The sequence below is a fragment of the Lygodium microphyllum genome, chromosome 9, assembly GCF_053477565.2.
Source record: "Lygodium microphyllum isolate KBCC chromosome 9, Lygodium_microphyllum_v1.1.10, whole genome shotgun sequence".
NCBI classification, from domain to species: domain Eukaryota; kingdom Viridiplantae; phylum Streptophyta; class Polypodiopsida; order Schizaeales; family Lygodiaceae; genus Lygodium; species Lygodium microphyllum.
Window position 1 is genome coordinate 161,900,791 of NC_141143.1, and position 144,179 is coordinate 162,044,969.

Below are 144,179 nucleotides of genomic sequence, written 5' to 3' on the forward strand. Positions count from 1 at the left end.
TTTATGTAGAGATATCCAAGCTGAAGCAGACCCATGCCGCACTTGGTTCAAAGAGAATGGGAAATGAGAGGGATGCGCCGCTCAACCTCTCTTCCCGTAAAGGGCATAGTCCCATTCCGATCCCCTAAAATGACATGAATCGGGTTCTAACCTAACAATACCTAAAGGTTGAATGACGGTAAAATCTTGTGAGAAGCCTCCCAATTCTCTGTGACCACCCTGTCGTAGGACAGACCCGTCGGGGGTTCCGCCCACCCACTTCCCTTAATAGCTTTAGTTTTCTAATTAGGTCCTACAACATTTATGTGTGACACTTAAATTCAGCTTCATTAATTAAGCCTTTAAGGAAACAGGGTTCGTTCACATAACTTATAGCACAGATATGAAAACAGAGCAAAAAGCAATCTATTGACAAAAAAGTTCAAACAAGTTCCTTAACTTATCTTCAAGTTAATCTTTGTCTCCCACCCATACAAGAGAAATTATGTATCCCTTCTGTCCAATAGAAGTATCTCTTCTGCACTGTAGAAGTAACTAGTCCAATTCACCTGGCACCACAAACTCAATCCTTTATATAGAATAGGATCTCCCAACATGCCCGGATGTTGGGGGCCACGGAGGTCTTCAACTCCATTCTAGACCTAGCAAGGGATATCTAGAGCTCCACCTGACCTGCAAGCTGTCTAGGAGCAAAACATCATTCCCGTGGTTGGCCTTTTCACCATTTGACCTTTGGCCCATGAATCGAGCAGTGCCCTCTTTGGGTTAATCTGCGGTGCGATCATGGAGGTGATCTACCCATGCAAAATATCCTTCCTTAATTAAACCCTTTAAGAATCAAACACAAACAAGGCATTCAACCCTAATATCATTTTCTAGGAAAACATTCCTTTATCCCCATGGCAACTTGTCATCACAAACCCTTGCTATGCATTTACCATAACTTGGAATAATTATCCAAACAACAACTAACAACCAGTTGAATGTAAAAGCATTTAGGATGTTAATCGATCAACCAACAAAACCAATTGCATTCTTTCCAAACAATGCAAGAATAGACGATATAACATTTCCATTGTATATTTGCTCTCCCCCTTGGGATCTGAGAGCAATACTATGCAAAAAATGTTTCTTAACACTTCCTTCCTTCAGCTAGGGAATATGTTAAGGGTTCAAACACTATTCATGATGTAAGTTCTATAGGTCACTTACCTTGATTGATAACCCAACCCTGAATTTGGATTGGCAAAAGTCATCGTTATCCGATGGATCTCAAGACATCTTAGTTTTAACCCTTATGATTAATTTCTTGTACTAGCTCTTAGTCAAGTCATGAGGCAAATAGGAAATTATCCTCATATATCAAAATATGTTATAGGCACAACATGTAAATACTTGATAAGATAACTGCGAGATTATCTCAAGTAATTAGACTCCAATAGGCTTTGCCTTGAGCTAGAATCTAGTTCTTCTTACTATTTAGGCTCTTAGGATAAGTACTTTTGAAGTATCTAAACTAGTAATTTCTATTCATGATTCTTAATGTCATATTCTTTTAGCAATTATGCTATTTATAACCCTTGACTATGCTTTAACCTAGCACTTGTATGCACAATCTTTTAATGTCATTCTTTCAATGACTATATCCTTCATAACCCTTGACTAATTCTTCCTTGTAATTGCTCTATCAACGAATAAGCCATATGCAACTAGGTGCAATTAGCTTTCCTTGATATATGCACTTTGCAAGCTCCATCTTACGAATATGTGAGATGAAATGATCTATACTTGTGCATCATAGTATGGGCCTAATATATCTCATACGAGAATCAAAACAAGCATCTATCAATTTGGAAATACATTAATTACGACCCGTACCGCAACTGGATTGACAATGATGGCATCGCCCAAAGCTTCATTGCTAGTTGTGGGATTGCCATCCGTACGCAACATTCTTCGCTTGGAGGCCATCATCCAAAAGTAGACTCAAGGTATTAAGAAGGCGGAATAGATTCGAGATGGGAGAGTGTAGGAGAAGATGGCTAAGTTGAGGATCGAGACAGAGGGAATTGTGCAGCCTCTCGAGGTAGCTCTTCTCTCTCTCTCTCTCTCTCTCTCTCTCAAGCTCTCTCTCACAATCTCTTGGAGGGATATCCTTCTCTCTACTTCTCTCACAGCCTCTTGGGGTCTCCTAATGCTCTCCTTATGCCTTCCCATACCTCATATTTATATGGTTGAGAAGTGGAGCTCTTTATGGAAGGGGATCTTAGAAAGACTCCTGATCTGATGCTCAGAACATAAATCTGATGGTTCCATTGGCTCCAAAATGTTATAAATGCGGGATCTAGAGCATGACATAACCGGAAGCTATGGAGGATGGAAGGAGAAGTGTAGACTCATGATGGAATGGACACTGTTTGTTACACAAGTGAATTAGGTTCCAAGATTGAGACTTGGACTCATAAACACAATCTTGTGTATGTGGACAATGACATTGACACTTTACTGAAATGAAAAGAGTACTATCATTGCATTAAGAAAGGAAGCAAGTACAATGCTTTATAGGAAAGTAGGAAACTGCAGTAGGCACCATTGTGCATATGGGATAAGTCACCCTGCATGTCCTTGACCCTAAGAATCCATACAAAGAGGCTGTTTGAGTGTGATTGTTGATTCTCAACACAAAAGGGGGGTAAAACTATAAGAGACTTGCTTAGAAAGCTCTTAGTTCACTCCTTCTTCTTTTCTCAGTTCGAAATGCTATCTACTGCCTATAGACTGCAATTGTGGCGCGCACGATTTCACAAATCCTCTCTTTATTTTTTTTCTTTTTTATAAAATCTCAAAACTAACTAAAACATCACTTGTCTTTTCTTTTAAATGACATCCAATTCTAGAAATCTCCATATCTTTTTTAGGATAATATCTAAAATATACTAGTTATGCCCAAAATCTAATATTTTTTAACCTTCTAAACTATACACATTAATACTAGTGATTAATATAGCTGATAAGTCTCGTTCACATTGTAACTTCTGTGAAGGGTGTCTACGGTCCTTGTCAATCTAAGAAAAATATCGAATTTATGACTCCTGAATTTTATAAATAAAATATTTTTAATTAAATAAAAATTATTAGTTATTAATGCTAGTTAGTTTTTACCTTAGTTAGTCTTTAGTTAGTAACCTTACTAACTTATTAATTGACTAACTAACTTTCAAACTAACCAACTAACTTTTAATTGCATGTAAATATTACATTAACCTCTTCATGTTCTTCCTCTTTCCCATCATAGAACCCCATTATCCACTTCAACATAATCATTACCTTGAAGAGACAAAGAGTTCAGCATTGCAGTTGGTTGATTTTCATTGATTTGCTATCCAAGATCTATGGAATAATCCTTTTCATTCTGGCTTTGTACAAAGTATACTTGCTATCCATGATTTACTTCTACAGATTGAGTCATAAAAGCAACATCAAAGTATTCAAAAGAAAGAATCGCATGTTGTAGAGTAGGCGGAGCACGATCCTTGAAGTCAATGCACCAAGTAGCAATTGTTGTAAGCATTTTCTTTTTCCATGAAGCATTTTTCAGTAAAAGATTAATAGCCATCTTTACACAATCACAAATTCCTTCATGGTAAATAGAGATACGAATCATGATGAAAGCAGCATATTCCTTTAACTTGGTAGAACATTTCCCAAGAAGTTTGATTAATGAATTCATACCAACATCCAAGATTTCCCATGCTAGCTGTCCTTCTAATGAATTCCATGATCTCTTACTAACCAATGGAGGTGTATGAACTGTCATAGCCCACTCATTGTCATCAATCTCAGCAAAGAGAGTAGAAAGCAATACCGATGCATATTCTAATTGTTGATGAGATGATTGATTAAGCAATGATATCAACCAATGTAATACATCCTTGCCTTGAAAAGACTGCAAAAGAGTAGTACCACTGCTACAAAAATAATTCATTGATGCCCACAAATCAGCTTGAGGCTCCACTTTCTCCATGGTTAGTAATCCCAACAACATGCATTTATGTTCAACATTGCATATGGATTCTTGTAAGATACTGTTATCATAGAGATTGATAAGAGCCTGCATTACACCTTGCTAAACCAACTGAGAGGTAACTGATGGATAAGTACTTGCTCAACCAGACTCACATCTATCTCTTCCAATACCATTTGAGAGTCATCAAAATCCATAAAAGCACGTGCCAAAGTACTCATAATGCCTACCAAAGGAATATCCAACCTCTTAGAAACAAAATCTCTAATTACACCCATAATACTTTGTTTCCTTGTCTGTGGAAAATGCAGTCCTGCAGTACCTATAGGTACTAAATCGGCCATAACTTTTGATTGAAAGCTCTGATTGACAAAATTTCTAATTCAAATTGAAGCTAACACTTTCCTCTTTGAAAAGCACTTAACAGTAAATTTTAGAGAAGTTAAGAAAAAGATATGATAGCCCAAAGTTGGCTGACTGAAACTGTCTACAACCTGTCCTGTTTTGAATGAATATGTAAGAGATCTATAGATCCAACTTTGACCTTGTTGAACCTTGAATACTCACAAATAGAACTGAAGGCACTTTGTAGGGTACCAAGACATCAATTCATTATCAATAAGATGCAAACAAAGTCCCATACCATCCATTTTAGTGACTGCAATGAAGGAGTAATGTCTTGAAATCACTGTATGAATTGAATCACTACCAAGATGAATCAACTAATGCCGACATGACCATTTGCAATGACTATGTGAACATCATCTTATCACTACTGCCAACAATAGCAAAACATTGTTGTAGAGATATTAGCATAAGAATTTAAGCGGCTAATTGAAGATGGTCTACAACCCTCCACTAGTCACTGTCTTTACCAAATACTTGTCTGAAATTGATTTTTGATGGAGAAAATAGGACTGAAAATAGAAGGGAAGAAAAAGAGGATCAAAGACCAATGCTCTGATACCACTTGTCAAGAAGAGAACTGGAGAGAGAGAGAGAGTGTAGAGAAGAGAGAGAAAGACTAAGGAAGAGAGTGATGAGGAGAGAGAAATACTAGAATTGGAGAGAGAAAGACATGAAAGAGAAATAAGCCATAGAAGCTGTGAGCAAAGAGAGAGGAGAAGGACATTAATTGTATTAATGTGTCAAAAATATGATAGGAAAAATTACATGTCCTCTTCTTTTATACCAATGTCAGTGTGACATAGCAATACACACTAAATCCTTATTCTTCCCAGCTTCTTACACAAAAGCAAAAGAGATGGGCATGGAAACATCAAAAATCAAAAGTAAAGATTCAACATGTGAAAAATCAACACGTATAGGTTATGGATATTAAAGTTGAGAGTAAAAGTGCATCTCAAAATACAAAAAGCAAATGAAGGGACCACTCACCCTAGGACAAATCAAGGAATTAGATTTAATACCTAGTAGCCTCAAACAATTATTGTTCATACCCTTGATCCACTTGCCTTAAGTCACCCTCCATGAGCTTCTTCACATCATCTCCTACCTTGAGTTTGCCTATAATGATCTCATTGTGACCTTTACCTATAGTCAAAGTCCATTGAGTGCTATCCCCTCACATTGACACCCCTACTTTGGTGCACCACCACATTGGCACTCATCTCCAAAGGGAAGCATAGAAGTTCAATTCTTCAAGTTGTGCATTATTTCAATTTGTGTTTCACATTCTCTTATTGACCTTGAATGGTGCATAAAATCAAGATTGGTGATCTCACATTGCTCTCCATCTAGGCTTCACTACATGAGCAACAATTAATTTTAGTGAAAGTAAGTTCATTCACTTATGCCATACATGATTGGACAAGCACCTCAAGTTGGCATGGAGCCCTAAGATAGACACCAAGGAAAAGGGGTTTGTACTGCAATAAAATATATCTTGTAACATCAACAAGCTTTTGTTTCTTTGTTAGAGAACCACAACAAGGAAAATAACACCACTAGCAAGAAATCTTCATGTAGCATCATAGAAACCATTCTCCCACGGCTTTAACTTCAACAAAATTCATCATTCTCTTTATATTCTTCATAGAATTCATCAAAAAATCAAAGAGAACACAAAAGAAACACCACTTTGAATGGAAAAATATCACATAGTGTTCTTCTTCATTGTCTTCATAGTTTTCTCTCACAGTCTCTCATAGATAGATACATTGTTTGGCATAGAATTGGCTATCTCTGACTCTCTCTTTCTCTCTCAATCAATAGTACATCATATCCTTACTACAATACTCAATAATCAATCATAATAATCCTTCTTTGGTTATGGATGCCCCTTCCAAAAGGCGTGTCTGATATGAAAGGTCACTAGAGCCACTACAGTGACTCTTCATAGCTCATCACTATCACTTCACTTTGAGTCTTCAGGAGCTACTTATTCCACTTTCTCGAGCTCTTTTGAACTTACATTCACCTCTTTCCAAGGCTAGAAAGCTTTCCCAAAATCTCACATACATTCCATAGAACACTTACAAAGGCATACAGAACAAAACAAAACAGGAACAGAGTAGGAACAAAGGCTCTACAGAAGCTCAACAGAGGGCTACAGAAGGTCAACAGAAAGCATCAGAACCACATAACTCATACTAAAACCATTCCAAACTATCAAAAACCATTCAATGATCTTTCAAAAATTCTCAACTTCCATCAATCATTAATCCATGCTTCATATAGAAGAAAATTAGAACAAAACAAAAGCTATCAAAACCTCAACAAAACCTATTAGAACATCATAGAGCCTCATATCTCTGCTGAAAATCATCATGAGCTTCCAAAACATAATCAATATCATCCAAAACACTCTCAAACGCGTTCAAAACAACCAATCATCATTCAAAATCCATCAAAAGTCAACCATTTAGGCCTCAAATCAACCAAAAAACCTAGTCAATTTAGGATTCAACATGGCATCCATCCTTATCTTCAATTGAGCACTTAGGACAATTACTACAAGCTACTTCTACCCTCCCACCTCAATTCCACATAAAACCATTGCAATTTGTACTGTTGGACCACAAGCTTCAAATAGGTCACATTGATGGGGCACAAGCTACAATAATGTTTCCATCTCAAGTTGGCCCTTCTAGCTCCTACCTTGAGTTGTATGGGGCCCTTAACTTGAGTTTCTATGCTCATATGACCTTGATTTTCACATCAAAGTCTACCTTAAGCTGCACAAGCATTGGGCATTGCTAAAGCTAGCCATCCTAATTTTCTCAAGACCTAAAGTGTCGATATCACCTCCAGCTTGACCAAAAGGGCTTAGAAAGGACAACATTCACTCATTAAGTGGGATAGCCACACAACCAATGGGCATTTCTAGAGATAGCCATCCTAATTGTCTCAAGATTGAGAGTGTCATAGCACCTTCAACTTGACCAAAAGGGCTTACAAAGAACAACATTCACTCATTGTGATAGCCACACAACCATTCGACATTACTAGAGATAGCCATCCTAATTATCTCAAGGCCTAGAGTGCCCCTCCCACCTCCAACTTGACCAAAAAAGGGCTCACAAAGGTCAACATTCACCCACCATGTGCGATAGCCACACAAGCATTGGGCATTACTAGAGATAGCCATCCTAATTGCTGCAAGGTCCACAATGCCCCTACCACCTCTAGCTTGACCAAAGTGGTTTACAAAGAACAATATTTACTCACTAAGTGTGAGTTTGGCACTTACCTTAGGTGGAAATTTCCTCTTACCTAAAGTTGCACTCCAAAGGACCTAGCTGGTCACACACTTAAGCTTTAAAGCCACCTTGAGACTTGAGAATTACATGAGCAATTAGAGCCACATACCACTGCTTTCTCAGCAAAGAACCTAACCCAACTCAAGTTTTCCATTCTCCATTACCTTGAATTGTACATTCTTTCTTACCTTAAGCTACACTTGAGACCACCCTTGGGTTGTACACTTGGCCTATAAGGTCACTCACTTGTGATTAAGAAGCCATTAGATTCAAAACCACCTACTCAACCAAGTAGCTCACCTACTATAAAGAGTAATCACTTGACCTTGAGTTGCAAAACACCTTGATCACCTTGCATGATGCACACTCACATGCCTTTAGCTGCATCCTTGAGCACCCTTTGGCTTGTGTATTTGGCTTTAAGGGTCACCAAGTAGCCTAACTACTAGGGGATGCCCACATAGTCAACATCATGGACCCCACCACGAGTTGCTCTTTCCACATCACATGTTGATCAATCCCATGGCCTAAATGTCACATCACCTTGGTTGAGTATGAAAAAGAACCTTGTCATTGCTCCAAACAACCATGGCCACTCTTTGGGAGCTTGAACATTTCAGTCCTACCTTGAAAACACCTCAATGATATCAAGATACATAACCTTGAGTTACACACTCTCCCACCTTGAGTTGCAACACATGCCTTGAGTTGAACAAGTTCACTTACCTTGAGGACACAAATTTGGGCTTACCTTGAGATACAATATCCTTTTACCTTGAGATAAATCCTCAAATCTAGCATCCAAACCCACCCTAAGGGCACTAGATCTTGGTAGTGTCTATGATGACCATTGTTAAATGGAGACACCTCAAGCTAACTATGAATTAACCCTCAAGTTGCCTTCCCTTACCTTGAGTGAGAGAAAAAACATCATCTCAAGTTGGGCATCTAAGATGCCTTGAGTTGTGCTTGAACCTCCTTTAGTTTTGCTATCTTCTCCAACCTAGTGAACATTCAATAGTTTGCACAAATATCCATTTTCTACAACTGTGGGAGTTCTGCTCATAATATAGATAGCAATATGAACAACTTCAGACCTCAAGAAGCTACTAAACTCATTAGAGAGATACTCTTCCTCTCCATTTGATCTGAAATACTTAACTTTCAAGCTAGTTTTTGTTTCAACAATTGCCTTGAAAGATTTGAAGTGCTCAAATACATCACTTCTTTCCTTCATAAAGTATACCCATAGCTTCCTTGAATAATCACCAATAAGCATGACAAAGTATTTCCTACCACCAAGAGATAGATTCTATGTAGGGCCCCAAACATCTATACACGCACAACATCAAGTATATTTTTGCTCACATCTTTGTCATGCGAAAAGGGTTGTCTTGCTTTCTTAACAAACTGGCATGCTTCACACACTTTATGAAATTTTGCAACTCTAAATGTAGGCAACCTTGTAACCAATCCTTTGGACTGCATTAATTTCAGCCTTTACACATTTGCATATTCAATGCGTTTATGCTATATTTCAATGTCTCTAGCCATGTCTTTTCCTTTAGCATACATAACAATAATCATTGCAGGAAGTCCACCATCTAAAGTGAACATGTGGCCAACTCTATTTCCTTTTGTGACCAACCTACACTTATAGTTAAAGTCTTCTACAAAATAATCTTTTACATTAAATTGAACATGCAACCCTTGCTCTACCATTTGGCCAATAGACACTCAATTCTTTGTGATTGATGGCACATGTAATACATCTGTCAAACTCTTTGTTTGGCCATTATGCAAGGACAAGGGAACCTTTCCAATTTGTGAAATTGGGTGGCATGAATCATCACCCATCTGCACATAACCTGGATTTTGTAAGTTGTGCATCTCTCCAAACCATTCAACATGATTGGTCATATGATTAGATGCACTTGAATTGACATACCATACATCATCATGTGTTCCCTTTCCTATAATAGCATTTATCATATGCTACATAACAAATAGATACTCATTTTTTTCTTCATTCTGTTGTGAAGATGATGCATAGTTTCCTTGCTACAATTTACCACAGCGAATATCATCCTTCTTTAGCATAACAAGGGGTTACAATATGATCTGTTTTGCCATACCCCCTGTCTCTAAAGTTTCCAAGGCCTCCTAAAACATGCATTTCACCAAATTGTTGATTCAACCTATTTTGCTGGTTATCACCAACATATCCCATACCATGGCCTCTTGAAGAGGATCTACCACGTTCCCTTCTTAAACTTGAGCAGAATGCTTAGACCTGTTCACCATTTCTTTCAAATGAGTCACTTTGCATATTGATGAGTCACCTTGTATATTGTTCTCTTCAGTAATCATGAGAGAGACCAACTCATCAAAATATGGAAATGGCTTTTGTACATATACAGAAGGTGACGAATGATTTTCAAGTCTTCTCATTATTAAGGCCACCCAAACTAGATGAAAGCATATCATCATATCAGGCATTGCATCAATCACGTTGCTAAAGCATCTGCAATGCTCCTCACCTTCAAAACATACTCATCGATAGACATTTTTCCTTTCTTCAAGGTATTCAACTCTTGCTAGAGTTGAATCTTTTGTGCATTTGTATTTACTAAAAATATGTTCTAAAAAATTATCCAAGCTACATGAGAAGTTTTTGCATTTTTGATATATTCCAATATAGTGTTGTCAAATGACGCAGATAGCTAATAGATCACCTTTTTGTCTTTTGCATTTCAACCTTCCATGCTTTTAATTCATCTTGTAGTTGTAGGATACTTAGCTATGGTTCCTTTTCTTAACTTAAAATGAACTCATAAAGGCCCTTTCCAATGAGGAAGTTCATCACACAGAACTTCCATGAAGGGTAGTTATTCTTGTCCAGCTTCTCAATGATAGGATTTTCACTATTCTTTGCCATTATCACAAAAAATGATACAAAATAGCAAGCAAGTCTTCTACAACCTTTCACAATAAGTGCACAGCGATATACCAAGCAACCTATTCCACCGATTGCTCAACAATATATGTAATCTGCAACCTATTTGCAAATAGAACTTATGTTTGCTTCTTGGCAAACACCTCAAAAAGTATAGACTTGTAATTTGCAACATGTGCACCCACTTTCAGTCAATATAGCTGAAATTGTAAGATACTTTGAAACTGATGTTCGTAACCTTGGAGCTCTAAAACGGGGCCCGAAATGGCCTTAGATGCCCAAAAAATCAATAGAATATACAGTGGTTGGCTCACACACCAAATCTCATAGCAATATGAGATTTTCACTTTGTTGTCCCACTTCCGATGCCTCCACAAGCACTATCCAAGAGAAAGAGTGGAAGAATGGGAGAGCTTTTTATTGTGAGGTGCCCGCCCATCGGCGTTCCAAGCACTCTTTTAGCGGTCTATCAAGAAACAAATCTAAGTGTCGCTGCCCGGCACTCCCAAGGAATGTTCCGAGTTTTGTCGCCTAGGGTTTTCCGAATCCGCCTCACAACGGAACGTTCACGACCGAACCCACTAGGATCGACCTGAAATTCGGGTTTCTAGTTGTCAAGGTCTCCTATTAGCATTCTAGCATCGGGTTTTGGACATCCTACTTTATGCAGAGATACCCAACCCGAAGCAGATCTATGCCGCACTTGGTTCAAAGAGAATGGGAAACGAGAGGGATGTGTTGCTCAACCTCTCTGCCCATAAGGCATAGTCCCATTCCGGTCCCCTAAAACAGCATGAATCGGGTTCTAACCTATCAATATCTAAAGGTCGAATGACGATAAAAACTTGTGAGAAGCCTCCCAGTTCTCTGGGACCACCCTGCCATAGGACGGACCCGTCGGGGGTTCCGCCCACCTGCTTCCCTTAATAGCTTTAGTTTTCTAATTAGGTCCTACCACATTTATGTGTGACACTTAAAATCAGCTTCATTAATTAAGCCTTTTAGGGAACAAGATTCGTTCGCGTAAATTATAGCACAGACACGAAAACAGAGCAAAGCAATCTATTGACAAACAAGATCAAACAAGTTCCTTAACTTTTCTTCAAGTTAATCTTTGTCTCCCGCCCATACAGGAGAAATTATGTTTCGCTTCTGTCCAACAGAAGTATCCCTTCTGCCCTGCAGAAGTAACTGGTCCAATTCACATGGCACCAAAACTCAATCCTTTATCTAGAATAGGATCTCCCAACATGCCCAGATGTTGGGGGCCACAGAGGTCTTCAACTCCATTCTTGACCTAGCAAGGGGTGTCCAGAGCTCCAACTGACCCACAAGCTGTCTAGGAGTGAAACATCATTCCCGTGGTTGGCCTTTTCACCACTCGACCTTCAGCCCATGAATCGAGTAGTGCCCTCTCGGGTTACTACGCGGTGCGACCATGGAGGTGATCCACCCGTACAATATATCCTTCCTTAATTAAATCCTTTAAGAATCAAGCACAAACAAGGCATTCAGCCTAATATTATTTTCCAAGAAAACATTCCTTTATTTCCATGGCGTCTTGTCATCACAGACCCTTGCCATGCATTTACCATAAATCACAAGCACTTGGAATAATCATCCAAACAATAACTAACAACCAGTTGAATGTAAAAGCATTTAGGATATTGTTTGATCAATCAACAAAACCAATTGCATTCTTTCCAAACAATGCAAGAATAGACGATATAACATTTTCATCATATATTTGCTCTCTCCCTTGGGATCTAAGAGCAATATCATGCAAACATGTTCTTAATACTTCCTTCCTTCGGCTAGGGAATATATTAAGGGTTCAAACACTATTCATGATGTAAGTTCTATAGGTCACTTACCTTAATTGATAACCCAGCCCTGAATTTGGATTGGCAAAAGTCATCCTTATCCAACGGATCTCAAGACATCCTAGTTTTAACCCTTATGATCAATTTCTTGTACTAGCTCTTAGTCAAGTCATGAGGCAAATAGAAATTTATCCTCATATATCAAACATGTTATAGGCATAACATATAAATACTTGATAAGATAAGTGGAGATGATCTCAAGTAATTAGACTCCAATAGGCCTCGCATTGACCTAGAATCTAGTTTTTCTTAATATTTGGCCTGTTAGTCTAAGTACTTTTGAAGTATCTAAACTTTAAACTAGTACTTCTCTATTCATGATTCTTAATGTCATATTCTCTTAGCAATCATGCTAGTTATAACCCTTGACTATACTTTAATCTAGCGCTTGTATGCCCAATCTTTTAATGTCGTTCTTTTGACGACTATGCCATTCATAACGCTTGACTGATTCTTCCTTGTAATTGCTCTACTAGCAAATACGTCATATGTAACTGGATGCAATTATCTATCCTTGTTATATGCACTTCGCAAACTCCATCTTCCGAATAGGTGAGATGAAATTTATCCTTTCACATTACCTATACTCGTGCAATAGTATGGGGCCTAACGTATCTCATATGAGAATCAAAGCAAGCATCAATCAATTTGAAAATACATTACTTACGACTGGAACCGCAGTTGGATTGATAGTGATGCCTTTGCCTGAAGCCTTGTTGTTGGTTGCGGGATTGTCATCCACACGCGACATTCCTTGCTTGGAGGACATCGTCCGCAGGTAGACTCAAGAGATTAAGAAGGTGGAGTAGATTCAAGATGGGAGAGCGTAAGAGAAGATGGTTAAGTCAAGACTCGAGATAGAAGGAATTGAGCTAATTCTCTTCCTTACAGCCTCTCGGGGTGACTCTTCTCTCTCTCTGTCTCTCTGTCTCTTTCTCTCTCTCAAGCTCTCTTTCAAGCTCTTCCTCACAATCTCTTGGAGGAGTATCCTCCTCTCTTTCTCTCTCTTGCAGCCTCTCAAGGTCTCCTTATGCTTTTTATGCCTCTCCCATGCCTCATATTTATAGTGAATTAGAGAAGAGGGCTTGTGGTTGAGAAGTGGAGCTCTTTGTGGAGGGGGATCTTGGAAAGATCAGTGATCTGATGCTCAGATCATAAATCTGATGGTTCCATTGGCTCCGAAAGGGGGGTAAAACACTAAGACACTTGGTTAGAAAGCTCTTAGTTTACTCCTTCTTCTTTTCTCTGTTCGAAGTGCTGTCTCTACTGCCTGTAAACTGCGATCACGGCGCGCGCGATTTCGCCAGTCACTTTTCTTTATTTTTCTTTTTATAAAATCTTCAAACTAACTAAAATATCACTTGTCTTTTCTTTTAAATGACATCCAGTTCCATATCGTTTTTTTAGGATAATATCTAAAATATACTAGCTTTGCCCAAAATCTAATATTTTTAGACTATCCAAACTATGCATATTATCCTAGTGATTAATATAACTCATAAGTTTTGTTCACGTTGTAATTTACGTGAAGGGTGACTACGGTCCTTGCCAATTTGAGAAAAATATCCAATTTACGACTCTTGTTTTTTTAAATAAAATATTTAAATTAAATAAAAATTATCAATAATTAATGTTAGTTAGTTTTTACCTTAGTTAGTCTTTAGTTAGTAATCTTACTAACTTATTAATTGACTAACTAACTTACGAACCAACCAACTAACTTTTATTGTGCAGAGATATTACACTTATCGATTGCTTGCTTACTGGAATCCTTGCTTTTTCTCCTTCGCTTCAGCCTTCAAAACCTGCCTCTCTCAGTGACATCACTCTGATACCATATCAAGAATTGCATGGTGGGGGGACTTGCTTGAGCTGCTGCACCAAACACACATTGTACACACAAGAGGAAACTCACTCAAGAACACAAGAAGAGAGATAGAGGCCAAAACGTTTTGTTACTAGTTTTCTTTTTATTCTTCTATACACAATACAATGTACACAAAGTATAGATAAGATACAATATAAAGGAAAGTGGCCTACTAAGTCAAACAATGCATAATTGACTATACTAATCAAATCGCGCTACAACTATGCCAGTTGTAGGTAGGTGTAACAAACTAAATATAATAAGTGATAAGTTAGTGGCTATGTGAGGATCATAATGACCACCAACATGCTAAGTGTAGACGTGCAAACCCATCTAGCTAGGTGGTCCATCATCAACATCTACACGTGTTGAGCTTACCATCTCAACAAACAAGTACCAATAGAGGTTGGAAATGGAAGTAATGGCACTGTTGAAAAGGAAGAAAAGTAATGAAAGATTGTAGAATTCTTGCTACTATTGAAGAATTGAAGATCTTCATTACCAAAACCGCTTCCTACAAGAAGTGTATTTCTCAATGGTGGAAACATATCACTATCTTGATGCAATACGTGATAGACTGATCCCACTGTCTTCTGAAGCTATAGAAATTTGTATCACTATAGCCAATTGTTTCTCACATAACTGAAGAGTAAAATATATAATATCTTCCCCTCTGTAGTGGGATGAAAGCCGAATTCAGAGATGTTGAACAGAAGGAAGTAGAAGAAATGTTAAGTAAGAGAGTTCTCTAGAGATTGAAGCCCTTCTAATTCCCTCCTATTAAGTACACATAAACTGGGTGGAGCCAACTTCCTGATGATGAAATATGTGATCAAAAGGAAACTCGTACTAGAATGAATCTAGAGGAACATGAGAAGAGAGAATGCAAAAATCAAAGCCGAGAACAAGCTAGCAGTAGAAGCCTTCTTTGATGCCCCTGCGACACTCTTTATAGAAGTCCCAATGGCAAACCGAGGTCCCTTCCAAGTCAGATCCATCTAAAAATGTTGATGACATGCCAACAAATATAGTCCCATTGCCAATCTTTAAGGGAGAATATAATGAAGACCCCGATCATCATGTAGCTGAGTTCATGGTAGCATGTGTAGCCATTGGTTGTTGGTGATATTCCTTGTCACTTTTAAACATGAGACATTTTAGTGGTATGAGAGACAAGTAGCATGAACTTTTGGCACATGGGACGACCTGAATGTGGCCTTTCTCAACAAATTCAGGTGTGAAGGTTTTGAAGAGCGGATGAAGAGGAGTTCATGAATTTAAGGTAGTCATCTGGAGAACGGGGTCGGGTGAAAGCATATGTCTTTAGAATGGCCTTCTTGCACTGTATGTTGGCATAGGGTGGGATGCACTACTACACCTTCAATTGTGCACAAGGCATACAAACCTTTGCACAAGTGGCAATCAAGATTACATCAACAGGTGCGAGGAATTAGGTTGCCCTCTTGTATTTATCAATAGAGCGTGTGATACTGGGGGAGCCGAGTGTGATTGATTTTTTCTTCAATTAATTGAGAGGTGAGGATTGAGGGATGCTATGATATTGATGATCATGTATGTTCCCATTTCCCTTTGCACAGATGGGATGGGCCTCTGTCACAACATCATGACACATCATTATGTTTTGTGCACCACACTATAAGGCTCCCTAGCCCTCTTTCTCGCACATATGCCAAATGGGTTGGGACACATTGATGCACCATCAATTGTCCACGCTGGCATACTCTCTTTGAGCCTCTCAAATTTGCCAATTTCTTAATCGGATATAAGATATGGGTTCTTTTGATTCTTCTCTAAGTGACATAAGCTCTCGAGCGAGCCCCTGATTTTTAATTTCTCTTGCATGAGTGATTGTTGAGCTAAGTGCTGTATTCTTCGTCCTCAAAATTGGTGGACTTCATCACCATTGCTACCTCCTTGGGTACTGCTACATGGTCCTTGCTATGATCAAAGCATGCTGTGCCAAGCCGTGTACCTTCAGCGGACTCCGCTATTCAGCATGTTAATGTTGGTTTACATTGACCATTTGTTAAATGGACCAAGTGTTTCAAATCCTACCTATTGTATTAATATATGTATGTCATGTCTTAAGTCTGAGGATGTAAGGATTTGGTTTATTATCATCAGCTAGGTCCCTATCGATTAAAAATGAAACCAGTTCAAAGAGTTTTAAGTATGGGGATGCACCCTAGCGCATCTCTTCTACATACACTCATGAAAATGTTACCATTTGATCATTCATTGATATAATGCATTTTCTATATCCTGTTGGGATCCTTTCCCCACACACCTCCTGTTCCACTCGTACTTGGGGTCTTCTCTTCCCCATGTAGCCATTGCTATGTTCTTCTCATCTTTCCATGGGAACTCCCCTTGCTTCATAAAAAATGCACTTTGATTTATAGTCTTCCCCTTTAAACTAGACATTTTTTCATTTTACAATTTCTTGTTCTAACTCATGGTTCATTTGATATTAAATTTTGAATTCTTTTACACTCTACGGATCTATTTTCATGTGAATATGCCCTCCATTTACCAAACCTCAAATTTTACCTTATACTCTTGTTCACCCCTTTGAATCGGACACTTTTCCCTATTACCATTCTCTATTCTGAGTGATGGTTCATAAGTTATTAATTTTTGAAGGATTTTATATGAATTGGATGTGTTTCGATACGAACATACATTTTTAATGCCAAAATTGTAGTTTGATCTTATAAGCCCAATCCTCCCCTTCTCCAGGACATTTTTCCTCTTTACAGCTTATCATTTTGACCCACGGCTTGACTGTTATTAATTTTTGCATGATTTTATATATTTTTATTAGTATTTTATCATTGTTCCATGTGAATACTCCCTTTTGTCATCAAAACCATATTTTGATTTGATAGCCATGTTCATCTTGTCAACCTGGACATTTTTCCTTTTTAGTGCCCTCGGTTCTGGCAAACAGATTTTATGTTATTAAATTTTGATCGCATTTTTAAATAAATTTTCCATGTGAATGCATTTTTTTAAATGCCGGATGTATTGTTCATGTTGTCCATATTGTTCCCTTTGTCGTCTTGCCCATTTTTCTTTTACTGCATGCCAATTTGATGTCGAGATATTTTTGAATTAAATTTTTTGTGAATTTTTGGTCCCATCACTCCTGTGTGTCCTCTTCCTTTTGTCCACTCTTGGCACTCCTGCATGTCCTCTCTCTTTCATCCGCTCCTGACATTGCAAATTTTTTTACCTCTACTTGCGCTCGTTGTGCATGAGACAGGGGGGTTTCCTTTTTCCTAAAGAAAAAAAAACACTTAAAAAAACTCTCTTTGCTCCCTCCCTCCCTCTCTCTCTCTCTCTCTCTCTCTCTCTCTCTCTCTCTCTCTCTCTCTCTCTCTCTCTCTCTCTCTCTCTCTCTCTCTCCTTGCCTTGCTCGTCATCCCATGGTCCCTACCCTCCTTGTCCTGCCCGCCATCCCACCCTCCTTGCTCCACCCCACTCATGATACCATCCCTCCCCACCTCGCCCTCCCCCCAATCTTGCTTGCCATCCCTCTTGCCTCCCTCCCCCCAACCTTGGCCGCTATCCCTCTCATCCCGCAGCCCTCCCCCAGCCTGCCATCCTTCCCATCCTCTCCTCCAACTCCTCCAACTCCACCCTCCTTATCTCCCTTACCCTCCTCCTTCCCATCCCCATTCACACCCCTCTTTCCACCATGCAACCAAACATCAACTTGCAACACCCATCCCTATACTCCCATTATAGCCCGCTGTCTTGCGTAGTAGTATTTTATGTAGCGGGTCCTCCATTCATGATTGCATGGTGTGTGCATGTGATTGCCCCTGTTCACATGTCGTGCAACGTGGCTTTTTTTGTATTCATTTGCTTGCGAGTCTTTGTGATCCACACAAACGTGGATTTCTAGCTCCCGTTCGCATGGAGGATGTGCATGGGGTCTTGATCATGTCGCACTGCTGCCTGTGGTTGCCTGTGGTTCACACATAGCATAATCAGGTTACTCGTCTATTTTCCACATATTTTTCATTAAAAAACAAAAACAAGAAATAAAAAATGAGAAATTTTTTTTTCTCACCAAACCAAAAAAACTAAAACAAAACAATAAAAATCCATTTAAATAAAATCAAATAAATGGAAAAATGACAAAAAATAGCGAAAAAAATAAAAAACTTATTGAAAATTTTAAGACCATCAATTCAAACTACAAATTCACATAAAATTTTGAGACCATTAATTCAAACTACAAATTCACATAAAATTTTGAAAAATTGAATAAAAATTTGAAAATTTTATGGAAACCCCTAAATAAAAAAAAAAACAAACATTTTCTTCAAATTTCTCTAAAAACTTTGACTTTTTAAAACAGATTCTAATTATTTTTATTCTTGTTTAGTCACTCTAAACTACACATTTATTTATTAAGAAAAACCAAAGAAAGATATTAAAAACACTAAAAACAAAACAAAAATCAAAATACTAGAACAAAAACCTACAAAAACAAAATAAAATTAAAAAATAAGTAAAAATAAATAAAAATAAAACCCTCAAAGTTGCAATCGAACAAAATGAAAATAAAGTCAAACATATAAGCCTTAAAACCCATACATTTCCTTGTCTTTTTATTTTTCTTTGCATTGGTGTTAGTTGTTTTTTATTTTTATTGTTTAGGAGGCTGACTCACTACTAGTTGACTTGTTGTCCTCTTGTTCATGGATTTTTTGTTGATGTTGATTTTTGGACATGGGATTAGTGCTTCTTGCCACTATGTCATTGGACTTTGTGGGTGTCCACACATCACTAGGTTCCATTTCTTTTCTCTCCTTCACGTGCACCATAACACATAATAATTCGTAAATAAAATTAATTTGAGTGTTGCACCCACCAAACTAACAAAATGGACTTAATTTTTTAAAAAATTAAAATCCACCCGACTGCTAAATTGTAAAATGAACCCCCACAATTGCATGTGCACATGGCACAATAATTCACATAATTTTGTAAATAAAATCAATCCCCTATTCATAGTGCATGTGTACATGCACTACATACACATTAAATTGTAATTAACAATTAACCCCTACCATCACGCATGCATGAGGTTTGTACCAAACATAATATTAATTGTAATAATGAAGTACGTTTGTAGAGATCCATAGTCAAGTCGAGTAAAGTCTACGTGGGTTTTGGGTTGTGAAATATGACTCATTATGATGCATTAAGGGAATAATTTAACAATGAATTATTGCTAATATCATCTGATAAAAGGATTTCATGTGGTTTTCACTCATTTACATCACCGCACCATAGGTTGATGAAAAGCATTTACGAGGTTATCAAATGTTGGTCTTATCAGTCCCTATTTATTCTAATTGTCAGTCAGTCGTTGTGTCATGAGTCTGTTTTGATCTTATTTGGTCTACTCCAAGTCAAGTATGTATGATATTATATTTGATTTGAGTGGTTGGCTATGGGGTTTCAGGGTGCATGCATGTTTGTATATCATGAAGCTTTCGGTCACATGTGTGTGTGGGTTGTTATGTTGAAATTTTTTCGTAGTGATGGGACCAAAAATGGGTCGACATTGGCTATGGCACTAGCCAGACCTCATGCATACAACAGACACCTCCACCACCACACGGCCTCGCGGGCCAGAGCTTTTGTTATAACTAAATGCACACTAGATACTTCTAATATTGCGTTTGTAGCTAGATAAGAGTCCAACGTCACCTTTCCCAAAACCCCTCGAAGGGGATATCCCATACATATTGGCAATAAGTGCCACGTATCACAGACATAGAAGGCACCCCATCGGCAGATTGCCGTGGTCCCACTGCAGCTCTCCTACATCTTGGGGATTGGCCCCTAGATGCGTTGCTTTTACATATAAACACATTCGCACAAGACTCCTCTCTTTGTCAGCGAGATCCAAGAGATACCATGTTTTCTCACTAATGATCTTCCCCAAGTAACGAACGGCTAACCTACATCAAGGGGAATATCACCCTCTCAAGTGTGGGTCAACTATAATTCAAACAATTGCTATGCATGTCCAGGAGTTGATACCACATGTATGATCAATGCAATAGTGGATGCCTCATCATGCACAAACAGTTATGTTTCAAAATTAGCCTATGTGCTAGTACACAAACAGTCTTTCCATGAATTCCAACTAATACGTATATGCTTCGTTGCAAGAATCTAGTACCAAGGCAAACTTTATGCTACTAGATCCCTAATTTCCAAATAGGTCGTTTCCTAAATGCTATGCATAGAAAAAAAAATCAGAATTTTTATTATTTTAGCCCTCAAATTGTTGCACAAAATCCTACTCCCCCTCACTGTTTAAGTTTTGCTTCGTTGCATAGGTGTATATAGGTTGTTTTGTCACGGTTTAGTGTATAACAAGCAATAAATCACACACTCTGACAAAAAAATAGGGCAAATTGAGGCCAAACCTCATGCTTTGCCCTACCATACATCCACAATCACTTATTATATTTTTTCATATTTTTCTAAGGCATATTCTTATTTTTCTCCATTTTCTCTATTTTTCTCTATTTTTCCAATAAAAACTTGATATATTTTCAGAGCTATGGCTCTCGATTCTTAGATCAATAGAAATGTTGATTTTATTAGCATTTTATCCCATGTGTATTGGTTTATTCCACCCAAAAACATCAAAAATCCAAATTTCCTTGTAAAAACCGTGTTTTACGGGTTTCTAAAAATTATTCCCAAAATTTTGACTTTATGTTTTCTGATTTTTTCATCGTGCAAGCATAGAACAAATAGTAAACAACATGTCTACCAATTTTTCACTCCATAAGAACAACATTGGCTCAATCAAATATAAAAAACAAGCAATTTTCCTTTGTAAAATAGAATTACCGGTTTTTTTCCTTCTTTGCGGGTTTTAAAATCTGATACGGGACTATAGATCAGCCTTCATTCAAGGCTCAGCCCACCTCCGAATAGCCAACTCTAGCCCTCCATCGATCTGAGAGTGATCCGATACCATGCCAGACAAGCATCCTTAAATCAGTCTTCAATCCTCTTCATGCGCATGAACTGCCTCTTAAGGGGAGAGAGAGGGAGGAGAGAGAAAGACTAAAAAATGAGATTTTTAAATCTTCCATTAAAACAGGCAAGCTTGCAACCATCTTGTTCCTCTCCCTGCCCTGATCGAGAATCTCCCTCTCTCTCTCCAAACGGGTTTGAATCATAGAGGCATCGAGCAAAAATGAGGAGGTGCATTGATGCTTCCCTCTGTTCGACAGTTTTTGCATTAGTTTCAAGGCTTTTATTAAGCCTAAGGTTTAAAACATTAAAATAACCGGTTCATCTTTTTGTGTTCACACTGTCTCGCAAGTGGATTTTTCAATTTTGAAGGCCCAAACGAACTCCAATTTGCAATCTGACTAGACAAGTGACTTTGTGGCGTTGAACTCCATCAACCTGGTCTCTCCCACACACATTACGGCTTCCCGATCTAGTAGCTGCTTTATAATGCCAAACCTTGCGGGGATTAAATGGAGGGTCAAATGACATCCGATTGACGAATCGAGACTTGTGTTGGATTCCTGATGTCGAAATGCATCTAGGAAAACTCTAGCTCGGCCAATCTCCACTGTTTGATTTTTCATGAAAATTGGCTCTTTAATGCCTCTCGGGCACTTTCCAGCTCCAAAACGAGCTTCAACACTTTAAGAACAGGCCCAAATCGGGTCCTAAAATCTAGCTCTCACGTAGGATGTGGACTGCTTGAGAAGGTCTAGTTGAGTCATGTCTATCTTCTAGTTTTCTTGTGATATTCATCTTCATGGTGGAATGGGTAGATTTTGTAGGAACTTCCTCCTTTTCCTAGTTTTTGTGTGTGTGGGTGTTATCTTGTGTAGTTTGAATGGCATCTTCCTCCACCCCACCGATATAGTAGTTCAACATGTCCCACTACTAGTCCATGACTTTTGGAAGTTGATTGTATTTGTCAGGTTGGTCTTTTTCAATTTGTTGCCCTCAAGTTTCTGCCCATGAATGTGAAACTTTGCTATTCCTTCCTGGCAACTTATAAGAAATATTATGGCTTGGTGTATGGCCATAATTTTTCCTTATCTTTTGCTACTATCATGGCACAAAGGCATTATTCTTAGCCCTTTTCACTTCCTTTGTGCATAGTGGTAACCACTTGCTAACAATAGAGGAGATTCTTGCCCTTTCAAAGACGGAGACTTCAACCCCATTGGTACTTAACAAAGTTATTAATAGTTCAAGGGTGTTAGTGGTCCATACTCTTGTATGGAAGTAGTTGTGTCAATTCCTATAGGGTTGGGCAAGCCTGCATCAAAGTGTTTGTCCAAGGAATTACTCATTACATTTGTTAAGATACTTGAAGGTGTCAAGGTAGCGTTTCTTTTGGCTAAAATGTATCATCACTTTAGCATGTCAGGAAAGGTCATCTTAGCAATGTGTCATATTATGGAGCTCTTCTCCAGAAGGTTATTACTCTTGCACCTCCTCCAGGTGGAGTGCTAGTACCTAATCCTGTCTATCCTTTGAAGCAACCTCCACCTTTTGTTTTCTCTCCTCCTCTAATGCAACCAAAATCCAATTCTGAAGATATGCCTCCTACTAAGTTCCCTAAAAAAAGATGTTTATGCGCACAAGGGGTCCTTCTAGTCCTCCTTTGGTTCCAAATCCTCATGTACAAGAATCTATTCTTGATTTTTCTAGCAGCTCTCTTCTCTTGTTTCTTTTCTGTACCAATTTGTTTGCAGCTCAAAGGGAAGGTCAATTAGATTCACATATCCCTTCCTTCTTGCAGACAATGCTATCTTGACCCATGCTTTCATAGTTGGTTTCTAGTGTCCTATCTACTCTGGAAACCTCAATCACTTTCTCTCTTCAATCTATATATATAGGTGTTTATACCTCTATGCAAGACAAGGTGGACTCGCAAACCAACCAACTTAGCAAGGCTTTGGAGGATCTAGCCTTTGAGAAAGATACCTTGAGTGATATCTGTAGCTAGATGACTGTAGGTATAACTTTAATGGATTCAAAGAATGCCACCAGTAGAGAGGTGGAAACCAAGTTTAATACTTTAGAGGAGGAGAACATGTCAATAATTAAAGAGAAAAATTATGCTCTTGAGGAGAAGATAGCATTAGTAATCTTAGTACATTTGAGGGTCAGTATAGCACTCAGGAAATTGTAGAGTCATAGAAGAAGCTTAATGAAGAACTCCATAGTAAAGTAGCTATCCTTTTTGTTCTTCCTCGAGCTCCTATAGTATCTTTTGTGCTGTCTCCTAAAGAGGAGCTTGACTAGTTTGTTTATTGTAGAGCAGAGAAAGTGGAAAAAGAGGCATCAAGAGGAAAAGTGCAAGGTAGAAAAAAGGAAAAGGTGCCTCACAAGGGAACGAACCTGGAAAAAAATCCAAAAGCATGGGAACAACTAGCAGGAGTCCAAGCCACAACCATGGAAGCTGCAAAAGAGCCAAAAACAAGAAGACACACCTCTAAATATAAAGGTGCAACCAAAATCTTTGTAAAAGAGCGCTAGGCTCCTTTCTGTACAAATTGTAACCATGGACGGGTGGTAGGACTAAGCTAGGAAGTTAGGGCAAAGGGAAAAAGGGCCAGCCATGTAAAAAGGGGATGACCGCCGAAGGGAAAGAGGGTATTTATATAAGTCAAAAAATGGAAACTCTCATTCTTGGTGTGTCGCAAAAAGCTTCTTCTTCTTCCTCTCTTCTTCTTTCCTTCTTGTGTGTGCTTGAGTGAGGGAGTGAGTGTATGAGAGTGAGGGATCAAGGAGAAGAAACTCCCCATCTCCTCTCTTCATCTTCTTCTCTTCTCTTCTCTTCTCTTGTCTCATGCAGCTATGGAGGGTGGAGCTTGACAGAGAGGGATTGAGGCTGCTCAAGCTTGCATCGAGGATCATGGGGCTACCAATGTGCACATGAGAGGAGGGTACTCGATCGGGCATCAAGGTAAGATCACTACACCCCATAGGTAGGGAGAGTGCGTCGCCTATGTGAGAAGTAGCCATAGCCGCTCGACTTGAAACACTTCACCAATAAGTGGTTAGTAGGTCTCAGGGGTTGAGCGAGAGAGCTTCATTCATTTTGGTTTTGTTGCTGGGACCAATGGATTCGAGCCTTGAGTGCCGCGCGCTTCGAATCGAGTATGGAAGTAGGGTTTCATCCCCAAACCGGTGCTTGAGTTAGATAGGAGATTTAGGAGTGTTAACTATTGAAAACAAGTAAGTATTTTTGGGTTTGGATATGTAGATGAGTAGGCTAAAGAAGCATAAACATTATCTTGTGATTTTTGCTTGCATTAGGTAGGATAGGATCAAAATAGTGTGAGCACAAAGTAAGGTTTTAGTTGCTATATAACAGGCTTAAATATGGAAAAAAAGGAAAAAAAAAGAAATCTTGGGTTAAATGCTTGTAAGAGGAGCAATGGGCAGGGCAATAAGAGGCTAGGAATGGGAGGGGAGACCTCATTTTGCATTTGAAAGATTAAGGAGAGAGAGAGAGAGAGAGAGAGAGAGAGAGAGAGAGAGAGAGAGAGAGAGAGAGAGAGAGAGAGAGAGAGAGAGAGAGAGAGAGAGAGAGAGAGAGAGAGAGAGAGAGAGAGAGAGAGAGAGAGAGAGAGAGAGCTGTTGAGTAGAAGAGATTGGGGCACTCGATTTTGGAGCTATTCCTGTTATCCAGGTATGAAAAAACCTCCCTTGTATGTCATTGTTGCTATTTGGAAAGTCTTGCTGGAGGCTGTGTGACGTGCTTGAAGAAATCGATCAAAATCGTCGTGTTGCGCCCCGTCACTTCATTGTGTCCATGTTTGACTCCTAAAGTCGGGCAGTCAGACCATCTGACTTTGAAAATTGGACCACGCTCCTTTGGTCTGATTGGACACCCAACTGTCCATTCGGACAACCTTTTCCAATCAGGCCGCTCGTCTAATCAGACACCCCATTTGTCCAATCGTACGCGGGTTCAATCAGACCCTATCATTCTAGTCAGATACGCAAGGATCAGACTTGACATAGCAATTGGACCTAGTATGGATCGGACCAGCTTGTCCGATCAGACCACTTTTAGGAGTTGGACCACCACAATGTCAAGGACCGTCTGACTCTAAAAGTCGGACCATCCAGAATCGAATAGTCCAATTTTGGGAATTAGACCAATAGACCATAGCAAAAAAACATTGAGCTAGGACCACATCCACAACTCATAGCCAGTTAGCTTAGATCCCAAAACACCCCTAGAAGCCCACCGTGGCATGCCAAAGCTAGAAACTAGCAAAAACCGCAAGTGAACGGCCTAGAGGCAACCTCTAACAGCTCCTCGGGGTCACATAACCGACTAGAATTTAGCCCAAAGTTGGCCTCTAGACCGTAACCCAATCTTGATAGTGCGTAGAGGGAGCATCATAGATCCTGGACAATCCTTAGAGCGACCAGAGACCACTTAGAGCCATACTAGGTCGTAGACAAGCTTAGGGGCTAGCCATACTTGTATGATTGTTTTGTTTTGTTTGCACATCCCACAATGATTTCTTTTACGCAAGTGCACCAAAAAAATGGAAAGCCTGATTTTACAATTTGCACAACAGAGATGTTAACCCTCAGACGAACAAAGTGGAAAATCCAAAAAATATAAAGTAGAAGACAAGGCCAAGGAAAAAATGGAATGAAAGATGAAGGTGTGTCAAGAAAAAATCAGGAAACATAAGAAGTGTGAAAAATTCCTAAATCAAGGAGGGAGGCACACAAGAAAAAGTGCGAGTCAATACTTTTGTAAAAGAGTGCAAGCCGCACCATGATTTATTTTAAGAGCGCCTATGCAAATTGTAAAGGTAGATGGGCAGTAGGAAAGAATTTAGGAAGATAGGAGAACAATGGAAAAAAGGGCCTAGGCTATGGCCGACCATGTAAAAGGAGGATGACTATCCAAGGGAAAGAGGGTTTTGTATATAAAGTTCAAAAAGTGAATGAGAGCTCATTCTTTGATGTGTGGCAAAGTGGAGTCTTCTTCTTCTTCTCTTCTTCTCTTCTCTTTCTTGCTTGTGAGTGCTTGAGGGAGGGAGTGAGTATGTGAGAGTGAGGGATCTTGGAGGTGAAGCTCTCTACCATCTCCTCTCTTCTTCTTCTCTTCTCTTCTCTCGTCTCAGGCATGGCTATGAAGGATGGAGCTTGGAGGAAGAGGCTTGAGGATGCTTGAGCTTGCATCACGAATCGTGGAGCTATCGGAGTGCTTGAGGGAGAAGCAACTCAATCGGGCATCAAGGTATGCTCACTACACTTGTAGAGAGGGATAGCGTGTCGGCTATGTGAGAGGTAACCATTAGTGCTCGCTTAAAACACTTGAATAATAAGCGGTCCCTGGGTCTTGGTGGTTGAGATTGATCTCACCTCTACATTTTGGTTCTATTTTGCCGGGACCAATGGATTCAAGCTTGAGCGCTTGCATGCTTCAAATCAAGCATCGAAGTAAGGGTTTCATTCTCGAATCGGAGCTTGAGATAGATAGGAGGTTTTGGGTCTTTAATCTGTGCTAAAATTAAGTATTTTTGGTTTTAGATGGTTAGTTGAGTAGGAGAAATTAGTTTAGTACTTTGCTTTCGATTCTTGTTGCATTTAGAGTAGGTTAAGGTTAGGAAATTGGTTGGAAAAGTGTAGGGCTTGCTGCTATAAAACAGGACAAACATGGCACAGATCTGGGAAAAAATGGAAGAAGGAGAATTGAAGGGGGTTGAGGTTGACAAGCGAGGGGTAGGAGTGGCAATAACCTTGTGAAGGAGGGGTTTAATAGCTAGGAGACCAAGGGGGAGCTCATTTGAAGCCTTGGTTGTTTGAGAGAGAGAGAGAGAGAGAGAGAGAGAGAGAGAGAGAGAGAGAGAGAGAGAGAGAGAGAGAGAGAGAGAGAGAGAGAGAGAGAGAGAGAGAGAGAGAGAGAGAGAGAGAGAGAGAGAGAGAGAGAGAGAGAGAGAGAGATTCATTGTGTGGACCCACCTCAATCGCATCGTTGACAAGTTTGTTGCCCACTACAGGTATATCTACACTTTCTCTTTCATGCACAAGTAGGATCTGGAGGTGCTTGGCTAGTGTGAAGACCACAATCACTTGGCGCAATGAATTTTTCATCGATTTGAAAAAAACATGTCGCACTCGGCCCGTCCAAATCATGTTGATACTAGGTTGAGTCTTAGAATCAGCCCTTGATCCTTGGTCCACGGCCCTTGGCCCACTCGACTTGAACAGTTGGAAACTCAGTCCTTGGCCCATCTAAATTAGTCTTTCGGCCCCTGCAATTCAGACCTATTGGGCTGAGTTTGATTTTTCTAGAATTTTTTGAAAATTGGACCAAACCACCTAGACACCAGCTGTATGAACATCCAAAGACTATACAGATGCTTGAGAAGCCTTTCTGGCACAAGGAACAAAGGGATCAGTGAGACTCGGCCATAGAGGTGACAGTAGTCGACCATCTAGCAATCTAGCCTGTTGGCAACAACATTGATTGGAGTCTTAGAGCACTAATGAATCATGACTGAGTGGAGGAAATAGCAGAGAGCCCTATAAATTAGTAGGGGATGGCCAAAAACTGAGCGTAGAAGCCTATCAGGCTAAACCCACGACTAGAGTGCTAGAGTCGTCTAGGCACTTGTTTTCTCACTCACTCTGAATTCCAACCCTCAAAGCACAATTGAGAAAAGCTAAAAGCCTGATTTCACACAGTGCTTAGAAAAGAGCATACACATACACACACGCACAGAATGAAGGTAAGTTGAGGACTAGTTGTAATTAACAAGGAACACACCCAGACTTAAGAACTTGAAGGAACCCACTAGTAAGAGAAGACCCAAAGACATAGAAGGGTGATCGAATTCCCGAAAGTAGGACCGAGCAAAGAACACAAAAAAAATTCAAATGCAACAAGGATAGACAATATCGTGGAAGTGGATCTACCTGGCCTTATCAACTTGATCGACAACTTGGTAGAACAAGAAGTCTTAGACATGGAAAAGGGTAGCTCAGGCTGTAGAAGCAATGAGGAGCTTAACTTAGGAGACTTTCTTGAGGCTGTCCAGCAGTTAATGAGCAAATACGATGCTCAAATCCAGCTAGAGTATCGTGGTAGATCTGTATAGGACATCATAGAAGATCTTGAGGAGGAGAGGAAGCTAGCACGTAGGGCTCTACAAGGCCTAGATGCATACAACTAGGACATCAAACTAGGAGTTTGTGCCAGAGCTTAGAAATGTGAGAGATTTAGAGAGTGCTAGCCCTAGCAGGTAGAAACTAGTCGGAAAGCAAGAGGGCTCTAGAAGGAGATCTTACACTAAGTGAAAGTGACTACTAGATAACATGGAAGTAGAGTAAATCACTACAGCATTTGCAACATCACTGCTAGCAAGGTTAGGGGTTAACCAAGGCTCTAAGAGCCAATCAAAATTCATGTGGAGGTGAAGCAACTGGACAAATACCAAGCTAATGACGACCCATACAGCTTTGTGGAACAGTTCAAGTAGGTCTGCAAGGCCAATGGCCTCATCGATCCTACTCAACACTCCCAAGCCTTTGGATTATGCTTAGGCAACAAGGGCTAGCGGACATGGTACACGAGTTTAGATGTTGCAGAGTGTGCTAGTTTCAATGGCCTGAAAAATCTATTTATTAAGAGATTTTCCAAATCTGGATACTCCAAGTTTATGTGACCCATGTGAGGAGCCTCTTCAAAAGAATCCCAATGGGCAAGAGACCAACCGAAAGAGTGGTATCCATGCCATTTATCAACGGAATATGAAGTGAAGAGCTCTACAAAGCCTTGGTTGGCAACTCGACCTTACAGTGAGACACATTGGCAAGGGTCTTTGAAGAAGCTATTAGAGTGAACAACCAAGTCAAGGAAAGAGGTTCCAGAGGCTCAAATCGAGAAGAGTCTAGTTCTAGGAGTTTCGAGAGGGTCTCAATGCCGAGGGAGAGAGCCATCCCAAGCATGTAGGACAAAGGGAAGGGCACTGATTCGAGACAAGAGCTAGCAGAGATTCGGATGGACATAGCCAAATTGTAAGAGATGATAAGATGGCCAATGTGCCCACATGTCCAATGTGTGCATTGTAGTGGAAACCACTTGCCAGCTGAGTGTCAGGACCCTAGGTCACAACCTTTTTCTAATTGTTGTAGGTTCAGCCATGACACCATGCATTGTTGATTACCTCGGAGGCTCCCATACCCGCAGCCTTACGGTCAACCCTACCTTGTGAACAAGCCACCAAACTTCTTTGAAAGGGGAGCCCCATTGGCTCTCCCGACACCTAATGATGCTAAACCGACCACCCCTAAGATGGAAATAAATCCTACATGTATCCCTAGACTGCCTGGACCCTACGTGACCCATCCACCGAGTGATACTCCAGTCCACTATGTGGACGAGCCTAGTGGCGATGAGCCTTATGTAAACCCATACATGTCGTACAATGAGGAAGGAAACGCAGTCCTTATGGACTATCAACCAGTGCTTGTGATGGCATTAGGTAGAGGGAGAGGAAGAGGCATAGGAGCGCAAACCCAAGAGGCCATCGTGTGTTGGACTTGCGGTCACTCAGGACACATTTTTTTGTGCTGCCCTAAGAGGGAGCAAGCAAATAGAGATAAGGTTGACTTGAGATGCATTGAGTGTGGAATCACTCATCTCTTTGTTGATTTCCCTAGACAGAGGCCATCCTCTAGTTTGGTAAATGAACCATCAGCTCCATTAGGGTTGTTTGGTGTCGAGATACTCGATGGGGAGGCCACACCTATCCCATTGCATGTCATGACCTGCGCGTAGATGAAGCAGGCCGACATATCATTGCCAGGGCCTAGCAGCCTTGACACAACCTTAGTTGGAAAGAAGAGTCAAAGAGGAAGGAAGAAAAGACCAGATGCTAAGGTCGCCCTCAAAACCAAAAGTGCCACAATACTACTAGTTGGAAGGAAAGTCATTGACACAGAGGAAGAAACGTCAGCTCCTCGGATGGATGAAAAGGGAAGTGCTAAGGTCGGGGAGTACCCCAACCCAAAGCACCAACTCGAAGCCATCAAGAAGGTGAAAGAATGGGTGAAGGAGGCCTAGGAGCACCTAAAAGACAATGACCCCATACTAGCTAATGAGATTGATGATCTCTCAAGCATGAGTGCACCAATCTCTCTACCATGATCAAAATCAAGGGAGGTGATAATACCACAAGTAGAGCCACCTAGACAAAGGTTAAATGCTTCGAGCCAACAAAATAGTCAAGGCCATTGGCCAAGAACCACAGACTTAGGAGAGAGGCAAGTAACTAGCAACCTCCTCAATACACCCATGACCACCCTTGTAACTCTAAGCTTGGGCGACCTGCTTAGGCAACATCCAATGCTATGGCTAAAGAGCAAATTACCATAGACTTGCCTGAGCACAACACAGAACTCAAATACCAAGTTTGACACTGTATTCCATGCCTAAATCCTTGCATGTGAATACTTTTTGGGAAGGCACGGAAATGCATGCAGTACTACCAGTCCTAGCTCTGGAGGATATCACAAGAATGGGAATTGTAGACACAGGGGCAGGAGTGAGTGTGCTAAGCCATGTAGTATTCCAAACTTGGGGTAACCCACTGGTCGAGATTGCTAGGTTCAATCTGGCTAACGGAATGAAGGCGAAACCATGTGGAGTGTTGAAAAATTGGCCAGTGAAGATTGTAGGAATCCATTTCTCGATTGACTTTATAGTCTTGAAGGGAGTGGACTATGACATCCTGCTAGGCCGACCCTGGATGCACAATGCAAGAGTCGTAGAAGACTAGGGAAACAGTCTTATCTTCTTAGGCAACCGAATAGCGGTTGTAAGGGTAGAGATGGACACTTGGAAGACTATGCCAGTTGACCTAGATGCCATCTCCACCATGCTGAAGGGCAACAAACAGACTAGGGGATCCTATGGGGTCCTTACCAAGTATATCTCGTGGCGTGAGGACGAGCGAGACTGGATGCATGTTCTTGCTACCATCAATCTACCATTCTTAGACACTGGGGAGTACAAACAAGCCATCAAGGCAACCGATAAGCTCAAGGACACACATTCAGTGCTAGTTTGCATGATGATTGGGAGCCTACGTGGAAGATCCAATCCTGTTGCATATGCCGAGTCCCCAACAATAGACAAGAGCTCCTAGACATTCTAGGGTACTTGATCGACAAGTTGGTTGGCAATCCAGCAACAAATCTTAAGATACTCCAAGACCTCTTGGACGAGCCTGAATGGCAATGGTCCAAGATATGCGATTTAAACTCGAAGTACAATTGGGCCTGAATCCTCGATCAACAAGAAGAGAATTGTCAGAACCAGGAGAATGATGAGCAACTAGACAAAGACAATTCTGACGACGAATATGAGGACTACTGTTCCTTCAGTGACGAGAGCGGAAGGGAAATCGATACTCTAGAGTATGACACTTAGGGCTGTATAATCGAACAAATATGAGTAGACCCTTGACCACGCAAGCAAAGTGCACTAAGAGTAGAGAAAGGAGTTAGACACAAGGACTGCAATCAAACTTGGTTGGAGCACACGGGTGCAATCGACTATGAGCATGCAGGCCTAGCCCAAACTAGTGAGGCACCACTACTACAAACGGACTCACCTTCCGAGCTACAACCACCAGGAGAGAGCCCCTCTTCTAAGGAAGATGAAGAGTTCGATTCTAAATCGGAAGTCATCTTAGATAGTGACCCTGAAATACTTTGGCCCAACAAGACTAGATGCACTAAAGGGAACCTACTTGTCCACCTACGACACCGATGGTTAAGGGAGGAATGATAGACACTGAGCAAAGAAATGCATACAGAAGTACAACAAAAATCACAAGACCTGCCAAAATGATTCACGAAGTTCAAGAAGGGAGATAGGGTGGTGATCTTGCTGGGAGCCAAATGACAAGGGCAAGCAAGTGAACCAATCGAGGGACCCGCCAACGTCAAGGAGGTCAATTTAGCTAGGGAGGGGGAGACCCCACGACCTGTCTTTATAGTTGATGCATTGGCTGAAAAAGATGAAGCAAGTCTCATTACTCTCTTGTGAGAGTATGTAGACATCTTTGTTTGGTCCCTAGAAGAGCTCAAAGAGGTAGACCCGAGTGTGGTGACTCACAACATACTCACGACACCTAACACGACACCAGTCAAACATCGACCATATCCCATGAATCCAAAGAATGCCCATGTTGTCAAGGAAGAAATCAACAAGCTAATGAGAGAAGGATTCATCTACAAAATTGAACACACGAACTGCGTTTCCCCCATAGTCATCGTATTAAAGAAGAATGGAAAGATTAGAGTGTGTGTCAATTACAAGAAGGTAAACACAACTACGAAGAGAGATAACTACCCATTTCCATACACTGAGCACATGCTCAAGTGAGTGGTTGGCAAAGAGGCCTATAGTTTTTTGGATGGTTTCTCTGGATACAATCAGGTGCAATTGCATCCTAACGATAGGCATAAGACCACATTTTCCACTGAATGGGAAGTCTTTGCCTACATAGTCATGCCTTTTGGATTAATTAATGCACCAGCCACTCTCCAATGACTAATGTGTACAATATTCAAAGACATGCTGAGGAAGGAGTTAGAGGTCTTATTGGACAACTTGTGTGTTCACTCTACTTGGAGAGAACACCTAGACAAGTCTTTGAATGATGTCAACTATACCATCTCTCATTGAACCCCTTGAAGTACCAGTTTTGGGTGAAGCATGGATGTATCCTGGGACACATGGTGTCAAAGAATGGCATTGCCATAGATTTCTCAAAGATCAAGGTTATTGTCAATCTTCCACCCCCAATTGATTACAAGGGTGTTCAGTGCTTCTTAGAATATACAGGGTATTATTGACGGTTTGTGTTGAACTATGCATTAATTGATAGACCTCTATACAAGTTGTTGATCATATTCGAATGGACCGAGGAATGCCAATGTACGTATGATGAGCTAAAAAAGGCTCTAACCACAACACTGATTTTACGAGCCCCAAATTGGACACTCACATTCCATGTGCACATCGATGCTTCAAAATTCACCGTAGGAGCTATATTGTGCCAACTTGGTGAACACAACCTAGATTACCTAGTGAGCTTTGCTAGTAGACAACTCACTGAGACTAAAATGAATTACTCAAACATAGAGAGAGAGGGTTTGGCCATGGTGTTTGTTGTAAAGAAATTTCGACATTATCTTTTGGCTATGCCTTTTACTTTCTTTGTTGACCATCAAGCCTTGTTGTATCTTGTTAACAAACCATGCTCTACAGGACACATCGCTAGATGGCTACTTTTGCTTTTGGAGTTTGACTTCTCTGTGATGGTGCGTAAAGGGAAGCAACATTACATGGCTGACCATCTGTCTCGCATCCCCATGGGAGAAGTGGCTGGATAAGGCATTGTGGATGAACTGCCAAATGCGCATCTATTCTTCTTATCCAGTGAAGAAGATTTGTTTAAAGCTGATATGATGCCATATTGGGTAGACGACATAGTTCAAGTGCTTCAGCACAGACTGTTGGAACGACCGATAGAAAAAGCCTGACTTAGGCGGCTCATCCTAAAAATGTAACCATATCAATTGATAGCAAGCCAACATTATAGGTTGGGGCAAGATGGGTTACTACGCAAATGCGTGTGTGAGCATGAAATGCATGACATGCTGAGAGAGGCACACGAAAGAATCGTAAGAGGACATTTTAGTGGAGACGCGATAGCTCGCAAGATGTTACAGTCCTAGTTGTGGTGGCCTACCCTCTTTGAAGATGCGACACGATTTGTGAAGCATTGTGATGAGTGCCAATGGAACAAAGTTTTGATTCATAATGATCACATAGAGCTAAACCCAATTATTGCACAAAAACCCCTTGAGAAATGGGGGATTGACTTCATCGGTCTCATTTCTCTTGTGGCACAATATTCACAAGCCCAATATATCATTGTAGCCACCACCGACTATCTCACAAAATGGGCAAAAGCACAAGCTATGAGAAAGAATGACCCTAAGACCACTGCCAAGTTCCTATGAGAGTAGGTGATCTCACGTTTTTGGTTGCCCCATCGAACTACAAAGCGACCAAGGCACTCACGTCATCAACGAAGTGATAGCTCACCTCCTGTGTTCTTTTCTAATCATCCATCAAAAATCATCGACTTATTATCCCTTGGCAAATGGTCAAGTTGAATCCACCAATAAAATCTTAGTAAATGTCCTAATCAAAGTCATCTTTGCTTCACACAGTGATTGGGATAACAAGCTAATGGCGGCCTTGTGGGCCTACTGCACGACTTATAAGACGGCTATAGGACAAACCCCCTTTAGATTGACATATGGTATAGAGCCAATCCTTCCTTGGAATTCTTCATGCCAAGCCTCAGAATAGCCCTTCAAGAAAGATGGGATGGGAAGGAGGCATGGACAGGGCACTTGATTGAACTCAAACGCTTATTGGAAACCCGATTTCTGGCCACCCATACACTAATATGTGAGAAGGCAAGACACAAATGCTGGTTTGACAAGCATGTCAAGCAATGCAACTTTGAAGAGGGTGACTTAGTACTGCTATACTCAGCCAAGGGACACAAGCAAAAGTTAAAGTTTTGGGGGCTAGGACATTTTAAGGTTCAAATTATCAAACGAACTAGCAATGTAGAACTCGAAACCCTAGGTGGGGGCATAGGCTTCTTCAACGGTAGTCACATAAAGAAGTACTTCCCTCCCACGCATCCATTGCATGAGCCACCAATGCTAGCAACCCCTGTCCACATGCGAGTAGCCACTATCATTGAGGCAGACAGTGATGATGAGAAAGCAGTACCACCAGCTTACCTACGCATGACAATCACTACTAAACACGCATGCACCATCAAGGCATTGATCGATAAGGGAGCTGATTTTAATATCTTGACTCATGATCATTGGACCCAAATTGGCAAACTGTAGTTGCAGCCCACTAATACTCATGACACACTTTTGGGAAAGTGCAAGGTTGCAGTTTCTATCGAGTTTGAAAGCGTGCCGATAATGTTCTATGCGTTACCCAACACTAAAAACGTAAGCACAGAATTGCTATTAGGAAGAACTTTCAAGAAGTAATCTCATTGCAATGTCGACTATTAGTCCATCATATCCACCTAGCCATGGGCAATGTTCGCATTGTTACAACTTTCAGCAAGGGCGGCACAACTCTTTCCAAGGCCGCGAAGGCACCGGTAGAGAAACCCACCGTCGGGACTAAGGAGGGGGGTTGTGACTCGTCACAACCTACCAATCCTCGATGCCAGTAACCCACTGGAACCAACATTGAAGCCTATGAACCCTAGTTAAAATGGGTACCTAAACAGAGAGAACCACACCTAGGAATAGAAACCCACGGCCTTGTAAGGCTAATGATCTGCACCAAAACCTAGGAAGCCAAGACAAAACTATAAACATCAACATAAGGTAAAGCTGCGATGGGTCCCCAAGGCCTTATTGCAAGCGCAAGGCTACTATGCGGGGATTTGGATTCCTAAAGCCAAAAAAACCAAAGACCCTACACAAATACCACCCTCGAGCTTGACCACACAAAAAATCATGCCAAAGACACTCAAACCACAAAAGAATCAGGCCGCTAAGTCCATAGAATCTTCAAAGCCTAGCTCAACAAGGCCTGAACTAATCTATTGCTCAAAACCACAGCCTGCTATTGAGACAAACCGCCCAACTCTAGCTGGTGGTGCCCCTTAGACCTTAGACACATCTAGTAGCACCACAACTGCAAGTACAACCCAACCCATCAAACATGAAGCCAAGCTACAACCTAAGGAACAAACCATGCTACGACCATTAGCTGTTGACCTCTCTAGTTCTGTCAAGTCTCAACCACCCCCCACCGGGCTTAAACCCTCTTCTGAGAGATGATCAATTCTAACCTTGGCTGCAGATTTGGCTGAAAATACTGGCAATGACTTGGTTGCTTGCCTCTGAAACTTGGATCCTACTTTCATGACATTGGATAAAAGCTATGATTGACTAGACTTAGGCCTCTTGGAAGAACCTATAGCGACAAAAGTACGAACACTCCCTTGCTCTTGGGAGGAGTCAAAATTCGTATTTGTTAAGGCTTTCGAAGCAGCTGAGGAGTTGATTGCAACTAAATATCCAAGGAACATGCAATTAAACATCGTCTCATTACGTCGTATAGCAAGCACACAATCATGGCAACAAACAGAAAATCAAGAAGTTGCAACAGCTTGTTGACAACAACTCCTCCTTCTTGCAAAAATGGTATGCTTTACGATTGCAATGGGAACTAGAGGGATGCCAAATAATGACCAACACTGAACAATGATGCGCAATCAAGGCATTTGAATACAACCCAACCTATGTTGCTCCCACTTCTTATAGGGTGTTGACTACCATTGGTAACCGACTATAGTGAAAGTGATGGTGAGAGAAAGAGAGAGAGAAAATGAGACACTGAGATGGAGAATGAACCACACACTTGTATTGCACACTTGCTTACACACTTGCTTACACACTCCTACTAGAATAGGTGAGAGTACACATATATATACAACGAAGGTGTGGATATGGTAGGTTCTCTTAATGAAGTATCATCCACATGTTCTAGATCCATCTTATCTAGTTTTCCTAAATATCTAGATATTGTCTTCCTAGATATTCTCGAAGTACATGTTCATATGAGTACGTTCTAATATTCTAACATTCCCCTTCTCTAGAAAATGTTAAAAATATCTTCTAACATTCTTTCTCCCTTCTCAAAATAAAATAGGATTTTCTTTTGCAGTACAAAGACTTTTTGCCAATAATTTTGGCTACAAGAGAAGTAAGATTACAATGATGACTATAGCATGAGACCTTGTCCTTGTTGTTGCAGAAGATATACATCAACCTTTGCTTGCAATGATTTAAGGGATGTAAGTTGATGATGAAGATCTTTGGGTTTTGGTTGATGGATACCTTGATGAAGAGATGATCACCATAGTTTGCTTCATGATAGACTTGATAAGAGATGGGCTCATCATATAAATAGATGTTATATTCCAATTGGAGCTTGATAGTTTTGATGTAAAATAACAATGAGAGCATGTTTGTCGATGGAAATATGATCCCAATGTCACTAGATACCATAGTAAGATAGAGATTGATAAGGTGCTTGTGACATGATCTTTGGGAAGGTTGTTGATGAATACAGAAGTGTAAAATAGCAAGGGATTGATGAGCAATTTCAAGCATATTGTCTGTGAGAGGACTCCAAGAGTTGAGTATCACATCTTCAATAATAGCATACTTAGTGTCAGTGTGCTCTTTTATCCATAGAAAGTAGTTTGTGCAAATGTGCACAAGTATTTCTTTGTACTTTATCCATTCTTTTCCCCCCCTTTGGAAGGCCAAAATAGTTGGCCAATTTGAGAAAGATACAATTTGTAAATGATTATTTGGGTAAGGTAAGAGATAGACTATTTCATGATGATGCTGAGAGAAAATTGGAAGAGAGAGTACTTGTGATTCTTGATGAGGTTTTTGCCATGTAATGTAGAACAATGATTGAGATTTGGGTATATAATTAGAGCAAGATGATTGCAAGAGGAAGGTAGGATAGGATAGGATAGAAATAAATTATGATTTGATAGATTGGGATTGATGGGACATAAATAAAAATAGTGTGGATGGAATGTGATGGTAGGATAACATCATGCATAGGGATTCAAGATTGCACATTGAGAAATAGTGATGTGAAAATGAGAAGCTCAAGAGACAAGATTTTTATGTGAATGTGGAAACATTGTGAGAATTTTGAATATGTAGGAGGAAGCCAAGAGTATGTGTGATTGCATTTGGCCAAAATATTGTAGCACATAGTTGAAGTGGAGTGTGTGTGTGACCATAAGTATATGAGGATATTGAGCCCACAGAGAGAGTGTGAGATAAGGACTAGGATGTGATCTTGAGATTGAAGCAAAGTTTAGATAAAGACTAGATGCTGAGTGAAAAATGTAAGGAAATAGGATAGAACACATATATGTAAGAGATGCGGAAGCAATGTACCTGATGAGGGAGTGATCTTGAAGGTTGGTAGAAATATCCAATAAGAGTTTATGAGGAATAGTAGGCATATCAACATTGTTAGCCAAGAGAGTGACAAGGTTTTGGCATCTTCTTGCCACTAAAGTATCATCCAAATGTGTTGAAGAATACAAGTCAATAGAGAGGCCATAGACAATGCCTTCTTGGGCCTCAAGATGTAAGGTGAAAAGGGTGTCCCCTTCTTCAATTGTTGTTCCAATTGAGGTAGAGTCCTCTATTTCAGGATGTAAGAGGAGAGCCTGATAGGGATGACAAACATTGTAGTATTGAGAGTGTCTAGGAGACCTAGAACATGCTAGGATGGATGAGTTGAGAGCATGCAAGCACAAAATGGAAGAGCCATGAGAGAGATATGGATATGAGGGGCCTTTATTTGGTAGAGGATTGAGGTTGCCCATCAAAGAATTTTCTATGTATTCCACTAGTTGACAAGAGAGAGTGAACAATGGAATTAATGAGGATACAAGCATGGAACATATGTGTTGCATGATGTGATAGAAATATATTATATGTGGCATGGATAGCTCAATGTCTCAAGGAGAAGAGGGTGAGGTTGGTTAGAGAAAGGAAAGAATATATGTGTGGCTAGAAAAAATGTTCTTTGAGGATAAATCACCGTGAGGGGTCATGTGGTTCGATGCCCTTGAATCAATATACCAAACTACATCATCAGTGGATTTTTCAACAGCCCTATCTTTTACATACTGCATGGCAAACAATCTATCACCTGAAGCATCATCTACCTGACTAGACATAGCAAAATATCCATGTTGTTTGCCTTTTGATTGTCCTACTTCTTCCAGCAGTCCTTAGCAATATGCCCATATTTCCCACAGTAATGAAAATCCTTATCCTTATTCGGATTGTCAGATGGGCTTTGTTGTTGCTAGGAGCCTCTACCTCTAGGGCTAGATCTCCCCCTACCTCTAAAGTTTCCACCACCTCTTGTATTTGATACCTGCTGGTTGTTACCTCCATAGGATGCATTTTGCTGGCCTCCTCTGCCAGACCCATAGCTTCTACCACGACTGTGTTGATCGGAATAAAAAATTGCATCATTGTTTTTAGAACTACTTGATCCTATAGCCAAGCCAAGTTTAACCTCCTCATGGATAAGCAATGCAATTAGCTCATTGAAATCAGGCATTTCAGCCTGCACATACACAGAAGTGTCAAAAGACTTATACTCAGGCCCCAAGCCATTCAAAGTCACATCAACCATGTCTTCATCTTCAACCTGTGAACCAATATATGCCAACTGATCTGCAATGTTCTTGATCTCTGTGACATAATCATGTATGGATCTGCTCTTTCTTTCCATGTTGTTGAACTTTTGCTTCAACTATATCTTTATGGCACTTGTGGTTGTGCCATAGTACTTGACCAGGATTTCCCAAGCATCCTTAGGAGAGTTGTAGTTCATTATCTACATTACCATGGCATCTGATATACATAGAGACAACGCGAGCTCTTTCTGTCCAAGCTTGATGTAGTCATCTTTGATCAGCTATAGGTTGATCTAGGAGCTCAAGTTCAGCTTTGACTCCAGTGTCACCAAATCCTAGTATTCTTTACCTATCAGGAAGTTTTCCATTTTGAACTTCCAGATGGCATAGTTATGGCTGTCCAACTTCTCCCCCACAATCTGGGTAATATTGTCTGTTCTTTTTGCATTTGCCATGTTGTAGACCTTGTCTGGCTACCTGCAAACCAATTCTTCTTAACAGTTTAGTTTTAGCCTGCAATTGTTTATGATAGTTTTTGGCACTTTATGTGCTCAGACATTCAGTTATTCCAACCTGAAAACAGTGGTACATATACCTCTTGACATTTGGCAATCACCTAGGTATTGGAGCTTGCATGTATGGACTGCATTCAATGCAAAACCATCATGTATTTGGGCAATCTGTTCGTGTACAGACAAGCAATCTATAGGCTAAAAATGACAGTAACCAGTAGCTCTTTTTGAGCTCAACAAGAGGGTACGTGCCCCAAGATCACTTACAATAGTTCAGAGTTATATCTTTGCATATGGGGTTCCAGACATATCAGTCTGACACTAAATGCAACATGAATTGCAAGTACAAAAGCAAGGTACACTTGCTATAAATTTCAGTCAAGCATAAACAGTCAATGACAGTGTATTTCAGTCCACCAAACTCTTCAAAACATCATAGACATGTACCACCATACATGTGATCCAATACATGAGCCTAACTGCTTCCAAGTTGTCTCGTCTTCAAGAGCAATATCAGACAATGCATTCACACTTCATGACCATCCGATAAAGTGTCAAAGCATTAGTTTTCTAATCCAAATTTCAATTTCTAAGAGCATCCAATGCTCATGTCAATCCTCAAACAATTTTGTAGACATCCAATGTCATACAAGTCATCAAGACCAACAAAAAAAATGTAATCTTCCAGTGTAGATGAATGCTTGTTATAGACTGTGAATGACAGTTTTCAGCCTGTCAAGAACTCATAATTTTGAATTCTTTTGATACGAAACTTCAGTTTATAAGCATGGCATTCAATACATATGTCTTCTTTGAATGTACAGAAGCTTAGGTGATTGTTTTGGACATGTTTGAAGGCTCCAACCTCATATTTGACATGCATACATGCTGTATGTACCCTATATACAACAAACAGTGAATATTTCCAGACTTGCAAATAGTCCTTTCAGCTCATTGATGATTCCCTAACCAAGTACTGACATGTCCAAGCTTTCAATAACCTCTCAAAGAGCATAGGAAAGCTCTATATCAGTCTGCGAATGGTGTAAGTGACAATTTGCAGACATTTATGACATCAGTAGAACTAAGCGCAATCACACAGGTAGTAGATCTAATGGCAACAACATATATTGTTGATGATGATAAAGATGAGCACTTGGATGTGCTCAAGGGTGCTCCCCAAAGCTCCCACAGAAGCCTCAACCACTAATATGAAGCATAGAATCCATCTGACCAAAATGCATACCTTGTTGCACAGACAATAACAGTCAATGGCAGTCAGCCCTCTTCACCTCAAGAACCTGTGTCTTCACTCCCGAATGCTTCACTCCACAAAGCCTAGTCATGGGTGCTTTGATACCATGTTCATAGTCAGAGACATAGATAGAGAATTGGAGTAATAGTGCAGAGCAGTTGCTCTCTCTACCTTCCATTATCCATTCTCACACATAACTAAAGTGAATAGTACAACCTAAGGTCTCAAGGACCATTCACACCAAAGAGTGCTAAGTCCTAAAACACCGACTTATTCAATGTCTGCATGGTGTGGTACAGCTGGACATCCTAAGTGTCGAGTACAATCATAACTGAAGACAGATAGATGAGCTTGAAGTCTAACAGATAAGAGTAGACTCCAAGCCTAAAAAAGGGAGTGCTTACAAGATCAATAGAGGAGTCATGTGGATGGAGTGTGATCACTCCTAGTTGGAGCACCTGAGAGCAATAGATTATGAACACGTATGGATAGCCCAACCACCAGCAACACCCACGCACCCACCAAGATAAGACCATTAGGGGAGACTCCCTCCTCTAGTGAGGATTGTGAGTTTAATTCCAAATCAGAGGTTAGTATGGAGAGTGACCCAGAGATACCTCGACCTCCTAGGACCAAACGCACCAAGGGGGACCTGCTAGTCCACATGAGGCACAGACAATTGAAGGAAGAAAGGAGAGGACAGACAAAGGAATTGGAGGCAGAATAGTAGAAGAAACCATAGGACCTACCAAAACATTTCACCAAGTTTAAGAAAGGTGACAGGGTAGTGATCTTGCTGGGGGAAAAAAGAAAAGGATAGACAAGTGAGCCAATCGAGGGGGACCCGCCAAGGTCAAGGAAGTCAACTTGGTAGGGGAAGGTGAGAAGCCTCGACTTGTGTTTATAGTTGAGAACCTAACCGAGGGGGAAGAGGTTAATCTCATTGCACTCTTGCAAGAGTACGTGAACATGTTCACTTAGTCCTTAGATGAGCTCAAAGGAGTGGATCCTAGAGTGGTGATGCATAACATACCAATGCCCCTTGATGCGGTGCTTGTAAAACAATGATCATACCCTATGAATCCGAAACATGCCCAAGCCGTGAAGGAGGAAATCAATAAGCTAATGAGGGTAGGATTCATCTACAAAATAGAGCACATGGACTGGGTATCATTGATCCCGATAGTCATGAAGAAGAATGGGAAGATCCGAGTGTGCATGAACTATAAGAAGGTTAATGCTGCGACAAAAAGGGATAATTACCCATTACCATACATGGAGCACATGGTCAAAAGGATAGTAGGTAAAGATGCTAATAACTTTTTGGACAGCTTCTCAGGATACAACTAGGTGCAAGTACATCCCGATGATAGGGACAAGACTCCGTTTGCCCCTGAGTGGGGTTTCTTTGCTTATATCGTAATGCCCTTTGGGTTAATGAATGCACCCACAGCCTTTCAACGTCTAATGTACACCATCTTCAAAGATATACCTAGATGAGAGCTAGAGGTGTTTGTAGACAACCTAGGCATGCACTCTAGCTAGGCAGAACACTTGGAGAAGATACAAGCAATCTTTAAATGATGCAGCTTTACAACCTGTCATTGAATCCCTTGAAGTGCCAATTCTGGGTCAAGCATGGATGCATCCTAGGGCATGTGGTATCCAAGAATGGCATAGCCATTGACTTTTCAAAAGTTAGGGTCATTATCGACTTGCCGCCACCCAAGGATTATAAGGGAGTTCAGTGTTTCTTAGGTCACATCGGATATTATCAGTGCTTCATATTGAATTACACATTGATTGCAAGACCATTTTATAAGATGTTGATCGTGTTCTAGTGGACTAATGAGTGCCAACGAGCATATGAGGAGTTGAAGAAGGCTCTTACAACTGCACCAATCTTATGAGCCCCAAATTGGAACATCACCTTCCATCTGCATATAGACACGTCTAAATTTGCTATTGGAGCTATTTTGTGCTAGCCTGGTGAACATAACTTGGATTACCGTGTGACTTTTGCTAGTAGGCAGCTCACTGACACGGAGATGAATTACTCCACCACAGAAAGGGAGGGGTTGGCCATGGTATTTGATATAAAGAAGTTTCGACACTACCTCTTGGCCATGCCTTTCACCTTTTCTGTAGAACATCAAGCCTTGCTATATCTTGTAAATAAACCTTGGGCTACTGGATGCATCGCTAGATGGTTGCTTCTTCTTTTAGAATTTGACTTCTCTGTGGTTGTACACAAGGGTAAGAATCACTACATGGTTGATCACATGTCCTGAATACCCACAAGAGAAGCCACTGGACAAGGCATCACTAACAATTTGCTAAATGTTTGTAATAAACTAGTTCTCACAGCAAATCAAATAATTGGAAATTCATGAAATACACCATTATTGCAAAGAAATACAAGAAATACACCATGTTTGCAAGGTAGCCATAGCCAAGGTAGCTAAGCTTGAAATAATATTGCAATGGAAGGCTGAGAATCATATATGTAAGCTACTCCATGAATACTCACCTCATGTCAAGGTGGGACATGGTATGCACCCCATATCTTGGTGGCTAAGAGCATGCACCCTCTTAGTTGGTGGGAGGAAGGAACCTCAAAGCATGTATTGCTTGAAATGGCAAAAAGATCCTTCACATGTTACATCTTCACCTTTTATACTTAACCCTAGCCTAACCTAGCTAACCCTAATCCTCTAATTATAGGGTATATTTACATATGTCAGCCCATTTCATGGCTATAATGGTATCCTAGATACATGGGAAATTTTCCTACATTACAAACCATCCCCTCCTAGAAAAGCTTTGTCCTCAAAGCTGAAATTACAATGAATACAAGGATGGATACATGTAATAGGAGAGAATATAGGACACAAAACTTATGACAAAATACAAAAGTTGATCTTCAATGAATGGTCTTCATAGGATAGGAGATTTGCCATGAAACAATGAATCTGGCTGAATAGGGTAGATGTAGAAAAATGTTCATAACTTTTAGCAAGAGTATCCAAACGGGGCATATGAATGCTAGAAACAAAGTTCATAACATAAGCTACTAGCCTATAACAAAATTTTCATTGTTTGATGGGATTATATTGATTAATTTTCTCACATAAAATTAATACAACAAAATGTTCCCTATTTCCAACCACATGACATTCTCCCAAAATCAACCCGGATCGTATGGGATTCCACAGTAATAGTAATCTTCAGCCCAATGAACCCAATCCTCACCCCGATCAAGGGGTATTCCATCATAATAGCTGTCTAAGATAGGAAAATGAGCATCAAAACTATCAACACAATATTGACCACCATCTAGGTCAAAAGGATAAGAAGAGTCTTGCTCATGATCTGCATAATCAGTTCCATATACCTCAAAGTCATCAATCACCATCATTTTCAACAAACATGTGTTGACCGTGATAGTAGAGATCATCATCATCAATATGCTGATAAGCATCATGAGCAACTTCAAAGGAATTGTGAGACTCTCCATCTTGGTCTTTACAAACCACTTTCTCTTTGGTCTCTTCAGCTTCCTCTCCATTATCCGAAAAATCTATAACTAGCAACGCTTTAGCATTCCTTTTCTTGCATATATCTTTATGATTAGAAGATATTGGTTTAGTACATCTAAAACATAAGCCTTGTGCATGTAGTCGTCTAATATCATCACTGGTTAAGATCTTTCCTCGAACAACATCATGCTTGCCACTATGACTATCATATTTCTCATGATAAAATGGTTTTCCATAGTCATGACCACATTCATTTCTACTAACATCATGCTGATGTCCAGGAAACAGTTGATCATTATCATAATATTGACTATGGGATGGCTGATCATCATAGAGGTACTGATCAACATGCTGCCCATGTTCACTAACATAATGTTGCTCATATCCAAGATCATGATCATATACATGTTGCTGCCCATTCATGTATGACTATCCATTTGAATGCATATCAAAAAAGTTCAAACCTTTCTCAATTCCTTGTGGCCTTCCTGGATGATTCCCATTCATGGAAATGTGTCCAAAATGATTGCAAGGGTGTTCTCACTTTTGGAGCTGATCATAAACATAATGATCGACATGTTGTTGCTGTCCAAAAGTATTATGACTATCACTTGCATGCTGCAACTCAATGAAGTTCTCATCACTATCATATGCATGTTGTTGGTCATACCAATGCTCATTTTACTCATGATGTTGGTCAATTGAATCTTCTTCAGCCCTTTCATTTTCAGTATTAGATTCATTGTCATATGCATCATCTTGGTTGACTGCATAGTCCTCTTGATCCTCATTGACATATATATGCTCTTGTTCTTCATTTATAGCTGCATCTCTTGGTTCTTCATCATGGTCACTAAAAACGTTTTCTTCTTGTTGTTCTTCTATACATGATTGCTCATCAACTACATGTGTTACATGTATGGCATTTAGAGAAATTTTCCCTTGCTGCCTAGTCAAATTTTCAGCCTGATTTTGAGCATAGGCATCATCTTCTTGCTACCCATGATTATCATGTCCTTGCCTCACATATACAACAATGTAATAAACCAGTTCTCATAGCAAATCAAATAATTGGATTTTATGAAATACACCATTCTTGCAAAGAAATACAAGAAATACACCATGTTTGCAAGGTAGCCATAGCCAAGGTAGCTAAGCTTGAAATAATATTGCCATAGAAGGCTGAGAATCATAGATGTAAGCTACAACATGAATACTCACCTCATGTCAAGGTGGGACATGGTATGCACCCCATATCTTGGTGGCTAAGAGCATGCACCCTCTTAGTTGGTGGGAGGAAGGAACCTCAAAGCATGTATTGCTTGAAATGGCAAAAATATCCTTCACATGTTACATCTCCACCTTTTATACTTAACCCTAGCCTGACCTAGCTAACCATAATCCTCTAATTATAGGGTATATTTACATATGCCAGCCCATTTCATGGTTGTAATGGTGTCCTAGATACATGGGAAATTTTCCTACATTACAATGTTCACCGCTTTGGCCTGTCTAGTGAGAAAGATTTTTTTAAAGTCGATCTAATGCCGTATTGGGGCGGATGATATAGTCCAGGTACTAGAGTACGGTCTACCCGAGAGACTTATTGAAAAGACCATGCTTAGGCACCTCATCTTGAAAATCCAACCTTATCAATTGATAACCGATCAAATTTATAGGTTAGGGCAAGATGGGTTGCTACAAGGATGCATGTGCGAGCATGAAATGCATGACGTGTTGAGCAAAGCGCATGGTGGGATTGTTGGAGGGCACTTCAATGGGGATATGATGGCCTGTAAGGTGCTGCAATCTCAACTGTGGTAGCCCACCCTATTTCGTGATGCTACTAAGTTTGTAAAGCATTGAGATGAGTGCCAAATGACTAATGTTCCTGCACAAAAGGATAAGATGGAGTTGACCCCTGTCATTGCACGACAAATCTTTGAGAAATGGGGAATGACTTCATTGGACCCATCAGTCCCGTAGCACAATACTCACATGCTAGATACATCATCATAGCAAGTGACTATCTTACGAAATGGGCCAAGGCACAAGCCACCACGAAGAATGACACTAGGACCATAGCGAAGTTCTTGTGGGAGAAGGTTATCTCATGATTTGGTTGCCCTATCGAATTAGTAAGTGACCAAGGCACTCACTTCATCAATGAGGTGATTGCCCACCTGCTCTCAACCTTCTTAATCATCCACAGGAAATACTCACCCTACTACCCTCAAGCTAATGGCCAAGCAGAATCCACAAACAAGATCTTAGTCAATATCCTTACAAATGTAGTTTCCACCTTACGAAGTGACTGGGACAACAAACTTATGGCAGCACTGTGGGCCTATTGGATAGCCTATAAAATTGTTGTGGGACAGATGCCCTTTGATCTATGGAAATGAGGCCATATTGCCATTAGAATTCTTTTTCCCTAGCTTGCGGATAGTAGTATAGGAGAGATGGGAAGGGAAGGAAGTTTGGATGACTGCCTCATGGAATTGGAACGACTCTTTGAGACTCGGATCATAGCTATCCATGCCCTAATTTGTGAGAAAGCACAATTGGAGATGTGGTTTGACAAGCACATCAACCAATGCAACTTTGAGAAGGGAGACCTTGTTTTGCTCTACTCGGTAAAGGATTATAAGCAAAACATGAAATTCTGAGGATTAGGACCTTTCTGAGTGCACACCATTAGTAGGATGGGCAATGTAGAACTTGACACCCTTGAAGGTGAGGGCATAGGCTTCTTTAATGTGGTAGTCACATGAAGAAGTACTATCCTCCCACACATCCACTACATGAGCCCCCTATGCTAGAAGCCCCTGTTAATGTCTGCATAGCCACTATCACCAAACTAGAGAACGAGGATGAGGAGGTAGTAGCACCAGCATACCTGCGCATCACGGCCACCACCCGATGCACGCACACATTTGATGCCTTGTTCAATGAGGGAGTTGACTTCAATGTCTTGACTTATGCTCATTGGACCCTCATTGATTAGCCACAGTTATAGCCCACCAACTCTAAAATCAACCCATTCGAGGGCAAGTCATATGCACTCCCAGGGAAGTGCAAGATCGTAGTCTCTATTGAGTCTGAGAACCTACTAGTCATCTTCTATGTATTGCCAAATACGAAGGATGCAGGTCAAGAATCTCTGTTAGGATGCACTTTCAAGAAGCAAGCACACTACAATGTGGACTATGATCTGCAGCATATTCATCTTTCCATTGGCAATGTTCGAATCGTGACAGCTTTCAGCAAGGGCATCAAGGCTCCACCAAAGCCTGCTATGCCACCGATAGAGCTACCTAGGACCAAGCCTAAGGAGGGGGGTCGTGAGTCATCACAACCCACCCAGACTACAAAACTACCACCAACTACGGCCATCCCCAAAGTCATAGAGCCCATGCTTAAATGGGTGCCAAGGCACCAAAAGTGACCTACTCGTAGCAAGGAAACACAACCTTGCAAGGCTAACAACTATCATTCGAAACCTAAGAGACTGAATCAACGCTATCAACATAGGTGCACAATCAAGCCACGATGGATCCCCAAAGATATGTTGCAAGCCCAAGGATACTATGAAGGAAATACATGGATATGGGTACCCAAGAAGGGAAATCCTAGGAGCATAGTCCAACTATGACCATCGTTTGCCACCCCATCTCCAAGAAGCCCCACTCCCACTAAGGCAATGAACACCCATGAAACTTGAGCTGCAAAGCCTACAGAACCCACGACAGTTGTGGTCAAAAAACCCCAACCAATCTATCAACCAACACAACAGACTGATGCCTCAAAATCATCTAACTCCAAAGATCTTGGAACCCTAGTGGCTACGCAAGAGGATGGCAATGCACCATCTATGCCACTGGAGCCACCCTCAATACCCCAAAGCAGCACTAGACGCACGGATCAGAGTATGGAGTTACCCTTAGATACACCATTGTCTAGTCTGCTACCCCTCGAACCATCACTGTCTAGCTCAATTCCACCCCAACCACTAGCAGGTCTTAGGCCTTCCTAGAGTGACGTTCATTTCTATTGGTCGCCAAGGACCTTCATGAGAATATTGTAGATGACTTGGTGACTTGCATCAAGCTCTTGGACAACACATTTACCACATTCGCTAGGAGCTACAAAAGACTTGACCTTGGCTTGCTTGACGAATCCCTTGCCTCTGATGTTCATTCCTTATCCTGCACTTGGGAAGAATACAAGTTCATGACTGTAAAATTTCCCAAGGTTGCAAATGAGTTGATCGATAATGGTGAATTTTGAAAAAGCACGTGCTCATCAGATGGCTAATAACATCATACCGCAAGCCCCAAAGGCCTATGTCACTCGTTGAGCTTGAGGAACTCACTCACCTCGCTGACTCTGACTCATCGTTCTTACAAAATGGTGTAGCCTACACCTCCAATGGGAGAAACGGGGTTGCCAAGTAATGACTAATGCTGAGCAGCGATGTGCAATTAAAACAACTGAGTATGACCCAACTTACATAGCACCAACCTCTTTTAGGGTCTTGACCATCACTCGAAACAAACACCTAGACGACCAGGTCTTGGCCCACCCTTACATTGATCTCATCCTTACGAAAGAGGAGCTACATGTGGCTAGCCACATTAACTCGAGTGATTTTCTAACTGATGCCCTAACTTACATTACCCAAGTATGTGTTAGCCCTCGTAATCTTGATCGTCATGCCCACTTGGAATAAAACCCTAATTTCTACAATTGGCTTATGCCAAAGTAGATAGCACTATATTGTGGTCAAATGCCCTTGCCTCTCCCATGTCCAATCCTAGGAAGGATTCTCATCATTTCCCAAGGAGGGAGGATGTAAGGTGATTAATAAAAAATAGGAAAAAAGGAAAAAAAAGCTTTAATCAAAGTTAAAAGTAGGAAAGAATAAAAAAAGGGTTGGAAAGAAAATGTCAAAAATATTTTGGAATGAATAGGTTGCTGTTAGAAAATTTCATGTCTCTAATTCAGCTTGTTTATTCTCTTCATGCAAGAAAAATCAATTTCCTGCTTATCAAAAAGCCATATGAGGAATACTAATGTTGGACTATGGTAAATGATAGGTATCCATAATGGCATGCCAAGATAAAGGTACAAGCTCCCTTTCATGGAAGAAGAGCAAACTAGGTATGGCCTGAGTGTTGAAACAAGAGGCTTTAGCCATTTCACCTTCAAACACACACTAAACCTAGACGAGGCCATCCTAGAGGAGCTGGCTAGAGGAGCCGGTTGTGAAGCATCTAGTGGAGTAATGTGACCTCCAAAAGCATGTGGAGAAAGTGGGGCAAGCGGTAGAATACAGCATGTGCACAAAATTCTTGAGGAGCTTTGATGATGCAAGGAATTGCGGCACACTCACAATCATGACAGGAGAAAAAGAACGTCAAGTGGAGGTATCCCTAAGTGCTGCAATGGTGGAGAAGTCCCTAGGTTTGGCCCCCAAGAAAGAAAAATGACATCGAAGAGACATGTATGCAATGATGGGTGTGAATAAGAATGATGTGCACATGGTGGAAGGGATAATAAGTCTTGCAGACATCCCAAATCCAGAAGTAAGGATGTAAGCCAAGATGGCCCATGCTCTCTTCTCGAGACTGAGGTACAACATGTTGATGAATAGGATTGGCATGCAAATGCTCGAGAGCATAGCCGCAAGGTCCCTTGAGGAAGTAGATTGGAATGGGTTGTCTTGAAAACCATCAAGAACTCGGCCAGCGTCCTAGCCAAAAGTGCAACACTAGCAGGAGGGGAGTCCCCAGCCTCAATGGCCAGGTTAGCGAGTAAGAAGCCTGCCTCCAAGGCCTCCACAATTAGATTTGGTGGGGTCTTGACAACAATCATTCAGGAAGTAGTGAGGGAGGCAGAAGGAGTTGAGGAAGAAGTGGGAGAGACACCCCATCAGTCACCTCACCCTAACATAGAACAATCAAGCAAGAAAACCATTAGTGACCAGGGAGAGCAGGAGGTGCAGATGACCCAGAAGGAGGCTAGGGCACAATAGAAGAAGAAGGCCACAAAACCCCATCAACAAAGGAGGGAGGAGATGACGAAAGAAGAACGGGTGGAACTAAATAGAGCCTAAAAAGAATCTAAAAGGGAGAAAGAAGAACAAAGGAGGAAAGAGGAGGAAGAAATGAAGAAGGCAAGAGAGGAATCACCGAAAGTTGAGGAGGAAAGAAAATGGAGAGCAGAAGAAGAGGCTAAGAGCTAAGGAGAAAGGAGGATGAAGACATGGCAAAGGCCATGCACATGTCTCTATCAAGGAGACCCATGGTGTTGGAGAGATGAACCCCCTAAGCCCATGATAGGAAGGTGAGCCTAGTGGCAATGCGGGGGCGGCCCCTATTGTTGCAGGAAGGGGCAAGGCCCCACTACATCCCCTCCCTTCGACTTTCACACCTCAAACCACCACCACCACCACCACCACCGTCACAACACAAGAGCCAGTGCTTGCCATGGACACCACTCAGCTCATGTCCATAATGCAGTTCCTGGTCATGAAAGTACAAGAGATATTGCTAGAGACAGGAGCCAAAAGACCTCGGCTGCAGCAGACGCCGAGTCAAGGCAAGACCCAAAGCAGAAAAGGTTGGAAGCGTCCACCACCACATCACCACATTTAGTGTTCCAAGATATGGATTATGACACATATCTAGCTGAACATCTAGCCCAGCTAGAGAAGGCTAAGGAAGAGAAGAAGACAGCAGTGGTAGAACTAGAGGCCCAAAGAGAAGTTTCCGCAGTGCTAAGGCTAGAGGTGACAGAACAAGCTGCAGAACATCAGAAAGAAATCCGAAATTTGAAGGAGCAACTTAGTCCCAAAGAAAAGGAGGCACAAGAGAATGAAGACTGCCTAAGGCAGAGGCCGGAAGATGAGGCACAAGACCTGATGACCGAGTAGCAAAGCCACAAGCTGCTCATCCTGGAATATGATGAGCTTCAGGCAAGGGTGCAAAAAGTGGAAGAGATGAATGAAAAATTGCAAGAAAACTAGTGCGACATAGACTAGGCATCCAAAGAACAATGCCAAGAGTAGGATGATGCCATGGAATTCAAGTTGATGATGGAGCTAGAGGAGTAGGTAAGGTGGCTCGAGAGAGAGATGGAAGTCATGGTGCAGGAAAAGGAAGAGACAATCATTAGGGGAGTTTTGAGGTCTTGAAAATGCCCTGTAAGCGATCCTAGAGAGAGAAAATATTTTAGGAAATAAAAGTATTTTTTTATTTTTTAAAATTTTATATTTTGGTAAGTAAATATATAAAAATTTATTAATAAGTCATTGTCATGATATTCTCGTGGTCACATCAAACCTAGATTACTTCCCTCCATTCTCACTCTCTTCTTTCTTTCCCATCCATTCTCACTCTCTTTTCAACGTTTGATTACTTCCCTCCATTCTCACTCTCTTCTTTCTTTCCCATCCTTACTAGTTTCTTCTTGGTTTTCCTTCTTGTTTCTAATTCGCATACTTTTTCAATCCAATCTTCTAATCACATCCTTAGCTATGGATCAGTCATCCAATGATCTCTGTAGCTCTAGTAAAAGGCATCTCTATCATCTTCATATTGATTTGGATAGTGAGTATGAACCAATAATGAAGAGAACAAAACCCATTACTATTACAGAGTCTATGAAACATATACTCAAGTTTGAAGGAAAGAAGAATCTTGATCTTTGGTTAGATGGCAAGCTATATCACAAAGATCCTAGCAAAAATAGCACTTTGCCTTTCTATAATAGCTCTTCATTGTTGAGATTCATTGGTGATGGTTATAATAGGTTTCTAGGCTATACACTTAACTTGCTTGCAAAAAAGGATGTCCTCAAATTGGAGAACCATCTTTTATTAAAACATAACAACGAGTTACTGCAGAAGCTAGAAGGCTATCAGCAGAGGATTCATTTGTTGGAGAAATGCATCTAATCTTATCAAGGAAAGTAAACTATTTTAGGACTTCAAAATCGACAAAAGGCTCTTAGAAATATTGAGAGTCTCAGACGAGGAGGAGGTGGTTGTAGTAAAAGAATCCAAGCAGCAAGGTACATTCTTTTCCACTTTAAAATATGAAGTATGACTTTGTTTATAATTAATTATACTGATTTGTGATGTTGATTTGTTTAGGTCTCTTCTTCAACTGAATACAAGTGAAAGAGATTCTTTGAAAGCATCTCACTTTTATTATCATCTTCTTCCTTCGGTAGTTTCAAAAGATATTTTGGAGAAGAAATTAAAAAAGTCAAAGAAACAATGCTTGGAGTCATTTATAAAGGATCTCTCTTTGGATATTGAGTTAGTGCATAACACACTAGATAATATTGGTATCAATCAAGATGCTTATATACAACTTTTCCAACTTTTACAGTTAAATATGAAGCAAGGACAAGTACGTAATTGCATACTTCCAAGGCCATTTGTGGAATATTTTCACACGAAATATTAATGATCCTAGACCCCGCACATCTCGCGCAAAAGCAGTGCAAAGTAATCTTCTGCAACGGAAAAATCTTGGTGGATAAGTGCTCCCTCCACATGCATCATCAAATTCTAGCCCGAATTGCACACAAGAGTCCGTGGCTAAAAACCTGCAAGCCCACGCGGGAACACCCTTCACGGGAAAGGCAAAAGGATAATGGATCGTTTAGTGCAAATTTTTTTATTAATAACCCCCTCCCCTTCAGCTGTTGCATGGCGGGGGAGAGGGAGTGGAGAAGAGTGGGTGTGGAGTAGGAGAGCATGGGGGGAGGAGTGGGTGTGGAGTAGGAGAGCACGGGGGAGAGGAAGTGGAGAAGAGTGGGTGTGGATTAGGAGAGCACGGGGGGAGGAGGAGGCATGCAAAATAGCCACATGTGTGGCTATTCCCCCCCTTAAAGCCTATAAGAACCCCCCCTTAAGCTTGAGGGGAGGGGAGGAATCGTGGGAACTGCGCCGTGCTGCCCGTCAGAGCAGCTGCCACCGCCATATTGCCGCCACGGGCCGCTGCCGCCAGGTCGCTGCTGCCACGCCACCTCCATTATCATCATCTTCATCATCATAATCATTATCCTCATCATCATCTCCTCCATCATTTCTTTCTCTCTCCACACCATTTTGTGGAACAGAAGCTTGGAAGCTTCTTTAGAAGCTTGGAAGCTTCTTTAGAAGCTTCTAAACAAGGCTTCCATAAGCCTTATTCATCCACACCATCTCGGGTTTCCTAAAACCGTATCTGCAAGGGCCGTGTCCCGCACAGAAGAGAAGATCTTGGGCAGAGAGGATTCGTTACGAGAAAGTAACCCAAGGAGAGTTGCTGAAACAAAATATCTACATCGTCAATGGCTCCCAAGAAAATGGCGAGAGGCGCACACGCAGGAGCTTCTACCTCGAGCACACGTATGGACAACACCCCAAACCTCAATGCCCAGGTTCTTAGAAAATTAATTTCGCATGAAAGGGATGCATTAGGCACGTTTAATTTTCATGGGGAAGTTATGAATGCATTTATTCATTCGCCTTACAAGATTTAGCTACATGTCGTGCATTTGAAATTGTTTGCACTTCCATGGTCAGGTTGCAATCTTCTTGAACGTATGCATAACTTAGAAGATGATATCGTGCTAAGAAGGATAAAGCTTATGTCGCATGATGCACTTATGAAGTAAATTCATGGTCATGGTTCATATAGAGGATAATCTTAGACGCCCAATTGAATTATGTCCAAATGGTCGCAATGCATGGAAAATTGCATGCGAAGGTGGTTGCATTTCAAGTCGGGTTAAGTGCTAAAGGACGCTCATGCATGGAGATCTCTTGTCAAATTATGAATGCATCTTCATCGAAAATATTAAAGCTTTGATTTCATTGCGTCAACATAGGGTTTATACAAGTTAGCACTGAATTGTCAATCATTATAGTTTAGGCAAGGAAAGTAACGATCATTGTAGAACTTATAGCTGCATAGAAGGAAAAAGTCTATGAATCGCATATTTGCATGGAATGTTATATCTTGCAATTATTTACATCTTTTAGGAAAAGTATTGTCGCAAGACAATTAGATCAATTAGGTAAATCGCTTGTAATGGTGTAACTCAAATGATGATCACCTCAATGCGCTAGGTAAAGCTAAGCCGTGATAAAATTCTGCCTAGTATCGCACTCGAGAAACCGACTTAATATTTATGACCTCAAAGATCCTACCCACATTCACGGAATGTTAGGGTTAGTTAAACGCCCATGCAAGAACGATCTAGGGTTCTTACCCTAAGGATCAATTGGCCAAATACTAGACTTCCGTTTGAATTTAGAAACCCTAGGGACAAACGTTGTCGGCCTAGTAGGGTTAGGGTTGGGTTGGGTCGAGAGGACTCCCAAACCCTACATCTTGACCAAAAGTATTCTTGACCAAGGAATACCATATGATGGGAGAAATAATCCCTCAAGATAGGTGCAACACTTACCTCGTGCAACAAGTTGCAACATTGCATGGTTTTGTGTCTAAACCACAAAATAGTATTGCCACTCCTTAGAACAAGGGTTGGCAGGTTCTAAGTACAAGTCTAATTTGCAAGAGGATGAGTAGTCATCCTGCTACATCACCCTTTCTTGGGGCTGATTTGCCAAGTTGGGGAAATTATGAATTGCCTAGCAAGCAATTGACTAATCAAGTTAGGGCAACGAGGTTGTCCAGGATTTTTTTTGACCTTAATGTAAGGAAACCTAATGTATTTGTTAATTTGGGTTAACAAGGTATAAACCCTACCCCAAGGAAAGAGGGTAAACAAGCAACTCAGCTTACGAAACCCTTGGGATCTTGCCAAGTCGTAATTGATCCCGGATCGAATGCTGGATTCATTCGGAGAGAAGGATTCACACCTTAGCAGTTGGCCGTATAAACGACCACTGGAATGATTGTGATTGTATACTTAGGAGCACTGTTTGTACTTCTTTGCTCAAAGAAACTAATGCTGGAAAATAACTAATGCTTCAAGTTAAAAGTCTGGAGGGAGAGGCATCATCAGTTACCCTCGACTGTCTGCCTCACCCTATCCAAGGGGGTTGTTAGCCGCGCCGGGTACGTGGACCGAACCCGCCGCGAGAGGTCTCTCCGTGGGTGCTACTTGGAGCAGGAGGACGCTTGGGTGCCAGGGGGGCTCTAGCTGTAAATCCCTTGCCTCTGGGTCTTGCACAAGAGGCTGACGTGACTCGAGATTGGATCTCGAGGCCCGCATACTAGTCTATGGGTGAAAACTTGGAATAGCGATCCCTGAGGATTGCTGGAATAGCCTTCGGGTGGATTATGGATTAGCCTTCAAGCTGGATTATATGATGTATTCCAAAGACTGATAAATAAGATCAATTGTTGAAAAGGAACTTACTTGACATTGTTTTTCTATGTCAGTGCCTAAGTTATGCAAAGGAACCGGTGAATAATTGGCTAATTAAAGAAGCTGTTTTTGCTTGTCAAACTAAATGTGGTAGATAATTAGATAACTAAAGAAACCTGAGGAAAGTGCGATGGATGTGACCATGGGTCTGTCCTACGAAAGGGTGGTCTCGGTTGGCTGGGAACTTTTCTAAAAAAAAATTGACAGCAAGGTAACGATGACCTAGATTCTAGGAAGCTAGAGTCCCGATTTATACTATTTTAGGGGAACGAAATGGGACTATGCCTTACGAGTAGAGAGGTCAAGCTTCGCATCCCTCTCGTTTCCCATTCTCCTTGAACCAAGTCCAGTATAAATCCGCTTCGACCCTGATGTTTCTACGTAAAGTAGTTCGTCGCTAGCTACCTTCTAGGAACTTGACCATTAGGGAAACCCTGATTCAGGTCGGTCCTAAGTGGGAATGACCAGAATGTTTCCGCTTCATAGCAGACTCGGGAAGACCTAGATCACAAACCGCGTGACATTCCATGGAAGTGTCGAGCGGCGCTTTCTAGACTCTCTTCCCGATGGGCTGCTAATATGTGTCCTACAAGTGGACAGGGGGACATGTTACAATCTATGATTAGAACTATTAAACAAATAATGAATAACAAGGTAATGGATGTTCTGGGTGAGCCTTTCCATATCAAGGATAGCTTCAAGGGCAAGAAAAAAGAAGTTGTATTCAATGAATTTAACAATATTTTCCTTGGCTTGCCCACCCTACAATGCTTAATGATTAGATTCTATCACTTGTTACTAGAAGAGGCACAAGGAGTGGCTAGATTTGTGGTTAAACTTGATGAAAGTGAGATTCTAAAATGCACAAAACTAGAGAGGGTCTCTATTACCTTGATGAATAGAGCAATTTCATAAGATTATTACAATCACTTAATGTCACTAAGTGTTCAATCGGAACACAAAATCTGGTGGCTAAGAGCATTCAAAGTAGATATAGAGGATTTTCATATATTGTATTGGGTTTTTCATCGAACTCCAATACCTGATGTTATTAGGAGACAACAAGCAGGAGAAGAGCTATTTGTTGAAGGATTTGAAAATTATAAGATTGAGTGGCACATAGATTGTGACTTAAAGACACTTAAATATATGTACAATGTATCAAAGGGAGCCAACTCTAGATCTCCTTGCCTATATTGCATGTCCCTAGCCATAGAGTTGAACTCAAGCAACTGGAATAGAGCTCCCTCTTGGCACAACAAAGATCCATAGTTTAAGCCATTCCTAGATATTCCTTTAGTGAATACCCATATCTATACAGTTTATGTGCTTTGTAGGATAATTGAAAAGCTTGTTCATCTTTATATAGGATTTGCATGGAAGGTGAAGCCGTTATCAGCTAGAACAGATGTTATAACAAAGATTGAAAAAGTCTTATATGCAATTGGTTTGCATGGTGGTAATGTTATTATTGAACCACATCTTCAAAAGTCTAAGGATGGCAATTGTGTCCCCAAAAAGTCATCTATTGGTGGAGTGAAGGCTAGAAGGTTCCTAGACTTTCATGGGAGACTTGGTAAGATAAACTCTAGGAATGGTGGCTCAACTATTAGATACAATCAATGGAAGTGCCTACATAATGCAATTAAGGATCATGCTGATAATGGACAAGCTTGGAATAAAAAAGTCAATGTTTGGGAAACACTAGACAAAGTATTCTTTTATTGTGATAAAACAGAGTGGAATGATGATGATCTCAAAGACTTCAAAAACCAATTGAACCTTTTTAAAAAGACAAGGAGAGAAGCTTGGGGTAATCAACACTTCAATCACTATATGGTAAGAAGTCTGCATATGTACGTCTTTTTATTGTCTGTGACTTATATAGGGTTTTCTAATTGAATTTCTTTATTTGTCAACTATGTAGCATATTTTATACAACCATGCTCCATATTTTATCAAGAAATATGGATGTTTATCTATTTGGTCAACCCAAGGTATGGAAAAATCACATTATCAAGCAAGAACAAAATACTTTAGACACACAAGACATGGAGGTGGAAGATACAAAGCAAACAATTTATTAGAGGTGGCTCAAATTCAAGCTCAAAGAGACAATCACATAATGTAAGACATCATCTTTTGCAAGGACTATATTCACTATTACCCAAAGAAGAAACTAGACAAAGATATGGAAAAAGATGGGTTTCAAGAAACCTTTAATAACTTTTAGTCTAACTCTGTTTGCAGAAGAGTCTTTAGTTTCAGGGAATTCACTAGGTCCTCTAAGGGAATCTTTTGTTTCATCCCACTCGATGAGACCTCTGCATTTCAAGAACTCTTGTTTTCTATAGCCTAGAAGGAGCTTCAAATTCTTGGCATCTCCTACATGGGAGAGTAAATAAGAGGTAATAACTCAAAAGTATCATAGCCTAGATCCACTGTATCTAGGCATGAAGCCAAAAACTCTTACAGCTTCTTCCTTCTCTCCCAAAATTATATTCTCTTAACCTCTATTGAAAGCTTGGGATCCAATCACCTTGGAGATAGGTTTCAAAGACATTATTGGTAAGCTTGGAGAGCTTGACAACCTGCTATGATAAATTTCAATTGTTTGATTATTTAAGCTTCCAATATAATGACCAAGGCCTTGACTTTTGCCAAGCTTCAATAGCCTATTTATCCAAAAATATTTGTCTATAATGCATAACATACTCTAATATAAATCACAATGGATATCTTAGAATTATTTTTCATACCTTAGGGTTTTCATCTTCTTCAAGAAAACTATCATCATATAGATTTATTGAACTTTTTGATTTCTTCTCTAATGGAGACTTTAGTTTCTCTTCATAACCCATGTTATCAATACCAAGTCTCTATAAAATTTGTAAGTACTCTTCCTCTACCTCCTTTTCATATTCTACGATTTGATTAATACAAGAATGCAAGGCTACAAAACTGTCTTGAAAATTCTCTCCCTCAACATCAAGAGTTGCTAGCAATTCCTCTTTATAACCTATAAAATTCTTATCATTTTGACCCCATGCAGCAAGGATTGCCAAGCAGTAATCTTCTCTAAGATTAAAAAGGTATTGAATATCATTTAGCAATACATATCTCTTTTTGTTGATGAGATAACTGGGAAATGTTGATACAAATTCAAGAGGACATGTTTCAATCTCTGTACTCAACTCTATTTCCCTTTCTTCCACTTTTGTAATGTTCTCACTTTTAAACAAAGCAACATCAAATCCATGCACTAACTGGTTCTCAATATCCTCCTAAAAAATTTCACCCTTCTCTTCAACTTCTTTGTCTTTGCATGCAATATCATCCATATTCTTCTCTTGTATTGTATCTAAAGAACAGCTGTCCATATATTAAAGATATACAAGAAATCCAACATCCTTTTGTACAAGAAGACATTGTTATTATTGATTGTGATGAAAAGGACAATCTGCTTTCCACTTCTTGAATTCTTTATCAATAAGGCTAAACCTTATTTGCAAAGTTGTTCTAGCAGCATTGGAAGCTTTCATCACATCACTATAATGGAAAAATCCCTCAATCTCTAGGGCTTCCACATGTCTATCATAAAACTGCATGAAATCCTTCAGTTTATCTTCAAGATCCTTCAAAAGCTCTTGTAAATCAAAGGGAACATTGAGCATATCTTTGATGTAAATAAATCTAGATGAATTTCTAGTAGCATGAAGAAAATCAAATAGCTTTTCATTACAGGTATCCTCCAGATCCTCCTCCTCCATTCCCTCTAAAGACAAATTCCTTTTAGTCATCATGATTACTCACAAAAGAAAGACCACAAAAAAAAATAAAAAATAAGAGGCATAATATAAATCCACATTTGCACATATCCAGTAGACTAAAGAAAGATTGCTAATTTTTTTTAGGAAATACAAGATGAAAGAAATGAATTAAAACTTTATGCCGCAAAGAAAGCATGAAATTCCAAGTCTCATCGATCAATTTTTTTAAAACATTTACGACTCATAAAACGTTAAAAAAATGATTCAAACCGTCTCACAGTTCACAAAATCACGTTTCACACGTCACTTATTAAAAAACTTGACAAATTCACTTTTTATACACGCGAAAAAATTGGACAAAACAATCCATCAAGAACATCAAAACAACATCGTTTAACATGTGTACCAGACGAATGTTGATAGAAAAACAAAGTAAAACCATTACATAATTTCTAAGTTCCTGATGTATCTTTCTCCTCTTAAACCAACTAATATCTTCAATGCCTCGAAATTCAAGATTGCACATAAAAATATTAAGAAAAGTGTGATACCTGATATTTGCAGGCCTTGCTCCTGAGAATAAATGGTTTCTTGTAACAGTATACTTGGTTTGGCTTATGACGCTTACAAGATAAATAGATGGTCAAAGACAAGACAAGATATATGAAAGAAATAGTAATCAAAACCCAAACATGAGTGCTCATATATATATGCCAACGGTCACCGCACGTGTGATCAAAAAGTCACTACAATAATTCGGAGGAGGTGCGCTTAAAATGAAAAAGAAAATGAAAAATAACTTAAAAATAGGAGCCATAAAAGTGCTATCATGCCGAAAAAGTAAGTGACACATGGCACAACTTTCCAGGCAAAAACGATCTGTAGTCGCACGTGTGAAATTAATTATGCATTACAGCAGCCACACGTATAAACTAACATCCTTATAAAATTGATTTTTGAACCGCAAAAGAGTTTTTTCAATGACAAAAGCTCTCTCTATGCTCAACCAGACCAACACAACGCTAATTTGATCGCAGTGCAAAATTATTATTCAATGCAAGGCTACTAAAGAAGGCTTCATCACCCAGCATACGCACCGAACCCTCAAGAATGTAAGTTTTTTTCTCAAATATGAGTAAGCTCTGAATCCCTTGATAATTTCTACCAAATCATCCCCAAAAATGCCAAACGTATGAAATGCGATGGGTGCTAGGTTTCTCTTGTCCATGTGAAGCCCCAATAGGAACACCAAGGAAAAGGGGATTCTACTACAAGAAAATCTATCTTGTAACATCAACAAGCTTTTATTTCATTCTTTTGATGACCAAAACAAAGAAAACAGCAAATCTTCATGCATCATCATAGTAAATATCTCCCACAGATTTGATAGAATCAACCATAATCTTCAACATCTTCATAGAATCCATCAATAGAACAAGGAACATAAAAGAATACACCATTTTTGAATGGAAATCAATCACATAGTATTCATCTTCAATGTCTTCATAGTTTTCTCTCTTGATCTCTCATATACAGTTACACTGTTTTGATAGAATTGACTATCTCTGGCTCTATCTCTCTCTCTCTCTCTCTCTCTCAATAGTACATCATCTCCTCACTACAATACTCAATAATGACTCTCAATAATCCTTCTTAGGTCGTGGGTACACTTCCTAAGAGGTATGTCTGATGTGAAAAGGCACCAGAGCCACTACAGTGTCTCTTCATAGCTCACTACTGTCACTGTCACTCCAGTCTTCTCTTCAGTCTTCAACAACTGCTTCTTCCATTTGTTTTAGATCTTTTGAACTTAGATTAATCCTTTCCAAAATCTAGAAAACTTTCCCAAAGTCACATATACATTCTATAGAACACTTACAGAAGATCTATAGAACAGTACAGAACAAGAACATAGCAGATACATAACAAATATAAAGGCTCTACAGAATATTTACAGAGGGTTATAGAAGGTCATCAGAGAACATCAAATCCTCATAATTCATACTAAAACCATTCCAAACTATCAAAAACTATTCAATAAGCTTTCAAAATATTTCAACCTTCATCAATCATCAATCCATGCTTCATACAGAAGAAAATCATAACAAAACAGAAGCTATACAAAAGGTATACATAACTAATCAGAACCTCAACAGCATCTATTAGAACAACACAGAGCCTCATATTTCCACTAAAAATAATTATGAGCTTCCAAAACATAATCAATATCATCCAAAACACTCTCAAACACTTCCATTAACAACCATATATCACTCTAAATCCATAAAAAATCAATCATTTAGACCTCAAAAATAACAAAAATCAGTCAAAATTTCAGTCTTTTTCCACTCTCAACATATCCCCACACTTAGAAAGGAAGCGTCCTCACGACCTAAGGAAAAGAAGAATATAAGTTCATTAAAGAGCTCAATTTTATCTTCTTCAATATGTTCAATAATCTCGCCAAACCACGACCCCAACTTATCACTTGTATCTCTAGAAAAAATACTACTAAAGGAAAACTTCGTTATTCATTAACTCATCTGATCATCAATAAAAAGTCATAACAAATTTGTAAAGGATATAAGAATTTCTTCAACTCTCCATCATAGGCTTGCCATCCACCATCAATATTTGAAAAGAAAGCTCTTGAACACATTATTCAACCAGCACGAACTCATCACATAAGATTAACCCACAATACACACACAAACACAACCATCCAAATGGCACCTCCAAAAAATGTCTCATTAAGAATCACATAATATACATCCAGGGGTATCAATGAAGATGATCCCTCTTGAAAGCTTGATGATTTCGAAAATGATCCATGGAGAAGGACTCATCCACAAATGTCTTGGGAGGATTTTGAAAGAACTGAAGGCAGCACATCCTTTCTAGCAAAACAAGGTATCTGCTAGATAGACATAGGGCATGGACATCCAACTATTGGGAATCAATGTTCACATTGACATTCATACAAAGCTTTGGAATGGACTTTTGATAGTTATGGGAATGCCCATGCATATATGCTAAATACCAAGCAAAATGAGCTGTCAATCTCACTGAAGGATCTAGATATTGTGAATATTGGTGAGAAAAATGGAGGTAATTCTAGTATGCTTGACTAGCAGTTGTCTAGTCCCCTGGATTTAATGGCCAGTTAATCTGTGGTCTCGTGAGAGAATCAGTTGAGCTCCATCCTCTTCTTCTCGGAATCTGCTCATCAAATCCTTCGTACCCACTGACCAACTGAGGGGGTTGAGAAAAAGAAGTGGCAGGAGATGGAAGTGGAATAAGTAAAAGAGGATGGAGATATGGGTAGGCAAAATCATAAAAGGAGGAATAAGATAAAGAAGAAGTGGTTGAAAATTTAAGTGAATCAGTTAGGAAATGTGTTAATTGATAAGCAGTAAAAGTAGAAGGTATATGGATAGATGGAGAAGGGCATGGCGGAGAAGGGAAAAGACTCGATCTTCGATGAAAGAACAATAGGTAAATATAGGAATTTGAGGAAAACCTTGAGGTTAAAAAAGGAGAGGTAAGATAGCTGCTAAGTTGGATTGATAAAGGGAAAGATAAGTATCATAGCGATGAGTCATTTGTTGATAGTACAATAGGCTAGGAATAGAGGGACCTAAAACAGATTGTCTATGGTAGGCATCAAAGAAAGATGAATCAAATGGATGGTTCTTGGAAAGATAAGCTAGGAAATCCACCCTCACTTGGTTAGTGCTCTACACATAAGTAGAAGCTATATTCTAACATTGGTTCAGGACTACAGAATCAATCATTGAATGCCATGAAGTGTCAGGGCAAGTAGTCACTTTAGAAGAATAGCACTGGAACATGTCATCTATTTGCAACTCCAAATGATTGACATATAAGATAGCTTACAAAACCACATCTCCCACATACCAAGCCAAATCGACATCATCTAAAATTAAAAAATCACCTCGTAGATACATGTAAGACAACAACATGGTATCCATCATCACAGAAGCTTCAAAGACCATACAGAAAACTTCTGTTAGCAAATCAAAAGATCAAGCCCCACTCTAACCATCCTCTGAAAGAGGAAGATCCATCGTTGAAAGCTTCATATAGAAGGCCAACTTGTAATATGCCGTGCTTCCCCCCCCCCCCCCGGTGCCTCCCCCCCCTATAGGAACTCCCCCCCCTTTAATTGAAAAAAATTATTAAGTTAGTTCAAATTTTTTAAACGCCCCTCTCTCTCCCCGCCGACAGCACGTCGAGGAGAGAGAGAGAGAGAGGAGTGATGTGGTAGTTATAGGGGGCATGCAGCCCCCACGTGGGAGGGGTGGCGGCCATGCCACCCACCTCCTCCCCCTCCTATAAAAGGGGAGACTCCTCCCCCTCCCTAGTACACAGAGACTGCACGTCCCCCTCCCTGCATCATCACCTTCCGTTGCGACAGCTGCACGGCCCCCTGGGCCTTCCGATTGAACCTCCCCCCTCCTCGTTTCGCCAGCCCCCCCTGTGATTAGCAAAGTAGGAGAAGGAGAGGGGGAGTGAAGAGAAGAAGAGGAGGAAGAGGGAGATAAGGAGAAGGAGAGAAGAAGAAGGAGAGAGAGAGAGAAGAGAGAAGAGAGAAGAGAGAAGAGAGAAGAGAGAAGAGAGAAGAGAGAAGAGAGAAGTAAAAGAAGAAGAAGAAGAGGTAGAAGGAGAGAAGAGAGAAGGAGAAGAGGGAAAGAAGAAGGAGAGGGAGACGAGAGGGAGAGAAGAGGAGAGGGAGAGGGAGAGGGAGGGAAGGGGAAGAAGAGAGAGAGAGAGGGAAGAAGAGAAGGAGAGAAAGAGGGAGAGAGAGAGAAGGAGAAGGAGAAGGAGAAGTGAAGAAGAAGTAGAAGAGGTAGAAGGAGAGAAGAAAGAAGTAAAAGAAGAATAAGAAGAAGAGGTAGAAGGAGAGAAGAGAGAATGAGAAGAGGGAAAGAAGGAGAGGGAGAAGAGAGGGAGAGAATAGGAGAAGGAGAGGGAGAGAGAAGGAGAAGGAGAGAAGGGGAAGGAGAGAGAGAGAGAGAGGGAAGAAGAGAAGGAGATAAAGAGGGAGAGAGAGAGAAGGAGAAGGAGAAGTGAAGCAGAAGTAGAAGAGGTAGAAGGAGAGAAGAGAGAAGTAAAAGAGGGAAAGAAGAAGGAGAGGAAGAAGAGAGGGAGAGAAGAAGAGAAGGAGAGGGAGAGAGAGAAGGAGAAGAAGAGAAGAAGAAGAAGGAGAGGGAGAGAGGAGAGAGGAGAGAGGAGAGAGAGAGAGAGAGAAAGAGAGAGAGAGTTGGTGAGAGGTGAAGGTTCGAGGAGCCACACTCAAGCCACCCATCGGCGAAGGACCCCTTCCCACGACTTTTCCTTCCCGAGCCGGTCTTCTTGAAGGCCGTTAAGGTTGTTAGATATGATCAATGCCCCACCCTCATTAGGTGCTACCAATGATCCATGGTGCTCAAAGTTGTAAGGCCCCCATTATGAGGAGAAGCCAAGTGTGAGCCCGGACATTGGTGGAGTCCTGACTTGTATATCAGATGAGGTCTATGTGACCGGATGGCAAAAATGTGACCATTGTGGGTCTAATCTTTGGGTTAGATGGAGTGGTTAAGCTGGTAGCAACTCGAGGCGCATTGCATCAAGTTGCGGTGTAAGGGAGTTAAAAGGGGCCCCTATTGTGGGGTCCGGAGGCCGCGGAAGCGGCCCCTGGCTGGGGGGTCCCAGGGGGGCCAGCGGCCCCCCTGGCGGGGGTCCGGGGGCAACGCCCCCGGCCCAATGGTAAAGGGAGTATTCCCTGGCTGACTAGTGGAGGCTCATATGGTAGGTCCGACCTAACAACCTTCACGGGCTATAAAAGCTAGACCCCTTCGCAGCCATCTTTCACTCATCTTTCACCTAGTCAGAGTTGTTGTTCCAGCTAGCCTTAAGCTCTTCACCTATCTTCTGTCTAGATCGCCATCTAAGCTTCACACAGTGGAAGCGCACGGGTGGACAGAGCCATCTTTGTATCAGTTGTTTGGAGTTAAAGAATTTACTGATTCTCCTCTTATCTGTTGTGTACTCTCTATCTCTTTCTCAGATTCTGTTTGCTGCGCCGTGTAATATTTTACATGGTATCAGAGCCCAGGGGGCTCTAGAGATCGAAGAGCGTGCAAGAGGCAAAGGCTTCAACAGCAAAGAGAAACTATGTCGACTCCGGGAAGCGGTTCTAGCGCATCAGGAAGCAATGCAGGAGGTGGTGCTGTTGTACCAGCTATTCAAACACTGAGGATTCGTCCACCAACTTTCAGCGAAGGCAAGTTAGATGGTACAAACTACACCTTGTGGAAGTTCAAAATTACAACTATCCTTGATTCTTATGAGCTTCTGGAGACTGTGCTGGGGATTGACGCAGAACCACAGCCTACCCTCGACCCATCAAATCCTAGTGTGATGATTCCTCCAAATGCAGATCTTCTACGAGCTTGGAAAGGAAGGAATGCAGATGCATTGTGTGCCTTAGTTACAAGCTGTTCTGACAGTGTTTTGACTTTGATTCAGCATACAACCGAAGCGTCAGAAGCTTGGAATGTACTAAGGAGTCAGTATGAAACACGAAACCAAACAAGGATTCAAAACTTGGAGAATCAACTAGCAGCGGAGAAGTTTGCTGAAGGAGAGACGGTTGAAGCATTCATCACTCGGATTAAGAATCTGCGCGACCAGATGGCTGGTGCTGGGATACAAAAGACTAGCGAAGAGCTAGCTCGGAGGTGTCTTCGGATTTGTCCACAAAAGTATGATGGACTAGTAACTGCCCTTAATACTCAGGTGAGACCTCAAGCCTGAGAAGGAAGCAACAATGGAGATGCTGCATTCTCTGCCAATGCAAAAGGCAAAGGTGTTTCCTCCACCAAAAATGATGGTGACAAAAAGAAGAAGGGCGGCAAGAAGAAGTTTCAAGGAGAGTGATTCTACTGTAAGAAGAAAGGACATGCAATTGCAGATTGTCGTGTCAAGAAGGCAGATGAAAAGAATGGTACCCTTAAAAGTAAAGGGAAAGAGACAGCCAATACGGCTGAAGCAGAGTTGGAATTATTCATGGTGACCATTGAGGAAGTGTGCTCCTCGGCGTAAGAAGAATCCACCACTGACTCTTGGGTGTTGGATAGTGGGGCCTCCCGTCACATGACCAACAAGAAAGGTCTATACAATTCTATGCAGCCTCTACAAGAATCCATCACTGTGATGGTTGGAAATGATGCTAAATGCCCTGCTGCGGGCACAGGTACTATTTCTTTTGTTGCTGCAAATGGTGAAGTCAAAAAGCTTTCAAATGTGTTGTATGTTCCCGAAATCAGTAGAAATCTCTTATCAGTTTGCTGCCATAACTGATCTTGGCCATGAAGTGAGGTTCAAGAAGACAGGTGCATAAATTATTGATAGTGCTGGCACAATTGTTGGCAAAGGAGAAAGAAGGAACAACCTGTATGAGCTAAGTGCTCTTACAGCCACCGCTGGAGTGGGCACAAGTAAGCTTTGGCATGAAAGGTTTGGACACATCAGATTTGCAGTATTGAAGGAGATACGAAAGCAAGGTATGGTTGCTCACCTACCTACAATAACTGAATTGAAGGAACCATGTGAAGCTTGTATGATGGGCAAGCAACAGAGAAAGGCATTTCCACAAGAAAGCAAGAATAGAGCACATGCTCCTCTAGAGTTGGTGCATGCTGACTTGTGTGGTAAGATGCCTACACAGGCCTTAGGGGGATCTTCTTATTTTATGTTGATTGTCGACAACTACAGTAGGAAGATGTGGGTGTACTTCCTTCATGATAAGGCTCAAGCTTTTGGTAAGTTTAAAGAATGGCTAATACTTGTTGAGAATGAAACAGGGAAAAGTGTGAAGAAATTTAGAACAGATGGTGGTGGTGACTTCAACTCAAAGGAGTTTGAAGGCTTTTGCAAGAGCAAAGGGATCAAGCATCAATTGACGACGCCTCACACACCTCAGCAGAACGGTGTTGTGGAACGCAGGAATCGCACCATTGTGGAGATGGCAAGATGCATGCTAAAGGGCAAGGGATTGCCTAACCATTTTTGGGCTGAAGCTGTTAATACTGCAGTCTACATTCTAAATCGGAGCTATACAAAGGCTCTCAAGGGAAAAACACCTCATGAGGCTTACACTGGTAAGAAACCATCTGTCTCACATTTCAGAATTTTTGGATGTGAATGTTATGCACATGTTCCAGATGAGAAGATAAACAAGTTACAACCAAAAAGCAGAAAATGTATCTTCTTGGGTTATAGTGATGAGCAGAAGGCTTACAAATTATATGACCAAGAGGCAAAGAAGATCATCGCGAGCCGTGATGTGGTGTTCAAGGAGGAGCCGCATACAGTGGAGGAGGAGAAGGCAAGTTCTTCCACTTTATCATCAAGCGAAGAAGTAGTCCACTATGAACCTGTCCCAAGAGCTATCCCTATGCTTAAGGAGGAGGAAGCATCATCTTCAGATGATGAGAAAAAAGTTCACCAACCTGACATCACCCCACCGGAAAAGCCATTGCCGCGCTGGGTGAAGTAGCTCTATGACCACAATAATCCTATGCTTGCATCTATTGAGGAGAAGGCAGATGGACCAAGGAGGTCTCAGAGAATAGAGGAGCAAAGGAGGGCTTCTGCTCACATAGTCAATATGGCCTTGATGGTTGAGATTATGAGAGAAGTAAAGGAGCCAACTGACTTAGAAGAAGCACTTGCAGATCCATCATGGAAGGCTGCTATGCAGGTGGAGTATGACAGCATAATGAAGAATGACACTTGGGAGCTAGTGGATTGACCATCAAAGCGGAAGGTTATTGGCACCAAGTGGATCTGGAAGGTAAAGTACAAAGCTAGACTGGTTGCCCAAGGATTTTCACAAGTTGAAGGGTTTGATTTTCAAGAGTCATTTGCCCCAACTGCCAGAATGACCACTATTCGCACGGTACTTGCAGTGGCTGCCCATGAGAAGTGGCCAGTATACCAAATGGATGTCAAGTCAGCGTTCTTAAATGGTGACCTCAAGGAGGAGGTGTACGTGGCTCAGCCACCAGGGTTTGAGGCCCCCCATTCTGAGAACAAAGTGTGTAAATTGAAGAAGGCATTGTATGGGCTGAAACAAGCCCCCAGAGCATGGTACCAGCGGATAGATAGGTTCTTTTTAAACCTAAACTTCAAAAGATGTGCCTCAGATGCTAACTTGTATGTTTACAGGGATGGTAAAAAGTCTGTAGTGATTGTCCTATATGTGGATGACCTTCTTATTACAGGTGGCTATGAAGATATGATCAACCAAACTCGAAAGGCTTTGAGTTCTGAGTTTGAAATGACAGACTTGGGCTTGCTGCACTATTGTTTGGGGATTGAAGTCTGGCAAGAGCCAGGAAATATCTTCATCTCTCAGAAAAAGTATGCATGGGAGATCTTGAAGGCATTTGGCATGACTGAGTGCAAGGAGATAGCTACACCTATGGAGGTGAATGCAAAGTTATCAGTCGAGGATACATCAGCACTAGCAGACATTGGGAGGTATAGGAGGTTGGTCGGCAGTCTGATCTACTTGTGTAACACCAGACCAGATATCAGTTTTGCTGTTGGTGTTTTGAGCAGGTTCTCAAACAAACCTCATGAGAGTCATTGGAAGGCTGGGATGCAGGTGCTCAGATACTTGAAGAAAACTCTTGACTATGGTATCACATACAGTTTCAGAACCTCTCTTGTGGGGAATTGTGACTCAGATTGGGCAGGAGACATTGATTCCAGGAAGTCAGTTTCTGGTTATTGTTTCTCTTTGGGTTCAGGAAGTTTCTCTTAGATTAGTAAGAAGCAACCAACAGTGGCATTGTCTTCTACCGAAGTAGAGTACAAGGCAGCTTGTTTTGCTGCATGTGAGGCTGTATGGCTGAGAAGGATTCTATGGCATATGGGAGTGCAGGATAAAGAACCAACTGTGTTGAGATGTGACAATCAGAGTTGCATCGCCATTGCCAAAAATCCAGTGTTTCATGCATGCACCAAACATATAGAGATCCAGTATCACTATGTGCATGATTTGATGGAGGATGGGATAGTGGAATTGGTCTACTGTCCAACAGAGGAGAATGGAGCAGATATCTTCACCAAAGCACTTACGAAGGATCTGCTTCAAGTTCATCTTCAGAGACTCGGCATTGGGCCGAGGAGATAGTTCACCTATGGGTGGACATTGAGGGGGGGTGTTAGATATGATCAATGCCCCACCCTCATTAGGTGCTACCAATGATCCATGGTGCTCAAAGTTGTAAGGTCCCCATTATGAGGAGAAGCCAAGTGTGAGCCCGAACATTGGTGGAGTCCTGACTTGTATATCAGATGAGGTCTATGTGACCGGATGGCCAAAATGTGACCATTGTGGGTCTAATCTTTGGGTTAGATGGAGTGGTTAAGCTGGTAGCAACTCGAGGCGCATTGCATCAAGTTGCAGTGTAAGGGAGTTAAAAGGGGCCCCTATTGTGGGTCCGGGGGCCGCGGAAGCGGCCCCTGGCTGGGGGGTCCCAGGGGGGCCAACGGCCCCCCTGACGGGGGGACCCGATGGTAAAGGGAGTATTCCCTGGAATATTCCCTGGCCAACTAGTGGAGGCTCATATGGTAGGTCCGACCTAACGACCTTCACGGGCTATAAAAGCTAGACCCCTTCGCAGCCATCTTTCACTCATCTTTCACCCAGTCAGAGTTGTTGTTCCAGCTAGCCTTAAGCTCTTCACCTATCTTCTGTCTAGATCTCCATCTAAGCTTCACACAGTGGAAGCACACGGGTGGACAGAGCCATCTTTGTATCAGTTGTTTGGAGTTAAAGAATTTACTGATTCTCCTCTTATCTGTTGTGTACTCTCTATCTCTTTCTCAGATTCTGTTCGCTGCGCCATGTAATATTTTACAAAGGTCTGGTTTATCCAAACTCTGAGTGGAAATGGCTCCCAAAAAGAGAGTTGCGGGAAGCATAGGTGCCAAAGCTACCGTTGGTACCAGTAATGTAGGAGAGGTGAGTGGAGCGACCAATGCCACAAATGCCCCTACAATCACGAATCAAACCCAGATCCTTTAGATATCCTAAGCTTTATAATTAATTGTGTATTATTTCTCGTGGAAGAAATGAAGGGGTTAGCTACGTGCATGGAACAAGAACGAGTCTTAAGATTTTTGTTTACTCTAAGCGCTAGGTTGCATGCGTGAAATGGCAGAGTATGGAGTTCACATAAGTTAATATGCGTGAAATGGTAGACTATGGAGTTCGCATAAGTTTATATGCATGAAATGGTAGAGTATGGAGTTCGCATAAGTTTATATGCATGAAATGATAGCTTTTACACACATAGGATGATAAGGTTTTTGCATTATTTCACATAAAATAATAGCTTTTAGACCAGTTCAGTGCATGAATAGCCATTTAGAATTCGTGCTTTACAATCATGATTAAAAGAAACACATGAAATGTTAGTTTCCGTTCGTAAGCTACATTTGCACCGTTGGATAGAAACCTAGACTTTCTTATACGCGCGTCACATGTGATCCGGTGCATTAGGAATAAGTATTTGTTGCCAGGTATGAAGTGAGTTAACGGTCGATTAGAATGTACAAATATACTAAATGCACCATGTGCATGATGGGTAAGGTTGATTGGAAAATTCTGCATAGTACCCACTAAGAGAAATGGAAGGAACGCATGCATCTAGAATGTATCTTGAAGGCCTAGATGAAGAGTCCTGTGTTGCCAAGTGTGTTAACTGAACTTGGTTAGAACTAGAAGGATAAAAGACCCTTGGTTGGGTTGTGAATAAGGCATGTTTGTGGCCTTGATTGTCCAGTTAATGCTTAGGTTAGGTTAAGATACCATAAGGTAAAACCCAAGGGAAAGGGCAAGTCAAAATAAGTTAACTTACCAAGAACATTTGCTTGCATAATCTTGTTTGAGATTATTGGGATCTTGCCAAGTCACGAACGATCCAGATCAGATGCTGGGAGCATCCGAGAAAAAGACCCAGGATCAGATGCTGGGAGCATCTGGAAAAAAGAGAGTCACACCTTAGCAGTTGGTCATACAAATGACCTCCAAAATGTTTATGATTATACACTTAGGTACATTATTTGATCTCCTTTGCTCAAGGAACTAATTCAAGGAAAAATACTTAATGCTTCAGGTTAAAAGCCTGGAGGGAGAGGCAGGAGCAGTTACCTTCGACTGTCTGTTTGGCCCTATCCAAGGGGGTTGTTAGCCGCGCCGGATATATGGACCTAACCTACCGCGAGAGGTCTCTCCGTGGGTGCTGCTTGGAGCGAGAGGATGCTAGGGTGCCAGGGGAGGCTCTGGCTGTAAATTCTCTGCCTCCCGATCCCGCACAAGAGGCCGATGTGACTCGAGATGGGATCTCGAGGCCCATGTACTAGTCAACGGGTGGAACTTGGAGCAGCAATCCTATAGATTGCTAGGATAGCCTTCGGGCATGATATTGGATGTACTCCAGGATTATGATAAATAAAGAACAGATGTTAGAGAAAAAGGAACTTGCTTGACATTGTTTTTGTTTCTGTACCTAAGTTACGTGAAGGAACCCGTGATTAATTTGATTAATTAAGGAAGCTACTTTTGCATGTCAAACATAATGTGGTAGGTAATTAGATAACTAAAGCAAACTGAGAAAAGTGCAGTGGACGTTACTTGGGTCCCCGTCCTACGGAAGGGTGGTCTCGGTTGGCTGGGAACTTTTCTCAAATGACGAGATAACAAGACTATGAAGACCTAGTATCAGTAGATATAGAATCCCAGATTTTTGTTGTTTTAGGGGAAAGGAATGGGACTATGCCTTATGGCAGAGAAGTTGAGCTTCGCATCCCTCTCCTTTTCCATTCTCCATGAACCAAGTGTAGCATGAATCCGCTTTGACTTTGTTGTTCCTACGCAAAGTGGTTCATCTGGAACTTGACGCTAGCTTCTTCTTAGAGACTTTGCTGATAGGAAAGGAACCCTAACCTCAGGTCGATCCTAAGTGGGAATGGTCGAACACTTCCACTCGGGGCAGACTCAGGAAGACCTAGATCGCAAACCCTCTGTCATTCCTTGCGAGTTCCAGGCGGAGCTTTCTAGACCCTCCTCCCGATGGGCTACTAAGACGTGTCCCACAAGCGGACGAGCGGACACGTTACACAACTTCTGCAAACTAATAGTGAACAAAGAAGGAATGGTCCAGAGGAACATACTCCGGAATGTGCTCAAATGTAGACCATAACAAATCCATCCTAGAGTGCAATCTTTCCACTTTATCTTGAAACAACGGACACAATGTGGCCTGTGTCTGGAGAACTGCCAAGTGCTGCTGAGATATAGAAGGAATCATAGGAACATTGGGGCTTGGAGGAATGGACCGTGACTGTGTCAGTTGGTCCTGCAACTGCTTAATCTAGGAAGCTTGTGATTCCAACGTATTATGAGCAGTCTGCAAAGCTGAGAGTTTTGCATCTAAAAGAGTCTTAAACTCTTGAGCTTCTTTTGACATTTTCTCTTTCTCTTTCGAAACTCTAGTGACCTCTAATTGAGCTTCTGCTAACTAAATCTTCAAAGAAGATATTTCTTCTCTATTGGTCTCAATCATTTGGGTCTGCTGCTCCATCTACTTAAACAGATCGGCAAGAGTGTCTTTAGTAGAGTCCAACTCTGTGGTTGCTTTATGCAACTGGTCTTTGGATTGCATCAATTTTTCATAGAAAGAAGCATATAATTGTTGAACACAAGTTGTCATTGAGAGTTCAATAGAACTCTGGATTTCATTACAAAGGAATGGAATGGCATCTCCTAACTCTAAACTGTTCACTGAAGGAACTAATATTTCCAAAGAACCCTCTCGATGTGCTCTGAATAAATTGTTGCATGTAAGGTAGGCAAGGAGGTCACTTCTAGATGTAGCAGGAACTGTTACTGAGGGAATGACTGAGGGAACTTTCTCTACTACACACTTCAAGCGCATTCGTTGAATGACCAATGGAAGAGGGGAATCAAGATCCTCTATGTCAATAGGTTCTGAATCTTCTGAAGGTGGAGGGGGAGGAACTGGATCAGATGGAGGAGGGGGAAGCACACCCTTCTTAAGTCCAGAATATGTCAAGAAAGCATATAAATAGGAACCATAGGTGACATTTGTGACATTCCCTCTAGTCACTTTGACAAAATGTTGGCCCATCTTCGTAAGCAGGTAAGCACTCCAATCAATGGCAACCCCTTTTAATACCATCCTGGAAGCTGTGAAGAGTTCCTTGGACAAATAGTGAGATGGTGTTTTGGTAAGCATAAACCTGTCTTGGAGAAATTGGCAGACTAACTTCCAGAGAGGATCAGTGATCATGGAAAAAAACACTCCTGAAGTTATAATCACTTTCTTGACATCCAGAACCTCTTTAGTCTGCTTCTGTAACAGCTTGAGAATCTCGTCATTGGAGAATAATTGTTTGGTTGTAACAAGGGATTCTCCTTTTTAGGGAAGAGAGAAAGCCTTCCCTAACCCTCTAGGTGTCAATACCATGGAAGCACCACGAACCAAGCCCGATTTCTTACTGTATGATGCAAGAAACTCATCACACAGAGATGGATCGTCTGGAATCAATGGGAGTGAAGCAGCCACGAAAGTTGCAAGTCTTGCTTTCGCTATAGGCTCAAAAGCTATTAGGGAAGAATAATCCCTACTAATCAATGGGACACACTGGATAGGAGGAGGAGCGTGAGGCGCCATTCAGATGAAAAACACACACACCACAAAACACAGACAATCACAAAGAATGCATGCAAAACAACCAAATAGCTATCAAAAAGAAATCAATCAAAATAAGCACACACATAGTCGTAACTAACCAATTGACCACCCCAAACAACCCACATCCTAGAAAAAATTTGGCATGACCTCTACACATATGCGACCGAAAACTTCATGCAATGCAACAAGCAGGCACCCAAGACCCCGTATCAGGCAAAAAAGAAAAGAAACTACAAAATACACCCGTAATCGTATCACATAAGCAAACCATAATACCTTAAAAACCTAATCGGGACCTAACCATAAGTTTGAGAAACAATATCAACTAAGAGGACTAAACGTGCTCATCCCATGAAGCGTGTTTATTAAAAAGGGGAAAAAAAGTGCAGTGAGGGAAATGGTTTTAATGAAGGGTTCATTTTAAGAAATTATTAATAATGGTTGATATTTTATTAGGTTATAAACCTTAATAAGAAAATGGTGGTTCTTTCTTAAAATTTTAATTACAATTTATTAGGGTGAAACGATGCTTAAACAAAACCTGGACTGCGATACCCAGACTAAGGTCTCTAAATGCAAATTCATTAATTAGAAATTAATGGTGATATGGAGCGCTTCTTTGCCAGCGCGTACTTTCTTTTTGTGACGGCTTGTTTATTTTTATTAAAAATTAAGGTGCCTCTGAAGCGCACGTAGCGCGTGCAAAGTGAACGGCGGGTTGATTTTAAGTTACTAAAAAATGTGTGTTTAACGCAAGCGTGCATGAAAAAGTGGGTGAATAAAGTTTATTTTAACAATTAATTATGGTTAAGGGTTGACAAAAAATAAATAAATCTCAAAAAATAAATACCTGGTAGGGTTGTGTATACAAGAGACTGAAGGCGCACTAAGTAGTCCCAAATGCAAGGAATCCACTCAAAAAAACAAAAACCACTAACTGAAAAAAATAAAGCACCTTAGTGTTTTTGTTTTGTTTATTTGTTTATTTTTTATTAAATAAATATCAAAGAAAGATTAAGAGAATCACATGTGGTACAATTAATGTTGATTAGTGTTTGGGTAAGATTGTTGTTGTTGTTGTTATTATTATTATTATTATTATTATTATTATTAATTTAGGTGTGTTTGTATTTTGTGTTTTGTTTTGTTTTGTTTGTTTGTTTTATTCATCTTTTTTTTAAATGATTAAAACAAGATATAAGACACATGAATATGTTGTGAAGTGTAATGGTGGGATTTCAGTAATCCAACAAGTGTCAACAATGTGTTTGAATTTATCCATGATTTTTCAGCTGATTTTTGGATTTTAAAATAAATTTTCATGAGGTGAGGTATTAAATTTAGGGTTTTGGCTTCAAATAATAGTTTAACCATTTGTGGAAGAACTTTCAATTGAGAAATTATCAGCAAAAGGAGCAAGGGCATTTGTGAAATTTTCTTTTAAAAAATGGAAAGATTTTTGAATTTTTACTAATTTTTAATTAATTTTACTCATTTTGCATGTATTTTGGAAGGAAATTTGAAGTTTTGAATTTTTTGCAATTTATTTTCTTGAAGTCCCACTTTATAAAATAGTGCAAAGGATTTCAGCAATGTTGGAAAATTTTTTGGATTTTTTTGCAATTTATTTGGATTTTTAATTAATTTTTGAAGTTTTTTGGTGTTTTTTTGTTTATTTTTGTGTTTTTCGGGTTTTGAAATTAAAAGTTGGTACCCGAGCTGCATTTGAACAGCGGAGGATGACTACGTGTGAACGACTGACTGCAACACACCACCGCACGGACAAGTCGGAAGCGCGTCCTCGCGCGTGAACGCCTGCTAGCCACACTCGTACACACACGCACACCGAGAGCGGCCGCATGGCGGCGCATGGCGGGGGAACAGGGGAGGGAGAGGGGAGTTTGTCGATGGGTGGAGAGGGTGGTGGGTGGGAAGGGGGGCTTGGGGAGGGGTAAGCGGTGTGAGTGGGGGGGTGGGGATTAGGGGAACTAGGGGTTAGATTTACGGGGGTGGTAAATTTGGTGGGGGTGGATAAAAGAGGGGTTGGGGTGGGGGGTGGGGTGGGGGGGAGGGGATAGAGTTAAATGAGGTGGGCATGTTGAAGGGTGGGGGGGCCCAAGAAGGAGGTGGGCGAGCAGGAGGATGGGGGGCCCAAAAAGGAGGTGAGCGGGCAGGAGGATGGGGGGGCCCAAGGGCAAGAGGGTGGGGGGACCCAAGAAGGGGTGGGCGTGTAGGAGGGTGGGGGAGCCCAAGAAGGAGGTGGGCGGGTAGGAAGGTGGGGGGCCCAAGAAGGAGCGAGTGGGTAGGGGGACGGGGGGCGCCCAAGAAGAAGCGGGTGGGTGGCAGGGTGGGGGGGAGGAGAGGAGGAGAGCGAAGAAGAAGGAGGCGGTGGGAGAGGGCAGCCGCAGGAGAGGGAGGTGGAGGCCGAGGGAGGCCGAGGGAGAGGGAGGGGGAGACCAAGGGAGGCCGCGGGTGGAGGGAGGCCGAGGGAGAGGGAGGCCGCGGGCAATCATGGCGGAGGACGAGGTGGAGGGAGGCAGGGGAAGCAAGAAGACAAGGCGGGGGTGATGGAGGTAACGGGACGCGGGCGCAGGTTAGAACAGTTTTTTTTTTTGAAGATGTGTTCACATGGAAAACCGTCCAATTTACGGGAATTGCTTCAAAAATTAATAACTCAAGAACCGTCTGTTGAAACAGGGGTTGTAAAAAGGAAAAATGGGCAGTTCAAAGGGACAAACACGGCTGTAAGGTTGGATGTGATTCTCAGTGAACGTAGGGTGTGTTCACATAAAAAATTGGTAAAACAAAGGATAAAGGCAAACGGTCAAGGAACAGCTCGGAGGACAGAGGGAAATAGAATGGAAGAGTGGGGAAGGGACCCCATCAAGGTAAAATGAAGTCATGGAGTAGATGCATAATCATAGCAAGATATATCTATGGGGGTATGCAACATAGACGTGCAGGGACGTGTCCCCACACTTAAAACCTTAATAGGAAGGGTAAACCAAACAACAAGGACCTAGTACCACACATCAGACCAACCACAAACGTCCCCACACTTAAGACATGACCGTCATTGAGAAACAGAAGGTACAGGGTTAGAAAAACTTGGCCCATATTGTCGAGGAGATGTCGACTATCGAGGTTGTCTTGTATTGTTGTCAGCTGCAGGAGGTACCCAAGTGTCTTCACAACACACGTCCAACGTCCTTCGTAGCAAGGACCATGTAGCATCATCGAGGGAGATAGCTGGTGAAAGGAATTGTAGGAAATTCATCGATGACGATAGATATTGCACTCAACTCACGATCACTCAAATGGAATGAAAGAACAATCACTCACCCCATTACTAACATTACTCAAGTTACTATTGATGGAAACCCAGATCTCATACCCGGTTTAGGAATCAACAAGGGAATGGTGCAGAGAGAGTATGCCAGGGTGCACAATTAATGGTGCATTAGTGCGTCCAACCCGTCTGGCATAGGTGCAAGGAGGAAGGCCAGGGAGCCTTGCAGTACAGTGTACCGAACAGAGTGACGTGTCCTGTGCTGATGGCAGAGACCCATCTCGTGGGTGCAGAGGAAAACAGAAACGTACCTGACTCCAATGGTCGTAACGTCCCTCAATCCTCACCTCTCAATAATTGATTGAAGAAACACCAGTCACACTCAGCCCACCCTCTATCTCACGCTCTGTTGAAAGATACAGAGGGCAGCCCTTCCTGCAACCCATTGATATAATCCTCACTGTCACTTGTGCAGAGGTTGTATGCCTTGTGCACAATTAATGGTGCAACTGTGCATCCTACCCTATGCCGGCATACAGTGCAAGAAGGAAGGCCAGAGAGCCTTATGATGTAATGCATAGGAACAAATCGTGCATTGTGCATTCAGAGGCCCATCCCGTGTGTGCAACACTCCGTTCACACATCTCACCTCTTATTTGATTTGAAGGGAAAGACTGGTCACTCACCCCACCCTCTGTCTCATGCTCACTGATAGATACAAAGGGCAGCCCATGCTCACGTCCCCATCCTGTTAGGTTGAAAGCTCACATCCCTCAAGGGGTTGGTGATGAAGATCGTGTCGGCTGTTGTTGTCATTAGGATCTCGAAGACAAGGCATACCCAAGGAGGCAACCAACAAATCGCATACGTCAATGATTTGTAAGAAAAGTCATTTGTTAAGAAGGACAGACTGACTGATATTGCAGAGACAGCACACCAAGGGAGGTGGCTTCAAATTACTTGCTGGAAAGGTTCTGCTACTGATGAGTCAGCTATCCTAAACTGCGGGGTGTTACCACCTTTTCCACAGTCAGCTTCCTGCCCAAGGGTGTTTCCACCTTTTCTTGGAACGAGGCCTGTTATGACAGGAAATTTCTTCCTTTTCTCCCATAACAGTTTTGTATGTTTTTATTTTCTTTTCTTTTCTTCTTTTGCTTTTTCCTTTTTTTTTCGTTTAAGAAAGAGAATGGTAGAAATACCATGTATCAAGACCAACCTTGCCACCATTGTTGGATCAGACGAGAAGAGAACACAGTCGGATTGAGATGTATCTATGAGGGGTCAGCAAAACGAGACCACCTCAGGAGGAGAATCATAAGGGCTATCAGAAGCACGACGAGAAGGATAGTGCGATGCCCAAAAGGGGGAAGGTAGGTTGACTGTGATTGTCAAGATCCCCAGGGAGGGAAGTACTTCTTCAAACAATAGCCATTGATCAGGAAGGGATCATCAGAGGCATCAACGGTCTACACCTGAATAGAGCCATTAGTAAGGGATCATCAAAGGCATCAACGGTCTGCACCTAAACAGAGCCATTAGGATTGACAGCAAGTACCTTGTATGGGCCCATCCACCGTTGTTGAAGCTTGTCAGGAAACTTGCCGAATCTCAAATCATAGGCCAGGACAAGATCACATTCTTTGAACTCCTTATGCTTGATAAAACTGTCATGATAGGCTTTGCGTCGCGCTTGAGTGGTTTCCGTACACTGTAGGGCCATCCGCCATATCTCATCCAAGCATTCCAAGTGCAGGAGGAGGCAACATTGTAGTGACTCATCATCTCCGAAGCGTTCTTTAACTGCCACTCGCAAAGAGGGCAATTCCAGCTCAACAGGGAAGACGGCTTCTGTACCATACACTAGCTGGAAAGGGATCTATCTTGTAGCTGCCTTATGGGAGGTTCTGTATGCCCAGAGGGCCTCTGTAAGTCAATCCTCCCAGTCATGACGATGTGTGGCAATCGTTCTTGTCAGAATCGAGCAGAGGATGCGATTGGTGACTTCAAGTTAGCCATTGGATCTGGGGTAATAGGGAGCGGGCTTACGATGGCGGATCTTATACAATTCCGTCAGCTCCTCCATAATTTTGTTAAGGAAATGAGTACCTCCATCACTTACCAACTCGAGGGGACTGCCAAAACGGGTGATAATATTCTCGTACATGAACAGGGCTATCCTATTACCATCATCCCGCTTCAGAGCTTTAGCTTCACACCACTTTGTGACATAATCCGTACATACTAAAATGTATCTATTTTGCTTTCGTCTGGTGGGTAGATTAATGGGATCCACGAAATCAATCCCCCACTTCTCGAATGGCTTTAGGGGAAGAATGGGTTGCAGTGGCATGGCACTTCTTTTGGTGGGTTTCCCCATTCACTGACAAGCATCACATCTCTTACAATAGTCATATGCATCCTTATCGAGGGTCGACCACCAGTATCCTGCTAATAGAGCCTTCCTGGCTATCGCTTCTCTTGTGAAGTGTCCACCACATGGTTCGTCATGGTATGCTTTCAATACTATGTCGATTTCATCCCCTATAGCACATTTTCACAGCACTTCATATTTGCCTCTCTTGTACAGTGCACTGCCTAGCAAAGTGTAGGGGGTTGATTCTAACGGAAGCTTCTTCTTCTCACGGCTTGAGATGCCAGGAGGATACTGTTGAGTTGCTAGGAGTTTGGCTATGTCTGCATACCAGGGAGTAACTGTTTCAACTAGAAACAAGGAAGCATCAAGAAGGTCTGGATCACCCTGTTCCTCTTCTGTAGTTTGAGGGATCCGTGATAGATGATTGGCAAGGATATGGGAATAGCCAGGCTTAGTGACCACTTCAAAATCAAAATCCTGGAATAGGAGTAACCATCTCATCAGTCGTCCTTTAACATCTACTTTGTTCATCAGGAAGGATAGGGCTTCATGATCCATGTAGAACTTGAAATGCGTTGACAATAGATCATGTCGAAACTCTCTAATGCAAACACCATTGCCAAGCACTCAAGCTCTGTCTCACTGTATAGTTCTGTTCCCTATCAGTGACCTTTCGTCTTGCATAATATATTGGTTGATCTAATTTAGAAGGGCCCTTTTGACATAGGACAGCACCTAGCCCATCAACTGATGCATCTGTGTGCACATGGAACTCCTTCCTCCAATCAGGAGGCTACAAAATAAGTGCTTTGATAAGACACTATTTTAGGGTATTAAAGGCTTCTTTACAGTCATCAGTCCAAAGGAAGTCCACATCTTTCCTTAGGAGCTTGTACAGAGGGGCCGCCTTGGTTGCAAAATGTGCAATAAATCTTATGTAGTAGCCCACATGGCCAAGAAATCCTCTCAATTACTTGAGGTTTTTTTGTGCTATCAAGGCGGCAATCTTCTCAATCTTCACCGGGTCTGTTGCAATCCCTTGTGCCGAGACAATATGGTCCAAAAGAACTCCTGATGAGATGCCAAAGACACATTTTTCGGGGTTTAGAGAAATCCCATACTCTCAGCATCTGTCAAAACATTACTCTAGGTGTCCCCAATGTTCACGGATCAAACTATAGACACAAAAGTCATCAAGATACACCTCAATGAAATCATGCAAATGATTCTAGAAGGCAGCTATCATTACTCGTTGGAAGGTGACAGGAGCATTACAAAGCTCAAATGGCATCACTCTATAGGCATAGGTTTTCCATTCTGTGGTGAAGGTTTTTTTGGATTGGTCCTCTTCTGTAATTTGGACTTGGTTATATCCGATGAATCCATCCAAGAGGGAATACAACTCATGGCCTGCCCACTGTGTCCAACAATTGGTTTGTAAAAGGGATAGGAAAATGATCCTTCTTCGTCTTTGAATTGAGCTTTTGAAAGTCCACACATATTCGAAGTTTCCCGTTCTTCTTGGGTACTACCACAATGGGCGAAACCCATTCACTGTTAGCCAAGGGATAAATGAACTCGGCTTCAAGAAGTTTCAATAATTCAGCCTTTACCAAAGCATAATAATTAGGATTCATACGCCTTTGTCTTTGCCTTACATGTTTGGCATCAGGCTCTAGGTCAATGTGATGTTGGCATACTGTGGGTGATGCTAGGAGGCATATTTCACAGTGGATTCCGTGCCACGGTGGATTCCGTGAGGTTTTACGGTGGATTCCGTAAACTTTGATGATCGGGACTCATACACAAAGTGGATTCTTTGTGCGAGAAGTTGATGGGGACGCCTGTCCTTTTCGGGCGTTTCATTAATTTAGTGTGTACATGGGTGATTCCATAGCGGGTGATTCCGCAAAATGCATATTAAATTAATAAACGTTTATGAGTTTAGAGTGCGCACTCGTAATAAATTAAGGTTAGGATTGATTTCTAACCAGTTGATTTATTTATGTAGCTGAAGACTGCTAGGTATTCACTTTTGTCGGTTTAATTGTATTATTTTACTAACGATTGTGAATGCTTCAATTGATGTGTAGAGATAGCAGCAGTGGCGGAGCAAAGCATTGGAGGATAGCGAGTACTCAATTTATCATTTATATTTTGATGGGCGCCATGCCTATATTTTGTCGCGCCTATTTATTGAGGCGTTGGATATTTATTATTATTTTGTATGCGCATGGACGCACGATTATGTTATTTCTACTTGGACATTGTATTGGGCATGTCAGACTCTTTGGGCACCGCCCATTAGCTTTATTCCTATGTTGTGTTAAAGCAAACTCAAAAGCTAAAAGCTTACTATTTTGTAATTTGGGCTATTATTTGAGCTTGAAGATGATTAATACATAAAATACATGCTTTGTGGAGCGCTCACACAAGGCATGGGGGGAGATTGCACCCAATTGGTCTCTTGTTCATGTCGTTCATGCTTTTTACATTGAATTTTGTGCAAAAAGTAGAGTTCTATTGTTCTTGGGGACCTTTCGGCATTCACTACGCGAGCGTACAACATCCAATCTGCGCACCAATGGTATCAGAGCGAAGCTGAGATCAAGAGCTTCCAATCGCTACCCATCTTGTGCGAAGGCAGAGCTCCTGGAACGATCGGGCTCTACGGTCAATCTCGTCACGAACGGTCGATACAAGCAGATTCCTGGCGATCAAGAACCTCAGTTTCCATCATCGAATCGCAAAGGACCAGCTTGCAGAGGCAGAGGACCACTCCTATCTCTTCTTCATCAAGTCGTCTTCATACACAGAGATAAGCCTCCATAGCCCAAAAGCTTAAAAGCTTTTATGATTATCAAGTTTAGTATTAAAGCTTTATAAGCTTTAAGAAGCTAAAAGCTTCAAAAACGTCAGCGCGAGGTATCTCAATACCTCTGAAATTTGCGCCATCTGAGAAAAAACGGCCCCCCCCCCCACGATTTCACGTTTTTGTTCAGTAAGCTTAAGCTTACTTACCAAAGCTCTAAGTCACTTAAGCCTTACAACTCAGCAAGTCTTACAAGTTTGCCAAACTCTCCAAGTTCTGCAAGTTTCTCAAGTCAAAGTTCTGCAAGTCACATAAAGCAACCAAGTTCTGCAAGTCTACAAACTCTGCAAGTCAGATAAGTCATCTGGAGTCAAAACTAACTTTTGTTTAAAACTCATAGAAGGGCTGTTCCTGCGCAAAAATTATGAACTGCAAAGTTGTTCATTGGAAGGTACTCTACGCATACGCAGGTTTGTTGAAGCATTTTCGGCATAAGAAGAAGGATAAAACGCAGATTCTTCAAAGATTGTGAAAGCCACACCCAAAAATATATAAGCCTTATATTCCCGAACTTGAGCTATGCTCATCCCGCTAACTTGATTTTGAGAGTGAGAGGTCTTTTTAGTTTTACAGGATGATGGAACCATATATGGATGATTTAATGGCTGAAGGCGACCTATCTGAACCTACGATGGAGCAAAAGCTGGATTTAATCATGATGCAATTAGATGAAGAACGACGGGCTAGGCAAGCATTGCAATTTCAATTGGCAACTTTACAAAGACTACCGACAAAGAGGAACCTCAATCTGAAGATCTTATCCAACGTACCATCGACGCAACTCTCAAAGCTCAAACCATCCGCAAGGAATCAAAGATAAGTAAAAGAAATTTCAAATTCCGTACTTTCAATGGCACTCGAGAGGGAAAAACTATTCTTGCATTCATTAGTTAGTTTGACGACTACTTTCATGAGGAAACCTATGCAGAAAAAGATAAAATCAATTGTGTCACTAATCATTTAGTGGATAGAGCATCTCTTTGGTGGACAGTGGTACGCAAGAGTATAGATTGTCTCACTACCTAGGAGAATTTCAAGAAGTTTATGCAAAATTTCCTTCCTCCACAATTTCATGAGAAAGCTATAAAGCAATGGGACCTTCTTCAGCAACGGGATCGTGAGCCTATTCCTCAGTACACAGAGCATTTTTGGAATGCATTACTCCAGTTACGCATGCTTGAAGACGTACCTGAAGCGACACACAAGCGCAAGTATATGTCTGGACTCCTTGGGCATTATTACACTGAAGTTAATATGTTCAAGCCTGCAACTCTTGAAGACACAATTTCATTAGCTCATGACACTGAAGACAAGCTGTGAGGTAGAGACAGACGTCCACAGCAATTCCAAGCCAATGGTAACTATGGATCTAAGCAATTCAACTCAAATTTTAGAAGATTTAATCAAGGTCATTTCACTTCATCATCTTTCCGTAAAAATTGGGCAAAACCGCCTGCTTTACCATCCAATGTCAACCAAAACCCCAAGCCTATTCCACAGCCAAATCCTAATGTCCCTAGGCTTCCTAATTGCAAACAATGTAACCAAAGCCAAACCTATAGTATGTTATAAATGCCACTAGCCTGGACATCTAGCAACAAATTGCCATTCGAAGAAGCCACCTGTCCATATCAACTACCTTGGAGCAATGGAAGATGACGAACATGAAGAAATGCTTGATTTTACGGAAGATGAGGACGACACTACTACTCCTTCAGATACTTTACCAGGTATGCCAACTCCACATTCTTTATTGACTATGAAATGTTTAGTGCATGGAAAGGAAAAGATTATTTTGCATGATGATGGTAGTACTCATGATTTTATTTCAGCAAAGTTAGTAAAAGAATTGAAGTTACAGACTGTACCTACGCATTATCGCATTAAAGCAGCATTCTTAGGCACTAGGTATAATGGTACACATGAAGTGCATGACTTAGAGATTCAAATTGGTCAATACACTGAAAGAAGAAATTTTCTAGTTGTACCACTCCAATCCAGTGACATTATTTTAGGTATGCCTTGGCGTCATCAGCATAACCCAGATATAGATTATTCCACACATTCAATTAATATTCAATTTCAAGGAAAACATATTACATTGTATGGTATGCATGAATTTAATGCTTTTCCACTGCTTTTGCATACTCAAGCTAAACGTGCATTACGCAAAAGTAGTAAATCTTATCTCATTTGGGTGAATGAATTGCAAGTTAAAGAAAATTATATGCACCCTAGGCATAAAGAATTTCTTGCACATTTTAAAGACAGTTTTGCCGAAGATCTACCATCTGGTTTACCTCCTTCACGTCTAGAAGACCATAAAATAGATTTGATTCATGGTACACAACCACCTTGCAAAGCACCATATAGGCATAACTAGATAGAGCAAAACGAAATTCAAAGTCAAGTTGAGGAATTACTAAATAGAGGATTGATTAGACCTAGTAGTTCTCCATTTGGTGCACCTGTTCTGTTAGTCAAGAAAAAGAATAATACCTATCGTATGTGCATTGACTATCGAGCTTTAAATAAGATCACTGTAAAGAATAGGTATCCAATTCCTAGAGTTGATGACCTTATGGATAAACTGCAAGGATCTGCTATATTTAGTAAAATAGACCTTAAATCTGGTTATCATCAGGTGAGACTAGATAAGTCAGACATATTCAAGACTGCATTTAGGACACAGTTTGGTCATTATGAATTTTTAGTGATGCCTTTCGGATTGACTAATGCACCTGCTACATTTAGTAGAATGATGAATCGTATATTTTTTAAATATCAGTATTGTGTCATTGTCTTCTTTGATGATATTTTGGTGTTTAGTCAAAATGAGAAAGAACATTATGAGCATTTGTCATTGGTTTTTCAATTATTAAAAGATAATCAACTGTATGGAAATCTTGAAAAGAGTGAATTCTTTAAAACAGAAATTGAGTATTTAGGTCATATTGTATCATCTGATGGAATTAAAGTTGACCCTAAGAAAAAAGATGCAATATTGAATTGGCCTGTACCTAAAAATGTGCATGAATTACGATCTTTCCTTGGTCTTGCTAGCTTCTATAGGAAGTTTGTGCTTAATTTTTCATTACTTGCTTTATCATTAACCAAACTTCTAAAGAAAGGTATTGTTTATCATTGGTCCAATAATCAACAGAAATCCTTTGACTTATTGAAACACGCATTAACCCATGCCCCTGTCTTACAGTTGCCTGATTTTAATAGACCATTCTTTTTAGTAGTGACTGATGCTAGTGGATCAGGAATAGGAGCCGTACTTATGCAAGACAATCATCCCATAGCCTATTCTAGTTGTAAGCTGAAACCCTCTGAACTGAAATATTCCACATATGACAAAGAATTATTAGTTGTTGTGCAATCATTAAGACAGTGGAAACACTACTTAATGGGTTCAGAATTTATGATTAAAACCGATCAGCAAAGTATTAGACATTTACTTAGCCAACCCCAAATATCTGACCGACATATCAAATGGGCATCCTTTATTCAGAGTTTTCATCCTATCATTCAATACCAACCTGGTAAAGAAAATGTAGTAGCTGATGCATTAAGTAGAAGACCTGCCATTCATAATATTTATGTTATATCTTTTGATTCTTTGATTGCTATGAAAGATACTTATCATCATGTTATTACTTTTCATGCTGATTGGAATAAATTAGTTCAAAATAACTTGATTCCTATTGATTCACTGTCATATAATGATGGATTTATGTTTTATGAAAAGAGATTATGTGTTACAGTTCCATTCAGATCTTTTGTTTTGAATGAGATTCATTGTCCTCCATATCAAGGTCATAGAGGTATCATATCTACTTTACGTACATTAACTGAAGATTTTTATTGGCCACATATGGACACTAATGTATCTAACTTTGTTTCTGAATGTTTGATTTGTCAAAGAGTTAAGAGACATCATGGTAAACAGTATGTATTACTTATGCCTTTATCTATTCCATCTAGACCATGGGAACAAATTTCTATGGATTTTATTACTGGTTTACCTAATACTAAATCTAACCATGATATGATTTGGAAGTAGTAGATAGGTTTAGTAAACAAGCATATTTCATTCCATGTAAGAAAATTTTAACAGCATCACAGGTAGCATAATTGTTTTTGAAAACTGTTTTTACTAACCATGGATTACCAAAAGTTATTATTCCTGATTGTGATTCTAGATTTTGTAACAACTTTTGGATTACTCTGTTTGCTAACCTTGGTACAAAAATTGATTTCTCATCTGCATTTCATCCTGAAACTAATGGACAAACAGAAGCCACTAATAGCACTATTTTAGATCTTTTACGTGCTTATACTATTTCTAAACCACAGACATGGGATACACATTTGCATTTATTACAGTTTGCATATAACAATACACCACACACATCTACAAAGAAAGCACCGTTTGAAGTGATTTATAGTTATAGATTACCTACACCTATTGCATCTTTGTCAAATAGAATTCAGAGTGCTGATGATATTGCTAGTATGCATAATACTATCTTTGATGAGGTTAAAGTCATGATTGCCAAAGCCCAGCAATCATATGCCAAACAAGTCAATAAGAAAAGACAAGCAATGAATTTCAAAGTTGATGACTATGTTTGGTTGAGAATAGAAAAACATAGATTACAAAGTGTAGATAGACACCCAGTTGTGAAATTAGCACCTAGATTCTATGGACCATTTAGGATCATTCATAAAATTAATGACAATGCATTCAAGTTAGAATTACCACCTCACTGGAAAATTCACAACATATTTCACATTAGTTTATTAAGTTAGAGGTCAATTACCTGTACACCCTGTTTATGAAAACCCACCTTTGTTAGAGGAAGAGACTGAAATACTTGAACCAGAAGCTATCATAGATATTGATTTTATGACCACTAGAACTGGCCGAAGATATTCTAGATATCTAGTTAAATTTAAGAACCATCCTGTAGAAGAAGCACAATGGATGCACGCTAGAGACTTAAATTGCTATCCCACCCCGGGGGTATGATGCCAGGAGGCATATTTCACGGTGGATTCCATGCCACGGTGGATTCCGTGAGGTTTTACAGTGGATTCCGTAAACTTTGATGACCGGGGCTCATACACAAAGTGGATTCTTTGTGCGAGAAATTGATGGGGACACCTGTCCTTTTCGGGCATTTCATTAATTTAGTGTTTATATGGGTGACTTCATAGCGGGTGATTCCGCAAAATGCATATTAAATTAATAAATGTTTATGAGTTTAGAGTGTGCACTCATAATAAATTAAGGTTAGGATTGATTTCTAACCAATTGATTTATTTATGTAGCTGAAGACTGCTAGGTATTCACTTTTGTCGGTTTAATTGTATTATTTTACTAATGATTGTGAATGCTTTAGTTGATGTGTAGAGATAGCAGCAGTGGCGGAGGAAAGCATTGGAGGATAGCGAGTATTCGATTTATCATTTATATTTTGATGGGCGCCACGCCTATATTTTGTCGCGCCTATTTATTGAGGCGTTGGATATTTATTATTATTTTGTATGCGCATGGGCGCACGATTATGTTATTTCTACTTGGACATTGTATTGGGCATGCCAGACTCTTTGGGCACCGCCTGTTAGCTTTACTCCTATTTTGTGTTAAAGCAAACTCAAAAGCTAAAAGCTTACTATTTTGTAATTTGGGCTATTATTTGAGCTTGAAGATGATTAATACATAAAATACATGCTTTGTGGAGCGCTCACACAAGGCATGGGGGGAGATTGCACCCAATTGGTCTCTTGTTCATGTCGTTCATGCTTTTTACATTGAATTTTGTGCAAAAAGTAGAGTTCTATTGTTCTTGGGGACCTTCCGGCATTCACTACGCAAGCGTACAACATCCAATCTGCACACCAGTGGGATCAATCCCCTTTAGATCTTTATATAACCAAGCAAACACATGTATGTTCTCCTTTAATAAGTCTTGCAAAACCACTAGTTCTCCTTTTGGAAGATTGAGACCCACTTTCAGGTGACGTTCAATATTGTCAGTATCCAGGAACGTCACTTGTTTTTCACCTTTCACTTCACGGATAAATGTCCCACGGATGGCTTCTGGAAAAAGGTTTGACTCTTTCAAGAGAGTAGTTTCCTCGTCTGATGTTCCACTAGAACCAGTATCCTCCTTCCGAACAGATGACTCATTTGTCTGTTGAGATTGCTGAAAGGGTATCAGAGCTTTGTTTACTTTTGTGTGAGTGGTGATTTCTTCTCGACTTAGGGATTCATCTTCAAAGGATGCATTCAGGAATGTCACATAGCACGGACCTTCTAGAGGCCGTGGCTCTAAGGGCTTTAGCTTCGGGGCATCATCATTATCTTTTCTCTGGACTGAACAATTAGGGCGACAGGAGCCACTAGTGAACTTAATTTTTATGCTTTTAATACATTGCTTATTCAGATTCTGCATACTTTGTGGTCCATTGGCCAACCCAAATGGAACCATGGTCATTCCATCCAATACCCTGAGATCTTCGGCCTCTGAGGTCTCTATAGGGACATCAACAAGATCATCCACTATCAGAGGAAATTCTTCATCTGCACTTTCATAACCTGCTTCATTTTCTTCCTCATCATTTTCATCCTCTTCCTCTAGAGGCTCTGTCTCTGCTTTTGTAGAGGCTCTATAGGAGAAGAACATATATTCTCCCTCTGGATCTGCTTTTGTCTTTGTTACAGTCACTGTCTCTGTGACTGTCTCTGGTTCTATCTCTGTTCTGTATCTGCTCTGTCTCTATTCTGTCTCTGTTACTGTCTCTATGGTTGCCATGTAACAGGGAGAACAGTACATCCATGCTTCTATTTCACTGTCAGAGGTGATTTTAGAAGTTAATTCTAGTTGAGGCAAGAGGTATTCTCCCATGGACAAGGACTTTGCTTCCCTTAGTAGTTGGCTTACAATGCCCACTGTTAGAGACTGTGCCTCTGTTTTCTTGGGAAAGATCTGCTTAACAACCTCTTCGTCTCCTGATGTACCATCTGTTACCTCATTGGAGGAGTCAGTTATGACTTCGATGGATGTGGATCCATTGCCTTTTTGCGATCCATACAATTTCAACACCACTTTGTTGGATCCTCTGCCTAGGGTCAGGGTTCCTTTGAACCAGTCCGTCCTGGCTCTCGCTTCAAAAAGCCAAGGTCTTCCCAACAACAGCGGGTATGAGGTCCCATAAGAATTTGGTTTGACCACCAGATATGTCAGCCAATAGTCTCTTCCTGCAAGGATTGTTTTAACTTATGGGAGGATGCCCAACAGTTTAATTCTGCTTTGGTTTGCCAATCTGATAAGCCACTATGTAGGTTAAATTCTTTGCAACCCTAAATCCTTCATTGTCACATCTATCATTATGTTTACGGATGAGCCTCCATCAATCAATGCATCTGAAGTAAAGCATCCCTCTATCCATACACTAATCTCTGGGGTTCCAGGATCTAGGAAGGCATTAGCCACATCTACTTCCTTTACAAGCTCCGAGGCCTTATTGGTCTTGGTCACTATTGAAGGAACAATCCTTAGTTCACATCTTCTTGTCAAGATGCTTCTGAATTTCTTTCGGCAACTGGGAGACAGCATCAATAACTGTCGGAATATTAAGTTTGGTTTAAAAGTGTCTAGGTCTTTGCCAAGTCATAATCTTTGATAGGATCCACATGCTTCTTCAGCCTGCTGGGAATGGGGCTACACCCATTTTCATCTTTCCTTTTTCTTCTAATAATTGCAGCATTGGCACTTCCTCTGTTTCTAGATGTGCTTCTATATCATCTATCTCTTGGACCTCTGGTCCTGTTTCTGGGACTATCTCTGTTACTCTCTGTGGCCCTACAATGCTCTGTACTGCACTGTTCTATTCTGTACTACTCTGTCCCTCTGTTGGTAGATTGAACTTCATAGTCTTGGCAGGAGAATTATTCTCTTCTTGCACAACTGGTCCCTTCTTCTTGGCGTGCGTGACAGCGACAACTTCCAACTCTACCAAATTGGAGGTAGGTTCTTGTACCTTTTGTTGGCTATCAGTGCCATTGGCCTTTACAGGGGCTGGACTTGGACAGTCCTTTGCAATGTGGCCTTCACCTTTGCATCGGCTACATAAGGGTTTGTAATCCATAGATCGTCTAGGGTTAGGACAATTCGGGGAGATATGACCCTTTTCTCCACACCTATAACATTCCATCTCTGATCTCTGACCACCACCAGACTGTCGGCCTCTGTAACTTTGAGAGGGAAACCTCCTTGGACCAAAATTACGACCAAACTCCCTAGGCTTTGGTCCAATATCTTGTGTTATCATTTTGGACTCTAGCAAGTTGAATCGTGCATTTTCATCCTTCTGTCTTCGTTCATGCATCTCTTTCAAAGAGCAAATATCCTCTGTATGGTTCTTCCACAAACAGTATGAACAGAAGGCTCTAGGAATGGTTGGTTTTTGGGTACATTCAGTGGCTAAATGTCCCGCTTGATGACACTTTCCACACCATGTATTAGAGCGCATCACATCTCTTCCAGCTCCCGTAGGGGTGGATATATTGGGGATATTCACCTTCAGCGTCTGTAGCTGCCTTGTACTCACATCCATAAGCTCTTTCTTGATACTTGCAAACTGAGTTGGATAAGTAGTCCTTCAGATTTTCACCTCCTGAAGTACTTGTAGTAGGGTTTTGTGAAGCTTCTGTAATTACTGCATACACTAGTTGGGTCGATCCAGAGGGTCATCTATTCTGATTCTGATTCAGAGCTCCTGTTGAGACTTGAGGTTGTTGATTCCAATTGGTAGGGTTCCACTGTTGTTGAGTCGCCATTGGAGGAACGGTTTGAGGCCACTATTGTTGTGGTTGAACCATCATTTGAGGCACTGTCGTCTATGGTGACCACAGTGAATTAGGTGCATTATACTACAACACTATTTGCATCTAGGGATAGGGGTAGGGAACTGTCCCTCGGACTGCATTTGTTAGTGGATATACCATTCCTGGCATGGTAGGAGGTAAGACTCCTCTTCCTGGAGTCATTGACAACCTTGCTTCAACTTCGTCATACAATCTTGCACCTTCCACTGCAGCTTGCAGATTGACTGGTCTTCTCAATTCCACGAACTTGAGAACTTCTGGTTGTAGGCCTCTGAGAAACACTCCTTTCTAATGCCCTCGTCCAAATGATGGTTAGTCCATCTCTTCAGGATGGATTCCATTCGCGAGACATAAGCTTCTACTCTTTCTCCAATGGACTGACTTAGGTTCATGAACTCCTCTCCCGTCCGCTCTTCATAACCTTCACGCCCGAATTTAGTGAGGAAGACCAACTTCAAGTCGTCCCATGTGCCAAAAGTTCCTGCTGCTTGTCTCTCATACCACTGAAACATCGCACCCTTGAAAGTGGCAGGGAATATCGCTAACTAATGCTCAGGGGTTCTGGCATTGTTAGCCACACATGCTACTATGAATTCTGCTACATGAAAATCAGGGTCTTCATTGTACTCTCCTTTAAAAACTGGCGATTGGACTACATTTGTTGGCCGATCATCAATATTTCCAGGATGAATCTTACAAGGAAGGGGACCTTGAGTCGCCATGGGAACTTCCGTAAAGAGTGCTTTTAGGGCATCAAAGGAAGCTTCTACTACGAGCTCATTCTCAGCTTTGATTTTTTCATTCTCTCTTCTCGCATACCTCTGGACTCGTTCTAATGCTTGTCTCTTGATTGCATCATTCATCAAGGGGTTGACTCCAACCAGTTGTTCAGTACTCAACAGGATAGTATCAGAGAGGGCTTCAGTCTCTAGGGGATTCTCTAGCCAACATCTCTTCTACTTCCTTCTTTTCAACATATTTGAATTCGGCTTTCAAACCACTACAGAGGGGGAGATATTCCATTCTGAAAGTATCAAAACTCATTCTTATTAGGATCATTGTTGTGCCATTATAATAATAATGCTAGCTTTTGAGGGTTTCAACAGTGTATGTTGTGAAAAACACTCTATCTACCAACTTCCAGTGGGTTGCTAATTGGAAAATAAGAAGCTTTTCAGTGCACCAAGCATCCCACGTATCTTACTGAGTATCCACGAATAAATTCCAACTCTTTTCCTTCTTGTTTTTGTGAACCTCCACAGACCACGACTCCTGAAGCTTCTTCACAATCTCCTACTTGATGATGTCTGGAAACTTCTCAATGAATATCAAATCTTCCATGGATAGTCATTCTCTCTGCTTCTCTATTCTTCAGTTTGTTCCCAAGCAATTTTCCACCAAAATACAAGTTTCTGTTGCTTCAATAGGAACAGGAAACAGTCCACCGCATAGAGCTTGCATCATGATAGTAATATGTTTCCGCCATTGTGGGATGAACTTCTTATGGAAAGTGGCTTTGGCAATAAGAATCTCCAACTCTTCAATGGAAGAGGAAACTTTGCAAGCATCCATTGAATTCTTCTTCTCTTGGCAATGCCATTTCCTTCATTTTCAGCCTCTTCTGATGCTTGTCGATGGCAAGTTTCCCCGGCTGCGCACCAAAAACATGGAGCCCCAAGAGGAACACCGAGGAAAAGGGGATTCTACTGCAAGAAAATCTATCTTGTAACATCAACAAGCTTTTATTTCATTCTTTTGATGACCAAAACAAAGAAAATAGAAAATCTTCATGCAGCATCATAGTAAATATCTCCCACGGATTTGATACAATCAACCATAATCTTCAACATCTTCATAGAATCCATCAATAGAAAAAGAAACATAAAAGAATACACCATTTTTTAATGGAAATCAATCACATAGTATTCATCTTCAATGTCTTCATAGTTTTCTCTCTTGATCTCTCATATCCAGTTACACTGTTTTGATAGAATTGACTCTCTCTCTCTCTCTCTCTCTCTCTCTCTCTCTCTCTCTCTCTCTCTCTCTCTCTCTCTCTCTCTCTCTCTCTCTCTCTCTCTCTCTCTCTCTCTCTCTCTCTCTCTCTCTCTCTCTCTCTCTCTCTCTCTCTCTCTCTCTCTCTCTCTCTCTCTCTCAATAGTACATCATCTCCTCACTACAATACTCAATAATGACTCTCAATAATCCTTCTTAGGTCATGGATACACCTCCCAAGAGGTATGTTTGATGTGAAGAGGCACCAGAGCCACTACAGTGTCTCTTCATAGCTTATTACTATCACTATCACTCTAGTCTTCTCTTCAGTCTTCAGCAGCTGCTTCTTCAATTTTTTTTAGCTCTTTTGAACTTAGATTCATCCTTCCCAAAAGTTAGAAAACTTTTCCAAAGTCACACATACATTCTACAGAACACTTACAGAAGATCTACAAAACAGTACAGAACAAGAACAAAGCAGATACATAACAAATATAGAGGCTCTACAGAAGGTTTATAGAGGGTTACAGAAGGTCATCAGAGAACATCAAATCCTCATAATTCATACTAAAACCATTCCAAACTATCAAAAACTATTCAATAAGCTTTCAAAATATTTCAACCTTCATCAATCATCAATCCATGCTTCATATAGAAGAAAAACAGAACAAAACAGAAGGTATACAGAACCAATCAGAACCTCAATAGAATCTATCAGAACATCAAGAGCCTCATATTTCCACTAAAAATCATTATGAGCTTCCAAACATAATCAATATCATCCAAAACACTCTCAAACACTTCCATTAACAACCATACATCACTCTAAATCCATAAAAAATCAATCATTCAGACCTCAAAAACAACAAAAATCAGTCAAAAAATCAATCTTTTTCCACTCTGAACACCATGTGAGGCCTCCTCGTATTTCATATGACTAAGGCCTGCACTATTTCTATTTTTACATGGGTATAAGCCATCCTCACATTTCATACACCATGCACATGCACATGCACATGTAGGTTATAGAACTTTCAATTTCCTCTATGACCTTTCAATATCTTCCAAATGCATGTGTCTATTGCAAAGTCAAAATGTTTAGGGTAAATAATGTTGCCCATAAAGTAGTCTAAAAGCTGAGTCAAACTATAAAACTTCAAATATAAATTCCTTGAAAAATAAATTTTGCTACATGATAGTGAGATGGAAAATGTTGCTAGAAGGTAATAGGTGAAGCTACTAAGTAATTGGATACCACATATTTTTCTTTGATTGATAGTAAGAATACGCACGTATGAAACACGATGGGTGTTAGGTTTCTCGTCCATGAAAGGCCTCTTCGTGTTCCACATGACTAAGGCCTATTATTCTGTTGTGACATATGAAATGCGATTGGTGTTATATTCACTTCTCTGAGTGAGGCCTCATTGTGTTTAATACGACTTGAGCCTGCATTGTTTCCCTTGTGTCATATGAAATGCAATATGGTGTTAAGTTCCCAAGTCTAAAACGCATCTTCGTGTTTCATACGTCTTGTGCATTGTTTTATTGAAATTGGATTTAGACTATGTGATTAGTATTTGCTTGCTACTTAGTGATTGTAGATAAATTGATATGAGAGATTAGGGGATCTTTCCTAATTTATTTGTATTATTTGTTTTTTTGGATGTTTTAGATGGCTAGAACTAAGGCCACTGCAAGGAAGTAGAAAGTTGATCCTAGAGGTCTTGCTTCAAAGATCCATCAATCCTCCAAGCCTTCCAAACTTACAAGGAAATCAAAGCCGAGAAGAAGGTTCTCACAACATGTGAGGTGCCTTAAGGAGATTAGAAGTGCAATGAAGGCCCTAAATAATGCAATTCCAAAGCTATCTTTTTAGAGGCTTGTCGGAAAAATTTGTGATGACAACCATAGTCTACATAGTTTTAGATGGACTAGGGTAGGTCTCAACTGTATTCAGGAGGCTACATATGATTTTTTGATTGAGTTTTTCTAAGATTCTTATATCTGTGCTACTCATGCACATAGCTTACGCCTATGGATAAAGACATGATAATTCTCAGGAGATTGAGATACATGCTTTCAAAGGTCCTTGAGCCAGTACCTCTTTCTCATGTGAAGGCTTTCAATATTTTAAATGTGCCTCCATATAGAAAGAAGAAAAATGATCTTGGCCTGAAGGTAGATGTTACGCATGTAAAGGACATAAGACAACATGAGAAAGAGAAAAAGGCCACAGTAGAGTAGGGAGATAAATGGAGGGAGTATAAAAGAAAGAAGGAAGAAGAAAAGGAAGTAGAACAACTCCCATCTTTTGAAGAGGAGTTATGTACTCTTCTTGAAAGGGCTAATCCTAAGGGCTTCAATGTTTCTTGATTTTTACCGGGGGTGATATTAACAAAATATCTGATATGGTATTTTTGGACTCTGATTTTGTTTAAATTCTCAAGAATAAAGTGAGAGAAGTAAATGACTCAATTCTTCTTGTTGGGATGAGGTATAGTTTACCAAAATTTATTTTTACTCACCATATTTTTCTAGCAATAGACTTTCATGTTGATGCTTACTATCTCCATTCCTTTGCTAGGTGTGTAATGCATGACCTCCCCTTCGAAATACAACAAAAGATTGAGGTTCTTGATCCATCTATCTCATACTATATGAGGAGTGATCTTGATGCAAGTGCTTTTGACCATTGGTTCAATTCAATTAACTTTGAATCTTTGGAGCTTCTTCTTATTCCATACAATGAAAAGTAAGCAATTTGATATTTTGTTAGATTTTATGAGATCTTGAGATCTTATTTTGGTAGATTATTGAAATATTTTTGTTTTCAGTTCTCATTGGAGCCTAATTGGAATAGATTGTGTGGAGAGGTAATTTTTTCTTCATCAATACTATAAAAAGGAAGCCATGGAAATGCCAAGTTGTAAGTTATATAATCTAGGGTCTCCTTGATATTTTGATCTTTTTGTGCAAGTACTCTAAATATTTTGATCTTTCTTTTGTAATAACTCTAAATGTTATTGCCTTTTTGGTACAAAATTGTAAAAAGATTGATTGAAGTGCTAGAGAAAAGGCCTTCCGTGCCTTTTAACTTACTTGCAACAATGCAATATAGACAAGTTGCGGTAAGGTCTTGATTAATATGGTTAGAACATACAAAGAAAATTTATCCTAAAAACTACCATAAACAAGTTTCTTAGTTTTACTTTATATTGTTGATTTCAGTGTCCTCATCAGGATGATAGTTACTCTTATGGGTTGAGAGTAATTGTAAATGCCAAAAGATTGGTTCAATTTATTTATTTTAATGATGATAAATATATAAAGGTAATGTGAAACATACTAAACTTTGAGATAGAGTTTTATTGCAAAATAGTCCATTGTAAAAAATAACAACGAACTAAAATTATTTTCTTACAAATGTATGACAGTTTACAAGGGATTGCTATACAAGTGAGCACATTTGGTATATAAGAGCAAAGCTTATAAAGTATATAATGGCCAATTGTATACAAACGACAAGAATGGACAATAGTAGGGGCTTGGACATTGAAGGAGAGGAGGTGCATGTAACTACAGCAAGTGAAGCTATGCCTTCAACACCCAAGGCAACCAAAGCATCAAAGATATGCGACTCCTAGAAAGGATGTCCCTTCTCCTAAGAAAAGTTCTCAAAAAAGTAGCTTTGCCTCAGATTGTAAGCCCTTGTGTATAAGTCATGGAGATGGCTGACAAAAATTTGTACATGTATTTTATATTGATAGTAAAGAGATATTTTCTTCAATATCCTTACATTGTATATTCTTCTCTCTCCTCGTTGATATCTATAAAAAAAAAGTTACAAATGTTTATTAATTAGGAAGTGAAATCAGATATACACTTAAGTGGATATAATATGAAATAAAAACTTACTCGTTTGTTATTAAGTTGAAACACAAATGAATATGGTAGATCAATATCTTCATTTTGTAAATCCATCCTCACTTGATGTAGCGTACATGATTATCTAACCTTTAGGATTGTAATAATGTCATTACTGTACCAAACATCAAGATCCACTATAGGATCTTTGCTAAAATTATCAAGATTTTGGTCTAAAGTGACTAGACTATCGCCAACATAATGTCATCTACCATAATAAAAGCTAAGGATGAAATTTTGAGTAGCAATCATATATTTACAAGCTATAGAGTCTTGATCTATCTTACATATAATTTTCCCTTTTGTCTTAGTGTCCCATCCCTGATCAACAAATTGTATAACATGATCGTATGTTAATCTCTTCACTAAAAGCATAGCCTTTGATTTTCTTATCTCAGAATTAGAAAAGAAGTCAACAAATATATTAATAGGCATGAACAAAGTAACTTTGCTTAGCCTACTTGAGTTACCAGGTTTTAATGCTCTATGTATCTCAGAAAATATTTTACATCTATAGCCCTCATTAGTAGATGAGGCCACTCAAAGCTTGAAAATTTTGGCAAAGGAAGGGGGGATATTGATCCCCATTGGCTACGCTGCAGGAGACAATATAAGAATGGTCATAGAAGAATATTCCATTCTCTACAAGCTCTGTCTTCTTTCTACCTTTGTACATCTCTTCTCCAATCAAGCCATGCATCACTCAATCACATCAACAATAGACTCGACCGATTGCCATTCCTCAAGATTAGAGGGATAGACATCTATAAGACAAATGAACAAATGTTATAATGCACCAAAACCTCTTTTATGCTATTCTTATTTACTCCAAGCTTGAAATCTCGGATTCTACCCTTCCAAGCAAAGATGAACAAGCTCACATATCTTTGCCTTTTCCCGTGTTTTGCTTGTTGTATGGTGATCTAACTACCTTTGCTAATGATTGTAGGAATCCATCTTTCATCTTTTTAGAATGAGTTAAACACTGATATGGATGTGATTTAGGGGCTTGGACGCCTTGTTGTGCAGGTCAAATTTATGTATCCATAGGAGAGAGAGATAGATAGAGAGAGATAGAGAGAGATAGAGAGAGATAGAGAGAGAGAGAGAGAGAGGAGGAGCTTGAGGTGCCATTCAAATGAATATACACACACACCACACACATAGATAATCACAATGAATGCCTGCAAAACAACAGAATATCTATAAAAAAGAAATCGATCAGAATAAGCACACACAGACGTGACTAACCAAGTGACCATCCCAAACAATTCACATCCTAGAAAAAAATTGGCATGACCCCTACACATATGCGACCGAAAGCTTCATGCTATGCAAGAAACAGTCACCCGAGACCCCGTATCAGGCAGAAAAGAAAACTACAGACCGCACCCATAATCGTATCATACAATCAAACCATAATACCTCAATAATCCTCTCAAGACATAACCGGAACTTCTATAAGCAATGACAACTTGAAAGATTGCACGTACCCATCCCACGAAGCGTATTTATTGAAAAGGGAAAAAAGTGCAATGAGGGGAATGATTTTAATGAAGGATTCGTTTTAATAAATTATTAACAATGGTTGAAATTTTATTAGGTTGTAAACCTTAATAAAAAAACAACGATTCATTTTTAAATTATTAATTACAATTTATTAATGTGAAACTGTGCTTTTAACGAATCCCAGACTTCGATACCCAGACTCAGGTCTCTAAATGCATATTCATTGATTAAAAATTTAATGTGTCTGAAGCGCTCTTCTTTTTTACTGCGTGCATTTTTATGATGCCTAGTTTATTTTTATTTAAAAATTAAGGTACCTTTCAAGCGTACGTAGCGCGTGCAAAGTGAACGGCGGGTTGATTTTAATTTATTAGAAAAATGTGTGTTTGGCGCAAGTGTAAGTGCCATGGTGGTGTTTAGGATTCATTTTAAGAATTAATCGTGAATTGTGGGGTAGCGAAAATAAAAAATAGAAATGAAAAAATAAAAATACCTTGAAGTGGGTATGTGTGTATGTAATGAAATGGAATGTGCACATCTCAATCCCAAGATGCAAGTCAACAGTCCAAAAATTTAAAAAAAACATGAACTGAAAATGATATGACATGTCAAGGCAAGGTTAGTGAAAGTATATTTGTTTGGTGTACGCGATTTGTTTTGTTTTTGTTTTTGTTGATTGTGTTATTAGGTTTTTTTTTAATATGATTAAAATGGGATAAATGAGACACATGAATATATTGTAAATTTTGATGGTGAGATTTCAGCAGTCCACCATGAATAAAAACTATACCATCAAGTTTCAACAATGTTTTTGGATTTATCTAGTACTTTTCAACTTATTTTTGGAATTGAAAATGATTTTTCCATGAATTTAAGTATTGAATTTAGCATTTTTACCTTAAAATAATAGTTGGACCATTTGGCAAAGCATTTTCAGCATCATATGGAACATTTTAGAAATATTTAGATGAGTTGGTGGATTTTTTTGAAATTTTTTTTAACTATTTTTATTTTTTATTGATTTTTAATGAATTTTATTCTATTTTCAATGGATTTTAAAGGATTTTTAATATTTGTAATTTTTTTGCAATTTATTTTCTGCATTTCAACCAAGAAAATAAACCAAAAATTTTTCTAATTTAGTGAAGGATTTTTCGGCTATTTTTTGTTTTTAAATTAAATTTTTTATGATTTTTAAAGGAATTTTTAGGCTTTTAGGTGTTTTCTCGAGTTTTTAAGCGGGTTTTTAAAATTAAAAATAGGTACCTAGGCTCCGTGTGAACAGTTGTGTGGAAACGGCTGAGCACGCACCACCGCACGGACAAGTCCGGACCCACGTCCTTGCGCGTGAACGCCCGCTGGAAAATTCCCACAGACTTGTGCACAAACTAGCACACAAACACGAAAGGTTCTCCTGTGCGATGCCACTCGAACATGCACACACGCAAACACGTGAACATGTTATAGTGGGGGGTGGGGTCAATTTAGGGGGGGGGGGGGGGGGGGGGGGGTTCAATTTGGTGGATGGCCAAATTTGGGGGAGGGGGCCAATTCGGGGGGTGGGGGTGTAAATGTAGCGGGGGGTGAATTTAGGGGTGGGGGGGTTGAATTAGCAAGGGATACAAAATGGGGGGGTGGGGCAATGGGGGGAAGGTGGGGGGGGGGGGGGGGGGTTTTGTTGTTGTAACACGACGAGATAAAGGGCCGAAACGGCAGGGTGGCGGCCAGGGGCATGACGGCATGTTATGGCGACCGCAAGGGGAGGTGACAGGGAGGATGGCAGCGGGCCAGAAAGATGGCATCGAGGGAGAAATGGAGGGGCTTGCTTGATGGCGAAGGAGGGAAGGTGGGGAAATGACTACTTGACGGCGAGGGAGAGAAGTGGGGGGATGGACTGCTTAACGGCAAGAGAAGAACAATTGAAACCCCCTCGTCCCGGGCATAAGCGTTGGGCGAGGTAAAAAAAACTTTGTAGTGGCCAGAAGCAACAGGAATCGGGATGGCGATGGGGAAGGCATGGACGTCACAGGGGTGTCGCGAGGCGTGTAAAAGCAAAAACATGTGCATTCACACGCGAGGCGAGGCGGGCGGGAACATGATGAAACAAATGAAAAATTAATAACAGGCAACCCATGCATTGGAACGCAATATGGTAAAAATGAAAACTGGGCCAGAAGGCGAGGAGGAGATGGCGGAAAAGTACAACGGGATGTCTGGGATCAAATCAGGGCGTTCCCATGGAAAAAATGCAAAAAATAGGTGCGAAAACCCATATGACAATTAATAGCAAAGAATCCATTCACCGAAATGAAACATGGGAAAAATGATAATTGGAAGAAAAGTTATACCGGATAGGCCTATCATGTTAGAACACAGTTTCGATGGAGATAAGACCCGTTCACATGGAAAAAACCCAAAAATCAACCTCGATATGGGAGACATAAATTAATAGAAAACTATTTGGTCACCGGAACGAATGGTAGTAAAAAGGAAAAATGTCCGAGGAAAGGGGACTGACAAGGCTAGCACATTAAAATGCATATCCAAGGAAATGAGGAGGGGTTCGCATGCAAAAAAGGCAAAAATCGACCTCGACAACGCATATGGGAATTAATATCGAAAATCCATGAGTTGGAATGAAGTGAGGGAAGAAGGGAAAATGTGTGAAAAATTGTGCCCGACAAGCCTATCACATCAAAACATAGTGCCGAGCAAAAGAAACCCCGTTCGCATGGAAAAAACCCAAAAATCGTATTCGAAATGGGATTCGAAAACTAATACCGAATGATTCGGGCACCAAAAGGGAGGGCAAAAAAAATAAAAAATATCAATAACTAGAGAATCTTCAAGGTTGTCACATCAAATTTCAGTTCGGATGGGGTTAGGAAACGTTCACATGGAAAAAACAATAAAATGGAGCTAAAAAACACCAATAAAAATTAATAACAAAAAATTGAGAGGTCTAAATACGGCAGAGGAAAAAGGAGAATTATGCAAAAAGGGTGGCCGGACGAGGCTATCTAGACATAATTGAATTCGAAGGAGAATAGGGCAGGTCCACGTGGAAAAAGTTCAAAAACACACACGAAAAATACATGAAACCATACAAAAATTAATTACGGACAAACCGTACGTCAGAATAATAGGCAGGTAAAAGGAAAAATGTCCAAGGGAAGGTGTAGGAGAGGGTTGGTACATCAGAGCACGATTTCTAAATGATAAGGGTGTGTTCGCATGGAAATACATCCAATTGTGCAAGAAAAGCATCAAAAATTGATTACGCAAAAACAAGAAATCGGAATAGGGGGATGTAAAAAGAAAAAGTGTGTCATTCGAAGGGACGAACTGGGCTATGAGGTTGGATTGGGAGTTTGGTGAATGTAGGGAATGTTCTCATAAAAAAGGAAAAAATGGCACAAGAAAAGCAACCATGAGGGAAACGACCTCGATGATAGGGCGTACGAGGGTGGGTGGGTGAGGAAGGGACCCCATCAAGGCAAAACTAGTATGGGGTAGACTTGCATGATTGAGTAATGACATATGCAGGGGGTATGCACATAAGACGCATAGGGACGTGTCCCCACACTTAAAATCTTACCGGTTAGAGTAGATTGATCGACACGGCCACGAACTTGTCAAGTGACTAGATGTTGGCATCCCCACACTTAAGACATAACATACACTTACAAACAGAAAAGTAGGGTTAGGAACACTTGGCCCATTTCGATGGATGAAGGAAACCGCCGTTGTTGATGCAGAAAGATTGAAGCCATCGTCGAGCAGCAAGAGGGACCAGGGCACACCATAGAACACGTCCAACATGGCAGGGACCATGCAACAGCACCCAAGGAGATAGTTTTTTCAATAACGTCCGTCGATTCAAGTGTCGATGACAAAGAATAGAACTCTTAGCTCATGGGCACTCAAGAGGATGATAGAATAGTCGCTCACCCCATGACGCTCGATAAATAAGCATGAAAGCCCATAACTCATGGCCGGTTTAGAATTGAGTAAGGGAAAAGTGATTGGGAGGGAGTATGCCAGTGTGCACAATTGATAGTGCATCTGTGCATTCCACCCATCTGGCATAGGTGCAAGGAGGAAGGCCAGGGAGTCTTGTAGTGCAGTGCATATAATAGGGTGGCGTATTATGTGCTGATGGCAGAGACCCATCTCGTGTGTGCATAGGAAAACGGAAATATACCTGACTCCAATTGTCATAACATCCCTCAATCTCACCTCTCGGAATTGATTGAGGAGAAACGCCAGTCACACTCAGCCCACCCTCTGTCTCACACTCTGTTGAAAGATACAGAGGGCACCCCATTCTTGAAACCCATTGATGTAATCCTCACATTCACTTGTACATAGGTTATATGCCTTGTGCGCATTTGATGGTGCAATAGTACATCCCGCCATGTGCCGGCATACAGTGCTAGAAGGAAGGCCAGGGAGCCTTATGGTGCAGTGCACAAGAATAGATCATGCATTGTGCATTGAGAGGCCCAACCCATGCATGCAACATGCCATTCACACATCTCGCCTCTCATTTGATTTGAAGGGAAAGACTGGTAACTCACCCCACCCTCTATCTCACACTCTTTTGATAGATACATAGGGCAGTCCATACTCACGTCCCCATCCTGTTAGGATGAAAGCTTGCATCACTCAAGGGGTTGGTGATGAAGATCGCATCGGTTGTTGTTGTCACCAGAGTGTTGAAGATGATGCATACCCAGGAAGGTAGCTAACACGTCTCGTACTTCAATGATTTATATGAAAAGTCGTCTGTTAAGGAGGGTAGACGAACTGATATTGCAGAGACAACGCACCAAGGGAGGTGGCTTCAAATTACTTGCTGGAAAGATTCTACTGGTGAGTCAACTATCTTGAACTGTGGGGTATTACCACCTTTTCCACAATCAGCTTCTCGCCCAAGGGTGTTTCCATCTTTTCTTAGAACGAGGCCTGCTATGACAGAGAACTTATTCCTTTTCTCCCATAACAGTTTTCTTTTTTTCTTTTTCTTTTTCTTTTTTTTTTCTTTTAGAAGGGAAATGGTAGAAACACCATTTGTCAGAACCATCCTCTCCACCACAACTGATTAAAAATAGAGGATAAGAGATTAAGGGCAAGAGATGGGCCGGAGGGACAAAGGGTTGCATGCACCTCTTCAGGAGTGGTAGAAGAACGGCTATTAGAAGTAGCATCATAAGAATTGCAGTGCCACGCTAATGGGGGAAAGGAGGGGGTGACTGTGATTGTCAAGATCCCGAAGGAGAGAAGTACTTCTTTAGGCGATAGCCATTAATAAGGAAGGGATCATTAGAGGCATCAATGGTTTGCACTTGGACAAAACCATTAGGATTGACAATAAGTACCTTGTACAGGCCCATCCACCATTATTGAAGCTTGTCAGAAAACTTGCCAAATCTCGAATCATAGGCTAGGATAATATCACCTTCTTTGAACTCCTTGTGCTTGATGAAGCTGTCATGATAGGCCTTGCGTCGCACTTGAGTGGTTTCCATGCACTATAGGGCCATCTGCTGAATCTCATCCAAACATTCCAAGTGCAAAAGGCGGCGTTGAAGTAACTCATTATCTCCCAAGCATTCTTTAACTGCCACTCGCAAAGAGGGCAATCTAGTTCAATAGGGAAGACGGCATCGGTACCATACACTAGTTGGAAAGGGGTCTGTCCTGTAGTTGCTTTATGGGAGGTTCTGTACGCCCAGAGGGCCTCTATATGCTGTCCCAGTCGTGACGATGTGCGACAATCGTTTTTGTCAAGATCGAGCAGAAAATGCGGTTGGTGACTTCAACTTGGCCATTGGCTCTAGGGTAGTAAGGAGTGGACTTGCGATGGCGGATCTTATATAGATATGTCAGTTTCTCCATGATTTGTTAAGGAAATGAGTACCTCTATCACTTGCCAGCTCGAGGGTACTGCCAAAATAGGTGATAATATTCTCGTACATGAACATGGCTATGTTGTTACCATCGTCCGCTTCAGAGCTTTAGGTTCACACCACTTTGTGACATAATATGTACATACTAGGATGTATCTATTCTGCTTCTGTCTGGTAGGCGGATCAATGGGAAACACGAAATCAATCCCCCACTTCTCAAACGGCTTTAGGGGAAGAATAGGTTGTAGTGGCATGGTACTTGTTTTGGTGGGTTTCCCTATTCGCTGGCAAGAATCACATCTCTTGTAGTAGTCATATTCATCCTTATGGAGGGTTGACCACCAGTATCCTACGAGCAGAGCCTTTTTGGTTGTTGCTTCTTCTGAAAAGTGTCCACCACATGGTTCGTCATGGCATGCTTTCAATACTATGCTGATTTCATCTCCTGCAACACATCTTCGCAAAACTTCATATTTGCCTCTCTTATACAGTGCACCGCCTAGCAAGGTGTAGGGGGTTGATTCTAATAAAAGCTTCTTCTTCTCACGGCTTGAGATGCCAGGAGGATACTATTGAGTTGCCAGGAGGTTGGCTATGTCTGCATACCATGGAGTAACTATTTCGACTAGAAACACGAAAGCATCAGGAAGGTCTGGATCATCATGTTCCTCTTCTACAATTTGAGGGATCCGTGATAAATGATTGGCTAGGATATGGAAACGGCTAGGCTTATTGATCACTTCAAAATCAAACTCCTGGAATAGGAGCAACCATCTCATCAGTCATCCTTTGACATCTGCTTTGTTCATCAGGAAGGACAGGGCTTCATGATCCACATAGAACTTGAAATGCATTGATAGTAGATAGTGTCGAAACTTCTCCAGTGCAAACACCATTTCCAAGCTCTCAAGCTCTATCATTGTGTAGTTTCACTCTCTATCAGTGACCTTTTGTCTTGCATAATATATTGGTTGATCTGAGAGAGAGAGAGAGAGAGAGAGAGAGAGAGAGTCAGAGATAATCAATTCTATCAAAACAGTGTAACTGTATATAAGAGATTGAGAGAGAAAACTATGAAGACATTGAAGATGAATACTATGTGATTGATTTCCATTCCAAAATGGTGTATTCTTTTATGTTTTTTGTTCTATTGATGGATTCTATGAAGATGTTGAAGATTATGGTTGATTCTATCAAATCCGTGGGAGATGTCTACTATGATGCTGCATGAAGTGACTGCTTATAGTACATTGGAATCACAAGCTTCCCAGATTAAGCAGTTGCAAGACCAACTAGCACAGTCACGGTCCATTCCTCCAAGCCCCAATGTTCCTATGATTCCTTCTATCTCTCAGCAGGACTTGGCAGTTCTCTAGAGACAAGCCACATTATGTCTGTTGTTTCAAGATAAAGTGGAAAGATTACAATCCAGGATGGATTTGTTATGGTCTACATTTGAGCACTTTTAGGAGTATGTTCCTCCAGACCATTCCTTTTTTGTCCACTATGAGTTACAGAAGTTGGCATTCTATATGAAGCTTTCAATGATAGATCTCCCGCTTCCAGAGGATGGTTGGAGTGGGGCTTGGTCTTATGATTTGTTGACAGAAGTTATCCGTATGTTTTTTGAAGATTCTGTCATGACGAATACCATGTTTCTGTCTTACAGTATCTACGAGGTGATCTGTTGATTTTAGATGATGTAGATCTGGCTTGGTATGTGGGGGATGTGGTTTTGCAAGCTGTCTTATATGTCAACTATTTGGAGTTGAGGATAGATGACATATTCTAGTGTTATTCTTCTCAACTGGCTACTTTTCCGAACACTTCATGGCATTCAATGATTGATTCTATAGTCCTGAACCAACGTCAGAATATAGCTTCTACTTATGTGCAGAGCACTAACCAACATAGGGTGGATCTCCTAGCTTATCTTTCCAAGAACCATCCATTTGATTCATCCTTCTTTGATGCCTAACATAGACAATCTATTTTAGGTCCCTCTGTTCCTAGCCTATTGTACTACCAACAAATGGCTCATCGCTATGATACTTATATTTCCCTTTATCAATCCAACTCAGTAGCTATCTTACCTCTCCTTTTCCAACCTCAGGGTTTTCCTCAAATTCCCATCTTTACCTATTGTTCTTTCATTGAAGATCGAGTATTTTCCCCTTCTCCGCCATGCCCTTCTCCATCTATTCATATACCTACTACTTTTCCTGCTTATCAATTAACATCTTTCCTAACTGATTCACTTAAATTTTCAGCCACTTTGTCTTTAACTTATTCCTCCTTTTATGATTTTGCCTACCCATCTCTTCATCCTCTTTTACTTATTCCACTTCCATCTCCTGCCACTTCTATTTCTCAACCCCCTCAGTTGGTTAGTGGGTACGAATGATTTGATCAGTAGGTTCTAAGAAGAAGAGGATGGAGCTCAACTGATTCTCTCATGGGACCACAGATTAATTGGCCATTAATTCTAGGGGACTGGACCACTGCTAGTCAAGCATACCAAAATTACCTCCATTTTGCTCACCAATATTCACAATCTCTAGATCCTTCAGTGAGATTGACAGCTCATTTTGCTTGGTACCTAGCATATATGCATAGGCATTCCCATAATGATCAAAAGGCCATTCCAAAGCTTTGTATGAATATCAATGTGAACATTGATTCCCAACAGTTGGATGTCCTATATTTTCATGCCCTATGTCTACCTAGCAGATACCTTGTTTTGCTAGAAAGAATGTGTTGCCTTCAGTTCTTTCAAAATTCTCCCAAGACATTTGTGGATGAGTCTTTCTCCATGGATCGCTTTCGTAATCACCAAGCCTTCAAGAGGGATCACCTTCATTGATGCCTTTGCAATGTATTTTGGATGATTCTTAATTATATATATCTCTCTTTTTGGAGGTGTCATTCAAATGGTTGTGTTTGTGTGTGTGTTGTGGTTTAATCTTATGTGATGAGTTTGTGCTGGTTGAATAATTTGTTCGAGAGCTCTCTTTTCAACTATTGATGGTGATGGTGGATGGCAAGCCTACGATGGAGAGTTGAAGAACCTCTTATATCCTTTACAAATTTGTTATGACTTTCTATTGTTTATCAGATGTGTTAATAAATAATGAAGTTTTCCTTTAGTAGTATTTTTTTTTCTAGAGATACAGGTGATAAGTTGGGGTCGTGGTGGAGTGATTATTGAAGATACTGAAGAATATAAAAATTGAGCTCTTTACTAAACTTATATTCTTATTTTCCTTAGGTCGCGAGGATGCTTCCTTTCTAAGTGTGGGGATATGTTGAGAGTGGAAAAAGACTGAATTTTTTACTGCTTTTTGTTGTTTTTGAGGTCTGAATGGTTGATTTTTGATGGATTTAGAATGATGTATAGTTGTTAATGGAAGTTTTTGAAAGTATTTTGGATGATATTGATTATTTTTTGGAAGCTCATGATGATTCTTAGTGGAAATATGAAGCTCTGTGATGTTCTGATAGGTTCTGTTCTGATTGGTTATGATACCTTTTGTATAGCTTCTGTTTTGTTCTGATTTTCTTCTGTATGAAGCATGGATTGATGATTGATAGATTTTGAAATATTTTGAAAGCTTATTGAATAGTTTTTGATAGTTTGGAATGGTTTTAGTATGAGTTATGAGAATTTGTTATTCTCTGATGACCTTCTGTAGAGCCTCTGTAACTGTTTTGTTTCTATTCTGTATTGTTCTGTAGATCTTCTATAAATGTCTTGTGGAATGTATGTGTGACTTTGGGAAAGTTTTCTAACTTTTGGAAAGGATGAATCTAAGTTCAAAAGAGCTAAAACAAATGGAAGAAGCTGCTACTGAAGACTGAAGAGAAGACTGAAGTGACAGTGACAGTAGTGAGCTATGAAGAGACACTGTAGTGGCTCTAGTGCCTCTTCACATCAGACATACCTCTTGGGAGGTGCATCCACGACCTAAGAAGGATTATTGAGATTCATTATTGAGTATTGTAGTGAGGATATGGTGTACTATTGAGAGAGAGAGAGAGAGAGAAAGAGAGAGAGAGAGTCAGAGATAGTCAATTCTATCAAAATAGTGTAACTGTATACAAGATATTGAGAAAGAAACTATGAAGACATTGAAGATGAATACTATGTGATTGATTTCCATTCAAAAATGGTTTATTCTTTTATGTTCTTTGTTCTATTGATGGATTCTATGAAGATGTTGAATATTATGGTTGATTCTATCAAATCCATGCGAGATGTCTACTATGATGCTATGTGAAGATTTGATGTTTTCTTTGTTTTGGTCATCAAAAGAGTGAAATAAAAGCTTGTTGATGTTACAATATAGATTTTCTTTCAGTAGAATCCCTTTTTGTTGGTGTTCCTCTTGGGGCTCGAAGAGACAATATGGCCCAAAAGAACTCCTGATAAGACTCCAAAGACACATTTTTGGGGGTTGAGAGAGATCCCATACTTTTAGCATCTATCAAAGCATTGCTCTAGGTGTCCCCAATGCTCACAGATTAAGCTATAGATACAGAAGTCATCAAGATACACCTCAATGAAATCATGCAGATGATTCTAGAAGGTAGCCATCATTACTTATTGGAAGGTGGCAAGAGCATTACTTACAAAGCCCAAACAGCATCACTCTATAGGCATAGGTTTTCCATTCTATTGTGAAAGTTGTTTTGGATTGGTCCTCTTTTGCGATTTGGACTTGGTTATATCCATTGAATCCATCCAAGAGGGAATAGATCTCATAACCTACCATTGTGTCTAACAGTTGGTCTGTGAAAGGGATAGGGAAATGATCCTTCTTTATTTTCGAATTCAACTTACGAAAGTCCACACATATTCAAAGTTTCACGTTCTTCTTGGGTACCACCACAATGGGCGAAACCCATTCATTGTTAGCCATGGGACAAATGATCTCTGCTTCAACGAGCTTCAATAATTTGGCCTTCACTATAGCAGAATAATTGGGATTCATGTGATGTTGCCTTTGCCTTACAGGTTTGGCATCATGCTCTAGATCAATGTGATGTTGGCATACTGTGGGATCAATCCCATTTAGGTCTTTTTATGACCAAGGAAACACTTCTAAGTTCTCCTTTAGTAGGTATTGCAGGACCACTAGTTCTTCTTCTGGAAGATTTAGACCCACTTTAAGGTAATTTTCAATACCATCAATATCTAAGAACTTCACTTGCCTTTCACCTTCCACTTCACGGATAAATGTCCCACGGATCTGGATAGAGGTCTGCTGACTCTTTCAAGGGAGTAGTGTCATCGTCTGATGTTCCACTAGAATCAATATCCTCCTTCTGAATAGATGACTCAATTGTCTATTGAGATTGCTAGAAGGGTATCAGAGCTTTGTTTGCTTCTGTGTGAGTGGTGATTTCTTCTGGACTTAGAGATTCATCTTTAGAGGATGCGTCCAAGAATGTCACATAGCACGGACCTTCTATAAGCCGTGGCCTCTGATGGCTCTGGCTTCTATTGACAAGGGGCATCATCATCATCTGTTCTCTAGAATGATTGATCAGGGCAACAGAAGCCATTGGTAAACTTAATTTTTATACCTTTGATCCATTGCTTATGCAAATTCTGCATACTTTCTGGTCCATTGATCAACCCAAATGGAACCATAGTCATTCCATCCAACACCCCGATATCTTCAACCTCTGATGTCTTTGTAGGGACATCTGCTATCAGAGGAATGTTTTCATCTGTACTTTCATAACCTGCTTCGTTTTCTTTCTCATCATTTTCATCCTCTTCCTCTGGAGGCTCTGTCTCTACTTCTGTAAAGGCTCTGTAGGAGAAGAACATATCCTCCGCCCATGCATCTGCTTCTGCTAGCTCTGGCTCTGCTTTTGTCTCTGCTTCTGACTCTGTGACTACCATGTAACAGGGAGAATAGTATATCCATGCTTCTATTTCGTTGTTAGAGGTGATTTCAAAAGTCAATTCAGATTGAGGCAGGAGGTATTCTCCCATGGACAAAGGCTTTGCTTCATTCGGTAGTTGGCTTACAGTATCCACTGTTAGGGACTGTGTCTCTATTTTCTTGGGAAATATATGTTTAACACCCTCTTCGTATCCTGATGTACTTGACCACCAAATATGTCAGCCAATAGTCGCTTCCTGCAAGGGTTGTTTTTACGTATGGGAGAATGCCCAATGGTTTAATTCTACTTTGGTCTGCCAATATGATAGGCCACTATGTAGGTTGAATTCCTTGCAAACCTAAGTCCTTCATTGTCACATCCATCATTATGTTTACTGATGAGCCTCCATCAATCAATGCATCTAAAATAAAGCATACTTCAATCCATACACTAATCTATTGGGTTCCAGGATCTAGGAAGGCATTAGCCACATTTACTTCCTTTACAAGCTCTGGGGCCTTATTGGTCTTGGTCACTGTTGAAGGAGCAATCCTTAGTCCGCATCTTCTTGTCAAGATGCTTTTGAATCTTTTTCGGCAACTCGGAGACAAGATCAACAACTGATAGAATGTTACGTTTGGTTTAAAGGTGCCTAGGTCTTTGACCAAATCATACTCTTTGATAGGATCCATAGGCTTTTCCAATCGACTGGGAAATGGAGCCACGCCCACTTTTATCTTCATTTTTTCTTCTAGAAATGGTAGCATTGGTACTTCTTCTATTTTTGGAGGTGCTTTTGTATCATTTATCTCTTGGACCTCTGGTCATCCTATTTCTGGGACTGACTCTGTGACTCTCTATGGCACTGCACTGCTTTGTATTGCACTGTTCTATCATGTACGACTCTGTCTCTCTGTTGGCAAGTTGAACTTCACAATCTTGGCATGGGAGTTGTTCTCTTTCTGGACAACTGGTTCCTTCTTACTGGCGCACGTGATAGCGACAACTTCCAACTCTACCAAATTGGAGGCCAGGCTCTTATGCCTTCTACTGGCTATCAGTGGCTTTAGCCTTGACAAGGGTTGGACTTGGACAGTACTTTGCAGTGTGGCCTTCTCCTTTGCATCAGCTGCATAAGGGCTTGTAATCCACAGATCTTCTAGGGTTTGGACAATTTGGGGAGATATAAACCTTTTTTCCTCACCTGTAACATTCCACCTCTGATCTTTAACCACCCCCATCCTGTCATCCTCTTTAACTTTGAGAGGAAAGCCTCCTTGGACCAAAATTAGGACCAAACTCCCTAGGCTTTGGTCCATTATCATGCGTTGTCATTTTAGATTCCAGTAAGTTGAATCTTACATTTTCATATTTTTGTCTTCGTTCGTGCATCTCTTTTAGAGAGCATATATCCTTTGTATGGTTCTTTCGAACAATAGGAACAGAAGGCTCCAAGAATGGTTGGTTTTCAGGTACATTCAGTGGCTAAATATCCCGCTTGATAACACTTTCCACACCATGTGTTAGAACGCATCACATCTCTCCCAGCTCCTGCATGAGTGGATATATTAGCAATATTCACCTTCAACGTCTGTAGCTACTCTGTAATCACATCCATAAGCTCTTTCTTTATACTTGCGACTGAGTTGGATAAGTAGTCCTTCAGATTTCACCTCCTGAAGTACTTATAGTAGGGTTTTGGGAAGCTTCTGTAATTACTGGATACACAGGTTGGGATGATCCAGAGGGTCCTCTATTCTGGTTCTAATTCAGAGCTCCTGTTGAGACTTGGGGCTATTGATTCCAATTGGTAGGGTTCCACTATTGTTGAGTCACCATTGGAGGAACTATTTGAGGCCACTATTGTTGTGGTTGAACCATCATTTGAGGCACTGTCATCTGCAGCGACCACTATGGATTAGGTGCATTGTATTGCGGCACTATTTGCATTTGGGGATAGGGGTAGAGAATTGTCCCTGGAACTGCATTTGGTGGGTATACCATTCTTGGCATGGGAGGAGGTAAGACTCCTCTTCTTGGAGTCATTGACAACCTTGCTTCAAATTTGTCATACAATCCTGTACCTTCCACTGCAGCTTGCAGATTGACTGGTATTCTCAATTCCATGAACTTGCGAACTTTTGGTTGTAGGCCTCTGAGGAACACTCCTTTCTGGATACCTTCATCCAAATGATGGTTAGTCCATCTCTTCAAGATGGATTCCATTCGTGAGACATAAGCTTCTACTCTTTCTCCAGAGGACTGTTCATGAACTCCTCTCGCATCCGCTCTTCAAAACCTTCACGCCTGAATTTAGTGAGGAAGGCCAACTTCAGATTGTCCCATGTGCCAAAAGTTTATGCTGCTTGTCTCTCATACCATTGAAACGCCGCTCCCTTAAAAGTGGTGGGGAATATCGCTAACCAATGCTTAGGGGTTCTGGCATTGTTAGCCACACATGTTACCATAAATTTTGCTACATGAAGATTGGGGTCTTCATTGTACTCTCCCTTAAAAATTCACAATGGGACTACATTTGCTGGCCTGTCATCAATATTTCCAGGAAGAATCTGACTAGAAAGGGGACCTTGAGTCGCCAAGGGGACTTCTGTAAAGAGTGCTTTTAGGGCATCAAAGGAGGCTTCTGTTGCAAGCTCGTTCTCAGCCTTGATTCTTATCTTCTCTCTTTTCACGTACCTCTAGACTCATTCTAACACTTGCCTCTTAATTGCATCATTCATCAAGGGGTTGGATCCAACCAGTTGGTCTATACTCAATAGAATAGAATTAGAGAGGGGCTTCAGTCTCTGGAGGATTCTCTGGCCAACATCTCTTCTACTTTCTTCTTTTCAACATCTCCGAATTTGGCTTTCAAACCACTACAGAGGGGGAGATATTCCGTTCTGAAAGTATCAAAACTCATTCTTCTTAGGATCATTGTTGTGCCATCATTATAATAATGCCAGATTCTAATGGTTTCAATTGTCTACCAACTTCCAGTGGGTTGCTAAGTGGACAAACAGAAGATTGTCAGAATACCAAGCATTCCATGTATCTTGTTGTTGAGCATCCATGAACAAATTCCAACTCTTTTCCTTCTTGTTTTTGTGAACCTCCACAGACCACGACTCCTGAAGCTTCTTTACGATCTCCCACTTGATGATGTGTCGAAACTTCTCAATGAATGCCAAATCTTTCATGGATGGTCATTCTTTCTGTTTCTTCTCTTCAATTTGTTCCCAAACAATTTGCCACCAAGATGCAAGTTTCTACTGCTTCAACAGGAAGAGCAAATAGTCCACCACATAGAGCTTGCATCATGATGGTAATATGTTTCCGACATTGTGGGGTGAACTTCTTGTGGAAAGTGGCTTTGGCAATAAGAATCTCCAACTCTTCAATGGAAGTTGGAACTTTGTAAGCATCCATTGAATTCTCCTCTTCTTGGCAATGCCATTTCCTTCATTTTCAGCCTCCTCTGATGCTTGTTGATAGCAAGTTTCCCTGGCTGCGCACCAAAAACATGGAGCCCCAAGAGAGACACCAAGGAAAAGGGAATTCTACTGCAATAAAATATATCTTGTAGCATCAACAAGATTTTTTTTCATTCTTTTGATGACCAAAACAAGGAAAACAACAAATCTTCATGCAGCATCATACATATCTCCCACGGATTTGATAAAATCAACCATAATCTTCAAAATCTTCATAGAATCCATCAATAGAACAAGAAACATAAAAGAAAACACCACTTTTGAATGGAAAGAATCACATAGTATTCATCTTCAATGTCTTTATAGTTTCCTCTCTCAATCTCTCATAGACAAACACATTATTTTGATAGAATTGACTCTCTCTCTCTCTCTCTCTCTCTCTCTCTCTCTCTCTCTCTCTCTCTCTCTCTCTCTCTCTCTCTCTCTCTCTCTCTCTCTCTCTCTCTCTCTCTCTCTCTCTCTCTCTCTCTCTCTCTCTAGTATATCATCTCCTCACTACAATACTCAAGAATGGTACTTAATAATCCTTCTTAGTTCGTGGATGCACCTCCCAAGAGGTATGGGATGTATGAAAGGGCACCAGAGCCACTACAGTGTCTCTTCATAGCTCACTACTATCACTGTCACTTCAGTCTTCTCTTCAGTCTTCAACAAATGCTTCTTTCATTTGTTTTAGCTCTTTTAAACTTAGATTCATCCTTTCCAAAAGTTAAAAAACATTCCCAAAGTCACACATACATTCTACAGAACACTTACAGAAGTTCTACAGAATAGAACAGAATATGAACACAGTAGAGACAAAGTAGAGACAAAGGCTATATAGAAGGTCTATAGACGGTTACAAAAGGTCATCAGAGAACATAAAATCCTCATAACTCATACAAAACCATTCCAAACTATCAAAAACTATTCAATAAGCTTTCAAAAGACCTCAACCTTCATTAATCATAAATCCATGCTTCATACAGAAGAAAATCAGAACAAAACAAAAGCTAAACAGAAGGTATTAGAACCAATTAGAACCTCAACAGAACCTATCAGAACATCACAAAGCTTCATATTTCCACTAAGAATCATCATGAGCTTCCAAAACATAATCAATATCATCCAAAACACTCTCAAAAACTTCCAAAAATAACCAATCATCACTCAAAATCCATAAAAAATCAACCATTCAAACCTCAAAAACAACAAAAATCGGTCATCAAAATTTTAGTCTTTTTCCACTCTCAACAAGAGACGAATCTAAGCAATGCCACCCGACACTCCCATGGAATGTTACAGGGTTTGTCACCTAGGCTTTCTCGAGTCTGCCTTGCAACGGAATGTTCGCGGCCAAACCCACTGGAATCGACTTGAAATCTGGGATTCCTAATGGTCAAGGTCTCCTGACAGTATTCTAGCATTGGGTCCTGGACATCCTACTTTACGCAGAGATACCCAAGACAAAGCAGATCCATGTCGCACTTGGTTCAAAGAGAATGGAAAATTAGAGGGATGCACAACTCAACCTCTCTGACCATACGACATAGTCCCATTCTAGTCCCCTAAAATGGCATGAATCGGGTTCTAACCTAACAATACCTAAAGGTCAAACAATGGCAAAACCATGTGAGAAGCCTCCCAGTTCTCTGGGACCACCCTACCATAGGACAAATTCATTGTGGTTCCACCCACCCGCTTCCCTCAATAGGTATTCTTTAGTGAATTTAATTAGATTCTATCACATTTATGTGTGACATTTAAAATCGGCTTTCTTAATTAAGCCTTTTAGGGAACAGAGTTCATTCACGTAATTTACAACATAGACACGAAAACAGAGTAAGCAATCCTTTTGACAAACAAGTTCCTTAACTTATCTTCAAGGTAATCTTTGTCTCCTGCCCATACAAGAGAAATTATATATCCCTTCTGCCCAGCAAAAGTACCCGATCCAAATCACATGGCACCATAGTTTCCATCCTTTATCTAGAATAGGATCTTCAAACGCCACAAAAGTTGGACTCAGATAGTCTTCAACTCCATTCCGAACTAAGAAAGGGGTGTCCAGAGCTCCACCTGACCCACAAGCGGCCTAGGAGTGAGACACAATTTCCATGGTTGGCCTTTTGACCACTCGACCTTCGGCCCGTGAATCAAGCAATGCCCTGTCGGGTTAATCCATAGTGTAATCTTGGAGATGATCCACCTATGCAAAATACCCTTTCCTCCTTAATTAATTCATTTAAGAATCAAGCACAACCAAGGCATTTAGCCCCAATATCATCTTTCAGAAAACATTCATTTATCCCCATGGCAACTTGTCATCACAGACCTCTGCCATGCATTTACCATCAATCACAAGCACTTGGAGTAATTATCCAAACCACAAACCAACAGTTAGTTGAATGTAAAAGCATTTAGGATGTTGTTTAATCAACCAACAAAACCAATTGTACTTTTCCAAACAATGCAAGAATGGGCACGATAACAATTCCATCGCATATTCGCTCTCCCCCTTGGGACCTAAGTGATTCCATGCAAAATTTACTTAACACTCCCTTCCTTTGGCTAAGGCATATGTTAAGGGTTCAAACATTGTACACGACGTAAATTCTATAGGTCACTTACATTGATTGATAACCCAATCCTGAATTGGATTGGCAGAAGTCGTAGTTATCAGACGGATCTCAAGACAACTTAGTTTTAATCCTTAGGATTAATTTCTTATACTAGGTCTTAGTCAAGCCATGGAGCAAACAGGAAATTATTTCCCTATATCAAACATGTTATAGGCATAACTTGTAAATACTTGATAAGATAAGTGCTAGATGATCTCAAGTAACTAGAGTCCACCAGCAGGCCTTGCATTGAGCTAGACTATAGGTTTTCCTAATATTTGGGCTCTTGGGCTAAGTACTTTTGAAGTATCCAAACTTTAAATCATGACTTTCTATTCACGATTCTTAATGTTATATTCTTTTAACAATTATGCTATTTCCAACCCTTGATTATGCTTTAACCTAGCACTTGTATGCACAATCGTTTAATGTCATTTTTTTAACGACTATACCATTCATAACACTTGACTAATTCTTCCTTGTAATTGCTCTATCAGCAAATAAGCCGTATGCAACTAAGTTGGGTTAAAAGGAACAATCAAAATGCCAAATCATAACAATAGGAATAAATTCAAGCTACTCCTTTACATGAATTTGTATGCATGCCGAAGCGATATAGCCAATGACTCACGAATAGAGCAGATGGCAATTAGTACCTGGGTATTCAGATATGAATTATCCATATCCAACATTGTATGCACATTAACGGTAATGCCCTAACCGGTGGCTCCACTGTTGGTGGACATAGGATTACTATTGGTGCATTCTCCCTCCATTTGGGAGCCATACCTTCAACCTATAAAACTCTCTCTCTCTCTCTCTCTCTCTCTCTCTCTCTCTCTCTCTCTCTCTCTCTCTCTCTCTCTCTCTCTCTCTCTCTCTCTCTCTCTCTCTCTCTCTCTCTCTCTCTCTCTCTCTCTCTCTCTCTCTCTCTCTCTCTCTCTCTCTCTCTCTCTCTCTCTCTCTCTCTCTCTCTCTCTCTCTCTCTCTCTCTCTCTCTCTCTCTCTCTCTCTCTCTCTCTCTCTCTCTCAGTAGCACGAGGGAAAAGAAAGTAGTATATCCTTTGTTTAAGGATGGGAGGGGGAGTTTATAGGGGGTAGAAGGGTTTTTTTTGGGGGGGGGGGGGGGGGGGAAGGTGGAGTGGTGGTGTCTCCACCACTCGCAGATGCATGGTGGCAATCTGCAGAGGTGGCCTAAGGGGTGGTAGGCCACATGGCCTCCCCCTCACAATCATCGCCATTGCCTTCTTCTCCTACTTCATCATTATCATCCTTGTCCACATTAATAGCTTCTTTTCCTCCCTCCTTGATGTCGGCATCGTCATCATCCTCCTTCCTCTCCCTTGCCACATGTTTGGTGATGACAGGGGGGAAAGTTAAAAATTTTTATATTAACTTTAATAAAATAAAGGGATTCCTACATGGGGCAGGGGCATTACAATCAAGAGGCAAGACAAATGCCTAGATGGTATTTACAGAATATGAAAGATAGCCATCTGGATGCACCCATGACTAGTCGTACTAGAAGGCAAGCTTGTATGCATGATACTGCACATACCATGGAGTTTGTTATGGCAGCAAGCACAGTTGATGATGAGGAGCCTGAATGTTTTGAGTATGCACAACAAAGTGTGCATTGGATGGCAGCAATGCAAGGTAAATTAGATTGAATCACTAAGAATCAAACATGGGATTTAGTGTATTTTCCCTTTGGGAAGAAAGCCATTGGAACAAAATGGGTCTACAAGCTGCAACGGAATGCATATGGATCGATTAACAAATATAAGGCAAAGGCTTGTAGCTAAAGGCTATGCACAGAAGAAAGGCATTGACTATGAGGAGACATTTGCTCTTACCTCTCGGATGACAACCATCAGGTCTATGGTTGCTTTGGCTGCCCATTATGGATGGACTATGCATCAGTTAGATATTAAAATGCCATCTTTACATGGGGAACTTCATGAGAAAGTATATGTACAATAACCCATTGGTTTTGCAGTTGAGGGATCTGAACACTTGCTTTGCAAGCTAAAAAAGGATTTGTATGGTTTGAAACAAGCTCCTAGAGCTTGATATGCAAAGATACATGCTTTTTTTCTCAACCAAGGTTTTATAAACATCTCATCTAAGTCTACCCTTTACGTATGTAAAGAGGGGGGATCCATGTTGATCATTTGTTTATATGTTGATGATCTTTTGCTTACAGGACACATGCTGATCAAATTTCAGCATTCAAATAAAATTTGTAGCAAAATTTTGAAATGTCGGATTTGGGGTCTTTGCATTATTACTTGGGCATTCAGTTCATACATGATGCTAGAGGTATTGGTTTATCACAGTCAAGATACATTGGTAAACTTCTTGAGAAGTTTGGCTTACATGATTGCAAGCCACTTTGTACACCAATGGAACCTGGACTAAAGCTGACTTTACATTATGATAATGATTTGTTTAATATGCACACATATGCTCCAGTAGTTGGATGTCTTATTTACTTATGCAACACTAGGCCGAACATACAATTTGCAGTTTCAGCCCTAAGCATATATATGCATTAGCCACAAATGTCACATTGGCAAACTGTTAAGCGCGTCTTTCATTACTTGTAGGGTACTAGATCTCTTGGATTGCTTTATGCCAAAGGGGGACCGCTGCAGTTACATGCTTATAGTGATTCTGATTGTGTTGGTGATTATGATTCACATCACTCCACTAGTGGCAATTGTTTCTTTCTTGGCTCATCTTGTATATCTTGGCTTAGCAACAAACAATCCACTGTTGCCACATCATCAGTGAAGCTGAATACGAGGCAGCTTTCACTACCACAGTTGAATGCATATGGATTAGATGCTTGCTACCTGATTTGGATGTATCTATTATGGAGCCTACTCCTTTGTTCATTAATAGTCAGAGTACCATTGCAGTGGCACGGAACCCAGTGTTTCATGCACGCATGAAACACATTGAGATACATTATCACTTTGTCAGAGAGAGGCTACATGTAGGTGATATCACCCTTTTCTATTGTCCTACCACTAATAAAGTGGCAGACATATTCACCAAAGCTCTTCCTTGTGACAAATTTAAAGCATTTCGCAATGCTTTAAATTTGATCTCCTTTGGTGGTGGATGATTCAAGGGATTTGTTGGGTTTTCACTCACGCCTATGCTCACAAAGGAGTGACGGTGATCAGTAGAACATAGGGGCACTTTTTACTCTCGGTACGAGAGGTTTTTCCCCCCCAGACTTATTGTCTTCTTTCATATGTGCTTATGTCACACACTTACGGGCACTTATCGTGTTCTAGTGTGAACACCCCCTACAACCCTAAGGTTTAAGGGTTGTACTTTGTACTTTCGGATTGCACTCTTTCAATCTATTGCATTGGGTGTCATGCTTCACTCTCCACACTGTCTACTGCACTCTCAATTGCTTCGATCCTCTCTTCTCCATCTCATAATTCCTATTTTTAGTAGTTCTCCATTCATTGCATCAATCCTACATCTTTTTCTATCACTTCTAACCCTCTTCATATTCTTCAACCTATTTCCTCTATCTTTTTAGCAAAGTTCCTTCAAGCATTTTCATTATATTTTCCTCCTTTGCCATCCTCACTATCCATTCAATTATCATCTTTTTGTGATTTATCTTACCTACCTTTGCAATGTTCTCCTATTATTCCAGTACCCCTACCTACTGAATATATAAATCTTCCTCCACAATCTATGATGGATACTCTTTGGATATAATAGTGATATCCTCTGTTAATTGTAGTGGATGTTACATGAGTCTTTGACAAGACATGTGTTTAATTGGCCTAAAAAGAGAATAAAAGCTCTACAATAACCATCTTCAAACATCAACTCTAGCTCGTCGATCCAAATATATCTTCTATCGATAAACCTGGATATAAAACCATATATGAAAGGAAAACCATAATCACCATGAATCATTCCTTTAATAATTAAACAGATAAACTCAAACCAATAAAGGATATAAGTGTTTTCTTTGCATCTCAATACATATTCTTCCAAAATATCTTCAGCTTCAACCACCATCCATCTTTGATCATCTTCATCTTCAACTTCATCTCCACTTGACAATGATAAAAGACACATACCTCACACAAACATCACATAACACAAAATTCACATATACAATACAATGATGTAGCATGAATGGCACACGCTCTCAAAAAATAGAGAATAAAAATAAAGAGATATTTCATTAAAATAGAGACACGACCAAAAACTACTCCACTACTATGTAGCATGAATGGCACATGCTCTCAAAAAATAGAGAATAAAAATAAAGAGATATTTCATTTAAATAAAGACACAACCAAAAACTACTCCACTGCTATGTAGGACAAAGATATTTCTTCTTAAACCTCATGCTAAGTTTGAGACGTTCCAAGGCTTTGCTCTCATCTACAAAATATATAGGCAAGTTGATTGATTAGAAGTATATGGAAGTAGGTTTGAGATGCTCGTGATGGGTTTTGATTGAGTTATGATGTGTTGATTGGTTTTGTGGTGTGTTTTTTTGGTTCTATTTGTTGAGAGTCAAGCTCATAGTCCTTGCTTCAGTTATCTACCTTAGTTGAATAAGGTTAAGTCATACTGATTTAACAAAGGTTACATCTAGGTTACTTGATTTTTGTATGTGTGTGTGTCGTACTTACAGTTGACAGCGTGTGGAAGATAATGGATTGAGCAGGGAGCATGGCTGCTACCCTTCTGGCCTAGTCTTTGTCCATATCTCTCTCTAGCTCATTACATGGCATCAAAGCCAGCAGTGAACCAATATTGTAGTAGTGTGGCTATAAGCATCAGCAACACGTACAAGATTGTAAACTAGGGATGTTGTAAGTTTGTCTGTTGCAACTCTGAGTTTAGACCAAACAAACCAACAACAAAGAAAATGTGAAGGAAAACCATCCCAAGCTTGGACTTCCATGATAAGCTAGGAGCTGGCCAATTATCACCCATGCGTAGACCAAGTAGTGGGGCTTGAAAGGTGTGTGGACATAATGCATTGAAATTCTTGTCCGAGATAGAGACGGCATTAGGATCATCTACAACATCAGCTAATTCTAGATTGTAGCTTATAGCAAGCACTGCCACACACAGAAGAAAATAGCTGCTACCAAAAGAAAGAGGCGACCATGCTCGAGTTTCAAGCTAAGGCTGGATAACACAATGATGCAATGGAGATGCGATAGAGCTAGCAAACTGATGCTAGAAAAGATGATGATGATGGTAATGATAATGAAGATGGTCATGATGCATGCCATTCCCATGGCTTAGCAAAAGGGTGCTCCCAGAGCTGTGCCTATCTCTCTGTCTTGCCACAAGTTTTTTGACGTGATATATGCATGGTTTCAAGAAAGTCCCTAACTTTGAAAGCATGCATGTGGTGGTATTAGTAGTGAATTCATTGGGGAAATGATCTCCTGTTACCTCAGCAGCAACAACAGCAAGGCACATCCTGCAGCAAGTAAGACACGAGATCAAACTGGTAAACTCTGCAAATTGAACTTTGCTCCAGATGGGCCTTTCATAGCCCACTAACACCTACAATTAAAAGTGGCCTTTGGCCCAAATCATCTAAGTGTGTCATTAATATCTTGAACACACCAATAATGAATAATTTCTAAGTAGCATCTGAAGTTACAAAAAACCATGTAGTCTGAAGGATCGATGCTGCATAGAAAAGAACACTGGGTTGTCGAGTTATCTGCTTGAACAAAACAAGGCCTTCCCCAATTGTAAGGGCCTTCAAACTACCACTTTGAAATACCTCTGAAAAAAAGATTCCTATCCTTCATCCCCAATAACTTCATAGAACTTAATGACTCATCCACCACTGCCTCAGCAACTTCAACGCTCAGTTGGCTACTTCTAAGCCTTCACAAGGAAAGAAAGGTGGAATACCATCATCTCTAGCAGTTTCTACCGGTATGCCTTCATATGCATCAAAATTGATACTAGTATTCTCATGCTCAAAAAGTTACTCTTCAACTCCATCTTCATTGGCAAATGGATTTGCCTCACGGTCCTTATAACCTCCACCCCAACTAGATCTTCTAGACCAGCCACAACACTAGCATTTCTGAGAATTTCTTGGGACTTTCCAAGGTTCTTCTCAATAGAATTAGCAACTTGGCAAGCAAAGTCCTAGAATTCAAAAACTGTTTTAAGAATGGCATCACACAAGGTTGTTGCATAGGTATGATGGACCTACAAACGGGCCAGCACTGGCTCATGCACTAGCTGGGCCTCGTCACTACGCACAAGACAACCCCTCGGCCTCGCGGCCAGGAGCGTCTATCAAAATCTCTGCCTTCCTAAACATTGCGTTTGTAATACGTTGTAGTCCAACTGATCCTAACCCAATATTACTCCTCAGAGGGAGTCCCTTGCACATAGCCAAAAGGCTCGAATCACATACACATGGGGTTCCTCCTACGGCTGAATGCCGTCAACCCTCTGCAACTCTCCTACACCTCGGGGATTGGCCCCTTGATGCGTCGCTCAACATATAAACATTTCGCACAAAAGTCCACTCAAGGTACCCTTTAATCGTATACAGGAATGTACCATTGTCCTTACTTCTCTTTCCCTTAGACCCCACGACTAGCCTATGGCTTAGGGTATCCTGTCTCTCACTCAACGTGGGTCAATGTCCTAATGAAAACAATTACTGTGCATCCAAGATTTCTGATACCTTTAAATATTTCCATGATTTATGCATAGTGTGGATGCCAAGTGCTCAAATAGTTATGAAATCAATATTGTGCACATGTGGAAAACATCCTTTCAATGATTTTCAACTACCGTTCTTATGCGGCGTTGCACAAACCTAGCACCGAGGAAACCCTCGTACTACTAGGCTCTTATTTTAATTATTACCCATCCTAAATGCTATGCATAGAAATCAGCAACTTTTCCATCATCCCACATGGCATTTATACATATTTCAACTACTCTACCCTTCCATCGATTAAGTGTTGCATTGTTCTATAGATTTATAGGGCATTTTGCCATCATTTTATGTATAAAAAACGGGAAAAAACCACACTAGAACAAGAAGGTGGAGTTGAACTGAGCCAAATCCTCATGCTTCAGCCCCCACAAACATTCACAAACATTTCTCTTATTTATCATTAATTTTCCGCACCCAAAATGCATTTTTCCCCTATTTTTCATGGTTTTTCTCTATTTTCCCTTATTTTTTGCATTACCTAATTACTGAAAATCCAAAATAGGTTATGGGCTGTGGCCCTTAGTTCCTTCTTGTAGCAAAAATGAAAATTTAGTTGATGTTCCTATTCATTTTTCCATTTTTATGCCCAAAAACATCATTTTCCCTTGATTTTCCATATTTTACGTGTTTTAATGTATTATTTTAAACCACAAGATGCATATTTTTCTGATTTTCTGATTATGACCAGCAAGTACTCATGGAAAACAGCAACATAAACAATTTTTAGCCCACATGAACAACATTTTATCAATCAAAAGCCATGAAATCTCAAATTTTCTTTGAAAATTTTGAATTCCTCTTATTTGCGTGTTTCGGGTTTCATGTCCATGGCTGCAAATTTAGAAATCAGCAGCACTTCATGTCTAGCACAATCACAAATCACCATTTCCAGCCCGTGGAGCAATCCGATCCATGCCGGACAAGCCTCCATCATTCTTTCTTCTTCCTTCTTCTTCCCACATGAACTTGCCTTTAGAAGAGAGAGAGGGAGGAGAGAGAAAGACTGAAATCAGATATCTTCAAAGAGGGCATCATTGCACGAGCAAAGGGCGGCGATAAGATCCACAGACAGGAGGGAATGAAGCCCCATGATCAGTTGTAGGGGTTGTTTGCAGCCCCACACCTCCATCTCCATCAAGGAGGGCGCAATTTTCGGCGCCTACAGTCGTGATGTCCTCCTCTCTCTCTCCACGATTTTTCCTCATCTCTCCCCTCAAAAGTTTCATGCTACATTTTAATTTGGGCTCCCAAGGGTCATGCCCACTTTGGCCAAACTTTGTCCACCCCTTCGTATCTTGACCGGTTTCTTGGCCATTTCCCCATTCGGACTCGGAATCGAGCTCTGAAAAATCCTGAGCGTCCGGCTTAGCATCCCACATTGGCCAGTAGCTCGTGTCAACCCGTATGACTGTCTGAAAAATTATGAAAAATCAACAAGTGTCGCTCGGGCGCCTTTAAAGCACTTTGACGCTTAAAATCGTCCTAGATCGAGCCGCCTCCTTTGACATTGAATATTTTTCCCTTGATATTCATAATTTTTAGCTATTTTTAAGCACTTCTCAGCACCTAAATTCCGCTCTCATTGGCGACCACGGGATAGGGCGACTCAGCCCGTCGAATCCACGAACATATCTGCACATAAACAACCAAAGAAGCATCAAACTGATACAAAACAAATATATAATAAAACTCAGCACAATGCTCCCCCTACCCCTGGACAGAACCAAGGCATGACATCCACAAGGAGAAGGCCTAGCATCATCTAATAGAAGATCCGAAGTGAGTCACTAACCAGCTGCGCCAACACAGCCAAACTAAAAAAAACCTATCAAAGAGGTTTCCCTAAGTGGTAGTCTGCACTACTTACCAACTAAAGACAACACAACTAGGAGCTCCTACAAGGCGAGGACTCTTATAGCCTGATCAAAGAGTATTTTCTTTCAGTACATGTCTTCTTTTAGGGTTTGTATTGGATGAACAGACTTGGGCATGTAAAAAGGAGGGAGCTGAGCGTAGTGACCCAAGGAGAACAGGGCATCGGCCTCAGGACCTGTCTCGGCACCCAAGAACCTACCAAGCCCTCGCAAGGCGACACTTAATCCTTTTCTAACGCTCACTTTTATTTTCGCTCCAACCTTCCTTGTTTTGGTATTATATTTGGCAAGAAGCCACCCCTAGGAAGAGAAGGTATCGGCCCCGGGTCTGATTCGTCCCCAAGAACCTACCAAGCCTTCGCAAGGCAATGATCAACTGCTTATATATTTTTATTTATTTTCTTTTCTTTTCTTTTCTTTGATAGGGGTTAGAACCCCTTTTTACACACCTTCGTATTTATATTTATCTTTTAGGATGTACACAATTTCTTGGCATCATCATTATTATCTTCTAGCAGGCTTCTCTAATTGCCTCACTACTAACAAGAACTCCTAGAACGGCTGCCTAGTAGGCTAGCAAAACAGGACCACTAGGACTTCCTTCTAAAACAGGTCTTTCGATGTCGGACAATGTCTTTACAGGAGGCAATGACAACTCCGACCTCCCTCAAACATACTTAGCCTAATCCTAGGACTTCATGCCTTGGTTGCCGGTCCCCAATAAAAATATATCCCCTCGACAAGTACAAATACACAGATAACAGGAAAGAAAGGTACTCGTAAAGGAGAGGTATCACCTGGATTGGCCACAAGAAGCTTCCATCGCAGCAAAGGCTCCCTCCAAGCTTGCCTTCAAACCTGTCTAGCACAGAACTTAAAACAAAAACCCAATTAAACGCACCCGCACGAGACAGGGAAATGGCCCTCTTGGCCTAATGAAACCAGACATGACTTTGCTACAAAACTGAATCGGCCCTCTTGGCCTAATGAAATCAACAATACTACGCATAACATCCACCTGGAAACAATTATGATAGACATCAAAGCATACCATTCCCAGGGGAACAAAGGCTCGTAGCCCTAAACTACGTGCATTAGATTATGACCTATCCCTCCTGCGTATATTGCAAGAGGTGTTCGCATCACATGTCGTCTAATCAGTCTATGGGTCCAAGATAATAAAGGCACATGAGTCTCGCTTACCCTCTGCATCACCCAAATCAACCATCGTCTGCCAAAGAGGGCATGTTCAGAAAGCATACCCCACAAACGACCGGGTCCTGTCTCACCATCAATAGATATATTAGGACAAGGGCCACAATTAAAGAAGAGGTCTTCTTCATACGCAAAATTATCCAAAGAATCGGCAAACTGATTCCAATTCCGTGGAATCAGCTGAAAAGACACTCTATCGAATTCGTCTAGTAGGGCTATGGCAGTATGATGGTACATACAAAGGATGGGGTTTCGTACCATGTATGTCCCATTGAGTTGATTTAAAACCAACTGAGAGTCCCCTTTCACCAACAACTGGCGGATACCACCCTTCTTCGCAATATTCAAACCCATAATCAGGGCTTTGTATTCTACCATATTATTGGTAAAATTCACCCCGAGATAAGCAGCTAACTTCATGACAATGCGTCGTCGGGGGTCTCAGATGACAACTCCTACACTTCCTTTTTTGCATGGACCCCTAGACGCCCCATCAAAGTACAAGGTGTACATCCATAAAGGGTTTGCATATCTTGCCATCCTGAACTCTACTCGTAATTATGGTAATCGAAATTCAGCATATTCAACGGGTGGACTGTAGGCTCCATCCCTCCATCATCATTGAATTCAACAGGGATGCTCGTCAAAATTTGTAGGCAGTGATGGTAGAAGACCTTGATCTCCCAAATAAATGTCCCGCCTTCTTGCTCAATCACCTTGTATCCTTTGCTCCACCAAATGAGCTTTCCCTAATGATACCTCTGTTCCAAATATGGGTGTTCTAAATAAGGGATCAGACGACCCATCAACCTCTAGCATGATTTCCTTGCAGATGTTTGATCGATCTCGCCTAGACCTGCAAGGTAGTCATAGCATTAGTGCAATCAGAAGTAATAAGGTTTAATCTTATTAAGATTAACCTTATTTTTAAATTCTATCCCTTCAAGGTCAGCTAACAAGACTGTGGATTTATTCTTTCCTATTCTAACGATCCTATAGGGCCCATCCCATTTGGGCTCTAGCTTGCCTGGAAATAACTCACGTCGTGCATCATAATACAGAACAAGTTGTCCTTTCTTGAAGGTGTATTTCTTGGCTTTGAGGTCGTGTAGCTGCTTCATTCGGCGCTTCGCCACTTCTTGGTGTAATAAGCTCTGCAACTTAAGCTCATCTAAATGTGCCAGTGTCGTCAAGCGCTCAAAAACTGCGTCTTCATCACTCAAAGAATGATTGATGGCAAACTGAATAGTCGGCAGCTCAATTTCTAAAGGCAAGACACACTCCTCCCCATATACTAACTTGAACGGGGTATGGCCAGTGGCTCGTTTGAAGGTCGTATTATAGGCCCACACTACCACGTATAACTTTTTATCCCAATCCCGTTTCTTTTCCGACACAATTTTGGACAAGATGCCCACAAGCTGCTTGTTAGTGCTTTCAACTTGCCCATTGGCTTGCGGATTATATGGGGTTGTCTTGTTATGCTTGATTTGCCACATCTCTGTCAAACCTTTAATCACCTTATTCAGGAAATGGGTTCCGCGGTCCGACACTAATTCTTTCGATGGACCAAACCGGCATATTATCTGCTCTAAAAGGAAACTAGCAGTTTCTTTAGCATCATCTTTCCTTATTGCACGTGCTTCTGACCACTTTGTGAAGTAGTCAGTTGCTACAATGATGTACCTCTTTTGTGTAGTCGACGACGGAGTAATAGGACCCACAAAGTCTATTCCCCACTTCTCAGATGGAAGTATCGCCATAATAGGGGTGAGTGGTCGTTTCCTATTCTCTCGACTATCATGTCGTTGACAAATATCGCATCTCTTGACATACGCAAACGCATCCTGGAAGATGGCAGGCCACCAATAACCTGCTCTTAAAGCCTTTTGTGCTGTAAGCCGTCCAGCAAAATGGCCACCACAAGCAGAATCATGGCACTCTTCCAAAATGAATGGCACCTCGTCCACACCGGCGATAGATATCATCAACCCCTTGCCGATATAATGTACCTGCGATCAAAGCAAACTTTAATGCTTGTTGCTTAATTTTCCTTCTCTCAGCTTTAGATAATTCGGAACCCGCCTCTCCTGTTGATAAATAATGCGTTATTGCAGCATACCAGGAGGGAATAGATGCCGTATCTATTTTAAATAACAACTCCATGTCACTACCTTCAACCACAGATTCTTTCGGCTCCCCAAAGTCCACTAGACATTCCACGAGGCCTTGCAACCTTGGTGGCTTACTCTTGATTTCATAATCAAATTCCTGCAAAGTGATTAACCACTTTGCTAGACGATCAGGCGGCTGTAACTTATTCATCAATAGTCGAAGTCCCTCCGCCTTTGTATAAAGCACGACTTTCTCATAGAGAATGTAATGCCTGAATTTCTTGGTCCCAAAGACTATCGCTAGACACAATTTCTCCATGTAAGTATAGTTGATTTCGGATACCCCTAGCTTTCGACTAGCAAAAGCAATCGGGTGGTACCACTTCTCTTCCCAAATTTGGGCTAAACAGCAGAGCTGATACTATACATGGTAGCTGCTGAAAATATATAGAACACCTCACCTCTTTTAGGTGCTTTTAAAACGGGCGCTCTTGCGAGCTCTTGTTTCACATCCTCGAATGCTACCTTACAAGGGTCACCCCATACAAACGAACAGCTAAATGACAATAAATTTGTAAGCGGCAACGTTCTTTCTGCTAAGGCATTGATAAATCTACGGTAATAACCAACCAAAGACAGAAAGCTATGAACTTCCTTCGGAGTGCATGGTGGACCCATGGCAACTATGACTTTAACCTTCTCGGGGTCTGTCGCAATTCCTACCGAACTGACCACATGACCCAGCAACAGCCCATAAGGTACTCCAAAAACACACTTCCGTGGGTTTAGGGCGATGCAAAATTGTCTACAACGCTCGAAGCATTTTCTTAAAATGATCAACGCTCGAAGCATTTTCTCTCACAGTGGCGGCCCCCAAGTCATCAATAAACACCTTCAACTCTTCAGGGGATATGTCACCGAATGTCTTATCTGCTGTTCGTTGCCACGAACCAAGCGCATTGCATAAACCAAAGGCCATCACATGGTACGCAAAAGTACCAAATCCAGTGATAAAAGTTGTTTTCAACTTATCCTCTTCTGCAATTGCCATTTGGTTGTATCCTGCAAAGCAATCCATAAACGAATATATCTCCCTACCCGCTAATTGATCCAAAATCTGGTCAATAAATGGCAACGGGTAGTAGTCCTTAACTGTCTGCTTATTCAGCTCCCTAAAGTCTACACATAATCGGATTTGATTATTCTTTTTCTTTCTAATCACAATTGGCGAACACCATTCCGTGTGTTGCACAGGAAAAATCAAACCCGCTTTTCGAAGCTTCTCTAACTCTTCAAACAGGCCGTCCCTCAGTTCGAAAGGCATACGCCTTACTTTCTGCCGTACAGGACGACTGCCCTCTTTCAACGGAATTGTATGAACAGCAAGACTAGGAGGGATGCCTCTCAACTCATCATAACTCCAGGCAAAGATATCACGGAATTCCTAGATCAAGGCCACATAGTCCTCCCTTTCTACTGTGCTGAGCATAGAACCTAATTTGATTGGCCGCGAATCATCAGGCGTACCAAGGTCTAGCTCGATAACATCTGCATCTCTTATACGCTCTTGGCCCTCTATTGGCTCATTCAAAGTGATCTGATAGATGTCTTCCGTGGTGGATCCCTCTTTGGACTCATCACTCGATGATGTCTCACTGGCAGATAAATCTTCTAATGTCTCCAATTCTATAGAAGATAGAGGAGCTCTCTCACTCTGCGGTGACTCAGGATAAGCATCGACCACCACACGCTGGGCACCTCTGCCGAATATTAGCCGACCGGCGAGTATATCCACTTTGCAATCCGCTTGCAAGATCCAAGGTCATTCGAGTAATACTTGGTAACTTGGACGACCTGCAAAACGAATCACCCTAAAGTCCAACAGGCATTCTACATTGGCAACAGTGACATGGACCTTAGTAATGCAGCCTTCCGGCTGTCTCAAACTATCATCTGCCATTCTGAGAATTGTGGAGGTATCTTTCTGGATTGCAAGACCCAACCGTTCCATCAGTTCAGAACTCATAATGTTAACAGATGATCCCGTGTCGACAATGGCATAGTCTACTAATATCCCATCGACATAGGCCGCAACCCTTGGGCAATGTTTCTCAGCATGCTCAAACCAGTCATCCCCAACTCGCGCAATACCCAAAGGTTCTACGATATACCCAGTACACAAAATCTTTCTAAATTCCTTGCGTACTCCTGGGGAAAGCTTAATAAGCTGTAAAAGATTCACATCCGGCTTGACTTTGCAAAGAGAGCTCGCCAAATCAAATTCATGATAGTTTGATAGAGCTCGCTTTTCACGCCAAACCATCCACTCTTTAGGTTGCTGAACCGGCTTTATTGCCTCTTTTTTAACTTTCACCTTCTTCTTTGGTGGTTTATCCTTCTTAACATCGGCTTTACTCTCCACGGGCTTCAAAGGTCCCCCTTCCATGGAAGGATCCAAAACTTGTCTTCCTTTGTCGCCTTGTTTAGGGTTTTCGTCGACAGGTTTATCCTTGTCGGCTTCTCTACCCTTTTGACCTCTTGTAAGTACAGCTCGCAAATTAGAGGTTTTAGCATCGTTAACGCGTACAACCTCAATCAAACTAACCCCACTACCACTTGTAGCTCCTCCACTGTAGTCTTTGGTCGTTAAAGTATTTGTTTAGGCCCGTCCTCTCGCTAGGAATCATTTCCTTGGGCTCGATGATTAACAGGCCCTGGCTGCCGACTACCACGCTGGAGGGAACTGATCGTAGCTGCTAAATGGCCGGATTTTCCACAAATGTCGCACTTAACATTTGGGCAATTTCTTGGATAGTGCTGCCCACCACACCATTTGCAACTAAACCTCGACGGTGCACCCTCCTCTGGGTATCTACTTCCTATCAAATTTTGTTGTTTTTTAAGGAAGTTGACATCCACAGCTATTTATCGATACTACTCTGTAATCATGTCGGTGTAATGCTTCATCATGTCCTTAACCTCGCCAAGAACATTGGAAGAACTCGACTCATAGCCTTGGTCATTACCATGTCGTTCCATCGGCCTAACAATTCGATTAGGTACTGGTTGTTGAGCCACAGGCATGGTGTTAGAATTGACTGCCTGGCCTCCACCACTTGGAGCCATTTGACTGCCCGTAGGCATCGACATGCTAGGGGGAGCTGGTAATAAAGGGACATTTTGTATCATGTTCCCTCTCCCATTAGGGTTAGCCATTGCTATCCCTTGGCCACTACTGCCATTGGCCATTGCCATATTGTTTCCCAATACTAAACCCATATTTGAATTGCCTCGAGAAGCATAGGCTGCTTGTAGTCGGGATTTCACCTCTTGTGCTCGTGTAATGGCAGTATCTATATCCCCCAAGGGGATACTACTCAACTGCAATTGGATATTAAAGTCCAAACCATGTAGGAAATATTGCCATTGGGCAGCTACGGGGATAGGAATAGAGGTGTCCAACTTACGGAAAACCTCTTTTATCTTCTTCGCATAAGCACGAATATCCTTGTGTGGTTCTTGGCGAGTCACGTTGAGTACATGCAACCAATATTGCCCACCCCTTTCAGGGGCAAACTCCCTTCGAAAAGCTCCATAAAATGCATTGATGTTCAATATGGTTCCGGCTTCTAAACCATGATACCATATAGCGGCTCTTCCTTTGAGAGTCATATTGAAGAACATCATTAAATGTCCTTCTTCTTGAATGCGACAGTTAAACATCAGCTTTTGAAACTCCCTAATGTGGAGTTCTGTATCTTCCTCTACTAGCCCATTAAAAATGGGTAGCGGGTAACCTAGAGCCGGTAAATCCGTCGTTCCTGCTGGAATTGCAATAGGCTGCGCCATGACGCGGATTGGATTTGCACTAGGAATAGGGGACGGTGGGGTTACACCTCCCGCAATTGACGTGGACTAGCTTATGGCAGGAAGGGGAGCACTAGAGCTTCCATCTTCTGCTAACTTGCCGCTTGTGGCCCCAAGACCACTAGATCCACTCCCTTGTAAGGGTTCAGCACTGCTACGCTTAGGGGAATATCTCCTAAAAATTTCAGCACGTCGCCTAGCTCTTTCGTCTCTTTCTTGCTTTTGGATTTCTGCTAGACGATGCTTATCAATAAATAACGGATCAATCTCAGTATCCTTTGGCATAAACTGCTAGTTGGTCCCTAGACAACCAGAATTCGAGGACCGCCACTTGTAAGCGGCTCCCGGCAGATGCACCACTGATGGACCTACAAACGGGCCGGCACTGGCTCATGCACTAGCTGGGCCTCGTCACTATGCACAAGACAACCCCTCGGCCTCGCGGCCAAGAGCGTCTATCAAAATCTCTGCCTTCTTAAACATTGCGTTTGTAATACGTTGTAGTCCAACTGATCCTAACCCAATATTACTCCTCAGAGGGAGTCCCTTGCACATAGCCAAAAGGCTCGAATCACATACACATGGGGTTCCTCCTACGGCTGAATGCCGTCAACCCTCTGCAACTCTCCTACACCTCGGGGATTGGCCCCTCGATGCGTCGCTCAACATATAAACATTTCGCACAAAAGTCCACTCAAGGTACCCTTTAATCGTATACAGAAATGTACCATTGTCCTTACTTCTCTTTCCCTTAGACCCCACGACTAGCCTATGGCTTAGGGTATCCTGTCTCTCACTCAACGTGGGTCAATGTCCTAATGAAAACAATTGCTGTGCATCCAGGATTTCTGATACCTTTAAATATTTCCATGATTTATGCATAGTGTGGATGCCAAGTGCTCAAACAGTTATGAAATCAATATTGTGCACATGTGGAAAACATCCTTTCAATGATTTTCAACTACCGTTCTTATGCGGCGTTGCACAAACCTAGCACCGAGGAAACCCTCGTACTACTAGGCTCTTATTTTAATTATTACCCGTCCTAAATGCTATGCATAGAAATCAGCAACTTTTCCATCATCCCACACGGCATTTAGACATATTTCAACTACTCTACCCTTCCATCGATCAAGTGTTGCATTGTTGTATAGATTTATAGGGCATTTTGCCATCATTTCATGTATAAAAAACGGGAAAAAACCACACTAGAACAAGAAGGTGGAGTTGAACTGAGCCAAATCCTCATGCTTCAGCCCCCACAAACATTCACAAACATTGCTCTTATTTATCATTAATTTTCCGCACCCAAAATGCATTTTTCCCCTACTTTTCCATGGTTTTTCTCTATTTTCCCTTATTTTTTGCATTACCTAATTACTGAAAATCCAAAATAGGTTATGGGTTGTGGCACTTAGTTCCTTCTTGCAGCAAAAATGAAAATTTAGTTTATGTTCCTATTCATTTTTCCATTTTTATGCCCAAAAACATCATTTTCCCTTGATTTTCCATATTTTACGTGTTTTAGTGTATTATTTTAAACCACAAGATGCATATTTGTCTAATTTTCTGATTATGACCAGCAAGTACTCATGGAAAACAGCAACATAAACAATTTTTAGCCCACATGAACAACATTTTATCAATCAAAAGCCATGAAATCTCAAATTTCCTTTGAAATTTTTGAATTACCGCTTATTTGGGTGTTTCGGGTTTCATGTCCATGGCTGCAAATTTAGAAATCAGCAGCACTTCACGTCCAGCACAATCACAAATCACCATTTCCAGCCCGTGGAGCAATCCGATCCATGCCGGACAAGCCTCCATCATTCTTTCTTCTTCCTTCTTCTTCCCACATGAACTTGCCTTTAGAAGAGAGAGAGGGAGGAGAGAGAAAGACTGAAATCGGAGATCTTCAAAGAGGGCATCATTGCGCGAGAGAAGGGCGGCGATAAGATCCACAGACAGGAGGGAATGAAGCCCCATGATCAGTTGCAGGGATTGTTTGCAGCCCCACACCTCCATCTCCATCAAGGAGGGCGCAATTTTCGGCGCCTACAGTCGTGATGTCCTCCTCTCTCTCTCCACGATTTTTCCTCATCTCTCCCCTCAAAAGTTTCATGCTACATTTTAATTTGGGCTCCCAAGGGTCATGCCCACTTTGGCCAAACTTTGTCCACCCCTTCGTATCTTGACCGGTTTCTTGGCCATTTCCCCGTCCGGACTCGGAATCGAGCTCTGAAAAATCATGGGCATCCGGCTTAGCATCCTGCATTGGCCAGTAGCTCGTGTCAACCCGTACGACTGTCTGAAAAATTATGAAAAATCAACAAGTGTCGCTCGGGCACCTTTAAAGCACTTTGACGCTTAAAATCGTCCTAGATCGAGCCGCCTCCTTTGACATTGAATATTTTTCCCTTGATATTCATAATTTTTAGCTATTTTTAAGCACTTATCGGCACCTAAATTCCGCTCTCAAGGTATTTTTGTCTTTCTTGCAAGCTTCAAAAAAAGAGGCAGTAGCTTCTTTGCCAAGACTTGCAATCATCACATCAGATTGAAATGCAAAGTTGTTGGAGGCATTGTAACTGCGGTTGAATGGGAACCAAAGACATGTACTGGTTGAGAATGCAATAGTGGTCATTTCTGCAAATTTTCAGTAAAAACTAGTTGCACTACAGGTCATTGAAATACATTGCATGCTTGCATTTTGGAAATTGACTCTCTACATCAAAACTTATTTTGTTAAGTTGAAGACTTTGGAATGGAAAACACAGGAGAGAAGGATACTATCACCCAATTAGTAGATGAGAAGTTGGACTAAAACAACTTTGTTTTATGGAAGTTCAAGATGTTGAATTTCTTAATTGGAAGAGGCTATTGGGACCTAGTCACTCAAAGGTCTTGAAGATGAGCCCAAGCTACCAGAGGATAGACCTCCAACACAGGATCAACTAAAGGCACATATGACATGGTTGGAATAGGCTAGCAAGGTCTTGCATTGGATGTCCTTATGTGTATTAGACACAAAGGCTATGCAAATTGCAAACTGTACTTCACCAAAAGCTACTTGGGACTTATTGATGAAGAATTATGGGCATGTCACTCATGCGAGAAAGACACAATTGAGCAAAAATTTAGCCACATATCCAGAAATCGAAGGTCTATTGAATACTATGTGAGGGAGATTAAAACCATTGCAAAAAAACTAGGATCAATTGGAGCTAAAGTTGAGGATGATGATTTGGTGGCCACTACCCTCCATGGTCTTGGAGAGAAGTATAAACAGTTTGACACTTCCATATTAGTACGTGAGGAGTAGCCTGACTTTGATGAACTTGTGGCACTTCTATTGCACATGAAGAAGTGAAACTTGGACTCAATAGAAGTTCCAGTGGATCTAAAAGCAGCAGGGACAAGGTAGAGCTGGAAGAGAAAGATCAAACTTTAGAGGAAGAGGTGCTGGAAATGCATATGTAGCCTGTGGACAGCAAGGTACTAGATGGCAAAATAGGTAGCCTCAAGCAAATAGAGGCTCCTCAAATGCTCGTGGAAGAGGGGGTTACTCATCTAGAGGAAGAGGCACTTGGTAGTAGCAGCCCCAAATGAGTCATGGACGGCAATCAAATGCAAATAAGTATTGTCACTATTGTGGCAAATATGGACATGTAGCTAAAGACCATTGGAGAACAAACGCATCCTTCACTGCTTGAAGGATTCTTACAAGTTGAAAGTCCTTGAAAGTTATAGTGATGTGCTTCACATGTATTGCACAATGCTAAGCATCACTTGTCAAGTTTACCAAAAAGGTCTCTGTAGCACAATACAAAACATGAAGACATTCTTTTGTAAAGCGATCAGGTCTATCTTGACAATATACCAAAAAACACCTCCTACTTTCTATGCAGTAGAGGTCTTGCACAATCTCGTGAACAAGTCTTTCGAAACTTGCCTTCATAATAACAAGATCAAAAAAGCGTTAATACTTCCTGATTTCTCTCAAGGCTACTATACTTGGCTTCCACTTGAGTTTCTTGTGGGGATGGTCCATTCATAGGCTATGAAGTGCCATTGTCCAAGACTATATCTAAGCTAACAGATACTCCATTAAGTTGAATATGATATGGAGTTCTAAGGGGAAGCTTCTTTGTGAGCTACCTTAGATCCAGCCATCTTTCCTACATAGCAAGAGATTTGAAATCTCAATGAATAAGCTAGAAAGTGAAACCCTCTTATATAGTGCATAAACTTTAAGGCTCGTTCACATAGATGCACTTTCTCTTTCTCTCTTAAATAATAAATTGAATTCACATTGAACACATTCTTCATCTTACTATGTTAGCTCTTTTTGAATCCATTTACTGCCTTCTTGGAGCCTTGTTTCTAGCCACTTAGCATGATTTTCTTTGGCACTTGAGGCATCATAAAGTGCTCTTTTAGTGACATGAAGTGATTCAATCACGTCTGCAGCCAATTCATCAATATTTTCATTTTCTCTCTTCTATGTAAGTTGAGCTTCATCTACTACTATGATCTTGTACCACCAAGATAGCAATTGGATCATTTCCATTCACCCCTCTATGATCGGTTTTTCTTTAGGTATGCATCATGTGCTATCCAATGTGAATTTTCTATCCCTTGCATGGACCAAAATCTAATGCTTTTCTTTTCTGATGTACCTTAAGACTATGCTACAAAGGCACATATCACACATGATTAAAAATATGCTCAATAATTTATACAATAAGGATGAACACTAGACCAAATAAAAGTAGGAGATAGAAGACTACCATCAGGCCATAAGGAACTATATAGAATAGACAAGAGGGGAAAGAAGAGAAAAAATTGGGGTTCCACCTAACCCACCCCAACCTAGAGCAGGATCAAGTAAGGATGCAGAGAAAGTAGGGAGCTTAGCAAGTGGGGAATAACATAAGACTAAAGGCAAAGGGAAGGAACTAGCCCAACCATTACCACCACTCCTCCCACCAACCCAACAGGCAGAAAGAGCTGCCCTACCACTAAATCCACCACCTCTTGTAGATTTAGTAGCAGGGCATCTCTTTCCATGAATCCAAAAAAGTGGAAAGAGCTACCCCTTGCACATGAAGGGAGGAACCAGGTGGCCTTGGTAGCACAATGGCTTGATGCCATCTATTCACTAGTCTCTAAAAGTAGATCATAGAAATCAACAATGAAAAGGTTGAAGAGTTTGGCCATAGAGGAGGAAGAATCGAGAAGGAGAGGTAAGAAATTTCCAAGGGTAGAAAAAATTTTATCTCATGTACCACTCATCACTCAAGGGCATGGCCAAGATTTTGATGATTTGTCAAAGACCCTAAAAGAGTAAAGGCCAGAGCCACTATAGTGTCATTTAGAGCTCATGAGTATTACTGTCCCTTCAGTCTTTTCTTCAAGTCTTCAACAACTACTTTCTCTACTTCTTTGAGAAATTAAGTGCTTCCATTATTCTCTTTCCAAGATTGGAAAACATCCCCAAGCTAAACATCCATCCATCGGAACACTTACAAGAGCATACAAAAGACAATAGAAGGCATACAGAAGCTCAACAATATACTACAGAAGGTCTATAGAAGGTATTAAAACCATATAACTCAAACCAAAACCAACTCAACCCATCAAAAATCATCTAGAATATTCTCAATCATTCTTAAAACCACTCACCTACTATCTTAACCTCTCAAACAGAAAGAAAATAGATCAAAACAGAGGCAAGAATAGACCTATCAAAACCAAACAATGATCAAATCGTATTAGGGCCAAAAATGCTTCAAAATATACACTTTTGCTAATCACAAGATTAAAAAAGGTGCCAAAGACAATTTGCCATGTATGCAAGAATATGGTATTCTTGTCTCCTCTTTTTTGGAGATAGTAGAGTCCACTTCATGATTCTCTCCTTCTTTTTAGCCAAATTCTCCAAAGTTTGACATGTTTTGGTAGTTCTAAAGTCCTTATTTACTTGTAAAATATGACAAAGGACGTGATAAAGATACTGTGAAGTTAATAATGACTTTTTTGAAAGTAGAGAGCTTTCAATATTCTTTTTGGCACCCGATATAATTTCATTAGTCTTCTTAATATTCCTTTTTAATGCATTCACCTTTCTCATTGAGCTTCTTTCTTTGCAATTTCAATCTATGTATGGCATTCACAAGGTGCCCTTCTTATTTAGTGAACTCTTGCACCGTCTATAGCCAAGGAGCTGACGAAAATTGGAAGTTGAAAACCTTTAGCATAAACAATTGGGTTACCATGCTGCTCTCTTACAAGGGCTCTCACAAGGTGAAAAGAAAAAAATGAGAGAATATAAAGCATCATTGAAAGGGATGTATCATTGCTTTCAATATATGCTTAAAGGGTGGTTTGTTAAAGTGTAACATGTTTACATGGCCAAGTATATGCACTTGCGTCCAAATAAACATGTTTCCTAGCAAACACATTGTAAGTCTTTAGTTGATAATATGTGTAGTATTTTTTTCATTTAAGCAAGTACTAATAATGAATTCTTGGTTGTAGATATATTTCTGTCAACAAGTACTGAATGGCAACCTATGGAAAGCTTAAATAGAACCTTCCATGCAATTCATAAGGTGTTCCAAAACATTATTTATACTGATCAGACCTTGGATTCTTTTAGTGAGGGTAGGGTTTTTATATATTATGTACAGTATGTAGTTCCCTCTAGAGCAGGTACATATGGACATATCAAGGATTTACCATTGCCAAGTCTTTCATCTCTAAATTGGGAGTTTCTTGATAAGGCAATGATGCATAGTTTTGAATTCAAAATATGTCAAAATATTCAAAAGTCCATGAGGACTAGAAGGATCTCAAGAAGAATATACCTATCATGGTTTATACCCTTACATATCTTTGTGGCATGCTTCAAAATAGCACATTTACAAAGGACAAAGGTATCTTGGCTAAGTAGAAATTTTACAGAAGAGAAACTGGACAACATCATAGGAAGACTTTGGAAATCTAGAGAGTATGACCATAAGGGCACTGTATACCCCCAGTCCTTGGCTTTGTCTTACACATTGCACAACAAAATCTTGCTTTGGGATTTGATTATAGGAGATAGAAACTTTAAATAGGCATTTGGATTCCCTTGGAATCTGATACAAATTGCATGTCTTTTAAACTTAAGGTGCAAGTTATAGCACATGAAGAAGAAAAGGATGTAAATGTTACTTCTAATTGGATTCTAAAGAATGTAGGGATATCTTGGAGTTGCTAGGAAATACATCCCCTAGATATAAGTTCAAAGTCAATGGTAAAATTATTGGGAAAAGAGCGTAATGCTCTTTCTCTTGTATGAGTTGTTTGCCTCCCACAATTGTAAGTTTTGAGCCATAAATATAAAAACTTTGTAGTATCTCATCTTATTTATTGATATTGTTAAAAAGATATCATTCAATACAAACGTATAAGCCATTGTGAAGTTACAAAATTGAAGTAAAAATATACAAGGATACAAAATAATAAAGCATTCTCCAATTTTGTGTTTGCATCTATGTTTCTTCTATCTCCAGTATCTTCTCATTCTTTGGCATTATAACTTCTTTGTCACTTTCTACAAAGATCTCTAGTCTCCTCACATGCACTTTTTTCTTTAGTTGCTGGAAGAATTTAACTTTGATAGGTGCTCTCTTCTCTTCAGGCTTAAGAGGAGATGGATCAAACTTCATAGGAGAAAGTGTTGGCATTCCTTACTTTTTGGAGTTCACCTTGCCTTTGCCATTTCCATTACCATTACCCTTTCCCTAACCCTTAGTTGAAGATTTTTATGGAAGGGAGTCCACATCGACTAGTGTGATTTTCCTATCCAAAATCAACTCAACACATCGCTCCCTTATCCACCGCATATATGAGTCAGGGTAATCCAAGCACTACAAGAATAAATGTAACAAGTTGATAAATTGAAAAAATGTCCCTCAAAAAATAGACAATATGAAAAGAGACTTGAGGATCTTTGAATCTATTGTCCTACACAGACATTTGAAATCACTCTCCATCCACAAGTATATGCATCATTTTACAATGGTACTTCTTATTGGAGAAAGTTATATGGTTTTCCAAGATCAGTAATATCCTCATATGTCATGTCCAAGAAGGTAGTCACGAGCTTGCCAACATTGCAAATTGAAACTTGTAACTAAAATAGATAATCAAATAAAATAAACAATTAACCAAAAAATAAGTAACATTCCATTCAACACACATTTTTGCTTGCCCATGGATACCACTTAGAGAGTTCATGAGGATAATTTCTCTGATGAGTACGTCGATATATATAAGACCAATGTCCTCTGTAAAGCATTTGTTAGTAAGAAATAAATACAACAACAAAGAAGTATATATTAACCCTTTTGGAAAATTACATACCTTTCAACGTAAGGAAAAAAGATATGGTAGTTTGTGATGCAATCAAAAGATTTGAAAAACATTGCAATGTTTGAACCAAATCTCAAAAACAATTCCACTGATAATAGTGGATCAACAATAAATATACTTTAAGAGTTATCTTGGCTAAGAGAAGCAATCAACGCCCTAAAGCCAATAGCAAAAATATAGGAATGTTATTTGCATCACAGCACAATCATTATATATACTAAAAATTTTGAGAATCAAAATACCTTACCTTATGCAATGATAAACTACAGAGTCTGACAATAGAATATCCTTTTTCACTATTATGAACTTGTCCTCAAGAGATATGCTAAGATAATCCTCTTCCTTAGAAGTGCAAGAAACATTGACAACCATTTGTCCATACACCTCACCCATCCTCTTATTATTAACAAAGCCAAGCAAAATGATTTTTCTCTTGCAAACCTTATCCTCAGTTTCTATGACATCTTGTGTTTTTTCTTCTTGGACAAACTCCTGCCGAGGGATGCATTCATTGTTGGGTATAGGTGTGTCACATCCTCAATCTTTAGCCCTTTATCTTTCCTTGACAAATTTGGCAGAATGTTAAGGATATCAAAGGCTTTTTTGTCAATAGTAGGTAAGGGCCTCAATACCTTATCGAACATGTACCTAATTCTACTAACCATACTAAAATATTTATTTATCAAGGTGATCCTATGAGCATGAGAAGCAATAATGTGAGCATCATTTTTAAAGTCAATAACAAATGCTTCAACTGCCTCCTGAAGACAAAGAATCTGTGCAAGATGCCATTTCTTTTGAAGGCCTGATTCAAACAATACTCTTGATGATCTATCACAAATATCCTTGATAACTTTGATTAAAGTTGTCTTTGGAATGACATGATGTGTAGCTCTTTGGGCCTTCCTTGTCTCACTAAAACACTTCTACATATAGTAAAACCTAGACCTTGTTTTTCTCATTGGCTTGGAAGGCTCACTTCCTTGAGCAGAAGAGGATCTAGCTTGATCAATTGGCTGATCAGGTGCTCTTAGGGAGGTTGGAACCTTGGCAATTGGAGGAGAGGTCTATCTAGCAAAATCATGGGGTTGGTCATTAACCACATGGACATTGCCTTGAACAAGAGGAGAATACATAGTCTTTGCACTTGATAGCTTTGATTGCATAGCAGGAGACTAGGGAAAACCGAGGTTAGGAGGGATCTCAAGAGCAGTAGCCTCTGGAACCTCTTAAAATGACCTTGAATCTTGTCCATTATCCTTGCCCTCTATATAAACTTTCATTGATGTTTGCTTTGTCCTTACCTTCAATGCCTTGAAAATGATAGGAAGAGCAAACAAAAAATATTTAATTGGGGGCGTAATACTAGACAATACGGTGCAAGAGAAACAGTTGGAAAACCTCCATAGGAGGCCTCTTCACACTATTTTGTGGATGATTGACACATCTTGATATGACATGAAAGTAATCGATGCGGTATGAAAGCAATAGTTGGGAAGCTGTGTAGAAGGCCTCTTTGCGTTGTTTTGTGGATGATTGATAGGGCACATGCCAATATAATGCAAGAGCAACAGTTGGGAAGCTCAGTTGGAGGCATCTTTGCACCGTTTTGTGGATGATTGGCAAGGAATAGGTCGATACAAATGTGAGAACAACAGTTGGGAAGCTTAGTAGGAGGCCTCTTTGCACTATTTCATGGATGAGTAATAGAGCTTAGGCTAATATGAGAAGAGAGGCCGATACAACATGATAGGCCAATACAATCCAAGATGAAACAATTGGGAGGATTTGTAGGAGGCCTATTCACATTGTTTCATGGATGAATCACCATAGGAGGCCTCTTTCAAACCCTCAATCGCTTGGTATCATGCAACTATTGGAGGGACAATGCATTTGTTAACAATATGGCGTGAGGAAGATCAATGCATCCCTTGGAGGACTCCCTATCATGTCGTAGCATGCAGGAAGATAACTCACAAAACCTGAACTAACTCATAGTGTTGCTAGATGAC